The sequence below is a fragment of the Ostrea edulis genome, chromosome 2 (assembly GCF_947568905.1).
Source record: "Ostrea edulis chromosome 2, xbOstEdul1.1, whole genome shotgun sequence".
Lineage (NCBI taxonomy): Eukaryota > Metazoa > Mollusca > Bivalvia > Ostreida > Ostreidae > Ostrea > Ostrea edulis.
Window position 1 is genome coordinate 7289339 of NC_079165.1, and position 144179 is coordinate 7433517.

The 144179-nt window shown below is 36.0% G+C and overlaps 1 protein-coding gene across 1 annotated transcript; it reads right to left on the reverse strand.

The window, feature by feature from the left end:
• Nucleotides 1-44888: 44888 nt before the first annotated feature.
• On the reverse strand, nt 44889-101466 carry LOC125681172 (latent-transforming growth factor beta-binding protein 2-like). The gene is made up of 30 exons (XM_048921133.2): nt 101379-101466; nt 90554-90644; nt 90326-90389; nt 87793-87815; nt 86722-86779; nt 84773-84789; nt 81821-81884; nt 81245-81316; nt 80879-80895; nt 76441-76504; nt 75873-75944; nt 75591-75607; nt 72169-72232; nt 71658-71729; nt 71301-71317; nt 66430-66493; nt 65931-66002; nt 61896-61915; nt 53111-53162; nt 51717-51742; nt 50825-50876; nt 48142-48167; nt 47976-48027; nt 47463-47494; nt 47150-47201; nt 46430-46452; nt 46183-46231; nt 45655-45722; nt 45517-45568; nt 44889-45030 (listed from the first exon to the last, which is right to left on the reverse strand). Exons 2-30 carry the CDS (start codon nt 90635-90637, stop codon nt 45020-45022), a joined length of 1356 nt encoding a protein of 451 aa, XP_048777090.2. The 5' UTR covers nt 90638-90644; nt 101379-101466; the 3' UTR covers nt 44889-45019.
• Between the last annotated feature and the right edge of the window lie 42713 nt (nt 101467-144179).

Genomic DNA, 144179 nt, shown 5'->3' on the forward strand with positions numbered 1-144179 from the left:
TTCACCGAACCCGAAGGGCGAGGTGAATATTGTACTTCGAAGGTGGCTAAATCATCGTATTGACCTAAAAAAAAACCCAGCAATAATTGTTTTATTATATGATTAAAAAAAGCCTTCAAGATTGTTAATGTGACGACCGGAAAACAAACCTGCTGAAATCTTAGCCGAACCCAGTGAGAAACGCGGAATTTCATTGACGGCAAAAATAAGTATAATCGATCGCGTCAAATTGGAAGTTCCCGACCTATTTTTGGTCCTATGTGGAAAAAATAATTCCTTATGTTCACCTGGAAGGTCAGGTGCAGGTAAACATAACGTAGTATGATTTCTACATTGTGGGATCTCAGCCAATTAGAGAGCTAGTAACTATTCAATCATATAATAAAACCAATTATTATTATTATAATACAATTATGGACTGTTTAGCAGGGAGACATCACAAATTATCAGGTCTTAGTAGGGTTATCACCCGAGGGCACCTATGCGCCCGGGGTGATAACCCTACTCAGACCTGATAATTTGTAATGTCTCCCTGCTAAACAGTCCATAATAATTTATTATCCTGACGAATCTGAACGTTGAAAAAAAACAACTATCACACATTTATTGACTTGTACCATGTATCTTTTTTTTTAATTTAAAACGTCCACAGCTTGTAATATCTTTCTCTGCAGAAAATTCTGATAACTTTTCAATAGTTTTCGAGGGGTGAAATCAATGTTACCCTCAACTACATAGATTATTTTGTTTTACACTCAATGCCCTACATTTATTAGATATATATGTTAACGAAAGCAAAACATTGAGGTTTGAGAAAGCTTTCAATTGTGACGTCACAGTAGAATGACGCAAAAACCTAACGTCAAACGTAAACATTTCGTAACGTATTTCAAGACTAAAACGTTAACATCAAGTGAAATGCAAAATTGCATTAAAATGGAAATAGTGGGGAGAATGATGTCCTACAGCGGAACACCGAAAAGGGGGGTCAGTAAAAGTCTTATAAACATACACATATTTACAGTATTAGCTGACATTATCTTAATATTTATGCTATAAACATTATAAATTTACTAGGAATGGAATAAACATGTTGTTTCTCGGCTGCATTTCCTAAAAATAACTTTGATATAAACTAATGTAAACATTTTCTTCGTTACGGAAACCATTTAATGGCATGACACTGTAATTTACAATCTCAATCGGTTACTTGGTGATATTTTGAGTTTTATTCCAAATGTTTTTAGAGGGGATATTTACCTGCATAATATACTTCATTTGTAATATTTTGTTTTTAATTGGGGCTCGCCTTATCGTAACAACTTCTTCTACAATTAAGTCACTTCTTATAAGGTCTTGACTCACCTGGATAACGACACCGGGGCTCTGTTTTTCCTTTGTGTGCTCTGTTTGCTTTTTAGGCTTTTTTCCCCTTTCTTTCCTTTTTTGCCAACAAACATGGTTATTGCAAGTATTATGAATGTATGAATGAATGTTATTTTTGCCAAATCATACCATTCATGTGAACAATTTTTTTTTTTAATTTTACTTTCTGTACGTGACAGCTCATTGTAACATTCATTTTGTTTTGATTGATTACACAGATTAAAACTTACAACACATGTAGCAGTCTTTCATCATCGACTAAATATCATTTGCCTCATTATCTTGATAATAATTTCATAGACTACTAAATTCATATTCATACACAAAGGCTTAGTCAGTTAGATCTCAAAATGGTGTAAGAATTTTGTTATGTCAGGGAGTAAGACACGGAGAGACTTAAACATAACATTGAACGGCAATAATTTTTTTTTTAAAAGTTATGTCTTTTGGCTAGATTTCAAAGCAATCCAGTTTAAAACTTGACGATGTTTGTCCGTCCGTGTAAAAAAAATGGTTGAATTTCTCTGCAATGGTAAGGGTCATTTACTACATATTTTGCCTGTACTTCATCAGTTGGCAGTTTTAACCATAAATACCGGGTTTCTCTGATTTAGTTCACACTTGAATGATTTTGGTCAGAAATTAATTGTCTGATTTATAATCAGGCCGTGCCGATTTTGGCGGTTTCTGGTAATTTCCATAAAATAATGCCCGACATGAATAAATTTTAACTCTATTAAATTTTTTGGTGATGGTAAACATGTTCGACTATCGGACCGTCGGAATATTGGACCGTCGGACTATCGGAATACAAGGCTTGAGACAACCCCTGATCCCACCTCTGGTATGTCAAGGGGTCCGTGTGTGTCCAACGCTTTATTTTGTATTTATTATGAGAGTTATGAGATTGATCACTGTTCGTTATCTTCGAATTTCATCAATGTGTGACATAATAGTCAGAACGACACGTGTAACCAGTACTTACATATACATACAATGTACTCAGAATATGTACAAGGGTTATGGAGCGCCAAATTAACATAAACTCAAATAATTGAAGATATCTTCAATTATTTGAAGATATCATCAATTCAATTATGATTGCTCTCTTTAATTGAATTAATGCGCGCATTAAATCAATTATTGCTCTCATCAAATGAATTAATGTGCGCTTCAATTCCATTATTGCTTTCATCAATTGAATTAATGCGCGCATCAATTGAATCAATGAGACCAGTAATTGATTTAATGCGCGCATTAATTCAATTATTGCTCTTTTTAATTTCATGCGCGCGCACGTGCACTGCAATTTTGGTACAAAAAATGGAAAATCAGAATATTAAAGGGATCGATATGAAACCTAAATAGGATGGTAGTATATCATTTGTAGATATGAAAAATAATAGTTATTTTGTCTGCACGCGCACGCATGTGCGTGCACGTGCATTACAAAATTTGTAAACTAACTTTGGAATCAGTCTAACTTTTTTGTTGTTCATTGAAATGGTTTGATATTCATATCATAGGTAGATATTGAGACCCTTAACTGATTTTCATGGTCAAAATTACCAATTAGCACGCGCATGCACGTGAGCTTCATTTTGATTGGATAATACTAAAACGTTTGTAACTATCTTATTTATGAAGCGAATGAGATGATATTCACAGTATACGTAGACATTATGTGTATGTGTATACTGGTGTAAGAAAAAAAATGCCAACACACACGCGCATGCACGTGCATCGTTTTTCAACTGTTCAATTTTTAAAGGACGATAACGTTTTTGTTTTTCATCAAATTCTATTGATATTAGGGGTTTAGATGTGTCTTGGTACTCCTTACAAATTGCGTTTGCTGAATTCTGATTGGACGATTTTAAAATCGCTATAACTTCCTTATAGTTGGTGGTAACGTTATGAAATTCATACTATGGGTATATGATACAAATGCCTATTGAACGACATCAACAAAGATTCGGAATCATACACGCGTGCGCGTGTATGCACGTGTAACGCTTTTTTTCATTTCTTGGTACTGAAATGACCATATTGAACGTACTAAATGTAATTAAAGGCTAAAATAAAATGATTTTTTGCTATAGATTCACAAGGACATCACTTTTTAATTGGGGGAGGTTTGTGGAACATATGTAACGGTCCTCGTTACAATTAGAACTATTTGTTTTTCTTGTTTTATCTATTGTTAAAAAAATTATAAAGTATCACATCTTTATTTATGATATGTCAGGGCAATGCTGAACATGCAGGTATACGAAGTATGTCAGAGCTTGTGGAGAATACACAGAGCTTGTTTAAACGTTGTTCACCCAAGGTGCCGCAAAGTAAGTCTTTGGATTTTGAAGCCAAGCTTCAACACAACCTTGTGGGCATAGGGGGTTAATCAAGTGTACATTTTATATTCACCTCTACTTCAGATATGAAAGAATTCATGAGAAAAGGATTGGATTTAAAATATCAGGGCTATATAAAATCACATAAGTATGGATATCTGGGTCTTTGGGGGTTAGGATGGGGCTAGAATTGGGAATCAGATTTTACAAAATGCATGTAATTCAATTTCCCCTATAATAGCTCTAAAACGTCATTGTTATTTCAGATTTCAAACATTTCGGTTGAACATCACTGAAGAGACATTATTTGTCGAAATGCGCATCTGGTGCATCAAAATTGGTACCGTATAAGTTTTACATTATGACCCCTGGGTCGAGGCCTCTGCTGGTGGACTGTTAGTCCCCGAGGGTCTCTACAGCCCAGTAGCTAAGTACTTCGTTACTAGCTTGAAAATACGGATGTATATTTAATTGCTGTTATAAAATTTAGAAATTCATTTCAAAATTAAGGATTATCTCCCTCATGCATAGCTCTTATCCTTAGACGAATTTGACGCCACTTTTTTGGCACACTGTTTTCCCCTATAATAGCTCTAAAACTTCATTGTTATTTCGGATTTCAAAGATTTCGGTTGAGCATCACTGAAGAGACATTATTTGTCGAAATGCGCATCTGGTGCATCAAAATTGGTACCGTATAAGTTTTACATAGAAACAATATTTTACAACAAGAACATGTTGGGTAATAATCCTCTACCCACTTCGCCGAAGGGGCTATTAGTTTACCCTCCGTCTCTGTCTGTCATTCTGAATAAGATTTCCAAACTTTTCTCTGCATTGGATGCAGGAAGATATTGAATTGAAATTTTGTATATGGCTTTGTCATAGGTAGATAGATCAAGTTTGAGTTTCGTTACGCTTGACCTACTTTTGTTTGAATTACGCCCCTTGATGTACGCTTGTAGTTTTCTTGACTTCTTTCCACATTGGATGAAGATATTCAGCTGAAGTTATATATATGGCTTTGTCTTGAATAGTTACGGTCAGACCAATTAAAATTGTGTTATGCTTGACCTACTTTTGACTGAATTATGACCCTTGATGAATTGCAAGAATCAGTTTTCCGGACTTTTCTCCGCATTGGATGAAGATATTCAATTGAAATTTTATTTTTGGCTTTGTCTTGGATAGTTACAGATCAAGTTTGAGTTATACTTTTACTGCTATGGGGGACTTTGTATGATCCCTTTGGGGCTAGGATGTGGTCACAACCTGGGCTAAAATTCTTGTTCATGGGAATTACATAGCGAAAAGGGAGGGTGTAAAAATGTTCTGATGAGAATCAGAGACAGGGTGATTCTTACTCTGGTGAATATTGTGGCCCAGTTGTTAATGTTAGTGTGTCACTGTCAATTTTGTTGGCTTGTTTTGGCAGGAAAGTTGAAGAGAGGTACACGACATTTTGAGGACACAAAAATAAATTGTGTCTTATTGGCTTCACCAAACACAATTAAATTACCACCATGGAAGACCTTGAAATGTTTGACAAAGAATGGACTAGGTAAGAAAATTGATCGAATTTCTGCATTAATAATGATATTGATAATAATGTTTTATTTAGAGAAGGTAGCCAAATTGGTAATACAAAACTACAATACATATACACAAACGGTAATAAGTAGGTTCAAGATTTTTTATTTTATTCACAAGCTGTGAAAGGGATTGGGCAGCAGGCTAAAGCCCATTTAAGCCCTCTCCCAAAGGTCAAAGATAAGCTTATGACGATAATCTCCTTGATTATATACATTTACAGTGTATAAAGAGGTGAATATTCATGGTAAAAACAAGTGCATGTAGTACATAAGAGGGGGGTGGGGTGAAATACACACACACACACACACTATAGGTGTGTTAAGTATCAACATACAAAATTAATGATGGGCTAATTATAAATTTTTCCACATTTCTTTAAAATAACAGGTAGAGATAGTAATATTAAAGATTTAATGGTAGCTCATTCTATACATTGAAAAAATGTAAATGAAGGTTATAATTTATTTCTGAATGGGCAGGAAATAGGAAACATGAGTTTGAAAAACAAAAAGATCATGTAGATATTTAGAAAGTTGTGTACAATATCAGTCTCTTATTAGTATTGCCCGTGTAATGATTGCAGATTTTTTTTAAAGGATTCAAAACACTGAATGTGAAAATAGCATACAACAAAATGAAACTAGAGGATGCACTGCTTACTGCTTATGCTAAGCTCACACCAGGATTCACATACATGAAAGCTAAACATGCTAGAAAGTTAGAGGGACTTGATGATTTTGAGAATGTTGGCGGTTTAAAAAAAAACATTAGAAAGGGCAAATTATACACCCTTCCAAGAAGAAATTTAGAAATGACTTTTCCTAAGGTAAGTACATGTAGTTGATAAGAGCTTAATAGATAGCTGTATGACTTGAATATTATCATCAAGGCAATATATATCAATTGTTACATATACATAATTATTAGATGTAAAATAAAATATTGGGTTAAGTGTTCTTTGTATTTGAAACTCACTGTAAAACTAGCCAGACATGCAGGACTAACTCTTTGTAAAACTTGTGAGGCCTGCTATTGGATGTACTAGCCCTGAAGAGAAAATAACTGCTGTTTTTAATTTTACCTTTGTTACTACCTGTTGAAGCATACCTCTTCTAATTAAAGACTACTATGTAATGCATGTTTTACCTTGTATCAAATTTTTAAAAAATATATAGTCATCAATGATTGTCCAAGTTGGTGCTCTAAACTTAGCAATAGAAAATTAATAATTAAAAAAAAATACAAAAAACAATTAGAAATTCCCAGGAACAATTACAAAAAGCCATAACTGACTTTTAATCAAATTCAATTTGTAACAGTTACAGGATGTTAATTAATCTTAATGCAAGAAAAAAATATAGGTCATCAGCCTAGATTTTTTGGGAGAGCTTATCAAAGACCATTTTTTCCAGAGAAATATACCCAATAAGAAATAGATAAGGTGGCTTTCATACTAAATAATGAAAAAGTTTACCATTTACATGTATGTCTAATTATTGAATTTTCATAAATTATCCCAAGGGTGGTGTCAAAATATATAATAATATATAGATTGTCACATATTCAGTGATACCAATATAAAGGTCAGTACTAGAGCTTGCATGTTTACTCTTTATATGCTCAATAATGAGCCTTAAATTGGAAATGAATTAATCTACCTGTATTTAGTGTGCACGTTTTTATTTTTATTTTTTTCTCTCGCTCATTTCCACAATCATTTACTTTTCATGATAAAGAAGTGCGTTGATATTCTTTTACTTATTCCAGTCAGGCATCTATGCCAACAAATTTATTCACCCATTCACTTATTTCTTCCATTACAGACATGTGTGTTTGAAGAATTTATTTGGACTTTGGGATCCTTAATACGGAAGGGTTTCTTTTAGAGTAATTCTTTAATAGGACACTCACAACTTCATCAATAAAAGCATTTTAATGCAAGTGCATAATTTTTATTTTTATTTAAGATGACATATATCAGATGTCCATTTATCCTCCCTTAAACATGGTCATAATTATGTTCCCCAAAGTTTGGGAAGACACTGTTTTAATCTTATTTTTCTATGGTACTTTTTGGTCTTTGATGTTGTGAAGAGTTATCGTTATTTGTTAAAATATTTCCTCTTTTTTATATTGAATTATCTTTCTTTACGACTTAGACTTCAAACCCGTTTAGAGTTACCATTCTTAATTCGAGCACGTACTTCCTGTTTACCTGTGAGTGTGTTTCACGCATCGGTCGATTGTTCCAATCATTCAATTTCTACTTAGAGATAGCACACACTGTAAGTAGTCTTTTGCAGTTCATTATCATGATTCTCTTAGCCTTTGAATACATATTTACATTATTTTGGTTTGTTAGCTATTCTTGTATATTATATTTAGAAGTGGCATACATCTGAATATTTTCTATGGAACGCCGTTAGTGTCATAGGTATCTTTCACATAAATGTACGCACTTAACAAATTTTTCTACGGAAACAAGTTTGTGATAAAATTAAATCCAAATTTTGACTATTTTCTTTTTGTAACATTTCTTTAGTTTATTTTTGATTATTTATTTATTCATTTGTAATTTAACAGTATATTTATTACTCCTTTTGCTTGTTTCAGTCTTACCACACATGAAGTACATAATAAAGACTACGCACCGTCCTATTGTGTCTTTGGTTAAACTATCTGCAAAAGTAATGGCAGAATAGGAGTGTTCTCAGAAACTTCACATGGGATCAATATGAAACCTGTTTACGATACTACATGTATATCATTTGTAGATATGCAGAACGATACTCATTTTGTCTGAATGTGTATGTATTGCATTCTTGGTACACTAACTTCGTAATCAGTCTAATTTCCATGTCTATTATTTTTCAAGGGTCACAGATTAAAGGTCAAGGTTGTATCCATTAATATAAAAACCTTATAGGCAAGGTAAAAGGTATTAGTGTCAGTTCCTAGGAAAACCTTGAAGGCAGGATACAGACCACATTGTTTGGGCTAGGACTCTCATACTTGGTACACATACACCTTATGCCAGTGGACAATGCCTATTGTTTTTCAAGGTCAACAATTAAGGTTGTATCAGTTAATAGGAAAACCTTGTATACAGGATACACATAGAACTTTTTCGATTGAAGTCAGCATTTCGCAAATTCTATGGTCGCTATAACGATATAGTTCGTCAATACAACCTATCATGGGGTCAAATGCTGTCTGACTTGTTTCATACCGATTGTTAAGCCGTTCTTGGCACACTGATTTTGACTGCGGATAGCTCCGTTTACCTGATCAGGATATAGGGCTCACGGCGGGTGTGACCGGTCAACAGGGGATGCTTACTCCTCTTAAGCACCTGATCCCACCTCTGGTGTGTCCAGGGGTCCGTGTTTGTCGAACTATATATTTGGTATTGCTTATAGGAGTTATGAGATTGATCACTGTTCGTTATCTTCACCTTACACTAAAGTCTATCAATCCTCTGATTATGTACTGACTTGCCTCTGAGATGGTGATTCAATCCGTTCAAGATGTTTAGAAAAAGAGCAACTTGGGTGTTTTCTCCTCCATGGCCACTTTTAACTCTTGCTGGCATCCCATACTTCAATAGTTAGAAAAAGGTCCAATACTGTAACAACCTTATTATTGGATGAAGATTCAAGGTACATTACCATTCGTGAATAACCATCTATGCAGCCATGAGTGCAAATGCCCCACCTGAAAAGAGAAAAACAACATGAAATACATGGACATTTCAAATGGCCAATGAATTTTAGATTTCGGGGTGTTTTTTGTTTTTGTTTTTGGTGAACATGTCTGCTACAAGTTTGTAATATTTACATCCTTTTGAATTAATAAAAAGTGTATTGCAATCATTTTGTTTACCGTATGAGTTTCATGTGACCATCTATATGCCAAAGCGAGTTTGGTGAAGCTACCTTAGATTGACGTCTCCTTATCGCCTGTTACTTCTAGGAACAACTCGTAGCATGGATGCTTTCACACGACTACGCTGAACTATGTTGCTAGTTGCTTGAATGAGACCACACATCATCTGATAACGAGAAACAAAAGACCCATGAGTCGCATTGCTGTCCTGAGTCACCTTAGCCCTGTTGTTCTTAAGGAGATAGATTTTTTGTGGATCTTCATCCCCTTAAAAAATTTCAGAGTCCAAACATAACTGACCATAAATCATATGACTTAGTGATGCCTCAACGCCAATATGATTAACATGACCTTGCTGTTCTTGGGAAAAGTTTAGGTCATAAAGATCATGGTATGAAATGTAAGACCATCTTTATCCATGTTATGAAAGCCCAACTTTTATTATGAAAGTCGTGTCTTAGATAGTTCGGGAGGTACTGGATTGGTTAAATTGTTTTAGAATATATCAGTTTCACAAGATGAAAAACTTTGGTACCACAGAAAACATGAATCCACACAATTTGTGAACATTTGGATTTGATTTAGTGTAGCCCAGCTAACACTGAAAAAAAGTTTTAATTAAAAACCTTGATCCCATTTTCTAACCACACCCTATACCCAAATTATCATGAATTTAACAAATATGAATCTACCCTATCTCTAAAAGGCTTATTGCATATTTCAATTTTTTTGGCCCAGTTTATTTTTGAGAAAATTTTGAGGTCACTCAGGCGACCTATTGCTGATGGTCAAACAAATTAACATTCTTAACTTCTTGAAAAGTACAAGACCAATTGTTACCATTTTTGATGTGAAGGATCTCTAGGATAAAAGGAATCATGATGTTTATGAAGCCTTCTACTTAAATTGTAAAATTCATGGCTCTTAGGCCCGGGGTTCAGGCTCTAGGTTGGGGCCAATATGGCCATATTGAATTGAAAATGCACTAAATCTTAGAAAATCTCTACTCTCAAATAAATTTGCAAAACATTAAATGCATAACTAGAAACTGACACAGTCAGCAAGGGCCCCGCTGAGGGTTGTTAGAGGAAAGTGACATCTGTATTTGATATAGCAATGTTTGGGGCTGGTATATATGTTAGAATTAATAATATTCAAAGATACATTGGAATGCAAATTTGTGAAAAAGGAATCATGAAGCATATTTATGAGAGACTGATGCAAATTTAAATTACTTATGTTTAACACACACTCATCCACTCAAACAAAACAGTGCAACTATCCCATTGTAAGGGGATTCAAAATGGATAACTGGTACAAAATGTGGTACATACTATTCGAAAAGGATTATGAATTTGACATATTGATGTTTTGGAAAAGGAAATTCTGACATTGGGGTTCTAAGCGTTTTCAAACAAATTCAATGTGACATTGTCATTTGATAAAAGTGTTCTAAATTTTGAAAAATAGAAATCTATAGAATATGTCTTTACATACATAGGTGAGAAAGTTTCCATTATTCCTAGCCGAGACATACCATGTATGCGCTAAAAAAAATCATAAGCAAATATCAAAATCCTCATGTAGAAAATGTGGACATTACCGTCAACAAGCGCAGTGAAACACGCCATTTCGAGATTTTCACTGACGAAATTTCGGTAACAGTATTGAACAAGGGCACCCCTAAGCGGAGCATCCCCTCGCGGCAGGAAATATCATGAACATATGCATGCATCAAGGCATAAATGAGGAATGAGGCTAATATATATATATATATATATATATATATATATATATATATATATATACTGACATTTATAGTTTCACATTTTGAATTCTTTTGGGATATAATAAAACGTTAGTAATCACTACATATGTATGCATAATGGACAGCGAATACAAAGGAAACAACTCTCATACTTTTCAACATTCAACACTCTGTGTAAACCGGCCAATTTCTTTGGAACCACACACAGCCGGTTTAGACAGATTATACTGTATAGCTATTTATTACTGATTAAAATTCAGATACCTCTAACATCATTTGGTGGTGGTGGTGGTGGGAAGGGGGGCATAATTAACATGGCATTTTTAATAAACCTATCAAGGTGCATATCATTTGGGGAGGGGGGGGGGGGGGTGATTGTGCAGTTTCCCTTATTCTTCCCATTCTATATATTCATATATAGGTTTTTGTTAAATATATATATCTATTTATTATTGATTAAAATTCAGACACTTCTAACATCATTAGGTGGTGGTGGGTAATTAATATGGCATTTTTAATAAACCTATCAAGGTGCATGTTATCTGGGGGAGGGGGGGGGGGGCATATACATACGTGATTAGGCAGTTTCCCTTATTCCTAACAGAAACATATCACGTATGCACAAAATTTCAGTAATTTACTTACCGGAATATACCTCACAGTTGTTGTATGCAGAATGCATGAACTCAGAAAATTCCCACGGAAGCAATATTTTTTCGTTATGTAAAAAGACAATATACCGGTGTTGACAGGTCGACGAAGCTTGTGAAATATCTTTATAGCTTTCAAGAATTACTTACACCTCAAGAATTAATTCAGAATTAATTCTGTAAAAAGACACGTGTGGCAATCTGAATCAATTCTGTATTGTAAACACTTGGGGTAATCTGGTAATGAAACCGCGACGTTCATCAAATTATTTTAATTACTCAGTGTCAGAGATGGCGCTTTTAATTCCTACAGACTGTCTTTGCGCACGCCAACGTGCACTAATATGACAATGTACAAATACAAACTTACCTCCAGCAGACGTAAGCTGTCTCGTTTTCTTTAAATTGGTTTCCTGTTAATTGGTGCAACCGAAGCGACCAGAATCGTAACTTGACAGGGTACCAGTTTAAATTAACCGGAAGTAAGTATTGTCAACTCGTACATCAAATTTCACGGTTTTTCGGTAGTAAAGACTCGATATTTTAAGAAATATTTCACCGATTAACTTGAAAATGAATAGGGTTGGTCTTTTTACAATGCCACATACGTATGCGGAGGCGGAGAATCGTTAGTGAGAAGGTTCTCTTTAAATCTTGCCCACAAGCTGTAATGGACACACACACACACACACGGACACACGCACAGTAGCGATGCTATATCCCCTCCGCAACTAGTTGCGCGATGGGATAATAAAATACACTCATTTTGTATCTATTTTGTGACTTTCTTTATTAAAAGGAACATTTCTCCAAGTTGTAACGTGCAATTACTACATAATTCAATTTCCTGAAGCAGTTTCACTTTGCAACCGAATATAAGAAATTTTATTTCGTATTCCGATCCCGATCGAAAGTTGACTACATAATGTTATATGTCTATATGATTCAATATACATGTAACATCTCCCTTAGACAGTGGTAAATAGATACGGTCATAATAAGAAAGATGACGACATATAAACCGACAGACAAAGTGACATGATTCCAAAATCTATGGATGTCCTCCTGTTATTGTAAAGTATATCTGTACAAATTTGAAAACTGTACAATGAAAACTGTTTGGGTTATTGTGTCACACAAAAAGTGTTCATAATAACAAAGATCACGCTATACAGACATTTTTCCGTCTGTCATTGAATAGGTCCGGAATTGTATGTATTTTGAAATATAAACATGTACACAAAAATACTCCATATTGAGGCTTATATGCAAATAGGTTCCCCATATGGGCTATGATACTCGAGCGACTGCTTAAAGCTTCTCCTACGTTATAATTTAAAACTTTCATCTAATGATATGTATCCCCCTACCACCACCACCACCCCCCGAGGACCATGATTTGAACAAACTTGAATGTACTCCTCTTTGAAAGCTTTCTCGCAAAGTTCTACTTACTTATTTGACCTAGTGATTCTTGAATTTTTTTTTAAATTACTCCATTTAATACATTCACATATAAAACCTTTGAGCCTCTATTGTGGCTAACCCTACCCTGAAGGCCATGATGTGCACAAACTTGATTCTACACTATGTCAGGAAGCTTTCATATCAATATCAACATTTCTGCTCTGAATGATTTCCCGTTTGAAGGGACATGACTCTTCATTTGAATTTAAACTTGAATCCCCTTCACCAGAATAGGATTTGTGCAAAGTTTGACTGGCCTTGTGGAGAAGATGAAAATGAAAAGATTTATACAGAAAGACTAAGGTGACTAGTAAAACTCACTTGAGTTTTCAGCTAAGAGAAAAGAATATCAGCTATAACTTAAACTGATGGGTATTCTACAAACTGCATCTAACCAAATAAGTACTTCTTATGACAAATAACTTTATTATCTGTTATTCTTTTTTTTTTTTAAGCATATGAGTAAAAACAAGCAAACAAAAACAAAAGAAAACATGCTCAAGCTAATATGAATCACCGATATTAATTAGTTCAATACTCCCATAATTCTGTACCTTTAATCCAGCATTTGGATGACTGGATTGTAATTTAAATGTTTGTAATCCAGTCATCAAGTTATCCAGGTCATCGTCTGTGATTGTTGAATATTTCTTTCTCTGTTGCAATCCAAATTCTTGCAACTTGCTGTACACCAAAGATGTGGAGCACTGCAAAATTTTGGCCATTTGGTTTATGGTAAAATTCTGCCTCTGTAAACATTGTAGTTTACTAACAGTAATATTTTTGTGGGCCGTCCTCCGTATCCAGGCCTAGATGTTGCACCTAATAAATTCAATATTAAATTCAATGCTCTTAAAATTTGAAACACACACACACAGAGAGAGAGAGAGAGAGAGAGAGAGAGAGAGAGAGAGAGAGAGAGAGATCTTGAATTCAAGGAGAGTAATAATTCTAAGTATTGGTTTGAATTCGATCTAGCACTTTATAGGCCTAAATGTGTATTTTACTTTTCTACTTTTAATTTTAGGAAAAATAATGATACCTAACAATATAATAGATCTAATACACGTATCAACACTTCGCGAAAGTTACGTCCCTTGTCCGCCATCTCCCGGATAAAAATCGTTTTCCCTACGTTGGCCTTTGTAATTTTCCTATCTGTAGCTTTGACATCTGTTATTTTTCCATCAATTGCAGTCAACTACAATACTGCCCCAGATTGGGGCAACCCATTGACTTGTATGAAAACTTGATAATTGGCTAAGATTCAAAGTAATAACATCTTACATTGGTAAGGTAGAGAAGGAAAACTTGGTTTTTCAACGATTGACCTTTGGCTGACCCCGCAAAGGAACGTAACTCGCGGCGAAGTGTTGATACGTGTATTGGGGTGTAAATAGACCATAAAGTCTTTTACAAGAAGAAGATTTATCAATAAAAGGGAAGTATATGTATTTACCAGAACTATTCTGCCGTAAGATGTCGGTTCTTTCTGCCATGACAGCGAAATTATTCGAAACGCATCGTGAAAATGAGCAGGAAGGCGGGAGTATTCATTAAACACATTTCTTTTCCGAGGAATTAATGCGCGCAATTGTTGATATCATTAATTCATTTGAAGAGATCTTTAATTCAATTGTTGCGCGCATCAAATGAATTGATGATATCTTCAAATAAATGAAGACATCTTGAATTATTTGAGAGTATGTTAATTTGACGCTCCATAAAGGGAAGCTTTAATGGATACCGTGCGTTTCAATCATTTTATTTGCATAGAATCGCTACACTACGCCTTAACTTACTTGTGGAGTTCAACGAAATTATTCAATTTCCCTGTAATTCTGTTGACGAGTTAAAATAGGTCCTCAGTACTCCTTGCTTGTAGTAAGAGGCGATTAAATGGGATGGTCCTTCGGATGAGACCGCAAAACCGAGGCCTCGAGTCACAGCAGACGTGGCACGATAAAGACCCATCCCTGCTCAAATGCCGAAAGCGCTGAGCATAGGCCTAAATTTTGCAGTCCTTCACCGGCAATGGTGACGTCACCATATAAGTGAAAAATTCTCGAGAAGGACTTTAAACAATATACCCACTCTATATCAGTATGTATATGAAATGTGTTAATTTCTGCTCTATGTATCACTATGGTCCGCTTATGTACATCCTCCTCTCAAATTATTCCGACATCGTTTTTGGACATCGACTTTATCTTCAAAATGCAAATTGTTTGTAGTTATATAATTCCGAGAGAGAAAGATCTCCATGATGAATGACCGACTTTAATATTCTTGGTAATTCCACATGTTCTTTTTCCTTCAAAACAACACTCCATCAACCATTCTATTCTGGTCGAGATCCTGCTATGCATGTCATCAGAACAGTGGTAAACAAGCGGTTAACAAACGCAATAGCATTTATCGTCAATACATTAACCTCCATTTTTGCGTGCTACATTTGTTAAATATAATTTTTGATAAACCCAAGTAGTATACTAAAGTGGAAATTTTAAGTTTGATAACGGGGATATTGGTACGGTTGTAATTTGCATAGATCGGAATGACAGCGAGAAAAGTTCAAATTCAAATTGCAAATACGTGGATCAAACTGACCACTGTTTTGTTTCATAAACTTCTACAAATTATGAAGCTTCTGATAAACAATAAAGTTAGGGTGTCTCCGAGACAGGAATATAAATTGTGTATGGGTCTTGCTCGAGATAGCGGACATAACATTAAAAACGTGGGTCTCATGTCAATGTCATTTTAGGCAATTTTGGCACGATAGAGAACCACCACTGCTACATGTGTACGGCCTTGAGCACCAAGAATAGGCCACTTTACCTGCAGCTGGTGACGTCACGATACGAGGGAAAATTCATGAAATGAAACGTAAACCAACATACAAATATTTCTAAGAAATTGTAATGCAGAGCGAGCTGTGATGTCAATCGATCGACAAGAAATGTATATGCTACACGGAAATCAGAACATGATGAATACATGATGGAATTGCAGAGCAAGTTGTAATATAAGATGGCCGACAAAAAAATCATTTGTTTTTGGTGTTGAAAATATTGAATTACACGTCAGGAAAAGTAATGTTAAGTTTCTGGGTTCGTTCTGGGATTTGGCCATCTACATGAATAGATCAACTAAACATTCAAATATCCCAACCACAGATAAAAAATACAAGTATTTACAATAAAATCGCATCGTTTCTCCAGTCTTCGCGAAAAAGAACAATCATCACAGGACATTCGGACAGATAGTCGAAAACACTTCACAGGACCGAATGAATTTTCACCAGTCCAAAACTTTTATCATTAATACTGATCATAATGATGTAGTTCCATAGTGATTCATTATTTTGAAAACAAATCATTATCATAACACTTAAAATGAAATACAGACTTTATTCTTCTCTTATGAAATTACAAGCTTTCATCCAGTTCAATTATTCAGACAAATAGTCTTCAAAATATTCATCCTCTCCCCCCACCACAACTTGTTTCATATGCTATGCTATCCTTGATGGTTTCTTCCTCAGCTTCCTCCTCTGTCCTGTTTCAGTATCTAGCACTGTCTGACTTGTGCCTTGCTCAGACTCTTGGACTCTTTCATCCCTTTTCACACGCTGGTAGTTTATCTTTCTCCTTCTTACTGACTGATAATGAAATACACACATTTACTTAAAATGAATACATGTTTTGATGTATTCAAACTGAATACATGTACAATTTCTGTAAAATGACAATAATTCTGATAAATGACCTTGACTTCATAAAATATAATGCTTTCCTGTGAAACATACTCTTTTCATGGTCCGTCACTGCTGACAACCGCTAGTTTTTACAGCCGTTTATGAATGTATTTGTATTGTATTTACTGCGCAAAACTTCTTCAAACATTATACAGTACTTGTATGTCATAACGGCCATGATTGGATCCTCCCCTTGATTCAACTGTAACCACGGACGTCCCTCCCTCCACCTCTCGTTGAACAATCTCTCTTTTCTGTGTTTCTCTTATTCTTTAGCTTTCTCTTCATCGTTTCGTTTCTTTTTAACTTTTTTTACTGGTACAGCCCCATCGAAGTATTTTAAGTTCATCATCTCGATGAAAATGGCGGAAATAGAGTACCTAACTACGAAAGCCCAGAAGGCTCATTCGAGATTTGAAATTCAAAATACGAGATTCGAAATTCAGAATACGAGATTCGAATTTCGAAATTCAAAATCCAAATTAACCAATCTAAATGTAGGTCACAATAAATGAAAGGGTAGAGGGTACATGCACATAAACTTGAAAATATGACAGAAAGCTTATTCTTCTAATATGTTTACCAAACTTTTAAAACTATAAATGTTATGGTGTATGATTAGCATGCAGACAGGCCCGTAGCTGTGGGTGTTTGGGTCAAGTACTTATCTATTAGGTGTATATATAAACAATAGAGGAAATTCGAACCATGATTAAATATTTATCTCCGATCTATGTTCTTTTTACATTTTTAGGGCCCAGGAAGCTCAACTACATGTGTCATAACGACAGCAAAATAATCTATCCACGTTTTAAAAATTATCCTATCCCACTGATTCATATGTGCAATGTTTTGACATTATAAATCATGTCATCATTGTTATATGCAAACAGGTCTGTAGAAAGTCAGGTTCATAGAAAGCGGGGGTTGGGGGGGTTGTTGATTGATTGATTGTATCTTGCTTAACGTCTCGCTCGAGAATTTTTCACTCATATGGAGACGTCACCAAGACCGGTGAAGTGCTTCAAATTTAGACCTATTCTCGGCGCTTACGTACATTGAGCAGTGAGGGTTCTTTAGCGTGCCACACCTACTGTGACACGGGACATCCGTTTTTAAGGTCATCTCCGAGGACCCGTGATATTCACACCTGATGCCGAGCGTTTGGCGATGGAACTATCACTACCCGTCTTAACGACTTGGGTCTGTCACGGCCGGGATTCGAACCCCGGCCTACCGCATGCGGGGCGAACGCTCTAACCTCTCGGCCACCGCGGCGGTGGGGAAGGGAGGCGGGGAACTAGGTCGAATACACCTCAATTAGTACACTTTAATTCAAATGTAATGGAAGGTTATATGAATAAAATTAACTGATGACACCTTGTAGCAATGGATTCTGATTTTAGATTAATCTGTATGTTTACTCGCATACCATTTTTTTTCTCCTTGAATGATATTATTCTTATAAATTACATTTATTTTACATGAAGATAACTGTACATGTTTGAGTTAACAATGACAGGCGCATGGGTTCAAATGAATAATTAAATCATCTCATGTAGCTTATTCGGAGGGGGTGGGGTGGGGTTGGGGGTCCTGAACCCAAACACCTGTGATCTATGTTGTCTCTTTTAATATTTTTTTTATGTTTCAGGAAGCTTAAATACTTGCGTCATTAGTCATTACCACAGAATACTGATTTATCCACGTTTTAAAAAAATAGCTTATCCCAATGATTCATATTTGTGCATGTATGTATGTTCTATGTTCAAGTATCAGACCTGTTTACCCCTTATGAAAGCTGTCAGTAAGATTGTCAGTATTTTTGGTAGTCTGTCAGTACAAAGTCACCGGTGAGTGCCGCGAAGCGGCACGAACCTGCTAGGGGGTCTGGGGGCATGCCCCCCCCCCCCCCTCCGAAAATTTTGAAAAATTAGATGCCATTTCCTGCTATCTGAGAGCTCCTGAAATCAGATTCAGAGGTTTATAAAGATGAAAATATACTAAGTATTTTAGTTTAATTTTTTAAAAGTATGCTGAAAACCTTGTTGAGACCTCTCGACTTGTAAATTTCCCTAATATTTTTCATGCATATGCAGTACGGTTCCTCTGACACTTACCTCATATCTTTTAATTTTTAAACATCAGATCAATTAGCACTAGTCTACTTTTCTTGACTCATCAAATTACCCCTTTTTAAATTACTTTGCTCTCCTTGAATACTCAATTTAATCTATTCATCTTGTAATAAACACTATAAAAACATACATGTATCTAAAACGAAAGAATCGCTTTTCATATTGTAAGGAAACAAAGATTTTTTCTGGTAGAACTTTTCCCATAGGTCTTGGTTTTAAACTAGGGTAGGTTGGGCGACTAGAAGTTGAACTACTATGTGCTTGCAATGCACTTGTAGTATGTGTTGTTCTGTTTTATCATTATTATGTCGGTCAAAAGCTCTACAGAGCTTACATGTATGTTGTTTGTACTAAACACCCGACTTTAAATAAAATGTCTATGTCTATGTACACATCTTATTATAATTTAACCTAATCCAGATTCCCGTTAATTCTCCTCAGAACTAGATGATATTGTACACTCTGAGTACAATGACGAGTGTGGTTAATATCATAAACTTCAACAAAAGTTTATGAAAATTTAAAGAAAACTGACATTGGGTGTGTTTGTAGATAATGCAGTTACCAAAAGATAAAACTAAAACAGTAAAGGAAGTGTTACAAAAAAATGTAAACAAAACTAACCAGCAGCAACTTTTGAATCGGGAAACATTTGTTTAAATGTCCTGGTCATTGTGTCTGCACTGGCAAGAGACAAATTCATGTCTGCTATCATCTGACATTGAAATGCTTCTGCTTTGGTTACTGCTCGTACACGGTCAGTCTCTGTCTGTGACTTTTTAGTGCAGAACGACTGCATGCTTCTGTTGCTTGCTTTTAACTTTTGAAAGTCTTGGTGGGATTTCGACTGCACATGCCGTCGGCAGTCATTCTTTCCACCGTGGGCACATGTAAAATCCATCTCACAAATTGAGCATCTAACATACTGGTCTCCTTTCTGAGACTTATTGAAAAATGGCCAAATCTCTTTATATGAGTCTTTGTAATTTTGCAAGTATTTCTTTGCCGTACGTTCATGATCATCAGCTGCTTTCCGTTTTGTCATGGTTTGTCACCATGCTGTATTAATCTCGATCTTTTACATGCTTTAATATGTTTCTATTTCATAAAGCGCTTAGATGACTTTGATCTTTAAAAGTTAATAATTTTGTAGATCGAATTTTGACGAAACGATTTTATTTTTTTTTACCGATTATTGTTTTTGACCGTATTTTCGCGACCAATCACCGTAAAACGTTTTTTTTTTTTAACTTTTACCGTAAAAAATACGGCGAAAACGTACAAGTAAACAGGTCTGAAGTATGTATAATATCAAAAACCGGTAATTTTGTCCGTAATAGTAGTAGTAGGGTTCTATACTATACGACCCCTTAATAAATATTAGGTGATATATTATAGACACCTACTATTATTATATTACAGACAAAATTACCAGTTCCTGTGGTACGTAGGCTGATATAATATGGATCAGTGTATAAGATAATTTTAAAACGTAGAAAGATTAGTATTCTGTCGTTATCATGCACGTAGCTAAGCTTCCCTGGAGCCTAAAAAAATGTAAAAAGATACAGCATAGATCCGAGATAAATATATATTCTTGGTTCGAATTTCCTCCATTGTTTATACAATGTATATCTAGATAACTGGAAAAGAAAATCAAACTAGAATCAATTGTTGGAGGGGTATCATCGGTTGATAGGCTTCATATACGATTTCACTTTAAGGTAGATCATGATGTGTATTCGTCATTATTTGACCTGGTTATCACATACAGTGCAGAATTAATATGTAGGAGCTGGAACAAGTTTTCTGTCCGCCCCCCTTCCTGTTTTCTACGGGCCTATCTGCATGCTAAGCATACATCAAAACATTTATAGTTTTAGAAGAAATGTTTCCTTGTTTGGTAAACATATTTTAAGTTTACATGTATATGCATGTACCCTCTAACCTTTAATCTATTGTGACCTACATTTTGATTGGTTAATTTGAATTTTGAATTTCCCATCTCGATCAGCCTTCTGGGCTTTCGTACCTAACAATCGTAATCAGTAAAACGTTTGTAGGACTGTATCGCGGTACAAGGTAAAGCGTCTAAACGATATAATATGGAAAATAGAATTCGAAACCAAACCAAGCAACAATCGGACATACGGACCGATCTTGCCAACCAGTACATCGGTCCAAATCGATTTTCATCGGTTTTATCCGACGGTCCGGTGCTTTTGGGATAGACTGATGTAGCTGTATAATCTGTGATGTTGTGAGTGAACTTTTCCAGCAAAGTGTTAAGTTATTCATGAAATTGTATTTGGCACAGTTTAGAAGAAATTTTCTTCATGCCCTACAAGTGAAGAAGAGTAAAGCACTCAGACGGAAAGTGATGACTAAAACCAAATGCAGTGATAAAAAATTTAATTTCAGCTTTCTTCTCAATGATTCTTCAGAAGACAAGAAGGTTTCACATCACAGAATTAAGAGTGAAATTTTGAATATTAAAAGATTTGAACAGATTTTCATTAAAATGCAAATTATTCAAATAGGCAAAGCTTATGGACTTTCTCTCAACCAAAGTCAGAACAAATCTGTGTTGCTTCAAATTTTAAATGAAAAATTGCTGAAAACTGAAATGATGCCATACCCTAAAATACTCAGTTTTTCAACATTCACCAGTTCAGTCCAGGAAGGAAGTAGTGATGTGATCTTAGGGATACCATCTACATCAACAGGGAGATTCCTATCTTCATCCACAGGAGGGGGAGCATTTACGTCCGCAGGGGGTGGAGCATATACGTCCACAGGAGGGGGAATATCTACGTCCGCAGGAGGGTTCCATCTACGTCCGCAGGAGAGGGAGCATCTATGTCCATAGGAGAGAGAGCATCTACGTCCACAGGAGGGGGAACATCTATATCTATAGGAAGAGCACCATATTCCTGTAGAAGGAAGATACCATCCTCATCTAAAGTTAGGGCTGAATCTGATGTTAACCAACAGTCTGCTGTTCCTATATCAGGAAAAAGAAAGGGAAAAGTATCTTTAAAAAAGGAAAACCAGAAAAAAGAGACATGATATGGATGAGGAATCATGTGGCGTTTGTGGAAATTCAGATGGAGAAGCAGAGGAATGGATAGAATGTGATACGTGTGTGAAATGGTACCATAGAAATTGTATAAACATCAGTGATGAACTATGGGAACAATATACAAAACAAAACCAGCCATTTACATGTCCTGAATGTGATTAGGTAAGTTAACATTTATTCTTAAAAAATGTGATCATGTACTTGAAATTCAATGTGAAACTGTATAGTAGATTTAAAGATTTTTCCAATATTAAAGTGCTAAAAATTATGTTTTAATTTGTTTCAGATACAATTTAAGCTATATGGCTATACCTTTGACTGAAGATTTCTTTTCCAAGTATCAAATTTCATATGGATCCGCTCCTGCACCTCTGCCTCCTGTATTGGACTTCCTATATATAGATGGCTGTCCAATGATGATCGAGTTCATTGTCCGACAATACCCTAGGTAGGTTGGAATGGTGTTATTACCATTATACAGGCCTCTCTGTTGAGAAAACACATTTTCAATCACATCTAAATTTACTCGGCTTGGTATGATAGATGCTCCTGATGTCTCTAACTGGGCCATGCATAATTCTCTAAAACCAATGATAAGTGAGGAAATATCTGCTCTTGTTTGATGTGATATCATGAACATCTCACTGGGTTGGAGTGATTCTTTCTTTTTATATTTTTTTTTAAAACATACATACAGTATATATATATATATATATATATATATATATATATATATATACATTTTGCAAAGAAACAAAATATTTATAAGAAACTATCAAAGGTATATGTATATATTATTTTCTGAGAGAGAGAGAGAGATGAATTCAGTCATTATTTAATATATTTTAAAAAGGTACATATATATTGAAATTTATAAAAAAAAAAATAAATAAATAAATACACAACAACAACAAACAAACACTCAATGAAATAATTGATTCCAGCGGTTCCAGCAGGTGTCAAAGAAATCTTTTTCACCATATTTATATGCAATATGTCTTTGAGTTTCATAAAATGTATTCATTAGCGATATCGCAACATTTACATTCAGTGTCTTCCCTTTACTCCTCATAGTATAGATATAATATTTCAGCCAAAAAACAAGATTATTTTGTATAGTTTTCTTTTCATCCAAAAATAAAATTATTTTTTGTTATTGATATTTAAAGATTGGACTTATGTTCAAAACAAACTTCAAATTCTCTTAAGAAATGCTGAACACTATCACATTCCCAAAACAAGTGCTCAATTGTTTCTTCTTCTATCTGACAGAATGTACAATTCTTATCATCTCTAATTTTGATTTTGAATAAGTATGAGTTTGAAGCTAAAATTTTGTTCAGAATTCTGTATTGAAACCACTGCAGTTTACAATTACTTGTAACTTTAAAGGGCAATCTGAAGATCATTTTCCATTCTGTGTCATTTAATTCAAATATTTCATTCCACTTTCTTTTACCGGTAGGTTCTGTGCAGTTTTGATTGAGAAGAGTATAAAATTGTCTTGATTTTTTGAATCGTAGAAGAGTGTATATACTCGACATAATCAGAGGGTTTGTTAATTTAATTAGTTTTTTTTTTTTTATCAAACTTGACTTTTTTCATCCATGCTTTAATAGCATTTATGACACTCATGCAAGGTGAAGATAACGAAAAGTGATCAATCTCATAACTCCTACAAGTAATACAAATTAGATAGTTGGGCAAACACGGACCCCTGGACACACCAGAGGTGGGATCAGGTGCCTAGGAGGAGTAAGCATCCCCTGTTGACCGGTCACACCCGCCGTGAGCCCTATATCCTGATCAGGTAAACGGAGTTATCCGCAGTCAAAATCAGTGTGCCAAGAACGGCTTAACAATCGGTATGAAACACGTCAGACAGCATTTGACCCAATGCGAGGTTGTATTGACGAACTAGATCGTTATAACGACCATAGAATTTGCGAAATGCTGACTTCAATCGAGACTGTTGAAATCCCTGTACCATCAACTTGTTTGTCAGTAGCATAACCTCGATTTAAAAACTGACTATATCCAGAACAAGCTCTTGCATATCGAATCAGTTGAGATATATAAACACCACATGCAGATGATAATGGAATATTGCTACACAAATATGGGAAGTTGAGGATGGAGAAGCTGAAATCATCCCGTTTGTCATACAGTTGAGTTGTCAGTTTGCCGTTAATGTCTACTTTCAATAAAATATCTAAGTATGAAGCAGAAATGGACGACTCTGTGGTGTCCTTTATTTCGAGCTCACAGGGATATATCAAATCGACATATGAATGAAAGCTATCATTGTTAATAGACAAAACGTTATCGATATATCTAAAAGTCGAATTGAAGGTCACAGCGAGATATTTTTGCTTCTCACGTAGAAGTTTTTGAATAAATTCTGCTTCATATGAATATAAAAACAGGTCAGCTAACAAAGGAGCACAATTCGTGCCCATGGGAATTCCAACAGACTGTTGGAAGACCTGATCACCAAAGACCACGAAGATATTGTCAGTGAGGAACTCTAGCATATTTTTTATTTCAACTTCAGAGTACTTGTGCGTGGAATCAGAGTGGTGTTTAACAAAGTAAGTTTTTGAATGACTGATCACTAGATATGAATATTTCCGTTTTTGTTGAAGAAACAACTACTGGGGGGGGCCAATGTTTTCCCGTTGAATTCAAATGTTAATTTTTGGACACTGGTTGGGCTGTCTTTAGGGATGATATAAGTTGTAGAAAAAATATGTCTCCAATTTTTTCAAGTTCTTTATAGCGGCCATTTTGGATTTTCAAAATGGCGGATATCGAAAACGTAAAATTCTATTATCTTGCCTTCTAAATGACCTAGAGTTTTAAATTTGGTGTCCAAATGTACATATTTGCGGATACTTAATCCAATAAAAACACATTTATACACCTACATATGATCGAAAGAGTTGTTATGGCTGGCAAATTTTTATTTTCACGCACGTATGCCAATGAATATATATCTTTTTTTTTTCCCATCATTTTCACTTCTAAATCACATAAAGGTTGGACTTTAGTGTTAAAATGTAAACTTCTGGGGATAGAGAAACGAATAAAACAGGATAAACAGGATAACAGGATATTTATTCGTCTGCACCAACAATAACAATATACAAACACCGAACAAGGCGTCTATCGCCTCTGTAAGAACCAAATCAATTAGAAATAATCTTTATCAGTTAAGTTCTCAAAATCAAATTACAACATTTCACACACACACACACACACACACACACACACACACACACACACACACACACACACACACACACCATGTCTAGAAAGAACACACTCATATATGAATTTGTTTTACATTCCGCCATCCCCCCCACCCCCACCTCTCCATTATGGTGATAATGATAGCCTAACAATCGATTATATAATTCTGTAGTGTCTTTGTGCAAGATTTTTAGTTGGCAGTGTTCATTGTTACATTGAAGGATCTCCATCCTCCTCCTCATCATCGTCATCGATTCCCATGGGGCGATCCTGACCCGTGTTACCACACACCTCTTCATCTGCCCCACACGTACACATCTCAGAACAGTTGAGATGCTGAGAACTGCATGAGCAGCGAGACATGCATTGGGTCTTCTTGCAGTCGCATTTGATTAGATGTGTGATGGCAGTTGGGGCTGGAGGGTCCTTGGTTGTGATGGGCACCAGCTGATCTCCTTCTGCTCTCCATCCATGTTCTGTTGGTTGTGGAAGCTGGGGGTCCGGTACATGATCCTGATGCCACACCATGGCCTGGAAATGTGCACGAGCAATGGCTTCATGTAAAGCTCCCCGTGTTGGTGGCAGCTTCTGTGCCTCTAGCTGTTTCTTGGTAAACAGTCTCCAACCCAGCTTGCCCACATCCACCACTGTAGTACCAGGCTCATACAGCTGGCATACAAATGCCTCAATGTCACTTTCTGTGTCAGCTCTCAGCTCCTCAGAGGCCCCAAGGTCATCAAACGCAGATACCACCTCAACAGAGCACCTATTGAGGGTTTGCCAACATGTGAGCTTTCCCTTGCCGGCAAACCGACCAGTCTGGTCTGCTCCCGTGAATGCATGGAATCCTGGCAGGGCTGCAGCCTTCTTGACACCAAGTTCATGTACTATTGGTTCCAGTGAGATTTGCCTCTTCTTGTTCCCCACACCCGTGATGAAGTATGTGTCTTTGCATAGTTCATGGTACCGGTGAAGTGCTAGGATGAATACATCAGTATCAGGTGACTGAATGTACAGCTGTGTTGCACCTCTTCGGACGGCATCTAGACAGTGAAGAATGATCCTCGTATCAGCCTCCTCCTAGGAGCTATGGAGATGCTGTACATCCATGCAGTTGGAGAAGACATCCTGCCTTGAAGTGACGATGAAGACCTTGGTAGTCCCCTCAAAGTGACCCAGAGCTTTCTTTGCCAGGTAGACAGTTATCTCATCTTTGGTGTTGGTGTTCGACAGGAATTGTTTTGCTGTCAGTTTCCCAATCGGGGTGCTGTCTTGAACGTGGTAAGCAGTGGGCGGCTTGCCACCCTGACGCCTCTTCCGTGTGGCCTCTTTCAGTGAAGTTGGCAAATCATATCGGTCAAACACGAGGTGGACTTCATCATACCCGTTGGTCCTGCAGTCCAGTGTTGCATTGAAATGGTCAGCCCACTGGGCACATGTTTTGACCCATTGTGGCTTACCCATTGCTTGTACTACTGCCATGCCGTCTATGACAGTCACCTTCTTGGGAGGGGGTGGAGTACGTTCAGGATTGACATCCTCTGGCTGCTGACCAGTGCCAGTTGACTTCTTGGGTAGATCTTCTAGGATGCCCATGAGCTTGCTTTTGTCTGTGCATGGTAGTAGTGTCCCATCCATTGCAAAGAGGGCTCGTGGAAGCGCGGTGAATTCATATTGACCAATGGCATCCTTCGAATTGATCTCTGGTCGTGAGCGGGCCACGATCAGCATGCGCGCAAACAGTGACCTGTCGTCTTTCAGCTCTACAACCTGGTCTGCCAGTTTGTGCTTCACAGCTTTCCTGGCACTCTTCCACATCTTCAGTTTGACCTTTTTCATTCTGGCCCAAAGGTTGATTTCATTTGTGTTGATGCGCTCTGCAACAAACGTGTCATACGCTTTCTGACCAATCTCATCTTGGTTGCAGACATCCTTCTGGACTTCAGCTGGCATCACCACCTTGGTGATGATATTCGTCAGGTCTTCACCTTCATGCGTCATGGGATTCATGGACTCTCTGATCACATTCTTCAGTCGACGAATGTTGTCTTCCTGCCTAGCCCAGACTGTGGTTGATAGGTCGTGGTGCTCCTTGCGTGTAGTTGATTGTGAGCCAGCCATCTGACGGGCTTCTTCAGCAAGCCTACTCAGCTCTGGTGCTGTCAGAAAGAACCTTTCGCGGGCACTGGCATTCTGGGTAATGCCCACAAGACCCCCTGTCACCTTCATGATCCGGTTGATATGCTCCAGTGCATGGTCCACACCTATAGCACAGAAGGGGAGTTCATTCTTATGGACACTGAAGTTCCCATCCATGAACTCTTGGTAGATCCCTGGATCTGTCATCTGCAGGTCCTTCATCTCTGCAATGTACCGGGGAGCCAGCCTGGCATATTTCCGTTTGTCATGTGCAAAGAAGTATATGCACATCTCATCCAGTGAAGACAGGTGAAGCTCAAATTGTCCATCACGGGTGGCACGGATGAATGTGTATATCACCATTATCATCCGCATGTAGCGCCGCACAAACTTGAACAGTGAACTCTTGGCTTCTTTCCTCTCATCAAACTTTGCCATGGCCTCCAGGACTTTGTTTGACTCGAGGACAGCTAGCATGTTGTTCTGCGTGCTTGTCGTCTCCTCTCGGTTGTGTAGATGACAGCTCTGGGCAACCTGTTGTGCTGACTGGGTACATGGGCCCCTCAGATGGGGATGCTCTTGGAAGAATTCATCCACATAGAGGTCGAAGAGGGCTTGGACAGTGGTGATGTGGGCCTCCAAAGCCCTCTTCATGTGCTTGGCTTCCAGTATTTGTCTGGTCGTTGTTGGGCCATAGATATCAGCTTCAGACCAAGCCTCGTCAAGACCACTGTCCTCTATGGCATTCCCAGTAGCCCTCAGTGCAGCCATCACAGTGTGCATCTCCCCTAGTCGCAGTACCCACTTGCCTTTGCAGTCATCTCTGGTCATCTCCAGCTGTTTGGTTCGCTCATACAGGCCCATGTCTAAGGTGATCACTGTCTTCCTATCGGGACCCATGACCATGCAGTTGATTTGCTGTGTCTGTTTCAAGACTGTTATCAGTGTTTGCCATTCATGGGCTGGGGCTGTTACCAATGGCAGGGCGTTGACCTCTGTCAGAGGCTTCGAAGAGGAGAGCAGTGAGTTGTAGGCTGTCCAAGTTGGGATATCGTGATGTTTGATCCTACTGCCAGGTGGTTGTTTTGGATCGTGGATGACTGACCCAACAGGGTCAGCATGCTGGGGTTCTGCAGCTTGCAGTTGGTCATCTGGTGGGATGATGTCGTCTTGGACGTCCTCAGCTTCAGTTGTGCGCATGATTGTGCGTGAAAGTAGCCACACTGTGTCCTTCGCAGAGTACGACTTGGTGACATCTGGGGTTGACCGTGTCTTGAAGCTATACGTGGTACCTGTGGCAGATTGTTGGTTTGGTGCATGGCAAGGAACAAAGTCTGGAGTAGTCAGATCTTTGAGTGAGCGGTCTCTAGCCTTTCGGTCATGTAGTCTCGGTGTTCTATGTTCATTTGTGGAGGGTGCATGTTCCCGTCGTTGGAAGAGTGCACAGGCTGTAGCATGGAGTGTCCGCTTCCCATCAGGTGTGTCTTCGTTGAAGTCACTGTTGTCTACTGCAAAGAAGACAAACATCCCTATGCGCATGGTTGTTGGAAAGTATACACCCTGTTCTCTCGTAGACTCTATGACTGAGTTGGCCAGCTGTGTCTCCAACCGCAAGATCCGACTGTAATCAACAGACAGACCGAACCCATGCAGGAAGTCCAGAAGCTTCTTGCTTCTGGTGGACTGATGGACTGCAATGGCAACGGCAAGCGGCTGTGGCCATTCTAAGTGATGGCGGAATGGTGCATCTGGCTCTTTGGGCTTGTACGTGACTTGGCGTTTTGACTTGTAGCAGTACATGATGTTCTGACTGATGGTTAGAACATCTCGATGAATAGTGGTTGAGCGCACAGTCTCTGGCTCAATGCTCGTGGCTGGTCCTTCCAGTAGCCAGCGGAGGAAAGCATAGAGTGCTTTGGGTATATGCTTTTCAGCATCATCAGTGTTCAGTTCTCCTTCAAATTGCCATGGGTGCATGTTCTGACAAGCAATGGCACTGCGGAGAACAGAGGCACTCTCAAACAGTCGTAGGATGTTGTTTTCATTTGTCTTCGTCATTGCATCTTCTACAGCTGCATCACGCACGACAGTAGAGAATACACGGTCTGACTCGTTGCGACGTTTTGCTTTCATGAAGTGAACATCATCAACGTGAGAGGCTATTTTCTCCTTCATGCCTTGGGTAGTAGGTGATGGGACATTGTGCACACCATTACTGTCAAGAATCCTGGAGTAAACCGACTTCAGGTCAGTCATGCTGAGAATTTCACCAGCTTGGAGTAGAGAGCGAACAAGGCTGGCAAACTCAATGTCTGCGGCTATTTTGCTAACATTAGTTTCTTGCAGTGTGTGTTCTTTGTCATCACATGATGTCCCACTCTTGGGAGCACGTTGGACATTCCGCACCCAACATGGGAGATGATACTTGACGTCGATCGCACAAGCATCATCTGCACTGATGGCAGCACTCAGCTGAACTTTCCACTTGTGGTTGCTGCCTTCTTCAACAGCTTTCTTCAGCTCTTTACCTGCGTTGAACGTGGATACAACATGTACACTTTCCTTAGTGACCTCTTGACAGAAGAAACAAAGGTCTCTGTTAAATGGAGTTGATGCTGAACGTGTGAAGCGAAGTGTGTCGCCTTGCGTAGAACCAGAGGTACTTGCAGCGGCAGGTGCAGAAGAAGGACGTCCAGACCTTTTTTGAAGATGCTGGGTGTCACCATGTTCGCAGGCTTTCTGGTGGCGAACTCTAGCACGCTCCAGGTGAGCAGTGTTGCATGTAGATCCATAACATGTCCGGTGCCACATTGCTTTCTTGCTCCTCAAGTCAGTGGCAGTGAAACAGCTTAATCGTTCGCTGATCTGTTTGAAGTCGGCATCACCATACCGTGCCCTCTCTTGGATGAACTTGAGAAATTTTGCATATGAGCCCAGTGCTGGCTCAGTCACTAGTGCACCTTGGGGATCCTGACACTTAATGCAAAGTGTGAAATCAGTTTCTTTCTTGGATTTCTTGCTTGCCGGCTCCATCATAGCTGAGGGTTATGAATCTGTTACATACCAATAACAAATAACATACCAATAACAAAGTGAACAACATAACAAAGTGAACGACTCAATTGGGATAAGTGCAGATGTGTAATTCTTATTTCTAGGGGCTTAACTAATATAGTAGGGGGCCAATGTTTTCCCGTTGAATTCAAATGTTAATTTTTGGACACTGGTTGGGCTGTGCCATAAAAACCTATTTTTATCCCATGTAGGTTATTAAAGAAGGTTTCATTCGATTCTCTATCCCCAAAAATGTACAACTGGACACCAGAATCGAAACTCTAGGTCATTTAGAAGCCAAGATAATGGAATTTTACGTTTTCGATATCCGCCATTTTGAAAATCCAAAATGGCCGCTATAAAGAACTTGAAAAAATTGGAGACATATTTTTTCTACAACTTATATCATCCCTAAAGACAGCCCAGCCAGTGTCCAAAAATTAACAAGCAACTTCAACGGGAATTTCAATCTGCTACATTGCCCCCCCCCCCCCCCCCCCCCCCCCCCCCCCCACTAAACGGTCTATGATGTCAAAAAGTCTAGTCTTTAATTTATCGTGAGGAATGGTCGTGTATAGTGTTGAAAAGTCATAGGTTTTAATGCTATTGATTTGGGGAAAATTCTTTAGAATTTCAAGTTTACTAAAAGTTCTTTAGAATTTTTTTTAAATCCACATTTGATTAACACCACTTCTGGCATATGTAGTTGCACAGTAAGTTTGAAGTTTCTCCTTCACAGCTGTTAACATTTTCGTGAGGAGCAAAGATAGGGGCTTGTTAGAGCACTTACTGGACCCAGCAATGTATCTTTGTTTGTAAGGGTTTATATGTAGTTTAGGAATCCAGTATAGGTACGGTAACCCATATTCATTCGACCCATTGACTGGAATATTAAATGTGTTTAAAACTGAAGCATGGTTTTGAAGAATTTCATCTTTTGAAAGGGCAGTTGGAGTATAAGTATGATTACCAAAAGTGGAATTAACGCCAAGTTCGTTTAAAATACATTTGTAATAATGAGCCTTACAAACAAAGACAATGTTGTTACTAGCTTTGTCAGTTGGAACCAAAATATATTCCTCATGTAACCTATCTAATTCTTTTATCACTTCTGGTTTACTAAACACAGAAGGATAGATGGTACGTACTTTTGTTTTCATGTGTCTAATGCGGGATTTTAATATCCCTCTTATACTTTTAACCCATTCTGACAATGTATCAAGTTCTTCTTTTTCATATTTAGCCCATCGTCTGGCATAATCTTCGACAGAACTCATAATAGAGATGAAGTTCTGTCGCCAATTAAAAGACCGAGGTTCTCTGTATTTAGGACCTTTAAGAATAAGTGATTTGAGGTCCTCATTTTCAACTATATCAACATCACCAGTAATGACATGTCCAGCTGGACTATAGTTGAAAGAAGATGAAGAACATGTTGGTGGATTACGTATAAGATGGTCTGTATCTAAGCACTGTAAAGTTTGTTTATAATTAAAAAGTTTGGATGCAATAGTAGAAGTATAGCCGTAGGAAATACAGGGTGTAGACTTGAACTTGAAATAAGTTGAAATACACGACTGAACCCTTTTATGACGAAGAATGTTGCTTATGTTGACGGTATATATTCCTTTGTTTGTAAATTTGAGCTTAAGGAACTGGCGGCATGATTTGGAAGGAATATCATCCATGGTCCGTGCTGGTTTATAGAGCCTGTGGTAGGCAACATCTATAATCATAGAGTTCAGTCTATATTAAGGTGTTGAAAAATCCAAGTATAGACTAGCCATAGCTTCTTCAAAAACGTGTGTAAAACCCTCAATGGAATAGAGTAAAGTTTTGTACGAATATGATGTGGACCTAATTGTCTGTTGACGTGAGGCAAAAGTGAATCAAACGTGACATCATTTATACTTGGTCTTTTATATGAACGATGTCCGCGACTGCGTTTTCGTCTTTGGGTATTGGGAAAGAGTCCCATCACATTAACGTTATTTCCTTGTGGACTAGTCAAATTTCCCACATCATATACATTATCATTGCATCCATATGGAAATGCAGTGCCTAGGGTCCTGATCCAGTGATCTTCTCGTTGTCTACGAAAAGGGGTGCTTAATGTAGGATTGTTTGTGTGATGGTAATTTTTTTCTAAAATCCTTACCCTCATGGACAAGATGGAGTGGTCCGGTGAATTAAAATGCTTGTAAAGAAGTTGGTTACCACCATTATTAATTTGAAATCTGTGCCCCGATATTCTTTTATCAAGTGAACCCTTGGTTTCTCCCACATAAATTAAGCCACACAGGTTACACTCAATGGCGTAGACAACGTTAGAAGATTTACAAGTCAGATTATCAAACGTTTTGGTACAGAAACTACGTCCAGTTAGATTACTACTAAATGAATTTTTAGTGATCAGTATATCACAAGTTTTGAGGTTGAACACATGGGGTCTGAAAAGGAATTATCAAATATATCTCTTAAGGGAACATAACTGTCTTTAATTTGGGTATAAGAAGTTTGGTTTCTGTACCAAAGCTGACAATCTGACGATTGTACATACGACAAATCTTTGATATCTCGAAGGAAAATCCGAGGGACACCAACCGATCTGTAGGAGCCTGTGTCCCTTATAGACTCTACAGAGTGACATCTTTTTATACTGGGCGACGTGTCAGCCAGTATTGTTTTGTTATTGTGTATATTCATGAAGGAACATATATCGAGCGACAAGTATCCTCGGGGACAGACTGTCCACCAGCAGAGATACAAACTCGATGGTTAAATTCAAGGTGAAGATAACGAACAGTGATCAATCTCATAACTCCTACAAATAATGAAAATTAGATAGTTGGGCAAACACGGACCCCTGGACACACCAGAGGTGGGATCAAGTGCCTAGGAGGAGTAAGCATCCCCTGTTGACCGGTCACACCCGCCGTGAGCCCTATATCCTGATCAGGTAAACGGAGTTATCCGCAGTCATAATCAGTGTGCCAAGAACGGCTTAACAATCGGTATGAAACACGTCAGACAGCATTTGACCCAATGCGAGGTCGTATTGACGAACTAGATCGTTATAACGACCATAGAATTTGCGAAATGCTGACTTCAATCGAGACTGTTGAAATCCCTGTACCATCAACTTGTTTGTCAGTAGCTTACCTCGATTTAAAAACTGACTATATCCAGAACAAGCTCTTGCATATCGAATCAGTTGAGATATATAAACACCATATACAGGTGATAATGGAATATTGCTACACAAATATGGGAAGTTGACGATGGAGAAGCTGAAATCATCGCGTTTGTCATACAGTTGAGTTGTCAGTTTGTATTCTAAAAAATTAATTTTTACTTTTGGATAAATGTTACAGAAAGATTCATAAGTCAGGAACAAACTCTCTTCATCAATAAGGTCATTAAGGTATTTAATATTATTGTGAAACATGGATATATTAAGAAATGCTTTCCCACTCACAAGAAAGTTAGAATTGTAAAATATTGGAGTATCTACTGTTACTGTAAATGGATTTTGTTTATGCTGTAGCTCAATCCAAGAATCAAATACATCAACCCAAAATTTGTTTTTCAGCGATGTCTTTATGTTTTTTATGTATTGTATTCCACATGTAGTAACTTTATTAAGATCTAAATTTGGTATGAAGTTATGCAAACCCCTATCTGAACAAAGGAGTTGTCTCATCCAAAACAATTTTAAAGAGGCTATAAAAGGTTGGAGTGATTCATCTGCTTTGACTTCCTCTTCTCATTTTATAAACCAATCAAGAACTTTTTGTAAGGTATCAAGTCTCTCATCAGATATGTCAATGATCGATCGTTTGTCTCGAAAAATGTCAATAAGTGCACTTGTATTTTTCAGCAGTTGGATAGTGCTCTGAAGATGTGACGAATCTGACAAGCTTTGACCATAACACTCCATGAGATGAAGCATCCTTCCTAAGACATCTTCTGCAAACTTGTTTCGCATCTTTGATTCATTTGTAAGTTCAAAATGTTCAAATGGTAATGAATTGGGAGTGGATTATGTCTTATATCCCACATATGTGCATTTAAGAAATGACACCACCGCACATAATGTCCAGAAACAGACAGTCTCCTTTTCCCATGGGTTGATGATGTGCTCTCTGAAATATTATTTCTTATTTTCTTGATGACATGTGAGTAATCCATAATGAAAATAATATTCGGTGACTTTGGAGAATATATATTTGGTATCCTCATTGTTTTTGTAGTTGCAAACTTGAAATCCCACAAAAGAATCCTGGCAAAGTCTCTGTTTGTTTGGGCACCATCAATACTTATGTATCTTGCTGTAAATCCAAATACTTGCAACATGTTGATGGTTTCCCAGGTAAGAATATACAAGTCTGAAGCAGTAGCTTGTATGGTGGGGAAGTGACAAATCGGAAAGCGAAATCCACTGAATCCCAAAAAACCCAAATTGCAACACATGAGTTGCTATCTTTACTTCAGAATTTCCTGATTTTAAACACTCGGTTAAAATGGTCTATTCACCTAAATTAGTAAAACCAGTCATGTACACTTTATTATCTCTTGTGTAAAATTGCAGGCCAGATTGAATGGCCATTTCGTCAAGAATCAGTCCGCCTTCAAGTCCCTCTGATGGAATATCTTTACGTATGGCTTCATTTTTCATCCAGTGAAAAATATCCGGATGAATGCCAGCTCTCTGGTGAAATTTGTTCTTGTAAATCTGAAGGAGACGTTGAGAAAGGAGAATGAGAAAACCACTTCTACGTAAGTCAGCATAGGCTTGAGGACTGCGACACTACATTGTGATACAAATCCTAATAATGTTCTTACTCCATCGTCTTCCTTGCTTTAAGTGTTGCAGATATTTCTGCTGCGATAGCAAAATTTCTGCAAGTTTTGAGGGGCAATCTGGAATAACGGTCTCCAACACTTTCAGCATGTCATCGTGATCCTCAGAACACAAATGAATAGATTCTCTTTTATTAGAAGTACTTTGTGAATTCTCGTCTGGATTTTGTTCAATTTTTTTGTACGGGTAATTCATGACAATATGTATGTTCGAGTTTGTTATAAGAAAAGTTATCTTTTCTTGGAACCTCAGAGTCATTTGGAAAAAAAAATGTTTTACAGGCCTGACCTCTGGTTGAGTTGAAGAAGTTCTTTTTCTGGATGCTTTGTGAGTCATTCTGCACTCAGAACAAGGACTGTCAGAACCAGTGTTGAACTTAAGAACTCTGACACATTTCACAGATCTGTATAAAGTTTCTTCATAACAGTCTTCAGTAAGTAGTACTTCTTTTATGACACTGTATTGATCTGTTATACCTAATTCTTTCATTCCTTTGCATATTCTACGTGATTTTACAACCGTGCATACAAATTCTATTGACTTTTTAGTAAGACAAAAATTGTTGTTATCTAGCCCAATATCACCAGGATTAATTGTCCTCCCAAACATAAAAATGTTCCATGTCATTGTAGAAGCCATGAAATGTATTTCAGTAATAACTGGATTTTGATTTATGGACATTTATATCATGTAACCCATTTTTGTAACTTCTTTAGGAACAGCTATCCTTAAAAGAAAGAATTCTGATGGAAAGTGGCAGGGTATGTCTGAAAATTGTACATTTTCTGTTACAACAGCCTTCCAGAATATACCATGATATATATTCTCCTTTTTTGTCCTATCATCTTTGGCTCTTACTCTCTTTACTTCAACATGCTTGAAAAGTTTTTAAATTTGTTTTCCTAAGGTCACACTATGAATGTTCTCATCCATTCTTTTTATAATTTCTGAAGAAGTCAGGGCATTCTCTTGTGATACTTCCACATTTTTTATTAGCCTCAAAAAAAGAAAGAAAAAGAAACTAAGAAATGATAAGCAGGTAGGGAGTTTAATACACATGTAAAGGTATACATTTTTAATCATAATTTTTTCTTCTTTATGTGAACTTTTAGAATGCTCTTAAAGTTATTAATCTGAGAAGTGCTAATACCTTTTGTAAAATTCTTTAAAGTTTGATTGAATGTTTTCAGTGCATTTATTCATTCAGAGAGAGACAGATCTGTGTTTAAAGGGGGATAATCTATTTTTCAAATCAAGTTTTTCATGATTTAAATTTGTATAATGTTTGTTTGATGTACTACAGGATTTAAGGATTTTTTACTGCAATATAAAATGTCTCCATAAAAAAAAACCATGAATATTCTTTGCTTCTTTTGTTTTTATTTATGGATATAACAGATATTTTTAGACTTCTGATAAAAAAGAAGTTTCAACTGTTAGTTTTATTTTGTAGGGCATCTTGATTTGGCAAACTCAAATATTTATTCAAAATAACATAATATTTATTTCCTGTAAATCGTAATTCTTGTCAACAATATTTATTCTCAAAATTTATCAGTGCAAGGTGAAGATAACGAACAGTGATCAATCTCATAACTCCTACAAGCAATACAAAATAGATAGTTGGGCAAACACGGACCCCTGGACACACCAGAGGTGGGATCAGGTGCCTAGGAGGAGTAAGCATCCCCTGTTGACCGGTCACACCCGCCGTGAGCCCCATATCCTGATCAGGTAAACGGAGTTATCCGCAGTCAAAATCAGTGTGCCAAGTATGTTTCCTCTTTTTTTCAGTTTGTTGGAGTGGTGTACATAAATCTCATCAATAGAGGTAATCCCAGACTGTTCCTTTGTGAGTCTCACTATGCCTACCAATATATACACTGTACAATGTACTTTGAACAGATACTTCAATTATGATTTCATAATTAGTGCTCCATTTGAGTAAGCATTGCTAACTTCTACCTAATTAATACAAACAGATGTACTGTGAGATGTGCTTGCAACATTCTGACTATAGGATATTTTTACACATTTTGTTCTCCTCAATAAGGAGAGTCCAACAGGTGCTTGAAATTATGTTATAATTATTAAATATGTTTCAAGGTTTATGTTTTATTTTTTCTGCTCTGTGTAAAATTATTATCCTTTATATACATGTAAGCAGTTTTGCATATGTGTATAATTGGCTGAAATCTTACAACACAGAGAAAAATACTAGTACTAGTACTTGAGAACAGTAGAGGACATAACTTCCTTTAGGTTTATACTTGTATGCTGGAAAAATTGACCCATTTCGCAAGTTGAATACTTTAATGGGTTCTAGATGTATGTTTCCATTCCAATGTATTTAGTATCCAATATATTTAACATTTAATATGTTTTGATTCGTGTACCATATTTATATATAGTCTTAGGAAAAAGTCCAAGTCATTTTCAACTTAGTTTACTGTGTAAATTCAACAAGACACAAAATATAAATGGGAATGGGATATACCTAACTCAACACTATGTCTTCTCTGCTACATCAATTTTTCAGGATTATGATATTTTTAACAGAAAAAAGCTTTATTTTATTTCCATATCTGTTTTTCCTAATAGGTTGAAGGGAGGAAGGGGGGGGGGGCAATGTAATCATCAGTTTTTTAAATGAAATTGAAATTGAATTTTATAGCACTGAAAATCCTGAAATCTCTCCCACTCAATTGGCTGTGAGTTTTCTTTTAATTCTGTATTTTATACATTTATTAAGTGTTTATTCATGAAATATCAACAATATATATATATATGATGAGTGGAGGCAAACATGAAATGTGGTTCAAAATTTATGTAATTTTATTTCAGCATGTCTCCTTATGCCACAGTTAATTCCCCAAACAGTTAATACTTACCATTCTGTGTAGTTCTTTTTTCCATAGGACATCTCAAATTTTTTCTTTCAAAAGTTCGCGCATTACTTACTATATTACTATGTATACAATATTCAATTCAAAATTTCCGCTCAAAATTCTCGGACTTTTTCGAAAACGTCTATGAAGTCAACGATCATCGAGTTGTCTAAAATCGGTTAAACTTTGAACTTCCGGCCGAAGAAGGGTGTGTTGCTGAAAAATGTTAGAAAACGCGTGAATGCGCCGAATATTCTGCAAGATTCAGCCTGATTTTATTTTATTTCAATACATAACAGTCTCCGATGTCTGATAAAAGTCGGACTTGGGCGAGAAACTCTCGTTACTACTCAGAAAGTGCCCCTAAGCGGAATCCAACATGGAGGCCAGTTTCATGCCTTGTTATGTTGATAGTATTGTAATAAGATGATGATTTAATCCTATTATTATTGCCATTCACGGTGAAGGTACAGTGCCATATTTTACGCTCATCAGTCTTGTCCCGTTGACTTTGTTTACATTTGTTTCAGCGAGCCATTTTCAACGTGATCATCGTTTAAATCATGACTTTGTTTATTTGATCACTTATAAGGGTTTTTATAATTACCGAGTGAATCTCATCAATCTTTCTGTGGACTCTGTATGCCGTATTTCTGCTGTAAATCATTATTTACCGCTCTCAAACTTTCTCGTGTGCTGCCTGTATTGACGTCCGACAGGCCGATTCACTCCGGACTCTGACTGCCTGCATTGTGTTCCGGTGCTTGATTTTAATATATTACTACTTCTTGTGTATTATTTATATATGAATCGTTGTAAGCAGATGCTGACCAACCTTTTTGTTTGAATTTTATCCCGATAAAACCGCTTATCTGTCTTATTTTTTTCATGTAATCCGAGTCCTAAATTTTTGTATCTCACTTTCGTTTTCTTCGATATTCCTACGCGCATTATTCACAGGGCGCTTAAATTCGAAATGTTAGAAGTATATTAAATACTACGATAGTGAACAATTTCCAAATATGAATTTTAGTTATCAATTATGGCTTTATTTAATTAATTACATCCGGACAAGGCTTTGTATATATCTTATATGGTTTTATTGTCATTAAAATTCACATGTCCGGAATTTATGATAGTCTTGTCTGGAATGTCCGTATCCGAACAATTATTTGATTGGATAACTTTTATCCGGACAATAAGGACAAACAGTGATTGGTTGGACAAGTCTATATAAGGAAGCTCAGTCTCAGTATCCATCATCTTCTCCTAGAGAACACATCTCATTAAGCAGAACAATCAAGGTAGATAAAAAATGAACTTGGTAGTTGATGACGCTAATTTCTATAAGGACTTTATTCGTCCGGACAGTCCGTATCATTATTCAGTCATGAATTTAGATTTCACTAAGTAGGAAATTATTATAGTTCTTATTAATATTTTAGTCTATTGAAGACTGTGTTACGAAGTTTAACTTGGATGATTAGTTGTCTGGAATGTTGTCCGGAACGTTTTACAACGTTTAAGAATCACCTGTTTGGATTCTAGTTCATAAGTGTCGAGTTGTATAGATTAGATGTCAGAGTTTATGACCGCAGGAGTAGTAAGTAAGTTACTGTTATATTCACATCAGGTTTTAGCTGGTGATGTAGGAGTTAAAGACAGGTAGTAAAACAAAGGGGGGGGGGGGGGGTCAAGTCTGTTATATCACAGTTAAACTTTCGACTGTCCGGATCGACACTTTTAATATTTCCATTTGATAAAGTATTTAAAGTATCTATAGTAAATAACCAAAGCATAATTTCAGTCTGCATGTTTATTAAGCTGAGAGCGTTAGGCCGCGGAGATACACGTTTTAGGATTTTTCAGCCTAGATGTCACGAGTCATTCCCCTTTGGTCATGCATTGTTGAAGGGTCAGCATCTCAGTCTATGTGTTGTTGTTTTATCCTGACATATTGTTATTTGGAGTTGTGAGCCATCCTGAATAAATTGTTGGTTGTTTTTAACTTGTATATGGTGTTTATTTCTTTCTTTCTTTGTGACAAGGAACCGCTCGACTTGTTACATTATAGTAGATATATATTTTTTTAACAATTAAGCTGGGGAGCGCCTATGATTTAGGCCTATGCTCGGCGCAGGGAGGGGTCTTTATCGTGCCACACCTATTCGGTTTTTGCGGTCTTATCCGAAAGACCGCCCCATTTAGTCGCCTCTTACGACAAGCAAGGGGATACTGAGGATCTATTCTAACCCGGATCCTCACGGGATCACAAACATGCAAAGGTAAGTCGTACATACAAACATTCATATTCAATCCAAGTCTAATTGACGTAAATGTAAAACATATAATATTCTTGACATGGAAATTAGCTAACAGACAAAATATCAAGTACATAAGACCTTATTCAGGTTAAACCTTCTGGAAAATTCTCTTTGTGCTGTAACACCTCGGCGGTCAGACACATATTGCTGATTATCCCAGTCTCGCAAAGTCTCAAGCTGATCATCCCAGTCTCGCAAAGTCTCACTTCCGGAAACAAGCAACCATAACTTAATGGTTGTTATCAAGTTACCATTTAAAAGTATCATGAGTTATAGACAGTACGCGGAGAAAAGCTCAATGACGATTTGTTTCTTGCGTGAGTGCAACCATCAAGGGTTGCGACGAACATGTAAAATGTTCAGATTTCCAACGAGTCCTGGTATAACGAAGAAATGGGAATAAGAGACCACATCGCTAACCTAAGTCATCTTGGCTCATATTTAAAGATTTTTCCTATATATTCGCATGTCAAACTTTGATCCCTATTGTGACCCCAACCTACAAAATTGAATCTGGACTATGTCAGGAAACTTTCATGTAATTGTAAACTTTTCTGGCCCAATGAGTCTTCAGAAGATTTTTAATTATTTTCCCTATATGTTTGTATGTAAAAAAAATTATGCCCTACTGTCGCCTCATCTTACCCCCAGGGTCATGATTTTAACAAACTTGAATCTGCACTATGTCAGGAAACTTTCATGTAAATTTCAACTTTCTTGGCCCAGCAGTTTTTGAGATGATTTCCCTATATATTTGTATGTAAAAGTTAGATCCCCCATTGTAGCCCCATCCTATCGTCGGGGCCACGATTTTAACAAACTTCAATTTGCACTCCGTTAGGAAGCTTTCATGTACATTTCCACTTTCTTAGCCCAGTAGTTTTTGAGAAGACGATTTTTAAAGATTTTCCCTATATATTTGTATGTAAAACTTTGATCCCCTTATTGTGGTCCCATCCAACCCCTGGGGACTATAATTTTTCACAAACCTAAATAAGCACTATGTCAGGAAACTTACACGCAAATTTCAGCTTTTTTAGCCCAGTGGTTCTTGAGAAAAAGATTTTTAAATGACTGCACCCTATTTTGCATTTTGTGATTATCTCCCCTTTGAAAGTGACATATCCCTTCATTTGAACAAACTTGAAAGCCGTTTACTCAAGGATGCTTTTGGCCAAGTTGAAATTGGCCCAGTGGTTCTGGAGAAGGAATCGAAAATGTAAATGAATTTACAGACGGACAGACGACCAGAAAAGCTCACTTGAGCTTTCAGCTCAGGTGAACTAAAACAATGCAGGTACTATTATAAACTCTTATTTATTGTATTCATCATTTCAGACGCAGAGATAGAGTCCTGGCGATTCAGTGAAAGGTGAAGATTACGAACAGTGTCAATGTCATAACTCCTAGAATTAATACAAAATAGATAGTAGGACAAGCACGAACCCCTGGACACACCAGAAGTGGGATCAAGTGCCTTGTAGGAGTAAGCATCCCCTGTCGACCGGTCACATCCGCCGTGAGCCTTACATCCCGATCAGGTAAACGGAGTTATCCGTAGTCAAAATCGTTATGAAACAAGTTAGACGATATTTGACCCAATGAGAGGTTATATTGACAAACTAGATCGTTATAACGACTATAGAATTTGCGAAATGCTGACTTCAATCGAGACTGTTGAAACCTCTGTACCATCAACTTGTTAGTCAGTAGCTTGCCTCGAGTGAAAAACTGACTATATGCGGAACAAGCTCTTGCGTATTGAATCGGTTGAGAGATATAAACACCATATGCAGGTATGATAGGATCTGTAGTTGTCATTTTAAGGATGGTAATAAGACCAACAAACCCACTGTTTTCCCTTGTAGTAATGAAAAGATTTTCGATTTTCCTGATCCCAGTAAAATAAAAAGATACTCCACATAAATCTGTAATTGTATTTTCTCTCCTTGAAAAAATCTAACTCATTTTCTTTATTTACAGATGTAGCTTTATTTCTAATTTAGAGTCCACAATAGACAACGATGATATATAAAGTACCACAATCAGGATCAAGGCATATTCAAGCACATATTAATTCCACTACAAAAGGTCATACATACATAATTGTATATTACTATATCATATTAATCCATGATGCAGAAAGGATGAGAAACAGTAAAAGTTGAAAAATTTATTGCCAAACTGCAACATTTGGTGGCGAGTTTTTGGCACAATCCATTTAAAATTAAAATCTACCCCTGCGGCCAACCCGGGGAATCACTAAGCACCCAGGGATTACCTCCCTTTGACACTGGCGCAAAGCGCCCCCACAAGTAACTGTGATGGGAACAGACGTCTTGGTACCCCCTTTCAAGAGTGAACGCCACATACAATGAGGAATTTCAGTTCTGACTCGAGACCTAACTTTATCCTGTCTCCCCTGGTGAACACCTTGGTTAAGACCCCCAGGAGTAATAAACCCAAAAACTTATCCTTGGTACAGCAAGGACCAAACCGGTCCCTCAGGTACCACTGAGGCGGTCCCAAATCCTCCCCAGTGCTGAGGATAGATTATCCAGAGTTTTGAGCCAGACATAAGAGAAATCCTCATTTATGGTAATCCCCGAATTCCACCAAATGGTCTTGTGTATACAAGCCCACCCGCCACCACACGTTATCAGCTATGACCATTATAATTAGTTTGACAATAAGCTCATTGAAATCCCAACTTTTAAGAGAAGAAATATAGTTTAAGTTATGAGGGAGAGGTAACATATATATTTCATCGGGATAGACCTTGATGTCCTGCTTAGACAACAGAAAGGTTTCCAGTCCCCCTTGTAGATTGTTGAGGAATACAGTTACCCAACTCATTAAGATGGGTTCCATCTTAATGAAAAGTTGTTTGTCGACAAATGTGATTGAGGGGATGTCGAATTACCAGCCCCCCTCTTGTTTTAAAAACTTTTTGACCTTGCGGTTGATATTCTTGCGGACGGCCTCAACCTTAGATGCATCTTTGGCACTGTGCCAATACAAACGTGGTAGCATGTCAGACCATATGATTGTCAAGTTGGGGGCTAACGATTTGCATCTTAAGAACGAACATTTGATGCAATGGAAAAGTTCCAATGCAGTAACAATTCCTATATCATGAAGGTCTACCATTATGGGGTCAGATTTTGCCCCGCAGCCTTTCTTTGTGTTGACCTCACCGTTTCACCTCCGTATCGGGTTTTAACCCCTGTACCAAACGTTTTACGGCTCTTCGTTTTGCTGTTAACAGTAGCTCCGCGTCGTTTCTTGAGCTTACATCTCCGTTAACGTCTCAAAATATGTAATGTTATTCCACAAGTAAATCCCCTTTTTACGGCTAATAAAACTAAGAACTATTTAATAAAATATCGGGAAAATGTAGGACAAGCAACTACATGTATTTGTAGATTTTTTCCCATTACTATATATTCTTCATGTACCTATGTGTACGCCTGGTGCAATAGAACTACCCAATATCCACGTTTCAACCCAAATTAATGCTTCTTGTGTCACAAAAAGACTTGACATCTGTTCAATATTTATTTATTTACGTATATTTTTGTAACTGAAGTCAAAACCATACTTTATTTGAGCATGCGTGCCACTTTACAAAAATCTTGTAAAACCCTTGAGACATTGACAGAGGTGTAAGTGAGAGCAAGGAACGACAACTCTGGGTAGAGATTGCTACGAAAATTGTAAATATGGCCGAACATTGCTGCAGATGATCAGTGTCAGTACAGGCAGACAAAGCGCAAGCGGGGCTAGACCCCGACCTCCCAGTGACGGAGCCAACGCTTTACCACTGAGCCACCGCGATCGGTTCACGTAATAGATTTTTTTTCAATTTAAATTCATTGATAAGCACTTAGTTTATATAAATCATTTTTAACACTGTATTTCAATTATAGTATTTAGGATTGTATAGACAGTCGGTATCGACCTGGATAGTTCAGTGGTTAAACCACTTAACTAGTAATACAGGGGTCCCGAGCTCGATTGCGGCCTCAAGACCATGAATTTAGAATAGACAGAAGTCAAACTTTGATTTCTTATATTTTAAGCAACATCGAGCACAGATGTTCAACAAATTTCTGGTTTATAAAAAAATTTGAATACAAGCATATTGAAAATTTATTGATGATAATTATTTCAAATGTTAGTCAAATTCGAAATTTATACGCAAGTTTATTCTCAGTTTACGGTCTTCAGGCCCAGTCCAGCCATAAATGATCTTTCCTGGATATACAATATTCGCAAGACAAAATATCAAACGTGCCTACTACTTTATTGGTATCATATATAATAAAAACGTATTCTACAATTGAATTTCTATTCCATTCTGCTTTGTTCTGCTCAAACTCCTTTCCTCCTGTAGCACCGAACTCCTATTTCCGTTTTCACACAATCACTGGAATAATAAAGCATGTGTATCATTGAAGTCGTTGTTTAATCATACTAATATAAGTGGTCAGAGTCCGGCACATGTTAATCATTAGGGAATTTGTCCGCGGAATCTACACAGCAATGAAATCAACACTGTTGTTAAATAAAGTACTATGGATGCATATCATTAAATCCATGGTCATTCTGGATACACTAATATCCTGGAATAGATTACCCTTGTCAGGTTTTATAAAATTGCTATCTGCCATTTATGTTGGTTGGTTGGTTGGTTGTATATTGTTTAACGTCCCGCGCGAGAATTTCCCCTCATATGGAGACATTATATTTGCATAAGCCATTGACATATGAAAGCAGTAGATACTATATTAGAATCAAAACCAAGGAAATATTGATGTCGAAATTATTATGTTGAATATTTAGTGATAGACTGAACATTTCAGATGGAAGAAATCATGGCATATGTGCTCTAAAACTATATGAGACGGCCTACCTTGTATACATTGCCGGCTAATGCACTCGTGTCCCCTCGGGCATTGACGACCCTAAATATAAATCAGTATAAAAAACAATTACAAAAATATTCTCGGTAAATTCAATAAGCACTTGATGACGTGTAAAACTTGCTTACGTTTCGACATCCGCTATGATGATCATGACCATGCGGGAGATAAGGAGGAGGAGGGGGAGGAGGAAGTCCTAAGAGAAAATATCAATTGAGCAATTAAGACAGTGAACAAAATATGTTTATCCATAAAACTATTCGATTATATTTCATATGACAACGAATGTCTAACCTCTTCTGCAGCAGTGGTAACAAAGTACAATTAATCTCGAAACTCCTTTTACGTGTAAAAGGAAAACAATCCCTTTTTAAAAACTGTCGAAATAAAGAACTGTTTTTCTTATAAAAGGTATATGTTCTGAGTGGCCTTGAGTTTTCCAAAATGACCTTGAAAGACCTTGGTCCAAATGTCTAAAGGAACATTTGTGATCAATTTCAGATGAAAGGGTTAGGATATATGAGTTCGGACAGACTATTCACTAACAAAATTTTCCGGGGAGCATGAACAAAATAGCAGAAACGTTGCCAATGACCTTAACGGTAACCTTAACTGTAATCATCTAATTAAAACAATTTCACCTGAAATATACTTACTCTCTGAGCATTTTCCTAAACGACAGTCTTGTCCAATCGGACATCGTCTCTGTGAATGAAATTTATGGTGTATACAAACATGTTTTGTAAACTGTAATTTGCCAGGAGACTATAACTGCTAAAGGGTCAGAAAATGTAGGAACACTTGTGCAAGTTTAAGGATTTTTTAAAAATAGCATAATATTTTCATTGGTACGCAGATTCAAACAAATTACAAAATAACTTCTAATGTATAAACTGCACTCACGTTTGGTCCGCATTCCGGTTCATCTTTACATTAAAAAGAAAAGAGAAACACGGTTTGAACGTTACATCTGTCAATCACATTGATTATCTGTGTTTATTAAAGGTTGCCCCGCCCTCATGTGACTTATCAATGTTAATGGTTAAAAAACATGTATCAGTTTCCACTTAATCTACTTTATTTTAATCACTATCAAAAATGTGTTTGTTGCCATCTTTTAGAGATATCAGACATGCTTACACAAAAGTATACGGCATCACCAGAAACTCGCAAAACAAGAATATTAATCAGCATTATATAAATAGGATGAATTAACAAAATATTAATGCCAACAGTATATTTAAATGTCATGCATACATAAGAATTGAAAGTGGATATCAGAGACATTATTGTATAATAGAGAGCTAAAATAACAGCATGGGAGTTATTGCCCCTGATATATGTAACACTTTTATGATAGAGAACGAAAATGTAAGTAAACTTGTCAAATAGTTTACCAACATTTTATTGTACCAAGTGAATAAAATTCCTCAAAGATGTAGTTCTATCATGCACACACTTAATTTAAATAAGGATTTTGCATACATGAGGATGGAGCTACCTTAAAAACGTGCATCTTTTATTTCGTCTTTCCAGTGGTGCTAATTTAAATATACATGTATACACACAGTTATTCTGTTTCTTAACATAGAGTATCACCATACATCTTCCAGTCACGCTTACCACTAGGTACACATCGGTAGTTCACACAGCTGTAACCTCTCCCGCAGTAGGTCTGTATCAAGGATATGACAAGATGTAATATATTAATGAAAAACAAAATGGTCTTTAAAGCAGTGACATCAAAACAGACTCTCCATCATTTATACACACATACACAATGTTCACAGATATTTCGTTGCTGTATCATTCAGAAACTTCAAAACTAGAGACTAATTTAACTTCCATGTCCCAACGAAACAAACAAATCATTTTATTAATTAGTTTCTTAACAAAAATTAACGTTTATTGCTCACATATGTTTATATATACTTACACCACGATTGGGATCACAGACATCACTACCGACTGAAAAATATAAAAGTTTCAAACCTTACTGAAGTTTTAGATATCATAACTCCACATTTAATTCATAAGCGAACAACAAATAAAAAGAGATTAAATGTTCAAAACGAAAACCCAGCGATGGTACTATTTTTTAAACATGGTAAAAGTTGATGCCACTGAAAGGCAATTCTACAATGTACATGCGCTCTCTCAATAAGATCCATTGGATTGCAGGTACTCTTATATGTGCATCACACCGAATGTAATGATATAATCTGATATTTAGATTTTGTTATCACGGGTGATTATTTACACGTGATTCCACATGACATATTTCTCTGTATTAAACCCCAAATCAGTTTTGCCATTTGCATTGTCATCTCCACGACACTGTTGATCATGAAATCGCCAATAATCTCACTTCATTTTAGTAGCCTTCCATTGTGATTGCAAATGGAAAGCTTCCAATAATCTGGAGAAAATACTGATTACATCTACCTACCATTTTCACAATATCCACGTCTGCAGGTTTGGCCGAAAGGGCAAAGTTTCCACTGTAATTGATATAGCGTTAATATGATGAGTGACAGTACTATTAAAAGCGTTCTGAAGTCTTCACAGATTTATCTTATCAATTATTGCATTAAATTATAAAAGTGTCTACTAACCTCATTACACGTGGTTTGAGAGGAACCTTGAAATTGAATAAAAAAAATAAAAATTAATGCTAAATTACAAACTAATCCCAAAATTTATTTTACACGTGTATATTGATTCGGGTAGCAGTAATATGGAAAGAATAGTTTATGAATATGAAAACACCACTCGTCCTGTTAAAGTTCAGTATATTTCACGATTACATCAAACATTTAAAGGGACTGGTAACGTTTTTCAAAAGAAACAATTTTCATTCTTGATGTTAAAAATTAAAAATATAACTCATTTAATGTTGACAATCAAAATTTAGACCGTTTGAATGCAAGGATAAGAGGAATATTTTAGCTTTGATTCTGTGTTATGTAAATAAAGACTCGAGTCTTTTTACGTAAACAAACAAACCTATGAAACGTTAATTTTGTAATTCAAAGCATCTTCATTTAGTACAATCACAACTTTTAACTTATTATTGTTAATAGACAAAACGTCGTCGATATATGTAAATGTCGAATTGAAGGCCACAGCAAGAGATTTTTTCTTCTCAGGGAATTTTAACAGACTGATCACCAAAGACCACAAAGATATTGTCAATGAGGAACTCTAGCATATTTTTTATTTCAACTTCATAGTACTTGTAAGTGGAATCAGAGTGGTGTTTAGCAAAGTAAGTTTTTGGATGACTGATCACTAGATATGAATATTTCCTTTTTTGTTGAAGAAGCAACTGTATATTATGTCCAAAAAGTCTAGTCTTTGATTTATCGTGAGGAATGGTCGTGTATAGTGTTGAAAAGACATAGGTTTTGATGTCATTGATTTGGGAAAAGTTTTGCAATTTCAAGTTTACTAAACGTTCTTTAGAATTTTTTTAGAATCCACATTTGATTAACACCACTTCTGGCATATGTAGTCGCACAGTAAGTTTGAAGTTTCTCTTTCACAGCAGTTAATATTTTCGTGAGGAGCAACGATAGGAGCTTGGTAGAGTACTTACTGGGTCCAGCAATGTATCTTTGTTTGTAAGGGTTTTTATGTAGTTTAGGAATCCAGTATAGGTACGGTAACTCATATTCATTCGACACATTGACTGAGATATTAAATGTGTCTAAAACTGAAGCATGGTTTTGAAATATTTCATGTTTTGAGGGGGCAGTTGGAGTATAAGTACGATTACCAAAAGTGGAATTAATGCCAAGTTCGTTTAAAATACAGTTGTAATATGCAGTTGTAATAATGAGCCTTACAAACAAAGACGATGTTGTTACTAGCTTTGTCAGTTGGAACTAAAACATATTCCTCATATAACCTATCTTATTTTTTATCACTTCTGGTTCACTAAACACAGAAGTATAGATGGTACGTACTTTTGTTTTCATATGTCTAATGCGGGATTTTAATATTCCTCTTATGCTTTTAACCCATTCTGACAATGCATCAAGTTCTTCTTTTTCATATTTAGCCCATCAACTGGCATAATCTTCAACAGAATTCACAATAGAGATGAAGTTCTGTCGCCAATTAAAAGATCGAGGTTCTCTGTATTTAGGACCTTTTAGAATAAGTGATTTGAGATCCTCGTTTTCAACTATATCAACATCACCAGTAATGGCATGTCCACCTGGACTATAGTTGAAAGGAGACGAAGAACAAGAACACGTTGGTGGATTACGTATAAGATGGTGTATATCTAGGCACTGCAAAGTTTGTTTATAATTAAAAAGTTTGGATACAGTAGTAGAAGTATAGCTGTAGGAAATACAAGGTGTAGAAGTGAACTAGATATATGTTGGAATACAAGACTGAACTCTTTTATGACGACGAATGTTGCTTATATTCCTTTGTTTGTAAATTTGAGCTTAAGGAACTGGCGGCATGATTTGGAAGGAATAATAATTAACTTGGGTCAATATCCATTTATTTTGAAAACTTCGTCAACAATAAGACACCTCAATCTTTGTTTTCAAAACAAATAATAAACTCTCTATAATGAGCCTCTGTCATGATGAATAACCTCATTCTTTGTGAAACCCTCTAAACATATTAGACTAGATTTTGATAATTTAAAGTGAGAAACAAAATTTGGAGGGAAATCTTTAATTGGAATGTTAAAATATTTACGACATGTTTTATTGTCAAAATTACTTACAATACAACATTAATTAAAATGTTGATTAAAAGACTTATATAAATTGAAATATAATTTTTTAACTCCTAGAAATGTTATTTATTTTCAAAATGAAATATGGTATGTTTGTGTTTTTTGTTCTTGTTTTTTTTTTCTAAGCATTTTTCTTATGAATCATCCTTTCGGTCTCTGATCTGGTTTGCATGCTTGTAAGCTGTGCATCCGATACAGATGTTGTCTTTCTAACAAATATGACACTGCTTTATTTGAAGCATTTGCAAATAACTCTTAAGATTTTTGAAAGGCATTTACAATTGTAATGTAATAAGTCAAAATTGGATTTCATTGCTACATATGTACATTCTAAAATATTCCTTGCACTTCTTATGCCAAAAATTTCGAAATCAAAAGAAAACCTGAAAATTACATTTAGTGTATTCCTAAATCTTAATCTGTAATCAGGTGAAACACATTTCAAGTACGAATGCATGATTGTAAATGAATTTGCACGGTTTTGCGCAGTCACAATGTCATAAATTGACTAATTATCAAACAAAATTAATAAATACCTGGTTGGCAATACCCATGTTGACATCTATAACCAATATTACATGGAGTATGCTAATAAAAGAAAAATACCAGCTATATCAATGGTATATGAATACAACAAATTAGAGAAAAATATCTTAACTAAATGAACTAGATATGAAGATACATATGATCACTAAAAATGTCATTCAATCAGAACGAATAGTAAAACAATTACTATAAAAGGTGTCACAACTCAATGATATTAACTACAATAGCAATGAATTCGGGTTTGTTGAAAGTCTTGATATCTACCATGTGATGAGAAGTACCTGTCGTCTAACACTAAACATGTGACAATACAATGCATTTGTACGGATATGAAAGGTGAAGATAACGAACAGTGATCAACCCCAATCTAAGATTCTTCTATGTGTAAAACTTTGGGTGGAATACCTTAATGAAATGCAAATGGATAGGGAGAACATGTCTCTACAATGTGTCCAGAACGAAGACTTTGGACGAGCTTTATGTTAGCAAACCAACAGATTTAGGGGAAACTGATATACATTGTACTATATTTCACAAGAAGACAAAACCGTAGAATGTAAAACTTATACGGTACCAATTTTGATGCACCAGATGCGCATTTCGACAAATAATGTCTCTTCAGTGATGCTCAACCGAAATGTTTGAAATCCGAAATAACTATGAAGTTTTAGATCTAAATATAGCCAAAAACAGCGTGCCAAACAAGTGGAGCCAAATTCGTCCAAGGATAAGAGCTATGCATGAGGGAGATAATCCTTAATTTTGAAATGAATTTCTAAATTTTATAACAGCAATTAAATATACATCCGTATTTTCAAGAATGTATATGCTACGTTTTAAATCTGGTGTAAACATGCATTAGCGCATATAACGTTTACTTACTCTGTCACATCGTTGTTGCTGCTGACCTATAATTTATAAAGAAACATTATTGATATTTCCAGTAATAAAAGCTAGAAAGGTTATATTTTATGAAATGTATAAATGTTAATTTCCATCCCATTCATCAAACTTTTTGTATCTCATGTCTCACAATTTGAATACCTTTCATTTGATTTTTCAAAAATCAATCTTGTCATGTTATGTTAATATTAAAAGGCCTTCATTCGAAAGAAGCCACGTGGCTTTAATGATGGCATATACATTATATATCTACTATACTTCTGATATAAAATAACTGAAACAGTTTTCCTTTTTACCCTTAAGTATGTATAACACAATGTAAGATTAGGTCTGTGATATTATTCCCGAATAACCAGATCTTTATACTGTGTGGCATACCATACATTTACAGAAGTGCAAATTATGAAATTTATCATTTTTGGGATCTGAGCGTGGTTCAATGTCCCTTGGTTATCACGCACTGTGCGCATGAATATATTGTAAAGGGCACTGGAATGGGCCCCTTTACATCCTCGGTTTATTTGAAATAACGCATATCCCATAAAACGTTCTCTAACCAATATAAACATATATTTAAAAACTAAACTTTAAAATAAAGAGAGCTTATCTCAAATTATGAGGACTATAAAACCAGATATGTACGATTTACAAAATGATCGGAAAAGAAATATTCACATGAGTTGGGTTTTTTATACAGCGCACTAGGCACTAGAACGAGTTCATTGTTGACAAGAGGAGCTACAGGTTAAGACATATTCCATAGCACACCTGAATATCTAGATGATTATAGTAAATAAATAATAATGAAAATTCAATGAACCATCACGTGCGCAAAAGGAGTACATTCTATACTGTGATTAATTATTACAGCCGTAAACACATACGATGGTTGGTGATATCAATAATTAGGCATGGTTTCTTTCCTTTCAGATACAAATTAGGCAAAAATAAATTTCTACTTGTTATCATAATGAATTACTTAGTCGGAATCAACTTCATGTGATATAATCATAGATATTTAAGATACTCAGGTAAGACAACTGTTACGTGTCATTGGTTCCAATCAGTGTTTTGTTATTTATTCCATTTCATTTAGAAAGTAATAAATGACTTTTAAAGGAGAATACACTTTATCGTGTACAAACGATTTCGTTACAAGGAAATTAGTATGGAATCTAAAACCTCTCGATACAAAACTCTTACTAGTAGTGATACAAAGTTTATGTACATTGGCAGGAGATAATTATTTCAATGACAGGAGGGAAGTATTGATATACGTACTTACTTCAAAGGAGAAACAAGTTCTAACATATATATGTACATCTCTTACATATGATCTATAAATAAAACTCTCTCATCCAAATTCCTCTTACGTGGCTCGCAATATCCATTGTGGCACCGTTCGTCAGGTCGACAGTCGGAACTCTACAGTTAAAAATTCAAGAGATCAATTAGATTTGAAGAACTAGATTCACGAATGCAGGATTCAAAATTTAAAATATCTATAGATTATCAACAAGAAGCCCATGGGCCGCATCGTTCACCTGAGTCACCTTGGCCCATATCTGAAGACTTCCCATATATATTTGCATGCAAGACCTTAGTCCCTATTGTGACCCCAACCTACCCATGCCACGGAGGCCATGATTTGAACAAACTTGAATCTGCACTATATCAGAAAGTTTTCATGTAAATGTCAAATTCTTTGGCCCAATGGTTCTTGATAAGAATATTTAAAAAAAACTTTAATCTACACTTTGTCAGGAAGCTTTCATGTAAATGTCAACTCTTCTGGTCCATTAGTTCTTGAAAAGAATATTTTAAAGATTTTCACTATTTATTCCCATGTAAAACTTTAGTCCCTATTGTGACCCCAAACTACCCTGGAGGTCATGATTTTTACAAACTTGAATCTGCACTGTATCAGAAAGCTTTCAAGTAAATCATAACTCTTCTGGCTCATTGGTTCGTGAGAAGAAGATTTTTAAAGATTTTCCTTTTATATTTCAATGTAAGACTTTGATTCCCTATTATGGTCCCAACCTACTTCTAGGGACCATGATTTGAACAAACCTGAATCTGCACTATGTCAGAAAGTTTTCATGTAAATATCAGCTCTTCTGACTCATTGGTTCTTGGGGAGAATACTTTCCCTATATATTTCTATGTAAAACTTTGATCCCCTATTGTGGTCCCATCCTACCCCCGGGGGCCATGATTTGAACAAACTTGATTCTGCACTATGTCAGGAGGCTTTTATGTAAATGTCAGCTCCTCTGGCCCAGTGGTTCTTACGAAGAAGATCTTTAAATGACTCTACCCTAATTTTGCATTTTTGTGATTATCTCCCCTTTGAAGGGGATATGCCCCTTCATTTGAAAACACACTTGAAAGCCCTTAACCCAAGGATGCTTTGTGCCAACTTTGGTTGAAATTGACCCAGTGATTCTGAAGATGAAAATTTGAAACGTTTACAACGACGACACCGATGACGACAGACAACGGACAAAGTTTGATCAGAAAAGCTCACTTGAGTCTTCAGCTCAGGTGAGCTAAAAAGGATTCAACTATTTGCTAATTATGATGTCATTCTACGGTTGACTTTTGCGTTTATTTAGAGTTGGTCCTCAGTACCCCTTGCTTGTCGTAAGAGACGGCTAATTGGGGCGGTCCTTTGGATGAGACCGCAAAACAAAAAAGAGGCCTATTGTCACAAAAGGTGTGGCACGACAAAGATTCCTCCCTGCTCAAAGCCTACAAGCGGCGAGCATATGTCTGAAATTTACAACCATTGACCGGCAATGGTGACGTCTCCGTATGTGAAAATTCTCGAGACGGACGTTAAACAGTATACAACCAACCAACCACCACCTCCATATATTTCTTTTGATACCTTCAGCATTTTAAACGTCCTTAAACACAAACTGTTTATTACATTCGTGGATCTACGAGATGTTTGATTTGAATATTATGATAACGTTTACAAAATATTCCCTTTATTCCCATAAATTAACTATTGGATGGTTTTGATTGTAAAATTTGTTTTACCACTGTGTTTGAATTTTTCACTCATTTTGAGACGTCTCAAACTACAACTTTGGACCTAACCAGGGTGTCTAGGACCGTAGCGGTGAGAGTTCTTAATCGCGTCACACTTGTGACGCGTGGCCTGAGACATTAAGGTCTCATTCAAAAGACCCTTGACTAAATACCAAGTGTTTGTTGAAGTGTAAAATATTTATTAACCATAGATAGATTGAAAACTTGTCTCTACATTTATGTGGGAAAATCAACATGATCTGGTATTTCATATCGCTGTGCATAAAGTTAACAGGACCGAATTTACCATGACATTAATAAACGTAGTCCTTTAAAAAATACCCCAAAAACCATTCATTCAAATTATAATTCCAGTTCCTCCGCAACACACCACTTTGTATGGTGTTGTACATCCCATTCGAGATTTTTTTCATTTGTAGATCCGCCACCAGCTGTTGTTGACGTAACACAGATGTTGACCTATACAAGGATTTTAAGTCTGTGGTAGCGTCTGTTCTTTGTCGTGCGAGCGCCTACTGTTACATGTGATCGAAGGACATACGCCCTAATGTTAGGTGCTTGGCAAAGGGACAGTCTCTACAGGTATATGTAAAATGTCTAGTTTGATGCGGCATGGGGAATCGAACCCAGGACTTCACGTTTGCGATACAAACGCTTTAATCGCTAGGCATATTTAAAACGTTACTGGGTCATAACTTGTTGCAATTGCACTTTTAATTCACCTGAGACAAAGGCTGGAGTGAACTTTTCTGATCAAGATTTGTCCGTCGGTGGTGTAAACTTTTCATAATTTTATCTTCTCCAGAATCATAAGTTCAATTTCAACCAAACTTGGTATAAATATCCTTAATATGTAAAGGGAATTCAAATGTTTAAATGAAAGACTCCTTTCAGTGGGATATAATCAAGAAAAGGCAAAAAATAGGATGGGATCATTATGATGATATATTGGATGTATATATCACAGAACGAAATCAGGCAATGTATTAGCACACTGAAGAATGACAAATCAGGTGGTGTACGTGACATTGTTAACGAGTATATAAAACCATCCATTGATTATACGATGCCAATTTATGTGAAACTATTTAACATTGTATTGGATACAGGTATACTCCCTGAGGTGTGGTTGATAGTTACAATTGTACCAATTTATATAAACAAGGGCCTTCATACCTGTCCGTCTAATTAAAGGCCTATTACTTTATTAAGTTAAATTGTCTCGGTAAATTATTTACATCAATTATCTAAAAAAGAATGCATGTCTTCTCTGATATGTATAAAGTTTTATATGAAAATCAAGCTGGATTTAGAGCAAAATACTCTACTCTTGATCACGTTTTTACTTTACATTGTTTAATTAATAGACTTATATCAAATGGACAAAAAGAAACTGTATTGTGCTTTTATAGATTTTAAGGCAATATTTGGCAATGTATGCAGGGTTGGACTGTGGAAGAAAATGTTAAAGTATGAATTCTCAGGGAAATGTTTCAAAGTTATTTTTAGCATGTACAATGAAGGTAAATCTCGGATCAAATCCAAAAATGCATGTTCAAACCTTTTCGCATGTAATGTTGGCGTGAGACAACGTGAAAACCTCTCACCATTAATTTGTTTTTGCTCTATTCTTAAATGATTTTGAAGAATTTCTTCAAATGATGTCAATGGGCTGCCTACCTTACAAATGAAATGGGAAACGAATTGATTGATTGATTGTATCTTGCTTAACGTCTCTCTCGAGAATTTTTCACTTATATGGAGACGTCACCAAGACCGGTGAAAGGCTTCAAATTTAGGCTATTGCTCGGCGCTTACGGCCATTGAGCAGTGAGGGTTCTCTAGCGTGCCACACCTACTGCGACACGGGACATCTGTTTTAAGGTCATCTCCGGGGACCCGTGATATTCACACATTTGGCGATGGAACTGTCAATACCTGTTTTAACGACTTAGGGCTGTCGCGGCCGGGATTCGAACCCCGGCCTTCCGCACGCGGGGCGAACGCTATAATCTCCAGGGCACCGCGGCGGACTTGTATATCAAAATATTGTATGTAGACGACACGGTACTTGTTGCTGAATCTAAAAATGAATTACAAACATATCTTGATACTTTTTTACTATATTGTAACACCTGTAAATTTCAGGTAAACATTGATAAAACTAAATTCATGATTTTTTTTTTTTCAAGAGATCGCTGTTATTGAAAACTTTTATTTTGAAGGAAGGGACGTTGAAATTGTGAGCCACTTTAAATATTTGGGTGTTTTTTCAAGAACTGGCCCCTTTATAGAAATGATAAAATATATACAGAATAGACCCATTAGGGCAACGTATTCAATATTAAGCAAAGGTCGTGATATTAATTTTACAAGAGAAGATCATTCACACTTATTTGACAAAATTGTTGTTCCTATCCTTCTATATGGATGTGAAATGTGGGGTTTGGAAACAATGAAATTATTGAAAAGATACACTTAGAGTTTTATAGATTGTTATTACATGTCAAGCCATCCACTCCAAATTATATGCTTTATGGTGAGTTAAGTCTACCACCATTACATTTACATATACAATCACGAATTGTTAGTTTTTGGTGTCGGATGATGCATGGCAAAAATGAAAAATATTGTTATTTGTTATATAAATTTCTTGTACATAAATTTCACAAGGGATGTCAACCAATATGCTTTTTTTTTTATTTAAAGAAAATATTAGATGACTGTGATATGTCTAATGTATTGTATATTGTTGACAAAATGAATACTAACTGGATTATCTGTCATGTTAAACAAAGATTGAAAGATCAGTTTATTCAAGACTGGGTATCTCAAAGTAACGCATCTTCTAAAGGTATAACTCGCAGACTTTTTACAAATCTTATTTTTAAATGTCAAGAATATATATTGTCAAATATTTCAATACATAAACAACGTATATTAACCAGGTTTAGAACCACAAATCATAAATTACCCATAGAAACGGGAAGGTGGCTAGATATAGATCGAAATCTAAAGAAAATGTCATACAATATAATTTTTGCAGTTCTGATATTGGAGATGAGATGCATTATATTCTTATGTGTCCTGCGTTAAATGATATTAGGCGACATTATATACCAGAAATATTTCACACTAGACCTAATGTTATAAAATTTCATAATCTCTTTACAACCAAAAAGGAAAAATTACTTTTAAAATTGTGTAAATACATACGATTAATTACCGAGAGAATAAACCCCCGGGTTAAATGTATATACAGTCTGCTCCAGAATTATTGAAATTCAGGGGACCGACCTGAATTGTTCATTATATCCAAAGTTCAATATAACAAATGTTGAACTATATAAATATTGCTACTGGGGGGTTATTTTAACTTCAATATAACAAATAGTTCAATATCACCAACTTTAATATAAGTGGAGTGGACTGCATAGTCTATTATTGTACTTATTCATTATCAAGATTGTTGATTTCATTGCCTTTGGGGATAGTTAAGTGAAGCTTTTAACTCAGGTGAGCAATAAGGCCTGTGGGCCTCTTATTACATTTTATTTTTCAGTATTTATAGACATAGGCACTGGTAATTAATATCAGATATAAATTAACTTATTATATCAGAGTATTGTATGAAAGAGTAAACCCTCTGGGTTAAATGTATATGTAATCTATTATTATAATTGTATTTATTTATTATCAAGATTGTGATATATATTTATATGAATTACTTGTGCATGTTTCAATATTGTTTTTGAATGCTTGTTTAATACGTTCTCTATGCTGTGTTGACAGCGAAAGAGAAAAATAAAACTTGATAACACAGTTTATGTGGGGCTAGTTGTATTCGGCGCGCCCGTGCGTCATAATTTTTTCTGAGGAAAATTTTAATCGTACTTAACGGGCTCGATATTACACCAGAAGTCGCACGTGATGGGGTCCCAATAGAGGTAGTTAATATATACATATGCACTTGAAGCATTGAATATGCGACACCCCCCCCCACCCACCCCCCCCCCCCCCCCACCTTATTATTTTTTTTCTGATCCGGGATGTACACACGCTTTTGTTTTTTCATGATATGTAAATATGAATAAATTTTTCGTCTCTGAACTCTGTATGAGTAGAAATCAGCAATTACAGAAAGAATATAATAATTGATAACGAGATTTTTACTAATACCTAACAGAGACGAAAATAGAAATTTTCGATAATCTTTCATGTATATTTAAAAAAAAAACTTTAGTAAAAAGAAAATAGATGTGTTGATCCTTAATCAGAAAAAATAAAGTTTGGTGGTGTATGATCCATGCCCCAAAACCTGTGATTTATCATGAATTCATTCTAACAAAATGTACATCAATCCATTTTCATACAGTGCACATACTGGCCAGTTTATCTGAAATTTTATAACCCCTCCTGAATATTATATCAAGTACCATATAGGGTCTTATATACATGGTTTCGATTTGGTGTGACATTTGAAGATATTGTGTTGAAGGAACGAAAGGGTGATGGGGTTTTGGCTTCAACTCAAGTGAGCTCAGGCGAGCGTTAAGGTAGATGAATTGAAATAATATCCATAATTTGAGTATGAATTATGTACATGACAAAAGTCTTATGACTGATTAATACATGTATAAGACTACAATTGTGATTTTTCATATCAATATACACAGTATAACGCAATATATATACATCTCAATTTTAAAACTTAAACGGCTACAGGATACGTTTTTAACATCATTATTTTACTTTGAAAAAGCCTTGTCTAGAGCTTGAAATATTCTTCGAACTTTTTGATTGGGCTCGATATTCGTTTTAGTTATATGTCCGTACAAAATCAAGCGATAAAGCCAAAAAGTTGAGAAAATCAAGATCATTGGAGTGTTTATTACCACAGCAAAATTCTACAGGAAAACATTGACCACGATTTACACGCGGGCGTGCCGAATACAACTAGTCCTATGTGGCGTATGCTTTTAAGGCAATTGCTATCTATGCGTTATTAATTTTGATATATATGTGAACTGTGCTATTTACATGAAAAAGTCTATAACTTTGCTGCAGTGGGTGATAAATCAATTATCGGTAGATACCAATTATTGCCACCTGGCGTATTCAGCTGACGTACGTGATGAGGAAAATGTTTAAAGGTGGGATTTGTAAGTGAAAATAGTCTTGAAATTAATACATTTTCCGTCTATATATCATTCACACTAAATACGATCAAACGTGACGAAAAATGAGTCCATTGTATGATGGAAGGCGTCATGCAAAACAATCTTGCCAACAGATAACACATTCGCAGATAATTTTTCATAACGCGTTTTATTCAATTAACAATCGCATAGATGGAAGGTGAAGATAACGAACAGTGATTAAAGTCATAACTCCTATAAGCAATACAAAATAGAAAGTTGGGCAACCACGGATCCCTGGACATACCAGAGGAATAGAAATCATTTAATGCTTAAACATTGTATCCTCGTGGTTCTTAAATAATATCTTAAATACCTTTCACATAAATTCTATGTTAATCCGATTTTGGCCCAGGCCTAAGTTCAAGATTTGACTTTGAATATTCATTATCATTACCGGTCACGGTAACCACAGGGGCTCGTCACGAAATTGTTATCTTATTGAAATTTGACATTCTATATCTACACAAGGGAGGAATCCGGAATCCCAAAAAATAGTTAACTCAAATTTCATTCGTCTCTTTTTATATTTCAAGGACGTTAAATCTAGCCAGCCCGGTCTCGATCGATCGAGTAAAGATAATAGTTTGTATAAATACCTAATATCTGTTTGCACCGGCAATTAAGAAGAAGAAATGCATTTTCTGTCGTTTTGTAACCACAGGAACTTTTCCTCGATCACCCAAAATAGAAATTTGAGTTAGGGATTCCGGATTCCTCCCTTGTGTGAATATAGAATAGACGATGTAAAATTTCAATAAGACAACAATTTTGTGACGAGCCCCTGTGTGTTTACCCAGTTGTAGAGTATTCGTTTCGTAACCGGCAGACCGTGAGTTCGAGTCCCGTCCGTACCATGACCGCGCCAAATCGTGGATTTAACATAGTTAGTCATTGCGCCTTCGCCAAACGCTAGGCATTTAGAAGTCTTTCGGATTAGACCTTAGAATAGAGGCATTATGTCTCAGCAGGTGTTAGTACATGTGACGTCTCAATATGAGTGACAAGATTTAACAAAATTTAATGTTTTCTACGTATTATCGTGTATGATTTTAATCCATAATCAAGACGGTAGCCTTTTCCTTAAGACTGTCGTTTTGCAAGTGAGGAACAGTTTTCGATTTAAGACAGAGGCAGTGACTGTTCTTCCGGTATGCGTATGGAATTAGGAGTCAACGTCACGGGTCTTTCGGATATGACATTAGAAACAGAGGTTCTGTGTTATGGTAGGAGGTTTTGTGTTATGGTAGGAGGTTTTGTGTTATGGTAGGCGTTAGCATGATAGAGAACCCTCACTTTTACGACCTTGATCGCCGCACTTCAACTACACATGTCGACGTATGTAAATGAGTGAAAAATTACTGGACGTAAAACATGCACAACATGTCACGGTGCAGTCCGTTTTTGTTTTTCTTTTTGACATTGACATGATTTTATGGGACGGTTCAGTGGTTGTGTGGAGATTTGTATGATATTGTACTGATTCTGTGTGACGGTACAGTGGTGTGTAGTGATTTATATGATAATGTACTGATTTTGTCTGACGGTACAGTGGTGTGTAGTGGTTGTGTGGTGATTTGTATGATAATGTACTAATTCTGTGTGACGGTACAGTGGTGTGTAATGGTTGTGTGGTGATTTATATGATAATGTACTGATTCTGTATGAGGATACAGTGGTGTGTTGTGGTTGTGTGGTGATTTATATGATAATGTACTGATTTTGTCTGACAGTACATTGGTGTGTAGTGGTTGTGTGGTGATTTGTATGATAATGTACTGATTCTGTGTGACGGTACAGTGGTGTGTTGTGGTTGTGTGGTGATTTGTATGATAATGTATGATTCTGTGTGACGGTGTAGTGGTATGTACTTTTTTATTGTTTGATTTGTTTTACTTACCCTTCTGCATGTTCTTAAACCTGTAAGAAAATGTGAAATTTTCAAAAAATGCTTTAAGGGGTGATTTTTATCACTCAAAATATTTTACACTTACGAGCATTTTAGAAAGGTGAAGATAACGAACAGTGATCAATCTCATAACTCCTATAAGCAATACAAAATAGATAGTTGGGCAAACACGGACCCCTGTACTCATTTAAAAAAAAACTGTATCTGGAACTCTACACTGTACAAATGACTTTACATACAGCTATATAATCAACACAGAACTGTGCACATGAATGTACAAATAATAAAACTATGGACAGTATACTTTACGAACAACTTTGCAAACAACTGCTCATTATACTTACAATTCTACAAGTTACATATTGTACAAGATACAAACATATACCGTGTAAAAAGAATTGTACATTCTAGATACTGTACAAATAACTGTACACCACACCACTAATTATACTGTACAAACAACTGTATACCATACAACTAATTATACTGTACAAACAACTGTATACCATACGACCAATTATACTGTACAAACAACTGTATACCATACGACCAATTATACTGTACAAACAGCAGTACATGATACAACTAATTATACTGTACAAACAATTGTACACCATACAACTAATTATACTGTACAAACAACTGTACACCATACAACTAATTATACTGTACAAACAATTGTACACCATACAACTAATTATACTGTACAAACAACTGTACACCATATAACTAATTATACTGTACAAACACATGTACACTATACAAACAATTATACTGTACAAACAACAGTACATGATACAAACACTGTACAAACAGATAACCACTGCAGAAACAAATCACCACTGTACAACAAATGTACGTAATATGTACAAATGTATCCTGTACAATCAACTGTATTATATACACAAGTGTACCAACAATTGTAAGTGTACAAACATGACTTTGTACTAACAAATGTAACTGGTATACACAACTGTGTAATATACAAACAACTGCATACTGTTACAAATGTAACTGGTATACACAACTGTGCAATATACAAACAACTGCATACTGTTACAAATGTAACTGGTATACACAACTGTGTAATATACAAACAACTGCATACTGTTACAAATGTAACTGGTATACACAACTGTGTAATATACAAACAACTGCATACTGTTACAAATGAACAACAAAGAAGTGTTGTATAAACTCTTGTATAATATTCATACAACTTTACATTGTATAAATAACTTTACATATAACTGTGCATTGTATAAACCTCTTAACAGTGTACAACAACTACACTGTATAAACTGTTCATACTATACACATATATAATACTGCACACGAACTCTACATTACACAATAAACTGTGTACTGTATTTGGATTGTATCAATGGCGCATGCTTCATCCATCTAATGCGTCACAGCTTTTAAGTTACGACGTCCTTACTTTGTATAGTATTTGAAGATGTGTATATGGAACGGGTTGATTTTTTTTTTACTTTTTAGAGAAAATTACAGTTTGTTGGTCTACTTTATGAGATCGATTGATTGGATATTAATTCTTCTCACAGCTGTAAAGCTAGGAACTTAGTATATTACATTGTGTGTTGTAAATGCATATAGTAATTGCAAGAAATTTAATTTTCTACTTTTAAAAAGAAAATAGACTGTTGAACTTGGTCAGTCATGAGGAATGAAAGGGAAAGATGATAAACAGTGATCAATCTCATAACTCCTCTAAGGAATGCAAATTAAAGAGTTGGGCAAACACGGACACCTGGGCTCAGGTGCCGAGGAAGAGCAAGTATCCCCTGTCGACCAGTCACACCACAATATATTGATCAGGCATCTGATCCCACCTCTGGTATATCCAGAGGTCCGTTTTTCCCAAATCCTTATTTTGTATTCCTTATAGAAGTTATGCGATTGTTAGGCATTACTTGACACACTGATTTCGACTACAGATAACTCCGTTTACCTGATCAAAATAGAGGGCTCACGGCGGGTGTGACCGGTCGACAGGGGATGCTTACTCCTCCTAGGTACCTGGTCCCACCTCTGGTATATCTAGGATTCCGTGTTTGCTCAACTCTCTATCTTGTATTGCTTATAGGAGTTATGAGATTGATCACTGTTCATTATCTTCACCTTTATAGGAGTTATAAGATTGATCACTGTTCGTTATATTCACCTTGATAGGAGTTATGAGATTGATCACTATTTGTTATCTTCACCTTGATAGGAGTTATGAGATTGATCACTATTTGTTATCTTCACCTTGATAGGAGTTATGAGATTGATCACAATTTGTTATCTTCACCTTGATAGGAGTTATGAGATTGATCACTATTTGTTATCTTCACCTTGATAGGAGTTATGAGATTGATCACTATTTGTTATCTTCACCTTGATAGGAGTTATGAGATTGATCACTATTTGTTATCTTCACCTTGATAGGAGTTATGAGATTGATCACTGTTCGTTATCTTCACCTTGATAGGAGTTATGAGATTGATCACAATTTGTTATCTTCACATTGATAGGAGTTATGAGATTGATCACTATTTGTTATCTTCACCCCTCTATTACACACAAGTGGCAGAAGATCTTAATGAAAGGTGGAGGTACTGAGTTGTGATCAATATCATTAACCGCTTTAAGGATTACATATAGAAAGTTGGGCAAACACGAGACCTTAGATATACCAGAGGTGGGATCAGGTGCCTAGGTGGAGTAAGCATCCTCTGCTGACCGGTCACACACGCTGTGAGCCCCATAAGATAAGTCGTACAATATACATTGAGTTAATTTTACCATTAAAAGAATCTGTCTGAAGTTGTGTACTATCTTATTACTAACCTATCATAGATCTTGTAGATTATCTTAACCTGCCATACAAGCTGCAGACGTCCTGAACCAATCACAAAGATGGCACATTACCAGATAATTTTCATACAGCTTTTCATCTTTTTATAATTGATTTGAATGACAATATTTGCTTTTCACCAAAATTGTTGGATTATTTTTTTTAGTTAATTTTTTAAGGAAGTAAGCTCCTGAGTTTTTCAGTACAACTGCGTAGGATCCTACAAACTAAGTATTTACTGGTTCAATATTGATCCCATTGGTGCAAGCATATTACACGTTGCTGAACCCTATCCAGTTGAAAATTTTTGTGTCAATTCATATTTTGAAAGGGTTTGGTAGGGACTAAATTTTGTGGCGGAAGGATTCATTAATCAAAAAGTTCTAATTCTGCATGATATTACAGTTTATGTTTCATCCAATGTATCGTTTATTTTTATACTCCTATACATGTATTTCAGTTTTATGATTTATGATACAGGTAGTTGAGACTTGGAACTAGTTCAAATGTTGTAATTTATTAACTTGGTTGATATATTGTTCCTAACATAACACCGATTCTTTAAAAAAGTTTTAATTAATTTACTCGAAATTTTGTATGAATAATTGATAAGTTTTATCTCCAACCCCCACTTTTTTGAGTTGCATTTTGAATTGTTAGACCATATCTTGAAAATTGTGTAAAATGTTAGAAATTGACATTACTCCTAATATGTCCTTTTAAACTATCAATTTTGATATCATGAAGTTTTTGGTATATCAAGTGCAAAAAGGTCATTATCTATTTCAATTGCTAGTATTAATTTATTTTTGTTATCTGTAGTGTTAGAAGACATGATTATGTATATATTTTATGTCATGATTGATTTGTTTTGCTTATGTTGTGTTGACACCGACAAAAATATCAAGTTTAATTGAATAAAGTTTAAGTGCAAAAAGGTAATGTTTAGAACACTATAGTTCAATAACAAGCGTTGCGACCCCAATTTTTCTGTTTAATTTCCTAATCCTCCCTCAATTTAGAAATCAAAAATACACTTCCCAAAAAATTGACATAACTCCAAATCTCAAGTGCGAACATCTTTAAATGTCTTAATTTAGTAGCACATGTTCACGTTAGAGTGAAGGTTGTGTTGTATGGAATGGATGTTTTCTTTGGATACTTACGCGGCGAACAGACCCCTCCTCTGCAGACATGTCCAGATGAGCAAGGCTGGGAGTATAGCCGACCGCATGTTGCTGCAATTGTAAAACTATCTCATCACTATGATACATACCTTTTACAACCAAGTATGCTCTCTACTGTGTAACAATTAGCCCATATATAACGTATTAAGAATGTCCATAGATTAGCATTCCTTTACAAAATTCTTAATTTGGTCAAATTATTTTTCATCGTAAGAAATATATATGCATATTTATCCTTTACATTCAAAGTGATGCATGTTGTGTACTTCATCTGCAGACTATGCAATTGCGATCCGCTCAATAGTGGTTTAGCCTGTTTTGTATTGATTAAAATTACGTCAGCTTTGAATCTTTATATTGAATAAAAGTAAAACCAGACACTGACATCAAAGTTGAACTAATATCAGCCAAATGGCCCCGGATATCCGCGTGAGCGCGTAAACTTTTAGAGCTCCACTAAAGTAATTTGCTTTCTTACCGCCAGGTCCCCTTACACATTGGTCATATTCACAAATACTGCCTGGAGTGAATCCACAATCAAGCTACAGAAAAGGATTAAAGTTATTAGTTGTTTTTAATCATAATGGCTTCGCCAAACTTGGTATATCATTGCTAACCACTTAAATCTAACGTTATGACCGTACTATTCTAGCGAAGGAAATTAGTTCCTCGCTGTTTTGACCACAATTGCGCAGGGTCCTATAACTATAGATGCATTGGTTTCATATTGACCCCATTAGTCCAAACATGTTATATATATATATATATATATATATATATATATATATATATATATAACGAACAGTGATCAATCTCCTATAAGCAATACAAAATAGATAGTTGGGCAAACATGGATCCCTGGGCACACCAGAGCTGGGATCAGGTCACTTAGCAAGGACTATATTTTGTTGTGGAAGGTCTGTTTAAAGAAAAATTCTAAATCTGCATTATTATTGTTTCCGTTTTATTCAATATTTCGTCAATATTATATTCCTATCCTTGTATTTCATTTTTATAATTCGTGACACAAGAAGTTAATACCTAGAACTATTTCAAACGTAGCAATTCATCAATTTATGTTGATATATTTTATAACAATACAGATTCTTTTAAACTGGCTAAATTAATTTACTCGTTATTTTATTTAAAAATTTACCCCGAGGGGATCCGGGTTAGAATGTTTCTTCAGTACCCTTGCTTGTCGTAAGATGCAAGGTGAAGATAACGAACAGTGATCAATCTCATAACTCCTACAAGCAATACAAAATAGATAGTTGGGCAAACACGGACCCCTGGACACACCAGAGGTGGGATCAGGTGCCTAGGAGGAGTAAGCATCCCCTGTTGACCGGTCACATCCGCCGTGAGCCCCATATCCTAATCAGTTAAACGGAGTTATCCGCAGTCAAAATCAGTGTGCCAAGAACGGCTTAACAATCGGTATGAAACACGTCAGACAGCATTTGACCCAATGCGAGGTTGTATTGACGAACTAGATCGTTATAACGACCATATAATTTGCGAAATGCTGACTTCAACCGAGACTGTTGAAATCCCTGTAACATCAACTTGTTTGTCAGTAGCTTACCTCGATTTAAAAACTGACTATACCCAGAACAAGCTCTTGCATATCCAATCAGTTGAGATATATAAACACCATATGCTGGTGATAATGGAATATTGCTACATAAATGTGGGAAGTTGACGATGGAGAAGCTGACATCATCCCGTTTGTCATACAGTTGAGTTGTCAGTTTGACGTTATTGTCTACATCCAATAAAATATCTAAGTATGAAGCAGAAGTGGACGACTCTGTGGTGTCCTTTATTTCGAGCTCACAGGGATATATCAAATCGACATATGAATGAAAGCTATCATTGTTAATAGACAAAACGTCATCGATATATCTAAAAGTCGAATTGAAGGTCACAGCGAGAGATTTTTTCTTCTCACGTAAAAGTTTTTGAATAAATTCTGCTTCATATGAATATAAAAACAGGTCAGCTAACAAAGGAGCACAATTCGTGGCCATGGGAATTCCAACAGACTGTTGGAAGACCTGATCACCAAAGACCACGAAGATATTGTCAATGAGGAACTCTAGCATATTTTTTATTTCAACTTCAGAGTACTTGTGCGTGGAATCAGAGTGGTGTTTAACAAAGTAAGTTTTTGAATGACTGATCACTAGATATGAATATTTCCGTTTTCCGTTTTTGTTGAAGAAGCAACTGTCTATGATGTCAAAAAGTCTAGTCTTTAATTTATCGTGAGGAATGGTCGTGTATAGTGTTGAAAAGTCGTAGGTTTTAATGCTATTGTTACATCTTTTACGATGAGACTACAAAAACTGAGGACCCATGTCACAGCAGATATTGCACAATGATAATCTCTCCCTTCTTAAAGGCCGTAAGAACCGAGCATAGGTTTAAATTTTTCAGCCCTTCACCGACAATGATAACGTCTCCATATCAGTGGAAAATTCTCGTGAGGGACATCATACTGTAAGCATCTATCCATCTGGTATAAAAATTCAGTGTTTTGATCAATAACTCAAAATATTGATCTATAACCCCACTTTTTAAAGTTCGTTTTAAATTTTTAAGTAAAACTTCGTAATTTATGTACAATTCTAGAAATTGACAATACTCCTTATGAATGGTGAAGATAACGATGTTCTTGAAACTCTCAAATTTTATGTCATGAATTGTTCAGTATACCAAGTGCAAAAAAGTAATTATTTATGTCCAATTTACTTGCATTAAACTTTGTTATATTTCTATTATTGAAAGACATGATAATGAATCTATTTATGTAATGATTGATTTGTGTTGAGACAAAGGAAGTTTAAATAAGTGAATCTTAAGTAAACTGTGCAAATTTTGAGTGCATAAAGGTTAAACTTATACGGTACCAATTTTGATCCACCATATGCGCATTTCGACAAATAATGTCTCTTCAGTGATGCTCAACCGAAATATTTGAATTTCGAAATAACAATAAACTTGTAAAAGCTATTTTAGGGGAAAACAGAGTGCCCAAAAAAATCCCGGAGTTAAATTCGTCTAAGGATAAGAGCTATGCATGAGGGATATAATCCTTAATTTTAAAATGAATTTCTAAATTTTATCATAGCAATAAAATATACATCCGTATTCTCAGGCTAGTAACGAAGTACTTATCTACTGGGCTATAGAGACCCTCGGGGACTAACAGTTCACCAGCAGAGGCCTCGACCCAGGGGTCATAATGTTAAACTTATACGGTACCAATTTTGATGCATCAGATGCGCATTTTGACAAATAATGTCTCTTCAGTGATGCTCAAGCGAAAATTTTGAAATCCTAAATCACAATAATTAAAACTTGTCAGAACTATTTTAGGGAAAACAGAGTGCCAAAAACGGGAGTCAAATTCGTCTAAGATCAAGTTTCAAACACTGCAGCTCAATTCCAAGCACTTTGACCCACGGTTTTTCTTTTTAATTTTCTAACTCACCTCAATCTAGAAATCATAAGTACACTTCCCAAAATATCGACAAACTAAGGTGCGCGAATCTCGGTAACGTCATAGCCATACTAATCTAGTAAACGTCATAATCTTACTTAGAAAACGTCATCTAATCTACATAGTGTCATATTATTACAAATCTTGTTATCGTCATCATCGTATTAATCTTGGTGAACGTCATAAAGTTACTAATCTTATCAACATCGTAAGTCTCTTAACCTCATAATTGTATCAACCTGATTAATGTCACAATTGTACTAATCTGATTAACACCATCGTCAAATAAAATATATATAACTTAAAAATTGTCCTAATCTGGTAGACATCTTCAATGTACTTCTGTGGTTTGGAAAGGAGATAAATCTGAATAAGTATATCACCGCCGTAAAATGGCTGAAATATTGACAAAACGGCCAAAAAACAAAAAAAAAGCAATCACTCAACAAGTACATCATCTTAAAACTTTAATTCATGAACTTCACCATGCATACATCTATCAACCACTTATTTTAATTATCCTCCTTTGCGGGATCAGACAAAGGGCAATCGGTGAGCCACTAAGTTTCCCTTCCTTACCCTAAAAAATGAAAGGTGAAGATAAAGAGCATTGATCAATCTCATAAAACCTATACGGAATACAAATAACGAGTTTGGCGAAGACGGACCCGGAATACAAATAACGAGTTTGGCGAAGACGGACCCCTCGTTACACCAGAGTTTGGGATCATGTACCCTGTCGACCGTTCACACCAGCCGTGAGTCATATATCTCGATCAGGTAAATGGAATAATCCTTAGTGAAAATCAATGGGCTTAATAATCGGTATGATAAACGTCAGACAGTATTTGACCCAATGATAGGTTGTATTAACAAACTTAATCGTTATAACGACCATATAATTTGGAAAATGCTGATTTTAAATGAGACTGTTGAAACCACTATTGCATCACCTTGTTTGCCTACCTCCATTCTGTTGGTTATAACTGTGAATTATTTCACACGCGTTAATGGATAGTCACACTCTGTGGCATTATTGTAGTTGACTGCAACTGATGAGAAAATAATAAAGATACAGGTCAGAAACTTACAAGAGGGAAATAGGAATTTTTCACTGCAAAATAGCGGAGATTAAAGGGACGCAATTTGCGGTGAAATGATGATACATGTGATCTATAGGGGATGCTTACTCCTCCTTAGCACCTGATCACGTCTTTGGTATATCCAGGGGTCCGTCTTTGCCCAACTCTTCAGATCCATTCCTTAAAGGAGTTATGAGATTGACTATTTCGTTATATTTACCTTTTCATCTAGATGTTATTTCGGATTTCAAAAATTTCGGTTGAGCATCACTGAAGAGACACTTTTTGTCGAAATGCGCATCTGCTGCATCAAAATTGATACCATGTAAGTTTTATATTCTTTATATTTAATCCAATCTACATGTTGTATTCTCTATCTTTAGGTCTATCTAGATTCGATTTAACTGCTGCATCCTTTATAGACGGAGGTTTCCACGTCTCCAGTCTATTACTGTTGACTTGTATGCGTTAAACTCCACCTAGCGGCAGTTGATAAAGTGTAAACACATCAACGATGAGCAAAGGAACACGTGGAAATGAAAACCGTCGTTGAATACTGAGAACGTTTTATTCACTGTGTTGACATGCAGGCATGCGCGAGCTATTTTCGGTCTCATAAATTAAACTTTAACAAAGTCTATTCATTTTGATAGCTTATGACCAATCTACATGTAAATGTTATTGATTATCTATGAATACGAAATACAACCAGATTGTATCATACACAAGTAGATTTTCTTCCGTGCTTTGAATACTTACACATCCAGACTGTTGCACTGAAAAATACATAAAGTATGATTATATAAAATATGTTGTGTTCAGTTGCAATTTAAAATGCTACAAACGGGTATGTTATGATACGCATGCTGTGGATAGCTCATAATTAAGCTAATGTCACAAAAATTTCAGAAGACTTGAACCTTTGACAAATGTTGCAGATTACCTGATAATTACATACAGCTTTATATCATCTTATTATCGGTTGCAATGACAATATTTACTTTTCACCAATATATTTTCAAATAATTGTTTTAAATCATTATTTGTACATTTTCATGTTTACATCATAATGAAGTTGGTTTGTATGAAATGGGTGGGTTTTCTTTGGATACTTACGCCGGGAACAGGTCCCTCTTCTGCAGACATAACCAGATGAACAGGGCTGGGAGTTTAATCCACCGCATGATGCTGCAATTGTTGGAAACCAGATATTTTAAAACTAGGTCATATCACTATGATACAAAAACCTTTACACCGGTCAATTTAGCTCGTTCCTACGTAAGTTCTTGTCCAATATGTAACATATTAAGAAATGTCAATAGCTAATTATTCGTTTACCCACTGGAACTTTTAGTTTGTAAGCTAATATGTGTTTTGTCTGCAGTCTATGCAATTGCGATGCACTCAAGTTTGGTGTAGCCCATTTTAATATCATTAAAACTGATGTCAGCTTTAACATAATTTTATTCTTAATAATAAGAATTGGAGTTAATTTTTAAAGCTTTAAATTAAATAAAAATAAAATCAGACACCGAGATAAAGATTGAGGTAATCTCAGATTCATTGCACCGGATACGCGTGGTCGCTTTATGTTTTAGAGCTCCACAAAAGTGATTTGCTGTCTTACCTCCAGGTCTCCTCACACACTGGTTGATTTCGCAAATGCTGCCTGGATTGAATTCACAATCAACCTAAAGTATAAAATTAGAAAAGGATTAATATGAAATTAGTTGTATTTTATCCTAATTATTTAGTCAAAGTTGGTATATTATTCCTAACAACATTCATCAATAGTAACGTCATGATTGCATAAACCTGATTAATGTATTAATCGTACTAATCTTAAAAACATCATAATTGTTTCAGTTTGAATTTGGTCATCGTCATATATCATCGTACTAATCTGGTTGGTGTCATAAACGTACTTATCTCGTTCGGAAAGCAGACATATGGTTTGAATAAGTACATTGTGAAAGGTGAAATAATGAACAGTGATCAATCTCATATCCCACAAAAAATCCAAAATAAAGCGTTGGGCAAACACTGAACCCTGGACACACACCATAGATGGGTTCAGGTGCCTTGAAGGAGTAAGCATTCCCTGTTAACCAGTTACACCCGCCGTGAGCCCTGTGTCTTGGTTTGGTAAACGGAGTACTCCGTAGTCACAATCAGTGTACCAAGAACAGTCTTACAATCGGTATGAAGCACGACAGACAGTATTCAAATCATTTATAGGTTGTACTGAAAAACTAAATCGTTATAAGGACCATAGAATTTGTGAAATGCTGACTTAACTGACTATAAACGAAACTGTTGAAACCCCTGCACAATCAACTTGTTTCTCAGTAGCCTGCTCCGATTTAGAAACTGATCCTACGCAGATCAAGCTCTTGTGTATCGAATCAGTTGAGATATATACACACCATAAAAGCTAAAATCATCCCATTTGTCATAAACGTGAGTTGTTAGATTGCCATTAATATCTACTTTCAATGAAGTATCTAAGTATATAGCAGAGGTGGAGGACTCTGTTGTGTCTTTTATTTCGAATTCACATGAATATATCGAATAGACAGGGGATGCTTACTCCTCCTAGGCACCCGATCCCACCTCTGGTGTGTCCAGGGGTCCATCTTTGCCCAACTATCTATTTTGTATTCCTTGTAGTAGTTATGAGATTGATCACTGTTCGTTATATTCACCTTTCATGAAAGAATATTATTATTGTTAATAGATAAAACGTCGTCGGTATATCTAAATGTCAAATTGAAGGCCACAGCAAGATTCTCACGTAGAAGTTTTTGAATAAATTCTACTTCAAAAGAATATGAAAACAGGTCAGCTAAGAAAGGAGCACAATTCGTTTCCATGGGAATTCCAACAGACTGTTGGAAGACCTGATCACAAAAGACTACGAAGATGTTGTCAATGAGGAATTCCAACATTTATTTTTAATTTCAACTTCAGAGTTCTTGTGTGTGGAATCAGAGTGGTGTTTAAAAAAGTAAATTTTGGATGACTGATCACTGTATATGAATATATCCATTTTCCTTGAAGAAGCAACTGTCTATGGTGTCAAAAACTCTAGTCTTTAATTTATTGTGAGGAATGGTCGTGTTAAAGTGTAAAAAAAAAAAAAAAAAAAAAAAAAAAAAAAAAAGTCTTAAGTTTTGATGTTGATTTGAGAACAGTTTTACTATTGTAAATTTACTAAAAGTTCTTTAGACTTTTTTAGAATCCACATTTGATTTACACCACTTCTGGTATATGTATTCGCATAGTACATTTAAAAGTTTCTCCTTCATATCTGTTGATGTTTTCGTGAGGAACAAAGATGGGCTTGGTCGAACATTTACTTGGTTCAGCAATGAATCTTTGTTGTTTTTATGAAGTTAGGACTCCACTATACAGACAATAACTCATATTAATCCGACCCATTGACTGAAATATGAAATGTGTCTAAAACTGAAGCATGGTTTTGAAGAATTTCATCTTTCGAAAGAGCAGTTGGAGAATAAATACGATTACCAAAGGTGGAATTAATGCCAAGTTCTTTCACAACACAGTTGTTATAATGAACCTTGCAAAGAAAGACAATGTTGTTACAAGCTTTGTCAGGTAAAACCAAAGCATATTGCTCATGTAACCTATCTAATTCGTTTATCACTTCTGGTTTTCCAAACACAGATGATTAGATGGTACGTACTTTTGTTTTGATGTGTCTAATGCGGGTCTATAGTATTACTCATACTTCCAATCCACTCTTACAATGTATCAAGTTCTTTTTATATATATATATATATATATATCTAACCCATTGCCTGGCATAATAATTCATAATAGAGATAAAGTTCTGTAGTCAATTGAAAGACCGGGGTTCTCTGTATTAAGAACCTTTTGAAATAAGTGATTTGAGGTCCTCATTTTCAACTACATGTATATCAAAATCATTAGTAATGGCATGTCAATCTGGACGATAGCTGACAGAAGACGAAGAAGAAGAACACGTTGGTGGATTGCGTATAAGATAGTCTATATCTAGGCACTGCAAAGATTGTTAATAACTATAAAGTTTGGATGCAATAGCAGAATTATATTTGTAGGAAATACAGGGTGTAGATTTGAACTTTAAATATGTTGGAATACAATACTGAACTCTTTTATGATGAAGAATGTTCCGTGTGTTGACGGCATATATTCCTTTGTTTGTAAATTTAAGCTTAAAGGAACTGGTGACATGGTTCGGAAAGAAAACCATTAATGATCCATGATGGTTTAAAGAGCCTGTGATAGGCAACATCTATAATCAAATAGTTCAGTCTATATTCTGGTGTTGAAAAATCCAAGTATAGACTGGCGAATCACGGTGTGCTTTTGCACGATAAAATAATCCCCATTGGTTCACATATAGCTGTTGACATCTCTAAATGAGAGAAAAATTATCGAATGGTACGTAAAACAACAAATAAATCTCCAATGAGGACCTCATCAACTGCTGTACATCCATTTTGAATGTACATGTACTATGAAATACTGAAAGCGAAAGTAACAAATGCTACTGCACAGCGTCAGATCGTAAGTTGCGAATATTTCGCAAGTTAAGTTTACGATGGAAACTTAAGAACACGTTAGTAAAACAGAAGCACCGTATCTTAAATTAAAACGTACGAAATTCTTCAGTCAGAATTTCTTGCGTAAGATAAGAAGTTTAGTAAAACTCAGCCCAGGTGCCTAGGAAGAGAAAGCATCCCCTGTCTAACGGGTCACACCCGCCGTGAGCCCTATATCTTGATCGGGTAAACAGAGTTATCCGTATTGACAATCAGTGTGCCAAGAACGGCCTAACAATCGGTATCAAACACGTCAGACAGGTTGTATTGGCAACCATATCGTTATATAACGACCATAGAATTTGCAAAATGCTGACTTTATAATTTTTCACTAAGCGTATTCATTTTGGTAGCTTATAGCAAAACTCTTACTCTAATAATTATGTAACAAAACGAAATACAGCCAGATTAAGATTAGTTTCGTCCTTATACTTACACAGCCAGTCTGTTGTCCTGAAAAATCCGTAAAGTATGATTATGTAAAATATATTGTGTTCAATGGTATCTTAAAATGCTACAAACGGGTGTGTTATGATGCTTATGTTGTGAATAGCTCATATTTAAGCTAATGTCACAGAGGATGCAGAAGACCTGTTTTCACTAATATTTTTAGATAATTCATTTAGTTTATTATTTTAAATCTTCATATATAAACGCATGTTTACGTCACAATGAAGTTCGTTTGTATGAACTGGGTGGGTTTTCTTTGGATACTTACGCGGTGAACAGATCCCTCTTCTGCAGACATGACCAGATGAACAGGGCTGGGAGTTTAATCCACCGCATGATGCTGCAATTGTTGGAAAAGAAATATTTTAAAACCACGGTAACTTATATCACTGCGTTATAGAATTTTTACAACGACCAAGTTTTCATTCTACTGTGAAACAATTATCCCACATGTAACATATTAAGAAAACTCCAAAAATAATAATCATTTTTAACAGACTGTAGATTGGTATAATTCTCTTTCCTCGTAATAAATACGTATGCATAGTGATCCTATACATTTAGGGTGATGCATGTTGTGTGTTTCGTCAGCAGGCTATGCAATTACGATGCGCTCAACTTAGGTCTAGCCTGATTCGTTCTCATGAAAATTAATGTCAGCTTTGATTAAATCTCGTTCTTTATCATGAAGTTGGGATCAACTTTCAGTCTTCATATTTAATGAAAATAAAACCAGACACTGAGATTACAATTGACGTAATCTCAGCTTCATGGCTCCGGATATCGGCGTGGGCGCTTCATGTTTCAGAGCCCACAAAATTGATTTGATTTCTTACCTCCGGGTCTCGTGACGCACCGGTCAAATTCACAAATGCTGCCTGGGTTGAATTCACAATCTAACTATAGTATCAAATTGGAAAGGGATCAATATCAAATTAGTTGTATTTTATCCTAATGTTTAAGCCAAAGTTGGTATATAATTGCTAACTATTTCTAGTAACGTCATCATCGTATCTATCTACCTAACGTCATGCTGTTTTGAATCTGGTGAGCGTCATCAATTTACTAATCTAGCGAACGTCATCAATTTACTAATCTGGTGAGCGTCATCAATTTACTAATCTAGCGAACGTCATCAATTTACTAATCTGGTTAACGTCAAATTCTTACAAATCTGACTAAATAAATATATGACATTAACATCATAAGCTTATTAATATGATTAACGTTATCAGTGTATAAACCTGATTAATGTCACGATCATACTTATCTGATTAACACCATAACCTTATAAACTATGGTCACCGTCATAATCGTGATCATCACCGTCATAATTGTACTAATCTGATTCGGTAAACAGATATTGGGTTTGAATAAGTGCGTCATCGTAAATCTTGAATCCATGAACTTCACCATTCATACATGTATTAACCAGTAAATTTAATTACACCCTCGTTGTACGGGGTCAGCCAAAGGTCAATGAGAAGTTTTCCTTCTTTACCTTACAACAAGTAAGAGGTTCTAGCTGTGAATTATTTCTAAGGGTTACCCCACCCTGTGGCATTATTTTAGTTGACTGCAATTGATGAAATAAGAAATGTGAAAACTACTGATCAGAAAATTACAAACAGCGGACAAGGGACATACAGTCCCTGAAACGTTCTACTTTCTCACTTGAACAATGAACGCACGGTGAGCGACCGGTAAACGCACGGTGAGCGAACGGTGAACACAATTTGGTGAACGGTGAGCGCACGTTGAACGCAAAATGGTATATTCATTCTGTATATTTAGGATTTTCCCCATGAATTGTACTTCCTTTATAATCAGGTAGAGAATATATATATGAATACATCTGTTCATTTTTGTGCAGGGTTGACATTTACTTTTTTGAGCACTAGACCAGTCGGGCTACTTCAAATGATTTTTGCTAGACCTGACCTTACATCCACTAGCCCTGACCAACTTTCCAGAAATTGATAGTTTTTCCATATTTAAATGTACTTAATTCAAATGACAAACATTAAGTTTGCATGAACTAAAACGTACTTAATTGTCTCAAAAAAGAGCTTTAGTCTCATCATTCAATTTAATGCTTTCATTTTCAAACACATTTTCTGTTTCTTTAAATTCTACCCGGCATGGAACATCTCTAGTCTATATAAAATAAAATGACCTCAACCGCTTTTTATAATCTCTATTTCATAAGCCCTGCTTTGTTTCTTCCCAACCTTTTATTTTTCTCTTGGGACATCTTTCCTTGAGGACGAGCAGTTGTATTTGAATATAGGCATTCCCGCACATATGTCAACACCGAAAAATGGCTTTTTATGACGTAATTTATTAATTTGATAAATACTTTCTTATATTTGATTCAAATAAACTGGGTTTTTTAAACAAAATGAAAATAAATTCATCTACATGTAAAACATAACTTTACACACATTAACATCGAGTAGATTTCATAAAACATTACATCCAACCGCGACTTATTTATTAGAACTAAAACTAGAGATTGTGTCATCATGTGGTTCAAAATTGCTCGCAAAGTCTACAGTTATTCTTTTTTAGTTAAGAATAAAATATCTTATGGTTTAAAGTAAAGTTTCTTGTTTATTTTTTCAACACGGCCAGTCGGACTAGTAAATCGACATTTTACCCGACCAGGCCTATCATTTAGTAGACTCAGTCGGTCGGACGTGCCTTATTGTCCAACCCTGTTGTGCAAGGACTGGATGTGTATTCTTCGTGAAAGTGATCGCAAATTTCACACCAATGCACGTAGCAATCATGCACAAAGAAAAGAAAATATCGTATGTACATTGGTTACAGTATTACATACACAGATAGATGTATACATAAATAATAGAAACATATATTTTATAATACATGTATTTAGAATTCTTGACGTTTTCATAAATTATGAATATTGGTGCGTTATCTGGGTATATTACATGTGATTATGTATTTTGACTTAAGAGGCATAATATTTAATTTCTTAATACAAGAGTTCAAACGATGCCTGTAAAATAAATATAGTCTGGTAATTAGCGCCAAGAATTTACAGGTGTACATGCATGAATTCAAAATTTACGAGCTCAGTTGTTTGGATTACACGCAATTTATAAGCATTCCCGAAAGGAGTCAAGATAAATGCATTCAACAACCAACACGGGTAAAACGGGTACCTCGTGTTGACACCTGAAAGCTTCTAAATAGTATAAAAGGTTTATTCCCATGTAGATTTTGCGTAACTCACTTCACTGCAAATACATGTTTATCATATCGACCCGGGGAAATAATCCCAGAATTAATGTACGTACGTACAAAATAGATAGTGTGACCATGAATTTACATTTAGATTGTGCAATATTTGTATATTTTTGATGCGGATAAAACTGTTTATTGTATTGAACTATTGATATGGCATATGTGGGGCAGAAATGTACGAAAAATATTTCATTAAAAGTTTCAAATTTGAGGAAAGGAGTAAATACATCTATTGACAATGTCTCTCATAAATATAGGCGTAAAATGATCAAAAATACCTGTCAAATCAATTTGACATTTGGGCACAAATGTTCATTGAAGTGTAGCATCGGTGTTTTAAGTAAGAGAGAGGGGGCAGGGGGCCTTAAAAAATAATAAACTTATACAGAATTCTTGTCAAGTGATACAAAATAAAATATAATAAATTGTGCTTTTGCCCAAACTTGAAAATGTTAAAATGATAATGCGGGTGGGGTCGAGGTATTTATTAACGGAAGCTGCCTCATTTTTCGTACACGTACCAGCGCTCGTTGCTCGATCTTCGCTACATGTACATATATAAGGATTAAATTCATAACAGAAGGCTCTTGCATTTTTCTCTCATTCAGAACTTCTCCCACTTTTTAACCAAACAATATTTGATAATGATAATAACAATGACTTATTCTGTTATGTGATACTGATGAGTGATCTGCATTTTCCCTTTAATTTTCGCAGTTGATAATTCTGATATCTGTACTTAATAAATTAAATTTCCGATATAATAAGAAAGTTTACTTTCACTCTTATGCACACGTTCCTTTTTCATTTTTGCCTTGCTATGAAAATCGATCCTTTGACTTTGATGTTCCGAATGACAGTCAACGGTGAACGCTTTGTGAACGGTGAACACCAAACTGTAAACGGAGAGCGAACGGTGAGCGCACACTGAGCACACGGTGAACGCATGGAGAGCGAACGGTGAACGCAAGGAGAGCGCACGGTGAACGCAAGGAGAGCAAACGGTGAACGCAAGGTGAGCGAACGGAGAAAAGGTAAAGTAGAACGTTACATGGACTGTAACTTACGGCGAGGTGTGGAATCGTGTGTTCTTTATGTTTATATTGATCTAGATGTTGCATTTTTTAAATATTAAATTTGATCTAAATGTTGCAATCTTTACATCTATTTTGATCTAGATGTTGCTTTTTTTTTTAATATTGAATTCTATCTAGATGTTTCAATCTTTACACTTAGTTCTAACTAGATGTTGCGCAATTTATATTTAAACTACCTAGATGTTGCATCCCTTATATGTAAAACTTATACGGTACCAATTTTGATGCAACAGATGCGTATTTCGACAAATAATGTCTCTTCAGTGATGCTCAACTGAAATGTTTGAAATCCGAAATAACGATAAATTTGCTAGAGCTATTATAGGGGAAAACAGAGTGCCAAAAAGTGGAGTCACATTCGTCTAAGGATAAGAGCTATGCATGAGGGAGATAATCCTTAATTTTGAAATGAATTTCTAAATTCTATCACGGCAATTAAATATACATCCGTATTTTCAAGCTAGTAACGAAGTACTTAGCTACTGGGCTGTAGAGACCCTTGGGGACTAACAGTCCACCAGCGGAGGCCTCGACCCTGGAGTCATAATATAAAACATATACAGTACCAATTTTGATGCACCATATGCGCATTTCAACAAATAATGTCTCTTCAGTGATACTCAACCGAAATGTATGAAATCCGAAATAACGATAAATTTGCTAGAGCTATTTCATTTAATCTGCATATTGCATCTTTATCTTTAAGTTTATTTCGATGTTCCATTCGTGATGTTTACAAACAGAAATATGCCTGTTATTTTTAATTTTATAATCAAATCTTTCACTATGCGTATTTATTTTCATAGTTTATGACTAAGCCCTTATTCTAATGATTATGTAACAATACGAAATACAGCCAGATTGTATCACACACTAGTAAAATTAGTTTCCTCCATTGAATACTTACACAGCCAATCTGTTGCTCTGAAAAAATACGTAAATATGATTATGTAACATATATTGTATTCACTTGAATCTTAAGATTCTACAAACGGGTGTGTTATGATGCTTATGTTGTGAATAGTTCATAATTAAGCTAATGTCACAGAAGATGCAGAAGACCTGAACCTGCCACAGAGGTTGCAGATTACCTATAAAAAATTCATACGGCTGTTAGTCTTCTTATGATAGGTTTCAATGACAAAATTCCGTGTTCACTAATATATTTAGATAATTCATTTAGTTCATTATTTTAAATCTTCATATATAAACGCATGTTCACGTCATAATGAAGTATTTTTGTATGAAATGGATGTTTTCTTAAGATACTTACGCGGTGAACAGATCCCTCTTCTGCAGACATGACCAGATGAACAGGGTTGGAAGGTTAATCCACCGCATGGTGCTGCAATTGTTGGAAAAGAAATATTTTAAAACCACGGTAACTTATATCACTGCGTTATAGAATTTTTACAACAACCAAGTTTTCTCTCTAGTGTACAAGAATTATCCCATATGTAACATATCAAGAGAACTCCAAAGATAATCATTTTTAACAGACTGCAATTCTTAGGTTTTTTTTTATAATTATCCTTGCTCGTGATAAATACGTATGCATAATGATCTTTTACATTTAAGGTGATGCATGTTGTGTGTTTTGTCAGCAGGTTATGCAATTGCGATGCGCTCAACTTAGGTCTAGCCTGATTCGTTCTCATGAAAATTAAGGTCAGCTTTGATTAAATCTCGTTCTTTATCATGAAGTTGGGATCAACTTTCAGTCTTCATATTTAATGAAAATAAAACCAGACACTGAGATAACAATTGACGTAATCTCAGCTTCATGGCTCCGGATATCGGCGTGGGTGCTTCATGTTTCAGAGCCCACAAAATTAATTTGGTTTCTTACCTCCAGGTCTCGTGACGCACCGGTCAAATTCACAAATGCTGTTAGGGTTGAATTCACAATCCAACTACAGTATCAAATTGGAAAAAGGATTAATATCAAATTAGTTGTATTTTATCCTAATGTTTAAGCCAAAGTTGGTATATAATTGCTAACAATTTCCATCGATAGTAGCGTCATAATCGTACCTATCTACCTAACGTCATATTCTTTTGAATCTGGTGAACGTCATCAATTTACTAATGTGGTGAACGTCATCAATTTACTAATCTGGTTAACGTCATCAAATTAGTAATCTGGTGAACGTCAATTTACTTATCTGGTGAACGTCAAATTCTTACAATTCTGATTAGCTTAATTCACTAATGTAATTAATATCGTAAACTTATTAATCTGATTAACGCTATCATTGTACCAACCTGGTTGATATCATGATCGTACTTATCTGATTAACACCATAACCACATGAAATATGGTCACCATCATACCAATATGGTTGGCGTCGTAAACGTAGTTATCTGGTTTGGTAAGCAGATATTTAATTTGAATAAGTACACCATCTTAAAACCCAAAATCAGGAATTTCATCATCTACCGATATACATCAATCAATCAATCAATCAATCAGTCATTGTAATTATCTTCCTATGTGGGGTCAGCCAAAAGTTAATGAAAACGAAGTTTTCATTCTTTAGCCTACAAAATATAAGACGTCCAAACTTTGTATTATTTCTAATTATTAATAAGGGTTACCCCACTTTAGGGAATTATTGTAGCTGACTGCAATTGATGAAAAATAAGAAATGTGAAAACTACTGAACAGAAATCGCCAACGTCGGGAAGCAAGATTTTTTCACCTCAAAACAGGGGACAAGGGACGTAACTTACGGTGAAGTGTTGAAACGTGTGTTCTTTAAATTTATTTCGATCTAAAAGTTGCATTCTTTACATCTATTTCGATCGAAATGTTTCATTCTTTACACTTATGTTGATCTAAATGTCGCATTTTTATTTAATTGGATCTAGATGTTGCATTCTTCATATTTATTTTGATCTAGACTTATGATACTTGACTTCAATTGATGAATAAATAGCAAATGTGAAACCAACAGATCAGATAATTACAATATCCAACGTAAGGAAATAATATTTTTCACGGCAAAATAGTGGACAAAATACGTAACGTACCATGAAGTGTTGATACAGGTAATCTAGATGTTGCATTATTTATATTTAATTCGATGTAAATGTTGAATTTTTTCAATTTAGATTTTGCATTATTTACATTTAATCCAATGTAGATGAGATATTGCATTCTTTGTGCATCTTGATGTTGCATCTTTGAGGGTATGCAATATATAACCATCATATTTCGTGTCGAATAAACGGTGGAAGGATTTTTGTAATCATGATACCATTATAAATAGTTCGTTAAAACAAAAATTGTCCACCGTATCAATTTACTAAATTTTGATTTCTGTTTGATTTTTATCACCTAGAATTTTACACTGATGTCTATAGGAGGAGCATATTTTATCTAAATGTTGTTAAAAGAAATATTTTCATACAAATATCTTGGTGAAAAGTTTCATAAACTTTCTCTTTATGAAAATCTTAAATATAATTATTCTTTTACCACAAGTTATTCTTTTACCACACGTATTCATCCCGTGGGGATGCGGATTAGAATAGGTCCTCAGTACCCCCTTGCTTGTCGTAAGAGGCGACTAAATGGGGCGGTCCTTCGGATGAGACCGCAAAAACGAGGTCCCGTGTCGCAGCAGGTGTGGCACAATAAAGATCCCTCCCTGCTCAATGGACATAAGCGCCGATCATAGGCCTAACTTTTGCAGCCCTTCACCGGCAGTGGTGACGTCTTCATGAGTGAAATATTATCGAAAGGGACGTAAAACAATATTCAATTAACCACACACATTTTAAGGAAATTGAATTGTTTTCCCTTATTTTCCATAAAGTTTTAAGTGCAAAAAAGGTCGGCTTCTGATTATTTACAGTCACGTAAAATTGATGTATTTTACATTTATCCTTATGAACATTTATTTTAAATTAAATCATTCTTTGGTTTTACATTGAATACTTTAAGTTAAATTCCAACTAGATGTTGCATCCATTTTTGACGGAGGCTTTCAGATTTCGAATCTATTACTGTTGCTTGTATACGTTAGACTCCACCTAGCGGCAGTTTATAAAGTGTAAACAAGTCCACGACGTATAGGAGAACACGTGGAGATAAAATCATCCGTCTTGGAATACTGAGGATTTTTTATTCACTATGTTGACATGCAGAAATCTCCGCATTATTTTTAAGCTCAATCTTTCATAAATTGCAAGCCTATTCATTTTCCTCCATGTAGCTTATGGCGAAACATTTGTGTTAGTAATTATGTAACAATACGAAATACAGCCAGGCAGTACCACACACTGGTTAATTATGTAACAATACGAAATACAGCCAGGCAGTATCACACACTAGTTAATTATGTAACAATACGAAATACAGCCAGGCAGTATCACACACTAGTTAATTATGTAACAATACGAAATACAGCCAGGCAGTATCACACACTAGTTAATTATGTAACAATACGAAATACAGCCAGGCAGTACCACACACTAGTTAATTATGTAACAATACGAAATACAGCCAGGCAGTATCACACACTAGTTAATTATGTAACAATACGAAATACAGCCAGGCAGTATCACACACTAGTTAATTATGTAACAATACGAAATACAGCCAGGCAGTATCACACACTAGTTAATTATGTAACAATACGAAATACAGCCAGGCAGTATCACACACTAGTTAATTATGTAACAATACGAAATACAGCCAGGCAGTATCACACACTAGTTAATTATGTAACAATACGAAATACAAGCAGGCAGTATCACACACTAGTTAATTTTCTTTCGTCCTTTGAATACTTACACAGCCAGACTGTTGCACTGAAAAATACATAAAATATGATTATGTAAAATACATAATGCTACAAACGACTGTGTTTTGATGCTTATTGATGAATCATGTCGATGTTAATATCTATTAAGAATGGTGGTGACGTCAATAATTTAAACTATTCGGCGTAGTGACTTCGTCTTTTGTTATTGATAGATTATAACAATATCCTCACATTTTTAACGATAGAATTCTTCTTGAATCGCGAATGGCCCTTAACGGTACAATGATTATCGGAAATATGACGTATCTGCTGTTGTTGCGCATTTTGTTGCCTGTCAAATTCATGAAAATTTGAAGATAACAAACAGTGATTAATCTTATAACTCCTAGAAGGAGTGGAAAAAATCCTCAAAGACGATGAAAAAGCTGAAGTCATCCCGTTTTTAATAAAGTTGAGTTGTTAGTTTGCCGTTAACATAGACGTTCAATAAAATATCTTAGCAGATGCGGAAGAAAGTGGTGTCTCGTGTATCGAGTTCACTGGGATTTGAATATTGTTATTAGATAAAACATCCTACATATATCTAAATATCAAAATGAAGGCTACAGCAAGAAATTGTTTTCTTCTATAAAAGTTTTTGAAATATTCTGTCTCGACCTGATCAGAATATAAAAACAGCTAATGAAGGAGTACAGTTGGAAGACCTTATCACCACGACTTCCTAGATATTGTCAGTGAGGAACTCCAGCATCTTTTTGATATAAAATTTAGAGTACTTGTGCGTAAAATCAAAGTTGTGTTTAACAATGTAAAAACTTATACGGTACCAATTTTGATCCACCAGATGCGCATTTCGACAAATAATGTCTCTTCAGTGATGCTCAACCGAAATGTTTTAAGTCCGAAATAACTATGAAGTTTTAGAGCTAAATATAGCCAAAAACAGCGTGCCAAAAGAGTGGAAACAATGTAATTCTTTGGATGATTGATCAAGATGTATAAATAAATCCGTTTTCAATTTTTAAAGACATCGTTTTTGGTAAACTAACTCTAACTACGGTTTACTCCGTTTACTTGATCAAGATATAAGCCTCACGGCGGGTGTGACCGGTCGACAGGGAATGTTTATTCCTCCTAGGCACCTGATCCCACCTTTAATATAACCATGGGTCCGTGTTAGCCCAACTCTCAATGTCATATTCCTTATAGGAATTTTGAGATTGATCACTGTATGTTATCTTCACCTATTCATTGACGAAGCAGCTGTCTATTATGTCAAAATGTCTAGCCTTTAATTTATCGTGAGGAATATTTGTGTTAAGTGTTGAATCATACATTTTGGTATTGTTGATTGAGGAAATGATTTGTGATTTCTTTACAACACGTTTTGTATATTTTTAGAATCCATATTTGATTTTCATCACTTCTCGTATATCATGTGGTACAATACAAGATATGTTCATTTGTTAACGAACTACTGACGATGCAGGATACATATAGCGACACCGGTGACTTAAATTGATATCCAACCAATCCAAAATTTCTGATATTTAAAATATAGTACGATTTTATAAACATCAAAGAAATGATGTTTAACGTCGTCATATAAAAAACAATATTCAATAATTTCAGAGCGAACTCAATTATTTTCGAATGGAAATGCTCTTGAAAGTTAATAAGTTCTAATGGCGAATAAATATATATTTTTATTTGTTACGCTATTTTCTTTCGTTTATTTCATCATTTCCATTGCGTTTCTGCTGTGTTTTTAAAATCAGAAATCAGATATTTTCTATTGAATTATCTTTCGATCTTTGGGGAAAATCCGTCTTCGCCGACATAATTGAGTTTATGTCTATCATCTCGTAAAAACAAAAACACATTCTTAAACATTTGCAATACTGGTAACGATAATTTCATGCCCCTTAATCAATTTATTTCAATCATTCCGTTACGAAGCTTTCAACAATCTTCATACCTGGTACACACTGTCCACGTCGGCACGTGTGAGTAAAAGGATTAGGGCATGGCAATACCTGTAGGAAAAACGACATAAAGTAATTTTATTTTTCACTGTAAACTAAATTTTGTTTTTCCTGGTTATGCTAGATGATGAAATGAATGGGTGCACTTGATTTGTCTACACTGCTGTGCATCCAGTGAAGTAAGTTTACACCTTATAATTACATGTAAGTACAATTTGGTGTAGTGTAACATATTCATTATAGACGTTCAACAGCTGATGAAATCCTCATTAGAGAATCAACGATTTCAATACAAATAAAGTACAAAATAAATAATTTCTATAATTTTTTAACGACATTGCATTTTAATGTGCATTTATCAAAACTAAATGCATCTAAACATTCCAGGGCATACTCCAAAATACTTGTAAATGTCGAACTTGTTTTTGATCATTGTACGAAATATCAATCGTTTTCAATTATTATTTAAAATACATTTTAATCTCTTGTTTATAACTGCATAAAGTAGATTGGAATTATCCTCTTATATACTTTACAGTAAACAAAATACGGAGAGAAAAATCTGCTAATTTTCCGTCTCACCATTTTTCAGCCATGTTGAATTTTTCGATGCATTTACCAACATATCCCCTGTACAGGGTTTAGATGGTGTAAGCCAAAAGGTGTACACTTTTACACTTGATTACGGAAAGGAGTACACTTTGTTATCGGTGTAGACAAATCCACCCAATGATTAACGACGTACAAGTTAGTTTATAACAGAAGGATATGGTATACAAGTAGCTCTATGAAGTGACACACCAATGAAGCTACTTTTAAAAAAAAAATCCAAGAAACTTAATGTCCATTAAAATTGTTGAAATCACTGCATCATACATTATAACATGCATTTTAGAAATCCCTTTCTTCAACAACAATTCCACATGATATATTTTTCTTCAAAACTGTCTTTGAAAACAACGTTTTAGCGAGGGTATAGATTCAATATACGCATAACCACAATATCAAATTCAGTTAGGTCTATAATTCAAGTAAAACGAAAAATATGCACTGGATTTTCTTACCTGAGAACATCTAGCTGACGTGCCTAAAATACAAACAAAATAACATCTTGTGTAGATAGTTGTTGAAATAGTTCAGAGCTATTATAAATTTTTATAGTTTTAAAAGTTTAAACGCTTACAGTTATATCAACTCTGTGAACTAAGCACTTGTTTAAGATGACGAACATTGGTCAATCTAATAACTCCATAAAGAATGAAGAATTAAGAGTTGCGCAAACAAGGACCCCTGGATATACCAGAGGTGGGACCAGGTGTCTAAGAGGAGTCAGCATCCCCTGTGGACCGTTCACACCCACCGTGGACCCTATATCGGAATCAGGTAAACAGAGGTATTCATAGTCAAGATCAATGTACAAGGTACGGTCTAACAATCGGTATGAAACACGTCAGAAAACTTTTGACCCAATGATAGCTTGTATTGGAAAACTAGATCTTTATAGCGACCATAGAATTTGCGAAATGTCGACTTTAAACGAGACTGTTGAAAAGTCCTGCAACATCAATTTGTTTGTCAGTAGCCGTCTTCGATTTAAGGTAGCTCTATCCTCATGTGACTTTATATCAATACTAATAGTTGAAAGAGGAAAAGCTATATTGATTTCCACTCAATATAGTTTAATTTAATTAATAAACCAAAGAAAATGTGTATGTTGCCACCTTTTTTAAGTTGTCAGACATACAAAAATTGAAGTATAGGTCAACATCAGAAAATCACACATTTTCGTAAATCAGAATAATAAAAATAGCTGAAAACTTGTTAAAATGACAAAATCTTAATGTCAACAGTTTAGAAAAACTGCTAATTTATAAATGTGTATACATTAATGGTGGTTATTAGGGAAATCATTGTATAATAGACATACCGTAGAGGAAATATCAGCATAGGAGTTATTGCCCTTGACAAAAGTTTGTCAATTATAAACAATTAATTACCTATGGAAGATATAAACATTTTCACTATCAACAGTTTACCAATTGTTTTTATTTTGTCCAGTGAATAAAATTTCTCTGATAGATATATTTCTATCATGAACAAAGTTTTATTAAATAAGATTTTTGCAAAACTCTATGACATCTATGATAGAGAAGCTGAAATCATCCCGTTTGTCGTAAAGTTGAGTTATTAGTTCGCCATTAGCATCTTTAAATTATGAAATATGAATGAATTCTTTTTAAAAGTTCTTCTCGTTATCAATATTCAAATGTTTGTTCTATGATATATAGATGCCCCATTCAGTTATTTTACTATGGTATATATTTCTACATGTAAGTATACCCAATAACTCGAAGGTGAAAGTACTTGCAGATGTAAAATCTAACTTCCATATTTCATGTCTTGTGCTGTCATTTTACATGTAGAGTAATATTCCTGAAATTTACTATATATTTAATGAACTCCATCATCCAGGTTGCGTGGAGATCTAGGTTAGAATAGGTCCTGAGCATCCCTTGCTTGTCGTAAGAGGCGATTGAATGAGACGGTCCTACGGTTGAGCCCCCTGCTTAAAGGCCGTTATCGTCGAGTTTAGGCCTAAATTTGACTGTCCTGCACACAGTACCTTGTTTTCAAGTTATATCTGTTATCTTCTGCGAATCCCACAGAATGTTTTCAAAAACTTCTACGTGAGAAGAAATATTCTCTGGCTGTGACCTTCTATTCAACATTTAGATATATCGACGACATTTTATCTATTAACAATAATAACTTTCATTCATATGTCGATTCGATATATCCCTGTTAGCTCGAAATAAGACACCACAGAGTCGTCCACTTCTGCTTCATACTTAGATATTTTATTGAAAGTAGATATCAGCGGCAAACTTACAAGTCAACTTTATGACAAACGGGATGATTTCAGTTTCTCCATCAACTTCCCATATTTTTGTAGCAATATTCCATTATCACCTGCATATGATGTTTGATTCGATATGCAAGAGCTTGTTCTTCGTGTGATCAATTTTTTTTTAAATCGAGGCGGTCTACTGACAAACAAGTTGATGGTGCAGGGGTTTCAACAGTCTGGTTTAAAGTCAGCATTTCGCAAATTCTATGGTCGTTATAACAATCTAGTTTTCCAATACAACCTATCATTGGGTCAAATGCTGTCTGACTTGTTTCATACCGACTGCTAGGTCGTTCTTGGTACACTAATTTCAACTACGGGTAACTCAGTTTACCATATCAAGATATAGGGCTAACGGCGGGTGTGACCAGTCGACAGGGGGTACATACTCTTCCCAGGCACCTGATCCCACCTCTGGTATATCCAGGGATCCGTGTTTGCCTATCTCTCTCTCTCTCTCTCTCTCTCTCTCTCTCTCTCTCTCTCTCTCGTATTGCTTATAGCTATTGTTACCTGCTCGTTATCTTTACCTTTCATACAACCATCAAATATCCACACTTTAGAATTATAGGTTAATTTTAATATCCAAACAAAATAGAAATGATGACATTAAACTTTTGGATTTTGAGTCGATGATGATCCTTTTTCATTCATGAAATATAAATACTTTTGACGCAAAATTTAATTACCCCTTGGCCGACAGACTCCTCCCTCACAACGATATCCTTGCCTACAGGTATCTACTCCAAGTAACTGTATAATTTAAGTGAAAAACTGTCAATATATGTTATGAGATATACATTATATTCATTTTTTAATGTTATTCATTCAATTGTATTTAAAAATATGTTTGGGATTGATTTAGTCGCATCAGCATACATTAGTTAAAAGGTATTGTAAAAATAAAACACACTTACTACAGCACATGGCATAGAAACTGAAACCTGAGCACGCACAGTCACTCCCAGAACTAGCAGAATATTTAGGTGTAATGCTAGCATCTTGACACTAGTAAACAGAGAGAACAAATTAGCATATGGTGAACTTAAATATGTCAAAGTTTAGTTACGAAACGATTTCGTGTCATATTTAGGAAACCCTATTGCCAAATTCAGAGAAGATGATGTTATGAGTACAATACACATCGGTGAAATCGACATGTTCACATGGACCATTAGGATATCCACAGTCTTAAAATGAACATAGAACAACATCCAAATATACTTTATTAAACACTAGTGATTCTATAGACAAGTACTCAGAGTTGATCAGTTTTTCCAACAGTGTTTTGGGATACCCATGGAAGCGAATTGTGCTCCTTTATTAGCTGACATATTTTTATATTCTTATGAGAAAGAATTTATTCCAAAACTTCTACATTAGAAGAAAAAAACTCTTGCAGTGGCCTTCAGATCGACATTTTACTATATCGATGTTTTATTTATTAGCAATATTCATTTTCATTTATTTGTCGATTCCATATTAAGAGTTTGCATGGAGATGGCTTATATAGGCAACACCTGTTGTCCAATCCTTTTATGTATTATACACAATAAAATATCGTTTAAATTAAATGATTCGTCGCGATGGTCTAGGGGTTTGAGCGTTTGCCCTACATGCGGAAGGCCGGGGTTCGAATCCTGGCCGCGACAGACCTAAGACGGTAAAACAGGTAGTGACAGTTCCATCGCCAAACACTCGGCATCAGGTGAGAATGTTACGGGTTCTCGGAGATTACCTTAAAAATGGATGTCCCGTGTCACAGTAGGTGTGGCACGCTAAAGCACCCTCACTGTTCAATGGTCGAAAGCGCCGAACAAAGGCCTAAATTTGAAGCCATTTGTCGGTCTTGGTGACGTCTCCATGAGTGAAAAATTTTCGCAATCAATCAACAAATGATTCAGAAGCGGGTATGCCCATCAACATTGAAAAGGGGTATACACTTGCATCATTTAATTGAGTGGACAATATCTTCCTGTGTCCATAGTGGATTGATTCTTGACGATGTGACTTCAAAAGCTATAGTTTTTATTTTATACTGTTTAACGTCCCTCTCGAAAATTTTCCACACATTTGGAGACGTCAGCCAGTGAAGGGTTACAAAATTTAGGTCTATGCCCGTCGCTTCCGGCCTATGACCACGGAGGGATCTTTATCGTGCCACACCTGCTGTGACATGGGGCCTCAGTTTTTTGCTGTCTCATCCGAAGGGCCGCCGCCATTCAGTCGCCACTGACGACAATATCTATTATAACCCGGATCCCCACTGCACTGAATGCAATGGGCCGTCTACTCCGGGTACCTGTAAAGTGCGAAACGAAACGAAATCTACCGAAACGAAACGAAATCTAACACACCAAAACGAAATCTACCGATACGAAACGAAACAGATTGTATAACTGATCTCTTTTAATTATAATAATTAAAAATGGTATCTTAGGCCCCTGTGAAAGTGACCATATATCAATAAAATTCGCCTCCCCTTTGATGTAGGCTTTCGGCTTGACTGATACAAAGTTTTAAAAGTTGGAAGGGTGGGGGTGAGTAAGCACAAGGTACCGAAGTTGATTAAATACCATGTGCAACTAGTTTCGGATCCATAAATATCAGAACAGAGGGTTACAATCTCACAGGTCAGAGGTTTGGAGAAACACTACTTTTTTATTTCGTATCTGTAGATTTCGTTTCGTTTCCGTGGATTTCGTTTCGGTAGGTTTCGTTGCGCACTTTACAGGTACCCGACTACTCCTTATGATGTACCAAGTTTGGTATTTATGACGCAAATGATTCTCAAAATATAACATACAATATATTGAATATGTCCAATTTGACACTTGACCGTGTGAACCCAAATTTGATAGCGGTCACCAACACTATGATGTACCAGTGTACAAAGTTTGATGTCTGTCAAACAAAAGGTTCTCAAGATATATTCCTATGTCCCCTTTGAACTTTGACCAAGTGACCTCAAAATCAATAGGCGTCCTGTACTCTTTACAATGTACCAAGTTCGATGTCTGTTAATCCGGATTAAAATAGGTCCTCAGTACCCCTTGCTTGTCGTGAGAGGCGACTAAATGGGGCAGTCCTTCGGATGAGACCGCAAAAACAAAGTCCCCGTGCCACAGCAGAAGTGGCACGTTAAAGACACAGGCACCTGAAGTATGAATATATTACTAACCCCCCCCCCCCCTTTTTATGATAATTTTTGGTGGCAATAATTTCTCTGAAATGTGTGAATTCAATGTCTATTTCATCCCTCTTTCAGAGAAATTATTGCAACCAATAAACAAGGGGCCCACAGGCCTTATCGGTCACCTGAAAACTAGTGAAAAATTATCACTACTTCCATGGGCTATGAAATCTAGAAAAACATTTCCTATTCTGAATATCTAAGCTAAATTCTAATGTTCAGCAACAGTATAAAACAAGATGTGTTCTTAAACCTTCACTGCCTTCAAAAGTGCATACACTGATGAAAGGCTTTAAATTATAGATGCATTAACATTAAAACATCAACTGGGTTTTGATTGAAATTCACCATTTTTGTACATCATTTTCTGTTATTCCTAAGTATGCATTTAGATTTGATATAGTATCAGCAAACTTACACATAAAAACTATATAATAAGTTTGGCCCCACCCTGCGGTCAGAACCCTTGCTCTGGAGATCATCAAATTTACAATTTTGGTAAAAGAATACCCGTTTTATCCATTTAGTTTCAATTTAGTATCAATAGCACTAAAGAAAATATTATTTAAGTGTTTTACACATAAACACTATATAACAAGTGTGGGCCCACCCTGGGGGTCAGAACCCCTATCCCGGGGATCATGAAATTTACAATTTGCGTAGAGGCCTTCCTGCTCTCAATCGCTATGCATTTAGTTTTTCTTACACGTGTGCGGTTCTTGAAAGGAAGATCTTTGAAAATTGGTCAATTTTGGGCAGTTTTTGCCCCGCCCCTAAGGCCCCAGGGGTGCAGGAGACCTGAAATTTACAATGTATGTCCCCCTTGTCCCTAAGATGCTTCATACCAAATTTTAAAAGAATTGGACTGGTAGTTATCAAGAAGAAGTTTAAAATGTTCAATTGTTAACGCACGACGGACGACGCCGGATGACAACCGATTGCAGTAGGTCACCTGAGTTTACTCAAGTGACCTAAAAATTATCATAGGGGGGGGGGGGTAGTAATATCCATACTTCAGGTGTCTGTGGTTAAAGAGCCCTCCTTGCTCAAAGACCGTAAGCGCCAAGGATAGGCTTAAATTTTGCAGCCGTTCTCCAGCAATGGTGACGTCTCCATACATGAGTGAAAAATTCTCGAGAGGGACGTTAAACAATATACAATATATACTTTGTGGTGTCTTTTCTTTCGTGTTCACTTGGATATACTGTAAATGGGGAGGTGATTGCAGGATTGCCCTGCGACATTAAAACAACCGCAATCATTTTGCAAGTGTGATACAATACGTTTTGTGTTTGTCATAAAATTTGGATTCCGCGAAAATAAAACCACTGCAATTAGACCAATATGAAAAACCACGAACATTTAGCACCTCGAAATTAAAACCACTTACAGTATCGAATCGATAGATTGATTAATATTGTTTAACGTCCCACTTGAGAATTTTTGGCTAGTTATATTCCATGCGTTCGCACGTCCCAATTTTTCTAAAGAAAAGTTATCCCTTATTTTTAATCGTACGTTTCGGGCTCGATATTTCACCCGAGGTCGCAGGTGGTGAGGTCACAACAGGGGTAGTTTTAATATATACACAGGCACTTGAGGCAACACGACCTCCCCCTCCTCTAAACTTATACACACCTTTGTAACTTATGCATTGTAAATATACAATTCTTTAACTATCACTTAAAAATGTCATAAACCACGTTTTCAGCGATTGTATGAAGAAATATCACTGATAACGAGATTTTGTTTACTAACACGTTACAGAGATTTTCATAATCATTAATGTATGTTTACAAAACATAAGGTTATAAAGAAAATAAGTGTGTTGATCCCAGATCAGAAAAAAATAAAGGGGAGGGCATAATTCATGCCTGAAGGCCTGTGGTTTCACAATGAATATTATGATCTATTCTAAAGAACTGTACGTCAATGTATAAATTAAATCTATTCTCACATATAATGCAAATACTGGCCAGTTAATCTAAAATTTCATCACTCCCTTCCAAATATAACAAGTACAGTATACCAGTTAGGGTTTTCTATGCGCGGTTTTGGTTTAATTTGAAGAAATTGTGTTGAGTGGGGGGGGGGGGGGGGGGGGCTCTGGCTTCAAATGGGCACAGGCGAGGTAAATATATTGAAAAATATATTATATTAACAATTTCAGTAGGACTTATGTAGATGACAATTGATAAAAGTCGGACGGCTGATTAATATTTAGACACTGGGGAGGGACTCTTAATTAATTATTCATTTAGTAAATAATTATTTGTCATAAAAGTAGAAACCACTGTGTGTTGTATCCTTGCACCTAAAATTGTGAATTATCATATAAAGACTTGAACAGCTTAGGGCAAAACATATATCGATAGCTAAAAGACACTATGTATCATTAGTTGTCTTTGAAAAAAAGCTTTGATTGGGCTCGATATTTCCGTAACTGTTTCCGTAAAAAAAAAAAAGCAAGCGATAAGCTGAAAAGCAAAGAAATTCGAGCTCATTTGAGTGTTTATTACCACAGCAAATTCTACTGGAAAACATTGACCACGATTTACCTTCGGGTGCGCTAAATACAACTAACCAGAATTTTTTCACACATATAGAGACGTTATATCAAATCGACATATATCGTTCATGGTAGCTCAGTAGTAGAACGTTCGCTTCGTAAGCGTGAAGTCGTGAGTTCGAGTCCAGCTCGTTACATGATTGCCCCTTCGCCAAACACCCGGCATTTAGAAGTGAGAATCACGGATCTTTTGGATATCACCTTAAGGCGTTGGCACAATAAAAGAACCCTCACTGCCACGGCTATACACATGTAGGTCTAAATCTGTGGTACTTCACCTACAACTGATGACGTCCGAATATGAGCGAAAAATTCTCGACGGAACGAAAAAACATTCATCAATCAATCGAATCTACATATAAATGAAAAGGAAGGTTGTCAATAGACAAAGCGTTGTCGATAGTTTGGTATAGTTTCACTCAACATAAAGGGTTTCAAAACTGGGTGTTAAAGTCCACGAAAATGGGTCTCAGGAATTTTAAAGGTACATGTAGTAAGCGATAGTTTCGAACTATCAGATTTCTTTAAATTCTTCAAATCACCAAATTCGCATGTGTAAAAATGTGTACAATAATTTTAGGATACGTGTCTAGTGCAGCTGAGTGCTTCATAAAAAAAAAACATTATATGCAACATTTAGGTGTTAGCATCACTCCAAACATATAAGTGGGCGCAAATACGAAACTTAAAATTCGTGGTCAGAAGAAATTCAGATTAAAACTAGGAAGAATTGATTTAGCACACTAGAAATGATGTCTCCCCTTCTATTTTTCATAGTTTTTTAAAACATTTTTAGGAAACATCTTTTAAGTGGAAAATTAAGATTTACGGTACATAACAGTCACCTACATATGTAGATGTATATGTATTGTACATGTGTTTAACCAAGGAACAGTGTTGTTAATATATAATAGTAACTTAAACTTGCCAACATACCAAATATCAAAGGCCTATGTCAAAAGACTAAATAGTTGTGATCAAGGCATAAAAACGCCCCAAAATTCTATTATTGACCTTTACATAAAAGGTGAAGGTCAAAGGTCTTCAAAAATGGTACATAACACACTGCCTTATCATGGTGTACCCACATGCGAAATATTAAAGGCCTGTGTCAAAAGACAAAAAAAGTTATGGTCCAGACAAAAACTTCCATTCTTTGACCTTTACATAAAAAGTCAAGGTCAACGGTCATCATAAATGGCATCTGGCACACTTTTATCATGGTATACCGAAATACCAAATGTCTTGCCCAAAAAATTCTATTATTTGACCTTTACATTAAAGTTAAGCTCAACGGTCATCAAAAAGGACATTCGACACACTGTCTTATCTTGGTGTATCAAATATCAAAGGCCTGTTTCAAAAGACAAAAACTTATGGTACGGAAAAAAAATGCCCCAAAAAGTATATTATTTGACCTTTGCATAAAAGGTCAAGATCAAAGGTCATCAAAATTGGCACGTGACGCACTTTGTTACCATGGTATACCTGCATACCAAATATTAAAGGCCTATGTAAAAAGACAGAGTTATGGTTCAGACACAAACAATGCCTAAAACGTTCTAATATTTGACATTTACATAAAAGGTCAAGGTCATCAAAAATGGTACGCGTCACACTGTCTTATCATGGTACACCCACATACCAAATATGAAAGGTTAATGTCAAAAGATAAAACGTTATGGCCCAGACACTATATATATACATCTATATATATCTATATATATATATATATATATATATATATATATATATATTGTGTGTGAGAAGCGGACGAAGAATTCACATTAAAACAATGTCCCTTTCTGGAAAGGGGGGGGGGGCTAATGATAAAAAGACTGTAACTGAGAAGGAAGATGGGTGGTCCCAGATAAAAGGTAGATTTTTGATAAGGACAGAGTTCTTGATTGTGCACAGTGTCTAAATCCTCTCGCACAAAATCCTGATGGGATTTGAATGGTGTGGAGTTATCCAAAAGAGAAAATCATAGCGAGAAAGGAGCACCTGCCCAGTTCATGTTTTAATTTAAGGCACCAGTATGTATGGATCACATGTGATTTAGGGTAATAATTCATTAACTACACCTATATGAAATGCAATTATTGACATACAAGGGAAATGTTATTTTTCATTGTATACCCCCTAGCCACAAGTTTCAGAAGAAGAAAAAATTATCCCCTGTCACCTTATTTAACACGTGTAACATTGAAAGAAGACACGGAGATGAAATCAGAGCAACAAGAGGCACTGTGAGCAATGTTCACTAAGAATACCCCCCGCTTACCCCAATCTCCCAAAGGGTGTTGTTAATAGGTATAAATTACAGTCACCTCTTTTCTGAGTGTAAAAATATGGTATGACTTTGTAGAAGAAAATGGAAGATATAGTCCGAACACAAATCCATGGCATAAACCTACAATTTTGACCTTGAGATCAAAGGTCAAGGGCATAAAGAGGTCATGAATGTACATGACACATAATCTCATGGTGATACACCCATGTATTATGGTATGGCTATGTCAAAACCCTATAATCAATTTTGACCTTCAGGTCAAAGTTCAAGGGCATATAGAGGTCATGAAGGTACCCTACACATCGTCTCATGGTGATACACGCATGTGTCAAATATGGTATGCCTATGTCAAAGAACAAAGAAGTCATGGCCCTGACACGAATCCATTGTAAAAACCTTTAATTTTGACCTTGAGGTCAAGGTCATGAAGGTACTCGACACATCGTCTCATGGTGATCCACCTGTGTGCCAAATATGGTATTCCTAGGTCAAAGAACAAAGAAGTTATGGCCCGGACACGAATCTGCACAGACAGACAGAGTGATTCCTATATACCCCTCTGAACTTCGTTCGGGGAGTATAATAAATGAATTACTGCGCGCAATTCATGATTCATCTGTATTACTTAGTCAAATAGAGCAATGATTCAATTTTTGCTAAATATTTTTCAACTGAATTAAAGATGTATTTAATTCAATTGATGCGCACATTAATTCAGCGAATGATTTACTGGTATCTTTTATATAACTGATGCTCGCATTTATTTTGATCTTTAAGTGAATTAAAGCGTACAATAATTAAATTAAAGCGTATTGACGATACCTTCAAATATTTGAATTTTATGTTATGTTAATTTACTACAAAAACCTATTAGTATCGTGTACAAAATAAGTTCACTTTTCGTTATCTCGTAATTACGAGAAAAGATCTCGTTATTACGAGATGATTATCTTAAAACTACGAGAAAAGATATCGTAATTACGAAATAATTATCTCGTAATTTCGAGATAATTATGCAGTCGAAAGAAATTTAAACTGAAAAGAAAGAAAAATACATGTGAGTGGTTTGAGAGGTTTCTCTTTCAAAATTAGAGAACAATTTTGTAATTTCATTAATATTTCCTGTCATTTTTGGCACATAATATCTAATTCTATTGCTGATTTTCTCTGCGAGATATATCGACTCTCCCACTCAAATTGAAAATATAACAAAAATTATAGGTCACTACTAGATAGATAACGATACAGCCCTCTCAAGAGAATGTATGATATTTTGCTCTCTCTCTCTCTCTCGATCGATCGATCGATCGAATTTGACGACAAAGCCATCACGAAATTACTGCATATTGAAATCTTTCAAATGATGTAGCATAAATGCATTCAAATTGAAAACAAAACAAGTATAAGACAATATTGCGACTCTTTGCAATTCATTTTAACGTCATACCGTCAAGTAAATCGCGTTTCAATGCCTCAATACATCAATTAATTCAAGTTAATCGAGTTATATTATTTACGAAACATGTTGACTTTCAAAATGTCGTGTTTTAACAATGCAATTCAGCAACAAATCAATCTACTTATGTTTAGTGATTTATTGCGATATAAAACAACAAGCTTATGGTTTATATGTCTGAGACTTCATTTACACAAATCCCAACCTAATCTCTTTTAAAATACGAGATGATTTTCAAGTTATAAAGAGACGATAATTTTGTTATAACGACATGAGAACAGAGATTAATTAGATAATCGAGACTTATAACTAGACGAATAACCCATTTTAACTGCATAACTAAGTCAGCACAATGACATAACTAAGTCAGCACAATGACATAACTAAGTCAGCACAATGGCATAACTAAGTCTGCACAATGACATAACTAAGTCAGCACAACGACATAACTAAGTCTGCACAATGGCATAACTAAGTCAGCACAATGACATAACTAAGTCAGCACAACGACATAACTAAGTCAGCACAACGACATAACTAAGTCTGCACAATGGCATAACTAAGTCAGCACAACGACATAACTAAGTCTGCACAATGGCATAACTAAGTCAGCACAACGACATAACTAAGTCTGCACAATGGCATAACTAAGTCAGCACAATGACATAACTAAGTCAGCACAACGACATAACTAAGTCAGCACAACGACATAACTAAGTCTGCACAATGGCATAACTAAGTCAGCACAACGACATAACTAAGTCAGCACAACGACATAACTAAGTCTGCACAATGGCATAACTAAGTCAGCACAACGACATAACTAAGTCTGCACAATGACATAACTAAGTCAGCACAATGACATAACTAAGTCTGCACAATGACATAACTAAGTCAGCACAACGATATAACTAAGTCAGCACAATGGCATAACTAAGTCAGCACAACGACATAACTAAGTCAGCACAACGACATAACTAAGTCTGCACAATGGCACTACTAAGTCAGCACAACGGCATAACTAAGTCAGCATAACGAGATAACTAAATCATTGATGGGGCATGATTGAGCTGAAAATGTTATTTTTCCATTTTTATTGTTTACAATGCTTAACTAAAGTATTTCTAATGGTCAACAAAAATTTGAATATTGGTTTTTGAGTTACAAGTGAGATACAGCACTCACAATTCTTTGTTATGTAAACAAGGTCAGTGCCATGTTTTTGTTTACATATAGATTGCTTAATAGAAAATAACACATTTAAAACAAAATGAGATTTGCTAAACACTAGACACTATCAAATTATGTTCAGAATTAATTTACAAATTTAAAGAATCTGCTTAAACGAATATTTACTAGTATATTTAGCCTATATGTAAACAAAAACATGGCACGAGTCTTGTTTACATAACAAAGAATTGTGAGCTCTGTATATCCCATTTACCTCGACAACTAACATTCAAATTTTTGCTGACCATTAGTAATACCTTAGTTAAGTATTCTAAACATTAAAAATGGAAAAATAAAACTTGAAAGTCTTCACCTCAAATCGTGTCGATGTCCCTTTAAAACGATATATTCATTCGATAAAACAAAATAACTCAATCCTTATAACAAAATGTCATTTCGTAGTAACCAGATTATTAACGCGTTATTAGGAGACGATATATGTGTTTTTATATCTGATCTGAGACTATTAAACTTACGTATGTAGTAGAATTGTTGCGAGATAAAAAAAAAAAAAAAAAAAAAAAAAAAAGTGTTCTATATCAGAAACAAACGATTTGAAATTGAAATCCTTTTACAGTTAATGACAGGGAATGCTATTTACGTAAATGGATATTTACTATTGAATTACTTTGACTGAAAAACAGCTTTCCATAGTATACCAATTTTCAATAGTGTAACAATAAAGTTTTGATTTCTTTGTTAGGATTTGATGTCCGATTTTAACTAAAATGATTGTGAATTAAATTTAGGAATGATATCAAACTTTCTTTTATAGAGCCGTATATCCTTTTCCTGTCTGACATCTAAAGAGCTTTATATTTTTATACATTTGGTTAACGTTTCGTTCTTTCGTGAAATATATATATATATATATATATATATATATATATATATATATATATATTGAAATTTAAAGAAATGTGTCTTGAAATTTAAACAAAGGTGTCTAGAGTTAATACTGTACATTGTTTCTAACTTAAAACTTAAACAAACATCCCTACCTGTTTATTCTCCGAAATTCAACTAAATTTTTTTGGAGAACTGTATTATTTTTATTTGCGCGAAGTTCAGTCTTCCGGAGACATATACATCATTTAGTCACCGACACGTTTAACGTATTGCATAGATATCACATTATTTTTTTTATTATTGGGTTTCCTGATTTTTTAATTGTACAGTTCAAATCTAATTATGAATACTTAATTGGAAACACGTTTGCATATATACATGTATAACAATCATTTCCTGTAATTATCGAAAACTATAATCTCGATCCACCCAGTTTCAACGCCATTGATTAAAGACGATGTCGTTTTAAAGCCGATTTCTTTCTTCTTCTTTTTTGTTCTTTAGAGCCGTTTGACTATTGCGCGGAACAGATACTACTGAAGGTATTATTTCCGCATGGGATGTTTATTCGACGAAATTATAATCTGTAATTCTTTATCTAAACCCTAGCGTGTTTTATCTCATAGTGAAAAGTGCCATTTTTATCTGTGGAATAAGAAACATTTTATTGTATATAAATACGATGTAAATAAATTTAATTTGTAAATTGTTTTCTGTGCAATGTCTTGATACCGGAATATTGATATAACACCGTTTAGATAACGATAGGATTTTCAGATAATTTTCATATTTAAAATGTCAGGTCAATGAGTAATGACCTGTTCGTCATTGTATTTTTTTTTTATTTGGTACAATTTTCTTCTATATCAATTTCCTCTTCATTGTATTTCAAAATGAAATCATTCTTTTATTTTTAAACTTTAGTTGTCGAAACATTTCATCGATAAGAAACCTTGTTTAACTACGGCGGTGTCACCTGAAATGGATATCAGAATTACCCATTGTTTATTGTCTGATAATACCACACACATCTTGTTTTGCATAGTGCTTCATTATCACCAACCAGTAAACAAAATACAAGCATATAATTTGAATAATTCATAAGAAAAACGTGTCTGTGTCCTCTTCAACCGACTTTTCAAATATTTACATGTAAACAAAATTTACATCACAATAATGAACAAAATACAGAGAATATTTAACGTAGCATTACACCATTGTGTGTACGTGCGTGTGTCTGTGCTAATATAAGTAAAAAGAAACGCGTAGCAGTAATATTTCACCGAATCTTTTCAAATAATTTTTCATACATTTTTTTAGAATGAATCGCCTGATTACTACTTGTAACATCTAACACTTAAAGAAAAAAGTAGTCGCGTTTAGAGAAATACCGCGTGTGAATGATGCGCAACGCAACAACGCAATTGGACGACTGATTGATTGATTAAATATTGTTTAACGTCCCTCTCTAGAATATTTCACTCACTCAACTTGGATGATTGAAAGCTAATGTGTCACTATATGCAATTGCAAGAGATTTCAATGTTGCACAAACACCAAAATCATCCGATTGCGTCATCTTTGTCAACGATTCACAGCAGGCGTTATCTACAGCATCTATGGAGCAGAATATCAGATCACAGTGTTCATATCTACTGATTATAGCCCGCAGACCTGTTCGTGGAATTGTTTCGACTCCATAACATCGCCAGAACCAACTTCAATGGTCTCAACTGCATATATTATGGCCGCGACAACGCTGGCGGATGGTTTGGTTCATCGACGTGTCTCAAGTTTTACAGCAGAGGCCTGATGGAAGACTTGGAGCGTGTAGGCGCCTAAATGCATGAAAAGGGGAAGATAGCAATGATCAATCTCAAAACTCCTAATATAAAGAATACAAAAATTAAGAGTAGGACAGACACGGACCCCTGGATATACCCTATGTGGGACCAGGTGTCTAGGAGAAGTATCCCCTGTCGACCGGTCACACCCGCCGTGAGCTTATATTTCGATCGGGTAAATGGATTAATCAGTAGTCAAAGTCAGTGCGCAAAGAACGTCCTCAGTTGGTATGAAACCTGCCAAACAGCATTTGACCCATCGACAGGTTGTATTGGTAAATTGAACTATTACAAAGACCATATAATTAGCAAAATGTTGACTGTAAACGAGACTTTTGAAACTCCTGTTACATCAATTTATTTGTAAGTCGCCTGTCTATGTGTAGTCATAAGTGTCATATGCACCGCGAGGCCCGAATGTAGAAATAAAGTAATTCTAATTCTATACACAGTGATTTTCTTTATCATGGCCGTAAGAAAGTCCACGTTTGATTTTTAACGTCCCTTTGAATAGTTCTCGTGTATATCGAGATCGCCAACTCTCGGTGATATTCCACACATTTAGACTTTTGCATGACGATCAAGGCTGTAGTATAGAGGAACCATTACCGTGTCATCACCTGTTTGGAAGTCTGTCCTGAAAATATTATCCGAAAGACCCGCGACTCTCCATTTCAATTACCGAGTATTTGGCAGAAGATTTTTCACTGTCTGACGTCACTACGATATTCCAAACGAATGGTCTAACCACTGAGCTGTCGGGATCGGAAGAAAGATAATGTAAAATAGAATGACAGATTATATAAAATTACAATAAAGGGAATAGGGATGTCATGATTGTATTACGGTCAATATTGTCTTTACTCGTGACAAATTAAATAAATACTCGGAACAAACCTGAAAACTGTGTTTTAAGGTATCCGATCCTAGGCTCTTGATCCCACCTCTGATATATCCAGGGGTCCGTGTTTGCCCAACTCTCTATTTTGTATTCCTTATAGGAGTTATGCGATTGATCACTGTTCGTTTTCTTGTTCGTTGAGCATACACGGACCCCTGAATATACCAGAGGTAGGATCACGTGCCTATGAGGAGTAAACATTCCCTATCGACCGGTCACTCTCACCGTGAGCCCTTTATCTTGATCAGGCAAACGGAGCAATCCGAAGTAAATATATAAATAGATCTGGGCATCGTCTTCTGCATCTACCATCTTTATCTCACAAACATTCGGCATTTTATCTTCGCAAAAGATTAAGCACAACAGATATTAACGTTTTGTGAAAATAAATGTTTTATATATCGAATGCCTAAAGTCAGATGGTGTTTCAAACATGACAAATGAAATTCACACCGTATATTTTACCTACAGCAACAACAAATAAGTATTCCAAAATCAAAATTTTCTTGTTCATTGACGTCTCATTAAAATTTGTTTACATTCATTTCTAAATGGTGGGCTTGAAAATCCGTAAATAAAGGGATTGATTACACTACTGAGAAAATACGACTTCAGGCAAAATTGAAAGAAAACTTTCATTTCTTTACTGAGGTTCTTCTCCAAGCCTTTGTCTGCAGCTCTGACTACTTCCGCCACCAGAAAAGGTAGAAAACTCAGAATGAATCCGAGAGTAATGTAAGTAAATATAATCGTTGTCTTGTTGCTGCGCGCATGGATCGTGCGGTTTTGTCGAGGAACTACACTGACTGTTGTGGTATTGATTTCTGTCGATGTTGTATTACTTCTGTGGTGCTTATCACTACCGAAGTCTGGCGGCGGCACCTGACCCTCTGGTGTGTTGGTATTACAGTCTCCCTCCTCGGTGATATTACCTTCAGTATCTTTTGATGGCGGGCTATATATCGTAATGTCGGCTTTTGAATTTCGGGAAAAATCACTTTCAGTTGCAGATGAAGAACTTTTGGGGACTGTGTACTTCACATTGAACATCCGATGTAACGGGTACTGGTTCCGTCTTCGATAAAGAGATGCGCGAGTAGAGTTGATGCGATATCTTATCATAGAATAGGCTAAAACAATAATGATGACACAGCAAGCAAAATAGATGAACAACACACCGTAGTATACAAGAATTGCTGTAGAACCACGGTATTCATCCGCGACGGCGCAGGCGGTTCCACTTGAATTCAAAGCGTCCAGCGGCACAGCTTCTTTCCCATACACGATAAACACAGGTATGGCGGCCACCATTCCAATTACGAAAGACGAAACGCAAAATAATTTTGTGGTTCTTTTTCTCATTGTTCTGCCAAATTTGCATATTCTCTTGTATCTGTCAAAAGTTACAGACAATAATATTAAAGATGAGGTCATGAGTGACGCACCTTCCAAACCCTTCAGAACTTTGCAGGCAGCAACTGATGAGAATGTAATTGGATTCCGAAGATCAAATATTTCTGTTGGTATTCCAATTAAACAAGTCATCAAATCATGCACAGAGAGGCAAATGATGAAAAGGTCGCTGGAAAACTTCTTGATCTTGCGTCCAAAAATATATAAGACTATCATATTTCCAAATACTCCAAAGAACATACAGAGTGCAAGGACAGCTATTAAAGATGTATACCAAGAAGCAATCCTGTTATTCAATGCTTCTAAACTTTCTTCCATAGCAATGGTATTTTCCGTCCCTAGCTTCTTATAACAATGCAGCAATATAGTTTATAGTACGGATGGTGTGCAATGGACAAGATGTGAGGAAGTAATTGATACATATTTAATCATTGTTTCAGTTCCTCCTGCTGTTAAATAATCCGTTTACATTTTTATCATCAATGATAAGCACCATTCATATCAGTAATGTTACAATAACACTAGAGGTTCACCTAACCGGTATCACAATTTACACCATACATTATATCTACCAGGAAAACATGGAGGTCGGATTTTTGTTCTCGTTATGATCTATGATACATTTGTTTCAGTTACGTACCAATTTATACTTATATGGAAAAAATATCTATAGATATTATATTATGATAGGGAAATGCGTTGTCGCAAAAATGATGACGTCGATTACTAATTACCATGCAAATGAGAAAAAAAGAACCAATGTATTGCCTTCTTTTAAAATTACCAAGCATTCTGAGAGTACCCAGTACAATTAAAGTTCCAGTAAGGAGGCGTGGTCTAATCTATCCAGGAATGTGTATTATGACATCACACACAAAAAAAACAACAAAAGACCACAACCCTTCAAAATACCATGAAGCGTCGCAGTTCATACTCTCATGTGTTTTCAAAAATGAAAGTTATTTGTTCACGAAATATTGATAAAATACAATTCATTGAAGACATTTTCGTGTTTTATTGGTATACACATGTATATCTTTGAAAGAGTACGAAATGGGTATGGTAGTTCTATCCTTATTTGACGTCATGTGATTTTGCAAATATTTAATTAATTAAACTTTGGATCAAGATAGAAACATTGCTTTTGTAGGAATTTTATTTAAGAGGTACAATAAAACAATTGGTAAACTATTTGACACTGGGAAAATATATGAAAGGTGAAGATAACGAACAGTGATCAATCTCTTAACTCCTATAAGCAATACAAAATAGATAGTTGGGCAAACACGGACCCCTGGACACACCAGAGGCGGGATCAGGTGCCTAAGAGGAGTAAGCACCCCCTGTCGACCGGGCACACCCGTCGTGAGCCCTATATCCTGATCAGGTAAACAGAGTTATCCGTAGTCAAAATCAGTGTGCCATATTTCTATAAAAAATCAACTATCTACATATAAAAAAGAAACCCACAGGCCTTATCGGTCGCCTTGAATGAAGTTGTAAATGGTTATAATGATTAAATTTCTTAAATATTCATTTCAATCTAGTATCAATTGCATTCATTAAAGATGTGATACTTAAATGGTTTACACATAAACACTCAAAGTGCCAAGTTAGACCCCGCTCTGGAGTCAGAACCTCACCCCGGGAATCATAAAATTTAAAACTCCGACTTCTTACTCTACATGACTATGTAATTAGGATTTCTTACAAATATGCGCTTGAGAGAAATGAAAATTGGTCAATTTTTGCACCACCGCTTGTCCCAAACATGCATTGAATTGGATGGGTAATTAAAAATGTTTAATCGTTAACCCACGACGGACACTGCAGACCAATAGCAATAGGTGTCCAAAAACTGTGTCAATGGTAATAACTCCTGTGCTGGTATTTTTTTTCTAGTATAAGTCTATCATATAATGATTTCCCTGATAGTGATATCCACTATTAATTCATATACATTCATAATGTAACAGATTTCTAAACTGTTCGAATTAAAATTTTGCGATTTTAACCAGAATTTATGTAATTTATTTACTGATTCGACGATACGATGAGTTTGGGGTCTGATTTTAATCAGACTTTTAAAATATGCGATTTTGCTGTCTAGCGAGCTTGTGCTAGGATATTTGGTTCCGCAGGTCGTGAGTTCAATCCCCGGTAGGGGCGGAAGTGAGTATCGGAATAAAGTGAAATTTTCTGTGTTTTATGTATAATTCATGTCTCCGTGACACCAATTTCAATGTTTGTTAGTAGCTTCATAATAATTTGTGGAAATTTTTGTGACACAAAATAGTAATCGGTTTAATACTTCAATTCACATATTTCCAATTTCAATTTTTAGTCGCAGTGATATCATGAATGTCTCTCGCTGTCATTCTAATCTATGTCAATTATATTTCTTCATGTAAATCGTACAGATATCTCAATTATTAAACGTAATATGCACGTAAATCGTACCAATATCCCAGTTATTAAACGTAAAATACATCTAAATCGTACTATTTTCCCATTTATCAAACGCAAAATTTCCACTTTAGAATAATGCATTGAATAAAACTACTTGGATTTACAAATAAATGTATAACAAACGTAACAAGTAAAAATGGAGGTTAATGTATTGACGATAAATGCTCTTGCGTTTGTTAACCGATTGTTTTCCACAGTTCTGATGACATGCATAACAGGATCTCGACCAGAGTGAAGCAGTTGATGGAGTGTTGCTTTGAAGGAGGAAGAAAATGTCGATTCGCCAAGAAACTTTTAGGTCGTGCCATTAATCACGGAGAAGGTCTTTGTACTAACGATTTACATTTCGAAAATGAAGTTAATGTCCAGAGACGATGTCAGAATAATTTAAGAGGAGGATGTACACACGTGGACAATATTGATAAACAGAGCAGAAATTTACACAATTCATATACAAACTGATATAGTTAAACCATATTATAAAACTTTATGTAAGGCAAATCCACCCCATGTGACTTCGCGCATTATTAAGGGTTAAAGGTAGACATCATCAGGCACCCACGCATTGATCTTGTCTTGGACAGAAGGATATAGAAACAAAATACTGAATTGATCAAATAGTTTAGGTTTTTGTCTGATAATGGCAAAAGTGAACTGATGGATCATTCTGTCATAGAGAGTGCGTGCAACGAGTAGGAGAATTGGACTGGCACGCAGTCCTGTAGACCCGTAGTACATCCAGAATTCTTCATTAACACGACAGGCCTCCTTGGTTTTGTGCGACTCATTTCAAATACACTTGTTAAAGCTATGACAATTTAATGGACAGGACATTCTACATTCAGAATTATAGATTCAAATGTTGCTACTTACGTTTTTCGTTCTCATGTGTTTTAATGGTCGAATATAAAAGGATAGAGACGAAGGGTCCGTAACCTGATCCTACCCCTGGTATGTCCAGGGGTCCGTAACCTGATCCTAAATCTGGTATGTCCAGGGGTCCGTAACCTGATCCTAAATCTGGTATGTCCAGGGGTCCGTAATCTGATCCTACCTCTGGTATGTCCAGGGGTCCGTAATCTGGTCCTAAATCTGGTATATCCAGGAGTCCGTAACGTATGTCCAGGGGTCCGTAACTTGTTCTTATCCCTGGTATGTCCAGGGATTCGTAACCTGATCCTACCTCTGGTATGTCCAGGGGTCCATAACCTGACTCTGGTATGTCCTGGGGTCCATGTTTGCCCTCTAGGTGTATGAGATTAATCACTGTTCGTTATCTTCAATAACACAAAATGTATATTTTCATGGAAACCTTGAGCTAGTTAAAAAAATTAAAAAGACCTCGCCTCTTTTATTTCAGTTTGGACCCGAAATGTATAATACATTTCTTTTTTAAATTCTGTGTGGGCTTCGCAGGAGATAACGAATATAACTTTAAAGCAAGGTCCTGTGTGCATACCTGTCAAATTTAAGAACCACCATTCTACGGCCTTGAGAACAAGCATGGGTCGAAGGTGACGTCACGATACGAGTGAAAAGTCATGGAATGGAACGTAAACAACATACGAATATGTCTAGGAAACTGTAATGCAGAGTGAGCTGTAATGTCAATCGATCGACAAGAAATGTAATTGCCTCCTGGAAATCAAAATATGACGAATGAATGCATGTGATGATTTAATTCTAGGAAATTGCACTGCAGAGAGAGTTTTAATGTAAGTTGGCCGAGAAGATATTTCATTTTTTCAAACGATTACACATCAGAAAAAGCAGATTTCACAGAAAAAACTACATTAGAGATGCTGATTCGATCTGATTAACACATCAACTTTATTCATTAAGCAGGTTCAACAACCCCAACTTAATTGCGTGAGGGATTAGATGGCAAATTGACAATTCCAAAAGTTAAATAGCAGCATTAGTTGACAGATAGTATGAGATATATGAAATTTGTCGCATATTCAGAAGATTCCATCAAGTACTTTGTTAGTCAGGCTAAAAGAAAAATGCTCTCTGACATTCCAATTGAGGCCTATTCTATACACACTGATTTTGACTACAGTCTTTTTAATATATTCCCTACAGTCTTAAAAGGTGTTGCTGTGATAATTCACCATGATAGTGGTACCAATATGGGTGTTACTGCTGTATTTTCCCCTCTTATATACACACATCCTCCTACTTTCTTTACCATTTAGTGTGTTCAATGCCATCAATCTTTAGGCACATTTGAGTAGAAAAAATTAGACGAACATGGAAAACATTTAGAGCAGTACCACATTTTCTGTACTGTAGGAATATCAAATTTCAATTGATCAAAATTCAGTACATGTATCAAGTCTCGGTTTAGTACATTAAATGTACATTTGATATTACTTACTTTATCAGAAAGCTAAACTCTTATCTTGTACTACAATGTAAGTTCCAGTAAGCCATTGAACATACAGTACAATGTTTGAGATATTCAAATTTTGAAATGCTAACCTGTTCCTAAATTAAAAATCATATTAACATTTTGTAGCTAAGGATCAACTACACAATGACCTAGTTGAGGAGATGTTTGCAAAGAAGGTGTGCTTCCCTAACTCTATGTTTGATACGACTGTTGAGAAACATGTTTCAACTATTGTTAATGCCTTGTGGTACATTGACGGGAATAAAGACAAGCTTGCTTCCAGATGCAAAAGTCAAGATGTTTGTTTTCCAGAACAGTAAGTATCTTTTACTGTTTTTTTAATTTTGAAAATTTTACAGTATTAAAGTGTGGAGTATCAAATATACATTAAATAGATACAACAACAAAATTACAACCAACACGTATTTTTAAAAAAATCATTTTTTCACGAAACAGGTCTTTTTTTTCTGTTCTTCTAACATTGTTGCAATCACTGCAGTGTCTACAATGAATAATGTCACCCAAACTAGCTTTGCAGGTCTTGGCATGTCAACTGTAAATTTTTTCTTAATGTTTATGTACTTTTGTGATACAAATCTTTTAAATTCTGAAAAACAAATTTATGTTTCGTTTTTCTTTTTATAGGTTTTTAGAAACATTCAGTGGCTACAATGACTGGAAAAGGCACAAGAAAGGAGCACCTGTTTTATCAATGGAAAGTCTCAAAGTACACAGCTCCCTGTTGTTTGACCTTTTAAGCCTCCCTTTCACAAATACCTGGGAGTTTAAAGAAATCTTATTAAATCTTACACTTGCATTTAATCAATATGCAGCTTTCCTTGAGAAAACAACCGTGAACAAAAGGAAAGGCAACGTTTGAATCAACCTAGACTACAGACCTGGGATATATTTCTATAATGATGTCATAATAAATCTATAATCAAAATAAAGGTACATTCTCTTTTCGAAGTAATGTTTCTACTAAATCGTCCGTGTAACAGAGGATCGATCGCGGTAGCTCAGTGGTAGAGCGTTCGATTCGTAACCGGGAGGTCGGGAGTTTGAACCCCGTTCGTGCCATGGCGTGAAGTGTTCGGATATGACCTAGAAAATAGAGGTCCCGTGTCGTTGCAGGTGCTGCCTCGTTAAAGAACTCTCACTCCTACGGCCGTCAGCTTTAAACATAGGTCTACATTTCTAGTACTTCACCTGGTGACGTCTAAATGTGAGTGAACATTTCTCGACGGGATGTAAAACAAGCAAGCAACTTTATAAGAGAAACAGAAGATGATGGAAGTCAACGAACTGGCCAGTGTATCAAAACACAGTCTTGTAATCTGGACATTCGCGGCTATATCTTGTTACATATATACTTAATTATTAAGACAAAAATCGATACTAAATGATATGAGAATGTAAGGCGGATAAGAACAATGAATAGGACAGAGGGGTCATTGACATTGCCACCAGGAAAGGTTCTTCATCATCAATACAGTTCTGATACATATCTTGAAAGTAAGAAGTCGAAATCTGTTCTGGGAAGTTTTATAACTTTAAAGTTAAAACATTTTACCGAAATTAGTTTGTACACCACCTGACAATGTCCAAGAAATCAAGCCACTGCTATTATAGCAGTTGTTCTGTTTGTCATTCATATAGTGCATCATGTTTTCGGTTATTGCGTTTGACGAGAGGAAACGACGTATTCATAACGACGTGTATTCACAAGTTTGCCCTTCAACTGTCGAACTGGACAAAAACTACCATTAGAAACACACTTGCAATACCGAGTTTCCAATTTTGAAATTATGAACGACATTCATTTTGTTTTGGACAACTATTCGGCTTGATGGATTACAATTGTATTCGTACAATCATTATCTAATTTTCAATATGGAGAGAGATCATTTATGTTGATGGTACAGGGGTTTCAACAGTCTCGATTGAAGTCAGCATTTCGCAAATTCTAAGGTCGTTATAACGATCTAGTTCGTCAATACAACCTCACATTGGGTCAAATGCTGTCTGACGTGTTTCATACCGATTGTTAAACCGTTCTTGGCACACTGATTTTGACTGCGGATAACTCCGTTTACCTGATCAGGATAATGGGCTCACGGCGGGTGTGACCGGTCAACAGGGAATGCTTACTCCTCCTAGGCACCTGATCCCACCTCTGGTGTGTCCAGGGGTCCGTGTTTGCCCAACTATCTATTTTGTATTCCTTTTAGGAGTTATGAGATTGATCACTGTTCGTTATCTTCACCTTGCATAAGGAACATTCAATTTGGAGCTCCAAGTGTCTTCCTAACATTTAGTAGAGAGCGGGGCAGTAAAACGTGTAAAGTGAGGATAAATATCAACCAATGGATAGAAGTTGTGAGGACAGAATTGCACTATGAGGACAACAAGCATTCTGAGAGTATTACATGGCAATACATAGACCCTACCGGTTGCAAAAATTACTGTACCGCACAACAATATTCAAAGTTCATTATGTAGGTTATGGTAAAAGGGAAAGTTGGGGATTGATTGATTCATTCATTCATTGATGTTTTCCGCCACACTCAACAATTTTCCAGTTATGTGGTGGCGCCCAGTTTTTATTGGTGGAAGAGAGAACCCAGATACAATGTACCTGGGAAGAGACCACCGACCTTCCGAAAATAAACTGGGAAACTTTCTCACTTATCGGCGCGAGCGGAATTCGAATCCGCGCTGACAGAGGTGAGAGGCCGTGTGATTTTAAGCGCGATCCTTTAACCACTCGGCCACGGAGGCATAGACTCGGCAGAATGGAATAAACAAAAGTGTGATTAACAACATACAAAAAAAATTCGGACAATGAAAAATATTTCAAATTCAAACTTGAATGTTTTAGTAAAACATCCAATATTTTGGAGTGTTCTTGGCACGCCATACACGTAAAGAGGAGTAACTCAGCTATGGAGGTCATTGGAGTAAACGCTCAGACTACGATCAAAGGAAATAAGAATGTGATTAAACAGCTTAACAATTGAAGTAAAAATTTGGAAGATGATTTTTGAAACCCTGTACACAGACACTTAATAAAAAGTATCATGTTCATTACCGATTTCCGCTGCCAGCAAACTGTCTTAAAGTTTCAAAATACTTTGTTTGACCCTTTACCTTTCTTTGTTCAGAATTTATTTTACTCTAACATGTAAATGAACACAATATTTTTGTAAAAATAATGAATAATCAGTTAGAAGTTAAATAACAATGTTATTTTACGAAAGCGAACTATGTTAAAAAAGAAGTACGAGCAATCTTAAAATCTAGTGTTGTAATAACTAAGCAACCTACTATCCAGACATGTCACGTGATTATGAGGACCCCACACTTGCAATAAAACGCTAGGTCAATTAATTAGTTGTAGATTAAGAGTGTTTGTAGGTATTTGGATATACTACATACCAGTGTATATAACAATATTCATCACAATGTATACAGACCAGAGCCAGTTTTCAGGGATCTACCTTTGAAGTTAAACAGGTAAATTGTCCTATCATACATGTTTCAGCTTTGGGCTCAAAATACGATTACCGATGTTCCTGTGTTTGCAGTATGCAAATAATAAAAGTTGTCGTAAATAGTTTGTTACATTTCCATCGTCTTGAATGCAATGTCAATACTTAAGTCTCTTTTTTCAAACATGGATTGAACTTGGTGATAAGTGCATTGGGTATTGCTATAGTTTTTCCGTATTTCGAAGAAGTTTGGATCTATCCGCTGATACAGGTACATGTACACGTGTAGGTGCAGTTTCAGCTTCTTCATAATCTCTCTTTCTAAAATGATTTTGAATGCAGATTTGTCACTTTCAACCAAATTTTCGGGACGACTACGACTACACTAATCTACAAACGTATTTACACCGCAGACTACATGATTTTTAGGCTTGCTAATTAATATTAATAGCGGAGCAAATTAGGACATGCCCTATTCGTCCAAAGAGCTGATCCGAAGTAGTAAAAATAGACTTAATTAATCTCAGGTTGAACGATTGTATATTGTTTCACGTCCCTCTCGAGAATATTTCACTCATATGGAGATGTCACCACTGCCTATATATATATAGAAAAAACTCTAAACACTTTGTTGAAATATTTCGACCGTGTTACCGGTTACACGGTCGAAATATTTCAACAAAGTGTTTAGAGTTTTTTCTGTATTATACTTCCAAAAAAGAGACTTTATATATATATATATATAAAAGCACTGAAAAGGCCACGACACTGTTGGTTATTTAAAACTCAAATTTTCGACGCAACCCGCGTCTTTATTAAGAGACATATATTACATAAACAAATAACACACAAAAACGACAAGTATCGATAAACTACATTGGTGACAAGAGTGATACACTATTGTACTGAGTGATAAAAATGGTGGTGGTTTCGTTTCGTGGCCTTTTCAGTGCTTTTATAAATTTCTTTACTGGCCTTGTATCTTCTCAGATCCGACACTTTAAGAAAGTAGGGTGTTGTTGGGTTTTTGTGCTTTTATTTATATATATATATATATATATATATATATATATATATACTTTAGAGTACTTAACTCCTTAATATCTAGGAAGTCATTGAGGTATCAGAGATGAATGTCAGCAACTTGTTGCAAGAATTACCAATGTGAAAAAATATCTTACTTCAGCTGAGGATCTAGCTGTTAAATACAGTGAAGTTGTCCTCTGAAACTACTGAGTCCTGACAAAATAAAACGTACATACTTTTTTGGACGTTTCGGTAACAAAGATCATATTTGTGAGGGAGTGCCCGGCTCGATTTGCCATTTCTAGCTACGCTGTCCACTAGGCTTACACGGAACTGGTCGCAGTGTCTCTTTGGTTCGTAACCGTGAGTTGTAAGTCCGAGCTCCTCTCTTCCCATGGCTGCATCAAACATAGGTAGTAATGGCTCCTTCGTCAAACGTTCATCATTTAGAAGTGAGAATTGTAGGCCTTTCGGAGATGATTGTAAGAGGAGAGATCCCGTGTTGCGGCACGTTGAAGAACCCCCACTACTATGGCGCTGTGGGGTACTTCATATACAGCTGGTAACGTCTCATTATCTCGAATTGACGTTGACTAATGATTGATTTATTGAATATTGTTTAGGCCTATGCTCGGAGCTTATGACCTTTGAGCAGGGAGGAATCTTTATCGTGCCACACCTGCTGTGACACAGGACCTTGGTTTTTGCGGTCTCATCCGAAGGACCGCCCCATTTAGTATGCAACAAGCAAGGGGTACTGAGGACCTATTCTAACCCGGATCCCCACAATCCATCGGATAAAACACAAATGAAAAATTGTACAATACAGTTGGAAATTATACAATGGAAATAACAAATCATATAATACAAATGAAAAAATAGAATACAAGTGAAAACTCATACAATACAAATGGAAATTATACAATGCAAATGACAAATTATATAATACAAATGAAAAAAAAAAGAATGCAAATGAAAAATCATACAATACAAATGGAAATTATACAATGCAAATGACAAATTATATAATACAAATAGAAAATTACAATACAAATGAAAAATAATACAACAGAAATGGGAATTGTACAATGCAAATGAAAATCTATACAAATGCAATAACAATTTATGCAATACAAATGGAAAAGATCAACTATTGCAACGTTTGACATGCCATAAATATACTGTACTTTGAGAAGTTGGAAATTGGGCATACCAGATATCTGATGGTGCAAGTTGTGAGCAGAGATAGATCGCACTGGCAAAAGAGCTTTTCTAGATTTCCGCTATCTTTGAAAACGTCTGGCCTTTTTTGTTGATAAATGATTGTCCTTTGACAATTTCTAATCACAAGCAATTGAAGCATATTTGAAATCTGAAGCTGTATGTTACGAGAAATGATAGATTAAACTATTATAATAGCAAAAGAGCTATTTCAGATTGAAAACACTACTCCAAGGATATTAGTCCACGCAGGGATTGGACAATGCCTACTCGAGATTTAGATAAACATTATTGGTGATACATTTAGCGACATTTAATGATGACAGCAAACACATTGGTGGATTTAACATATCAAATAATAACAAACGTGAGAAAGCAAACAGGTCCTGGGGTACAATATGAAACAGTCACTTCAAATTTCCACACAATTCCGAAATTAAGTGTCCGGAAGATGACATTTGTATGAAGGTAATACTGACACGGTGTCAATTCCACTTTCAGTATGGTCTATAGTGCATGAAGTTTGATCCACGATGAGTCCTGTGATTTCCACGTGACCTCTGGTTTTAATATTCTGCGGGCGAAGGAGTCCTGATAAGATTGTTTAGAAACAAATTAAAGACTTCGGTATTTTCCTCTTATATTTTCTTGATATGTCTGACCAAATCCCTCTTTGCGTCAGCGTTGGTTTTTAAACCAAACTTTTCAAAGGAATAGTATGTATCTTATTTGTCGAACAGTTCTCAAAGTAAATCCTAACCTTGTTTTTTTTTAATGGGAACCTGATAAATTTGTGGCTTTTAGCTACGGGGTAAAATGTTGGGTTTTTTTCTTAAAATTTGGCCGAGAGGTTAGAGTATCACGCTCAAAATCACACGGCCTCTCACCTCTGTCGGCGCGGGTTCGAATCCCGCTCGCGCCGGTAAGTGAGAAAGTTTCCCAGTTTACTTCCGGAAGGTCGGTGGTCTCTTCTCAGGTACATTAATTGTATCTGGGTTCTCTCTTCCACCAATAAAAACTGGACGCCACCAGATAACTGAAAAATTGTTGAGTGTAGCGGAAAACATCAATCAATCAAACTGTAACAACTTCCTTTAGAAAAGTAAGATTTTACCCAAAAGTTACAGTCAAGGGAAAATATACCCCGTCGTCAAAAGTTTTAATCGCATATTTAAAGGTTGAAATATGATAGGTGAAGGTAACGAACAGTTATCAATCTCACAACTCCTATGTATAAGCAATACAAAATATAGAATTGGGCAAACACGGATCCCTGAACACACCAGGAGCTGGATCGGGTGCCTAGGAGAAGTAAGCATTCCCTGTCGATCGGTCACTACCGCTGTCAGCCCAATTTCTTGATCAGGTAACCGGAGTTATCCGAGGTCAAACTCGGTGTGCCAAGAACGGCCTAACAATCGGTTTGAAACACGTCAGACAGTATTGACCCAATGATAGGTTGTATTGTGAATATGAAACTGGTTTGTACAAAATGTTAATGAAATTGACTTTGTATTACATTTCCAGTTTTTAGGGATTTTTTATGGGGAAAAACATCAATTTACCCCAAAGTCTCATGTAGATACAAGAATCAATTTTTGATTTCTTGGTTGTATGTGGTTTCTTACATGAATAGGCAATATTTGATTTCTGTTGCAATTAGTTTTGGGGTTTTGCCCATATATGGCAATATTGACCAGACTATTTGTAGTTAACAGGGATATACTGTGTAAATGTGCATATTCTCAGAAAATTCTGATTTGATTTTCTTTCTGGGAGGTATGCTGATTGATTGATTGCTGTTCTTCGCCACATTTAACAATTTTTCAGTTATCTAGTGGCTCCTAATTTTTATTGGTGGAAGAGAGAACCTAGATACAATGTACCTGGGAAGAGACCACGAACCTTCCGAAAGTTAACTGGGAAACTTTCTCACTTACCGGCGCGAACAGGATTCGAACCCGCGCCGAGCAGAGGTTGGGAGGTATACATGCCACGTTTTGATCATAGGGCCAAAATATACAGTTTGGTGCACCTTGCGTAAAATCGGTTTTCAAGCCATCTGTAATTAAGATGTTTTTGTTTTAATACCGGTATTCTAGACTATGAAAGGTGAAGATAATGAACAGTTATAAATCTCATAACCCCCACAAGGAATACAAAATAAAGAGTTGGGCAAACACGGATGATATACCAGAGGTGGGATCAGGTGCCTAGGAAGAGTAAGCATCCTCTGTCGATCGATTACACCCACCGTAAGCCCTATATCTTGATCAGGTAAACGGAGTAATCCGTAGTCAGAATCAGTGTACCAAGAACGGTCTAACAATTGGTATGAAACACGTCAGACAGCATTTGACCAAATGATAGATTATATGGGTAAACTAGATCATTATAACGACCATTATGATAGAATTTGCGAAATGCTGACTTATATTGGCCTCTTGTTTTAGTGAAAATTGCGTCCCACCATCTTCTTGATTTAGTGAAACGTGTCAATATGTGAGCATGATAAGCTATCGGACATTTATTTTAATGAAACGTGTGGTCATCGGGGCCCATTGACCTCCTTTTAGTACATGATGTTATGGGTTCATTTTAAGCAACATTCTTAATGCATTTAGAATAATTCATTCATAATCTTTCATTGAAAGTACATAGTACTCATTTAATCTTCCATAAAATACCTGTCTGCACGTGAAATGACTTGATCCATGAAGTTTGCAAAACGCGGATCTGAAATAAAGCTTCTCACAATTCTTATCAATTTTTATTTTCAAATAGCAACGTACAATACATAAATCACAAGAACCCCGAAATAAAGAATACATATGATAATACTAATAATAGAGCCTTTATTTATCCAGGATTACATATTTAGCAATAACGCTAGTTTTCAATATGGTACTGCATATAACATATATACAGACAGATATTAGTAACATAAACACAGATTAAAAGAAGTAGAATACATATAAACTTAAGAAACATTATGAATGTAAGATAAATAGGAACAAAATGAATCTTAAAAAGTATGGTGATAATCTCCAAGATAATTTCTCTTAAAACACACAACGATTGTTGAGTTTCTTATATTTTCACTCAAGGCATTCCACATTGTGCTCCCTGAAATGCTGAAAGATCTTCTAAAATATTTTGTGTTTGCCCTGGGTATATACAATATATTTGAATTAGAATTTCTAGTTTGCCTCTGACTGACATCTGATACATATTTAAAAACATTTACATAATCTGGCAATAAACCATATAAAACTTTATACACTAAAATGACTTTTGTACTGACAAAGTAATCTGATAGAGGCAACCAGTTAAGTTCTGTAAACATGACATTAGATGGTGTTTCAAATATAAAAAGCTTATTCACATTTTCAGCATTTCTTGGATTGCTCCATATAGTACAACAATATGTAAAATGTGGAAAAATCATAGTATTAAAAATCTTCAGCCGCGCATCGTTTGACATGAAATATCTTATTCTTCTTAAAATGCCAATTCTCTTGGAAATCTTGTTCATAAGTGATTCTATATGACTTTTCCAGGACAAAGTTTCATCAATAATAATACCAAGTAATTTTGACTCCTGAACACATTCTATGACATGGTTATTTATCACTAAATTTAATTTTCGATACTTTGATAATTTTTGTGCAGATCCAAAAAGCATACATTGAGTTTTAAACAAGTTTAAGCTTCCTTTATTTTCCTTAATCTACACTATACTGCGCTGAAGATCTTCACACATCTTTGACTCAATGTTTTCTACTGACTTATCTGTTACATCTTGTGAAGTATCATTTGCATACATATTTACATGAGAATGTTTCAATTTTTTCAAATGAACAAAGCATTTCAAATATAAATAAGACTTCGTTAAATAAAGAAAGCACATCAATATAACTAAGACATGAAGTTTATCAACACGACACTAAACACATGTATTACTACAAATGTGTATAGTACATCAAATAATCATTTTTTTTAAAATTCTGAATATTTGTTAAAATGTTCCTTTCCTGTGTACATCACTAAACACGATGTCGTTGATGAATTAATCTCGATAAAATGAGATCAATACACGTGGACTCACCGTGGCAACTTAACGATATTAGGAAATATCTTAGGAAAAATCTCAAACTCATCCAGAATATTCCTAAGTATGATTTAGCAAAAATGCATGGGAATACTCAAAATACTGTGTAGTGAAACTCCTTACATTTTCTTGACATAAAACACTTCAAGTTCACAGTGCCAGAATATGAGAGTTCTTGCATGCATCATACAAGAATTGCATCAAAATGAGAAACATGTAAGCGTAGAACATAAAAAGAAGAAATCATAAAGCATTATATAAATACTTTTAAGATGACATTTTGTATGTATGTATAACATTCTTTTAAAACGTACAAACCTTTCTTCGCAACGTGGGTGTGATTAAGATTACGAGAGTATATTTGTACTTACTTAACTAGGTCAAAGTGGCTGGAAATGATTTTCGATCAGAGAGAAAGGTGTGCCAATTAATCTACAGAGTTCAGATGACCATAAAATGGAATTATAGATGAATTTTCTACTAGAAATAAAAGATATCTTCGAATGTGCAATTACTTTTTGTTTATATTGAGGGGTTAAATTTTACGAAACCGATAGAGTTGCATGACTATAAAAAAAAATTAGCATATGTGTTAAACATGTAAATCAAGACCCAGAACAAAATCATCAATACAAAGTCAAACATATACGATAAACACTGGTGAAATATTTCCATATATTCAATGTATGCACATTAAATGCATGAAAATTGTACAATTGTGTTGTAATTGTTATTTTGAGAAAGTATGGGTAATTTTTTATCTAGATTATGAGCACGCGAAAATAACAAACAGTGATATAATTCTAACTAAACTAACGGGTACAAACATTCAAAAAGGCACAAATCATAATGTATAAAAAGGTGAGGATAACGAACAGTGATCAATCTCATAACTCCTATAAGCAATACAAAATAGATAGTTGGGCAAACACGGACCTCTGCATACACCAGAGGTGTGTCTAGGAGGAGTAAGCATCCCCTATCGACCGGTCACACCCACCCCATTTAGTCGCCTTTTACGACAAGCAAGGGGTACTGAGGAACTATTCTAACCCGAATCCCCACGTGATCAGAAGGTGGGGAGTAAAGAACCTTGTTAAAGGCTATAACAACGGCCACTGGATTCACTCATCAGTTGAACAGGATACACTTATATAAATTATACGGTCAGATGCGATGTGAACAAGTTATTCTCCATTCAACATAATCTATCGGATCTATGATACATACATGACGAGATTTGCGGTATATTCGTTTAAACAAATCAAAATTAGTTATGCGACGAATTTGATACTTGCACGTTATGCTGTTCATGACGAGTAATCTTCAACACTGATGTCAATGCTCACTCTTTATTCGCTCTTCGTTATGGATCCATTTGGATTTTTTCTACTATGCTTCGATTTCGGAATATGAAATGTGGGAATGTATAAATACAGATCAAGTTTAAGTTTTGTCTCAGTGGACTTATTCTGTACACGATGCATGCCACATTAAACACAGTCAATGTAATTCGTATATATTTGAATGATTAAATATCATTTTCATGCCGATTGTGTTGAGTTAAGGGAATTGACACCGATATGATATGTAGCGTAATGTTTATTCCTCAAATTCTTAATCTCTACTTGTTTTTCATTGTTGAAGACACACAGTAGTAATCGCAGCTGAAATCGACAGTCGGAAAAACGCATTACATACCATATTGGATCCATGATGAAAGAGGCAGTGAAGCACAAACCGCACACAATGTCGGTTACCGTAGACACTTTGGGATTAGTGACGTTCGGTTTTAAAATGGTCCAAAGCATTCCCGGGGTAAATAGAATCAGGAACGTACCAGTGATGGCTGATATCTTCAAGAAAGTCCTGGTTTGACTCATGCATTTATACCTGTCCGACATGGATATTAACTTGTGTTTGATATGATGGAGACTGCAACCGAAGAAGACACCATTCATCAGAAATATAAAGAATCGAATATAGCCGACAATGATCGTGTTCCGCTTGATTGATGACGACTCTGCAAAACATACGTAACCATCAACAATGCTGCAATACTGAGAATACGTGAGTGTTAAAGACAAGATCCATACTACCAAGCAAAATAATTTCAATTTCAATTTAGTGATGAATCCGTGGTAGTAAATCGTTGCCTTAAAAGCAAGAAATCTGTCCAGGTTAAAAAGAGTGATTGTCATGAAGGCCGCCGTGGCGGGAAGCAACACAAAGAAATTTTTTAAATCACTTCCAAAAATATACTTGTACAGAGCAGTAGGAAAGCACAGAGACACGCATGTTAAGCTATCCGCTATGCAAAGATTAATGGATAGAATTCTTATTTTATAATCCAGTTTTGAACTCTTCACAAGAAGATAGAGAGCTAGAAGATTGACAAAAAATATAGGAAAGGCGGTGAACAATTTAAGATTGTCGGACGCTTCAGCCATCAGAAATAAGTGCTGGGATAAAATTCAAACCAAACGTGGGAAGTATTTCCATACAGCGTCCTGGCGGATTCCGATTGCAATAAACGATTACAAGGTGTTCATAAACATTAAATATACTACATCGGAGTCACGTGGTCAGTCTCAAGACTGGTGGGTGATATTACCAGATGTCAGACATAGGTTGCTACTCGAGTTACAAATCATCATCAAAATAATCAATTAAACCTATATTATCATATCCTGGTCATATATATAAAGCACATAATAGGATTGGGCAGCAGGCAGAGAATAAACATGCCTTTTCCTGGGGTACATGGTCACTACAGGTAAATCTTACAATTACACGTAGCAATAGGCATATTAAGATATAAACAGATCTAGTAAGTAACATAATTCTCCTTTATTTACATATAATGGTTTTTTTAAAAAAGAAGAAGATATAAATGATAGTATTGATTTGAAGAAGATAGGACAGCGAAAATATGATGAAAAATAAATGAATAAGAAAGCGGTACCGGTTTTAAATGTTTCTTTTATATTGCACAGTCTTCTTGAATTTAATGAAGTCTTTTTGAATAATCTGAGGATAATGGAGATTCAAGATAAAATGTATCAAAAAATGGTAACGTTCCTGAATTAATGACTTCTAATTAATTACCTTTAATTAGAAGTAATGCGGATCGGAACTCGACTACACAAGAATAAATACTACAGTAAGCGCCGATACTTTCTCATAACAGATAGAAGAAAAGTTAAATGTAGAAATAAACATTCATAACATAGATACACACACACAAAAACCCATGAATAAAAGCCCGACAATAAAAAACAAAACAAAACAACTATAAAAACAATGAATATAACGTACGATAGGAGTGTATAATCGGCCTCCTTAGGGAAAAGGCAAGTTTGGTTGAAATTGGCCCAGTCGTTCTGGATAAGAAGTAAACATTGTGTAAAATTTAGAGACGGCGGACAAAATGGACAGACAGACGTCGAACAACAGGTGATGAAAAAACAATTGAGCTTAAAGCTCAGTTGAGCTAAAGAGTAATCGTGGGCAATTAGATTTTGGAACGCAGTTCGCAATTCACTATTCGCAATCCAATATTGAATTGCTTTCTAGAACACAGTATGCAATTCAAATTTCTATATGCATAAAAAGAACACCAGACTAAAACTATAAGGATGGGGTGCCAGTTACCAACACCAAACACTGTGAAGAAATGGTGATGGTACTCTCTCTAGTTACGGAGATCCATCCTTCCACTTTTAAGCCTAACGCATTACACTTAGTGAATAACAAATCGAAGACCCTTACCCCGGGGACTGATACTTTGGTGGTAGGATATCAGTGCTCCTCTCCCACCACTGTGAAGAAATGGTGATGGTACTCTCTCTAGTTACGGAGATCCGCCCCTCCAGTTTTTATGAATAACGCATTACACTTAGTGAATAAACATCGGGATCGGAAACATCGAAGACCCCTACCCCGGGGACTGAAATTTTGGGGGTAAGGTGTTAGTGGTCCACGCCCAACCCTGTGAAGAAATAGTGATGATACTCTCTCTACTTACGGAGATACGTCCCTCTAAGTCTTATGCATAACGCATTACACTTAGTGAATAAACATCGGGCTTGGAATCATCGAAGACCCCTACCCCGGGGACTGATATATTGGGGGTTAGGTATTAGTTGTCCTCTCCCACCACTGTGAAGATATGGTGATGGTGCCCTCTCTAGTTACGGAGATCAGCCCCTCTAATTTTTAAACATAACGCATTACACTTAGTCAATAAACATCCAGTTGGGAATCATCGAATACCCCTACCCCGGGGACTGAAATTTCGGGGGTAAAGTATTAGTGGTGCACTCCCACCATTGTGAAGAAATGGTGATGGTACTCTCTCTCTCTAGTTATGGAGATCCGTTCCTCCAATTGGTATGTCTAACGCATTACACATATTGAATAAACATCGGCATCATCGAAGACCCTACCCGGGGGACTGACATTTTAGGGGTAAGGTAATAGTGGTTAACTCCCACCACTGTAAAGAAATGGTGATGATATTATCTCTAGTTACGGTGATCCACCCCTCTAATTTTTATGAATAACGCATTACACTTAGTGAATAAACATCGGGATCGAATCATCGAAGACCCCAACCCCGGGGACTGATATTTTAGGGGTAAGGTATTAGTGGTCCTCTCCCATCACTATGAAGAAATAGTGATGGTGCTCTGTCTAATTACGGAGATCAGCCCCTCTAATTTTTAAACATAACGCATTACACTTAATGAGTAATCATCGGTAAATGATACTGTAGTACTAGGCACCGGGGTAGGCGTCATCAATGATTCCGAACCCAATGTTTATTCACGAAGTGCATTGCATTATCAATAAAAAATAACAGGGCGAATCTACGTAACTATCAAGAGCACCATCGCCATTTTTTCACAGTGGTCGAAGTGAACCACTAATACCTTACTCCAAAAATTTCAGTTCCCGGGGTAGAGGTTTTCGATGATTCCAAGACATATGTTTATTTGTTAGGTGTAATACTTTATTTTAAAAAAAGTTGGAGGAACGGATCTCCATAACTAGAGAGAGTACCATCACCATTTCTTCACAGTGGTGGGAGTGCACCACTAATACTTTACCCCCGAAATTTCAGTCCCCCGGGGTAGGGGTCTTCGATGATTCCCAACTGGATGTTTATTCACTAAGTGTAATGCGTTATGTTTAAAAATTAGAGGGGGGATCATGTGCCTAGCAGGAGTAAACATCCTCTGTCGATCGATTACACTCACCGTGAGCCCTACATCTTGATCAGAGAAACGGAGTACTCCGTAGTCAGAATCAGTGTACCAAGAATGAACGATCAATCGGTATGAACACGTCACTTGAACCAATGACAGGTCGTATTGGCAAATAGATCGTTATAAGACCATAGAATTTGCAAAATGCTGACTTTAAACGATACTGTTGAAACACTTGTAGGTTTCTTTTGTTTTTGTACAAAATACTTGTTTTTATTAGACAAAAATATGTATCGACAAGGGATACTTACTCCTCCTAGGCACCTCCTCCCACCTCTGGTGTGTCCAGGGGTTCGTGTTTGCCCAACTATCTATTTTGTATTGCTTATAGGAGTTATGAGATTGATCACTGTTCGTTATTTTCACCTTTCATATTCCTATGCCATTGAGAGATTTTGAGAAAAACGGTTGTCATCACTTTCACAGATAATGCCCCTTTAAGTCTCTTTCCAAGATTTTACGAACCACTGTACTTGCTACGGACGTTAATATTCATGGCAGTATTGTAGGATACTAGGACCTGCCTTTCTTTCAATATCAATTCCAAATATATATAAACAATGAATCAATACAATGTTTCATTTAAAGATTACCACAACTGCACTGTCTCTAAATCTAAAGAGATGTAAATAACATGCGGTACAATCATTCATAGCCGGATAACAGGAAGTACCGTAAAAATGATAAAATGGAAAATAACCAATAACGCTGGACACGGAATCGTATCAGACGGGTTCTTAACAGGTGTTACACATTAAATTGTAAATTAATTTATCATTATTATATTATAATTTTGTCCGATGTTGGAAAAATGAAATGTTCTATATTCACCTCGAAGGCACGTGCAGATGAATATAACGATTTATTTGTTTCTAGCCTTTTCGACCTCAACCAATCGGAGAGTGCTGAAGCTTTCTATAAAATATGATAAATGACATTGTACAATTGCACAAGTAATCACATAAGAATCATTTTATCTATTTAATGTACTTCGATATAATTGTTTTGTAAAGAAAGAAATCAACTGTATTGATTTGATAGAACACTGTTCACTGAAAAACAACACGTGATCAGAAATATAGTGCCAGTCGACGATTGATTTATATAAATTCTGGAGCCGATAAGAATATAGTGCCAGTCACTGAGTGATTTTCTGGAGCCGATTCGGCTAGCAGTCTGTAATATTTTCAAAATAGATTTACGATGACACGACATCAACAAACAATACATATAATACTATAGACTGTGAGTACGACTGGCGTTTAAATCGCTAGTCAGTGATATAACATGTATTATACTGAGAAATATTATAACATGTTTTTGTGCAATGACGAGAATAGACTTCTATGGCTACCAAGTATAGACCATTTGACGCTGTTCAAACGTTGGTTATCAACAGAATTGAAACGTTTGGATTTTTCTTTCTTCTAATGTCAGTGGGAGTTGTGTCTGTGAGATTGTATCTAAAACACAAGGAGTTTCTTCATCTAAAATAAAAACTTCTACACCTAACACAGTAGTCATGCGAGACTTCATGACAACTGAATAAGGCAGCATTTAGAGAGTTATACTTTTATGCGACAAGAATATCATTTGTTTATATTCTTTGCACCAGGGGAGAAATTATATGAAAATACATATCATATTTTAAATCAAAATTATAATTCTGTTTAATTGTTAATCAACGTTTTTGGAGAGAAGATAAATAAATTGTGTCGTGTTCCTACACCACTGCAATAACAATCCTAAGAGAGGCCACATTGACAAAGTGGTGCACAATCAGGGCAGATTTACTCGCCCGTCGCGGAAGCTCAATGGTAGAATGTTCGCTTCGTGATCGGAAGATCGTGAGCTCGAGCCCTCCTCGTGGCATAGCCGAGTCAAACCTAAGAGTAAGGTAGTGATTGCTCCTTCGCAAAATGCCCGCTTAGAAACGGAAATCCCGTGTCCGAGCAGGCGTTGGTACCTTGACTCCTACGATCCTCGGGCTCGTTTCATCAAAAGGTGTACGGCTGTCGTAAAACTACGTTCGGCGTAAATATGAGCTTATGCTGAAATTAAGGTCGTTGCACGTTTCATAAAATGGTAATTGTAATTAAAAGATTTATATTGCGCCCTATCAACATTTGTTCTCTAACGCACTTTACAAATGTGAGAGAAAAAATTATATAAAATCAATGTGCACATACAAATGAATGAAATATTCATAGTGTCAGAATTAAAATGCATATTTATTATTATTAATAGAACAACCCTTAGGAATAATAATTACCTAAAAAGGACATAAGTATAATAACAAACTACAGTTCAAATAGCAACTGAAGGGTGGGTGTGTTGTTTTGGGTGTTTTTTTTAAATGTTTTTGTTTTTTGTAACAGCACTGTAAGGTACAACTGTGCGCCCAGCCTAAGTAAAGCCAAATATTTTCGCAAAAAATTATTTTGTAGATTAATTTATATATTTAGCAAACATATTGATTAAATAATTATTTAACGCTTTCATTTTTACTTGTTTACTTCTGTTACAGTCAACATATTTCAACATTAAACCAAATTATTTACGATGTCCAGTTTATTGAAGTTCATTTGGCAACTTTTGGAGAAACTCAATATGTCGATCGCCGCGGTGGTCTAGGAGTAGAGCGTTTGCCCCGCATGCGGAAGGTCGGGGTTCGAATCCCCGCCACGACAGACCTAAGTAGTGACAGTTCCATCGCCAAACGCTCGGTATCATGTGTAAATGTCACGGGTCCTCAAAGATGACCTTAAAAACGGATGTCCCGTGTCACAGTAGGTGTGGCACGCTAAAGAACCCTCACTCCTCAATGGCCGTAAGCGCCGAGCATAGGCCTAAATTTGAAGTCCTTCACCTGTCTTGATGACGTCTCCATATGAGTGATAAATTCTCTAGAAGGACGTGAAACAAGATACAATCAACCATATGTCAAAATGGTTTTAATTATGATATACTGTTTTTATACTTTGAACGCATTTCCACCAATTCGTCATACTGGCAATGATTTTAACAATCGCAGGTATATGAACATTTGAAGAAAGCGATAAGAAGATAAAGGTATGAAAAGTTAAAGTATTTTCTAATAGATAATGACATATACTCTGCTGTCTTTGATCTTCATTGACTGAAATTCTGTAATCGGTTTCTTAACTGGTTCATCGGTGTTTAAATGAAAGGTGAAGATAACGAACAGTGATCAATCTCATAATATCTTAAGACTACGGCTAGGTGTAATTGCTATAATATAAAATTAAACTTGTAAAATCTATGAAAGTAATTGACTAGCTTTTTTGGGCACCCGAAGGGGGAGCATATAATCACCGTCGTGTCTTTCTTAAGAGACGACTTAATGGGGCGGTCCTTCGGATGACACCGCAAAAACCGAGGTCCCGTGTCGCAGCAGGTGTGGAACGATAAAGATCCCTCCCTGTTCAATGGCCATAAGCGCCGAGCATAGGTCTAAATTTTGCAGCCCTTCACCGGCAGTGTTGAGTGTCCATTTGAGTGAAATATTCTCGAGCGGGACGTTAAACAATATTCAATCAATCAATCAACCTTTCATCAGAAATTGATAATAATTCATCTCAAATATTCCTTGGGACTTGGACGTTTGTACCAAGGTCATTTTGGAAAGGTCAAAATAACTCAGAACACCATTTTTAAAGGAAAAAGTCCCGTATTTCGTGATCAGCAGTTCTTGAACAGGTGTCATTTTGTGAAGGTTAAGTTCACTCAGAACATATACCTTATATACGTGTATGAAAAATAAAACTTCATTTCAACAATGTTTCAACAGTGATTGATCTTTCGGACCAAGGTTTCTCAGGGTAATTTGGGAAAGGTCAAGGTCACTCAGAACATATACAGTATTTGAGGGAAAAGTTCCTTATTTGAGCAGAGATTTTAAACAGGTATTTATCATATATTACACAAATAAGTAACAGGCAAATGGATTTCATACAAAGTTCTACATTTGTGGTACTTCACCTACAACTGATGATATCTCAATATGAGTGAAACATTCTAGAAGGGACGTAAAAGAAACAAATTACAAGAATATTCCCGAACTGCATCTAACCAATGATCTACTTCATATGACGAATGACTCGCACAATGATCAATAACTGTTGAAATAGTGTCGCCGTTAAGCAGTCAATCACATTTTGTTTGTTATCCTTTATCCTGTATTTCTGTCATTTTGGACTATGTGCATCCTAATGCTCCTATGTGAGCCCAAATGGGTTAGATAAATATATTACCAAGACCGGTGGCATTGACTAGGTAGAAAATAAACATGAAGTCATATCAAACACTCAGACTGCCTAGTATTTAGGACGGTTCGTACCGCTATTGTCGCTAAAATTACTTTAGACCACTAATTGTGTACATTCCACCGCCTCTTCTCTCCACACCATGGCAAGCATTTCCTTCTGTTGACATTTTTAATTATTTCTTGTTCGCACAGAAGCCATGTTCTTTAGATTGACAGACGCGTAGATGCTTATACGCAAAAACAGAACTGCGTACATATCATTTGCGAGAGAGAATAGAAAGAGAGATAACTTTGCCATTAAAATATTTGAGCCTAAAATATAACTGCATTATATAGTCCCGGTTTATAATTCAATCAGCATCATAATGTCCAATGAAAGGTGAAGATAACGAACAGTGATCAATCTCATAACTCCTCTAAGCAATACAAAATAGATAGTTGGGCAAACACGGGACCCCTGGAAACACCAGAGGTGGGATCAGGTGCCTAGGAGAAGTAAGCATCCCCTGTTGACCGGTCACACCCGCCGTGAGCACTATATCCTCATCAGGTAAACGGAGTTGTCCGTAGTCAAATTTAGTGTGCCATGAACGGCCTTACAATCTATATGAAACGCGTCAGACAGCATTTGACCCTATGATAAGTTGTATTGACGAACTAGATCGTTATAACGACCATAGAATTAAATTCAGTTTTCGAAATTAACCATAGATCGAGTCTATGTCAAATGGCACCGGTCTATGCCAATTGTAATTTAGATAGACCAAATTGTCTATGCCAATTTTCTAGGTTTAAAGTTATCCCAAAAGTCGACTCCTGATAAATGTTTGTTTTTTTTTCAATGTTGCTGTCTGTCAATTCAATGAGGTCTATGTCATCTTGTTTTGGCAAAGACCCGTGGTCCATACCAAGTTTTAAACCAATTTCGAACACTGGAATTTGCGAAATGCTGACTTCAATCGCGACTGTTGAAACCCCTGTACCATTTCATTGTTTGTCAGTAGCTTGCCTCGATATAACAAGAGCAACGCCAACGTGGCATAATACGCCCGTAGATTTTGCTCAAGGAAAACATATTTTAGTGGGATTCATATTTTAGTGAAGTTAGCACTCCTCTGTGAGCTAATTCATTATTATGCTTGTAGAAATGGATATCAAGATATAAAGAGGGATAGCCTTAGAATGCGCTACTTCATAAATATGCTAACGGTTCGGTTTGTATCCTGCCCACAAGGTTTTCCTAATAAGTGATACTACGACCTTGACCTTTGACCTTGAAAAACAATAGGCACCTTCCTCTCACCATGATGATCAAATATACCAAGTTATAATATCCTGGAGCTTACGGTTCGGTTTGTATCCTGCCCACAAGGTTTTCCTAATAAGTGATACTACGACCTTGACCTTTGACCTTGAAAAACAATAGGCACCTTCTTCTCATCATCATGATCAAATATACCAAGTTATAATATCCTGGAGCTTACGGTTCGGTTTGTATCCTGCCCACAAGGTTTTCCTAATAAGTGATACTACGACCTTGACCTTGAAAAACAATAGGCATCTTCCTCTCATCATGGTAATCAAATGTATCAAGTTGTAAAGTCCTAGGGCTTATGGTTCAGTCTGTATCCTGCCCACAAGGTCCGGACAGACGGACGACGCCATACCATAATACGTTCCGTCTTCGACGGGCGTATAAAAACTGACCATCAGCAGAACAAGCTCTAGCGTATCGAATCAGTTCAGAGATATGAAAATAAATTAAATTTAAAGTCCTTTTTCAATTTAAAATCTTTTACAAATGTACATCATACATGTAGTAGACGGATTAGGATATTCTTTGTTATCAGTAACATTTACTCTATCTATTAGTGGAAAACAACGTGAGTAAGCGGACAGTACAATTCGCAAAACAAATGTAAAGTCAGTTCAAGTAAAGACGTTGAGTTGGCATAATAAAACTCTAGCTCAGAAAATAATTTTGTGAATTCCTGGGGTTTGGAAATTGACAAGAAACCCTGTTTCGATGCACAAAAATAGGTTATTTCATTGGTAAAATCCGGGGGCTTTGCCTCCTGGGCCCCCACCACGGCTTTACCCTGAACTCACTGGGGGTCTCAAGTCGGCCCTCAGACCCCTTGCCATACCATACTTTGCGTACACTTCATTTTCTTTCTGGCTACGCGCCTGATTGGCGTTTGATAGTTTTCTAAGACACTGATGTTGTTTTCATTTCATTTTTTGCGCAGTAATTTTATTGTAATGGTACCCGCCGATCTTTGTTTTCGATTCTCTGGAGCCTCCGATATTCCCGATCGCTATACCGAAGCCAGAAATTTGTTGACACTGTCTGCAATCGCTCACAATTTTTTCACGATTGAATAAAGTTTAATATCTTGTTTCAAGGGTTGTGAAATTTCTTGACGCTTCGTCTCCATTTTGTTACCGAGATATCTAAGCAGACGATAAAATGTTCGCCATGCTACACGTGACCGTTTCAATCATTACATAAAATAGATATATAATCATGTCTTCAAACAATAGAGATAAGAAAGTTTAATACAAGTAATGGGAATGAATAATGACCTTTTTGCACTTGAGATACAAGAAACTTCATGATATCAAATTTGAGAGTTTAAAAGGACATATTCAGCATCACTGAAGAGACATTATTTGTCGAAATGCGCATCTGGTGCATCAAAATTGGTACCGTATAAGTTTTACATTCTGACCCCTGGGTCGAGACCTCTGCTGGTGGACTGTTAGTCCCCGAGGGTCTCTACAGCCCAGTAGGTAAGTACTTCGTTACTAGCTTGAAAATACAGATGTATATTTAATTGCCGTGATAGAATTTAGAAATTCATTTCAAAATGACGGATTATCTCCCTCATGCATAGCTCTTATCCTTAGACGAATTTGACTCCACTTTTAGGCACTCTGTTTTTCCTTAAAATAGCTCTAGCAAGTTAATCGTTATTTCGGATTTCAAACATTTCGGTTGAGCATTACTGAAGAGACATTATTTGTCGAAATGCGCATCTGGTGCATCAAAATTGGTACCGTGTAAGTTTTACATTAGGAGTAATATCAATTTCTAAAATTTCACATAATTTTCACATAGAAACTATATGTAATTTTGCACTTTACAAATTAATAAAGTAATAATAATAATAATTCTCAAGGTCTTGTCTTAAAATATAAACTCCAACTTTAAAAAGATGTGGTTAGAGATCAAATTATTGGCAAAAATACAACTGAATTTTTATACAAAATTTAGAGTAAATCAATTACTTTTTTAAGAATCGGTGTTCTGTTTGGAAAAATATATCCGCAAAATTAATGAATTACAAAATTTCAACTAGTTTCAAGTCTGAACTACATGTACTTGTATAACAAATTATAAAAAGGACTTTTTGATTAATCAATCCTTCCGCCACAAAATATACTTTTGAGAAAATATCCCATGGCGATCTGGGTTAGAATAGGTCCTCAGTACCCCTCCCCCGGGGATCCGGGTTAGAATAGGTCCTCAGTACCCCTCCCCCGGGGATCCGGGCTAGAATAGGTCCTCAGTACCCCATCCCCGGGGATCCGGGTTAGAATAGGTCCTCAGTACCCCCACCCCCGGGGATCCGGGTTAGAATAGGTCCTCAGTACCCCTTGTCGTAAGAAGCGACTAAATGGGGCGGGCTTCGGATGAGACCGCAAAACCTGAGATCCCGTGTCACAGCTGGTGTGGCACGATAAGGATCCCTCCCTGCTCAGTGGCCATAAGCGCCGAGCATAGGCCTAAATTTTGCAGCCCTTCACTGGCGATGGTGACGTCTCCTTGTGAGTGAAATATTCTCAAAGGGACGTTAAACAAATTCAATCAATCAATCTTGCCTTTTGTTGTTGAAATAGGTCGTAGTTGTCGTGTCCCATTTCTGTTAGGTCTTTACGACACTTCTATGCAATTAAACAGGGGAAAATATAATAGAACCACATATCTGACAACATTGAAATTGTATTTTTAATATCCCACGCAACGAAGTAGCGGAAGGTATAATGTTTTGACCCGTCCGTCAGTTCCTTTCTTGTCAGCGCAACTCCTCTTAGACCGCTCAACAGAATTTCGTGAAACGTTGAAGTTAATAAGGATACACTGTAGATGTAAATATTCCCAGGAAATTCTGATTCATTAATTTCTGATTGCCCATCAGTAATGCATAGCATTACCATTCATTATGTGGTGCATTTTCAAGCAATGTTGGAGCGTGGGGTATGTGAGTTTGTTCACTTTTTAGGGCCCCGCATGAAATGCGGGAAGCCATGTAGTAATCACATTGTCCGTCCGTCTGTCTGTCCGTCAACACTCTTTGTGACACGATAACTCATGCAATTTTCATTGTACAGATTTTGTACAGAAATACTTTACAATGAGGGGAAGACACCTATAGATTTTGAGGTAATGTCACTTTGTCACCACCTTTCTTATTTTGACAGTATTTATTTACCATTGTCTAATGGAGATAATTCAATTTGAATTATGATATGTATTGTATTGATATAGACAATTTACAAAAAAATAACTCTACAACATTGTGTATGTGTATATTTTGGGGTGTTTTTTTTTAATGTGATATTTAAAAAAATGCTTGATGCTACATGTATATTGAATTAACACGTCATTCCAGGTCAACAACTTTCGATTGGCATCGGAATACGAAATAAAATTTCTTATATCCGATTGAATATTGTTTAACTCGAGAATATTTCACTCACATGGAGACGTCACCACTGTTGGTGAAGGGCTGCAAAATTTAGGCTTATGCTCAGCACTTATGGCCATTAGGCAGGGAGGGATCTTTATCGTGCCACACCTATTGTGACACGGGGCCTCGGTTTTTGCGGTCTCATCCCAAGGCCCGCCCCATTTGGTCGCCTCTTACGACAAGCAAGGGGGTACTGAGGACCTATTCTAACCCGGATCCCCACGGTGCAAAGTGAAACTGCTTTATTGCATTATGTACTAATTGCACGTTACACCTTAAAGAGCTGTTCCTTTTAATAAAGAAAGTCACAAAATAGATACAAAATGAGTGTACTTTATTCATTACTGTTATCGAGCTTTCGTCGATGAAAATCTCAAAATGGCGTGTTCCATTGCGTTTGTTGACGGTAAGTAAGGTTCACATTTTCTACGTGAGTATTTTGATGTTTGCTTATGAATTTTATTACGGCATGCATGGTATGCCTCTGCTAGGAATAATGGAAACTGTCTCTCCTATGTATATAAAGACATATTCTATTTATTTCTATTCTTAAAAATGTAGAACATTTCTATCGAATGTGTATGAAAACGCTTAGAACCCCGATGTCAGAATTTCCTATTCCTAGACATCAATATGTCAAATTCATAATCCTTTTCGAATAATATGTACCACATTGTGTGCCTGTTAGCCATTTTGAATCCCCTATTACAATGGGATTTAATTGCACTCTGTTGTGGATGAGTGCGTGTCAAACAGAAATAATTTAAATTTGCATCAGTCTCTCTATGATTCATGAGTCCTTTTTCTCAAATTTTCATTCCAATGTATCTTTGAATATTATTAATTCTAACATATATACCAGCCCCAAGCACTATATCAAATACAGATGTCACTTTCCTCTAATAACCCTCAGCGGACCCTTGCTGACCGTGTCAGTTTTCTAGTCTTTCATTGAATTATTCATAAGACTGGGTTGATAACGTAACATCAAATGCAATACTGTCAGATCATTCTCCAGTGCAACGATTTGAAAAGATTTGATATGAATTAGATTGTGTCAACAGATCTCTGGCATCAGTATATCAAGTTGTCCGTAAATTTCAAAGCACTGGATTGATCGGACCGGCCTCGTTAAGCGTTCCATTGACGATCGGGAATATCGCGGGCTCCAGTAAGAGACATTACTGCACAATTTAATGAAAACAGAACATCGGTGTCTCAGAAGACTATCAGACGTCGACTTAGAGAAAATGGCTTTTCCAGAGGTGTGTATAAGAAAATGGTTATTAAAAATGTCAACAGGAAGAAATGCTCGCCATTGTGTAGAGAGAAGAGGTGGTGGGACGTACAAAATCAGTGATCTAATGTGATTTTTGGTGACGAATCCACGATATGTGTAGGTGAAAACAACCGTGTTTATGTGTAGAAGAAACCCGGAGAGGGTTGGAGACCCGATTTAGTACCGTGACAAAATGGCCGAAAGTTTATTATGGTTTGGGGTGCTTGTGTTTTAACGGAGTTGGAACATTATGTCGATTTAAAGGAAATTCAGCAAAATACATTGATTTTGACTGCGGATAACTCCGTTTACCTGATCAGGATATGGGGCTCACGGCGGGTGTGACCGGTCAACAGGGGATGCTTACTCCTCCTAGGCACCTGATCCCACCTCTGGTGTGTCCAGGGGTCCGTGTTTGTCCAACTATCTATTTTGTATTGCTTGTAGGAGTTATGAGACTGATCACTGTTCGTTATCTTCACCTTGCATTGATATCTTGGATATATATACCTTTGGCCAGTTATTGTGCGTCATTTTCCAACGGAAGTTACCTTTTCCAATATGATTGATTGTATATTGTTTAACGTCCCTGAGTCTTTCACTCATATGGAAACGTCACCATTGCCGGTGAAGGGCAAAATTTAGGTCTATGCCCGACGCTTACGGCCTTTGAGCAGGGTGGGATCTTTATCGTGCTCCATTTAGTCGCCTCTTACGACAAGCAAGGAATACTGAGGACTTGTTCTAACCCAGATCTCCACGGGAAAACTTTTCCAAGACGACACAAGAATTCTGACATTTTTCTGTTCGGTTCAGAAACAAAGCCTCGAATTTCGGTTTTATTTTGTGTGATAAAATAACTTAACCCTTTCTCTACCGGTACTTTTTAGAGGTATTTAAAGACAAAATGACAGTCTTTTTAATTGATTTAAATCAATATGTGCCCTGATTAGAGACAGGCATATGACATATAATTTTGTTCAAAATTTGACGGAGAACAATTTTCTAAAAATGTTACCTTAAAGCTGTATGGTCCGAATTACATTTTTTTTCCATCTCGTAAAAACGCTATTAAATCATCGCACGTATGTAGTTATGAGGCTGTATGACATGTCATACATCATTTCACCTGTTTTAACCAAAATTATTTAATTCTAAATCGGTGTTTACAAACAACCGCGTCACTCTGCCATTTCAAGTTACAGTCACGTGACCAGTTCGAACTTTCATATCATCGGTGGTCTTATCTGTGTAAAGCTGTGTATTTTGTTACAACAGTACCGTGCCATAAGTTTAATAGAAATAAAAATATCAAATACCTATTAATAATTCGTTGTTTTACTCTCTTTCAGCCTTAAAACTAGACAGTTGCGTCTGAGTTAATACATCATGTTGGGATTCCCTTGACGCTCGTGGGGCTATTTATAGACGTCCAACACTGTATAATTTATGCGTTATCCGGAACACCTCCAGCCTTTCACTGAATACACCGTGCTTTTGGTGAAAGGCCCGAGGTTTTCCGGATGATTTATATATGTACCACACTATTTACTTTCTAAATAATATTCTCACTGTTTTCTTTTACATGCAGATGTTTTCAAGCATGTAATTAAGGGAAAGTTGATAACTTTGTAAAGTAATTAATCTGCTTTAAAGTAATTATTTACAAATATAATACATGAACACATCGGGTCATACAGCTTTAAAGAGGTGTATGGGGTCAAAGGTCAAATAAGTGCAGATTTTTAAAACCTTGCTTTCTGAGAAATATTTATGTATTACGACCCCTCTCAATAGATTAGAATCAAAAACAGAAAATTCTAAATGTATGAGCTGATGTACCGTTTAAAATACATTGCAATCAAATTAATCAATTTTATTGACAAATAAATATTTTTGGTTGGTAAGTAACAACACTCACAGTGCAGTTTTGACCAAAACTTGCGTTTCTGCAGCTATTCGACACAATTCAAACATAAGTACATCGCATGATTATTAGCAAATACCACATTATTTTGAAAATATAATCTGTAGGCAGATCTTAATCATTTTAAAAAGATTTTAACAAAAATTATGAACACATGGAAGATAATTAAGGTCAAAAGTCATAAATTCAAAAGTTGTACATAATGTGCATTGACATCGTTGTTTAACAATAGGTGTTCTGTGAATGTTTCACTAAATAGAATATTGCTTTTAAATTAACTGTTCATCCAAAATTAGATTTTTGTAAATCAAATATATTTGGTTGCTAAGCAACAACACCATAGCAAATGTTATTATAAAGTACTACCCGTTTTTCCTCTCCAAGTACAATGTATAGGAATGTTCAAGTACATGTACTTTGAATCACTTGATTTAACTGCACTTGCATCATATTTAGCAAGAATGTGTTTATTATATGCCACCTCTTAAAACCTCTGGTGGTTAATTACACAAGTCATTTAACATATTGAAACAAAAATGTACATGCAATTAAATATTCTAGATATACCTCTGCCATCAGAAAAACGTGTGCATGGAGAACACGGTATATTCATATTTTTCTCTTTTTACATGAACATCTTCCCCTTGTTTACTGTGCCATTTTTTAAAACAATTTCTGTCATTTGATAGACAAAGAGGAACTTGACATGATGAACAAAATACAGATGTCTTATAACTTGAAACCTTCTCATTCATAAGAATTGCCCCAGCATTACAAAATGCACCGTCTTTCCTTTTATCTAATAATTCAGGTATACATGCAATAAGACTTTCTTTTGATGCACACTTTTCATTTAATCCCATCAGTAACATAGCAAGTGATTCACGGATTCAAGTTGTCCAAATACTGAAGAAGAATTTGTAAATTGATTGGCATGACTTGTAATTTTCTAAATTCTTCAAAAATAATAAAAGAATAACAACCATGATATCAAGCAAATGAAAAAACAGAACTTTTCACCAATGATACTGTGTTCTAATATAGGATGGATATTTACTTGTAAACTGGTTTGAAAGATCTACAGCTCCCATACATTTATTGTAATCATTAGCAACTACAGGTTGTACAAGTCCTTTTTTGTTCCAAGTTAATCTAGATTTCATAGTGCGTTCACAAACAGTTGTAGCTGAGCCATGGTGTAATGGCGACATAAAAGTTACTACTTTACAATCTTTCCATTGCACAAATTCATAAACTCTGTGTCATCTAAAACCTTTAGTTGCTACTCTTTCCCACATTTTCACATTTCTAAGTTCATCAGGTATAAACAAGCTATTAGATTTCAGTACACCAATAAGGTAAATTTTCCTAGCAAGTAATTCTTTGCCTAGAGTTATAGATGTATAAAAACAATCAGTAAACAACCTGTATCCTTCATCAAAAAGAGGTTTACACAATGTAATAGTGACATTAAATCCAATACCCTTTGTTTTATCTGTAAAAATAGTATTGTTACCAAGATAGACAAAAAAGTTGTATGTATAGCCAGATATATTACATGATCAGGATATGGGGCTCACGGCGGGTGTGACCGGTCAACAGGGGATGCTTACTTCTCCTAGGTACCTGATCCCACCTCTGGTGTGTCCAGGGGTCCGTGTTTGCCCAACTATCTATTTTGTATTGCTTGTAGGAGTTATGAGATTGATCACTGTTCGTTATCTTCACCTTGCATGCTACAACCCAAAATGTTATTTCAAAGCGAACAGGTTTGTCTTTAATGAACTGATGAATACCCGAGAACTTATGCTGAGAGGCGATCATTCTCTCATCTACCGCTATTTCCCTGTAAGGCTGGTATAATTTCGTCGACTTCTCACGAACATGATCAACCAATGACTGTATGCATGCTAACTTCTCAGCTGATGAAAATTAAACAGCATTGTAATATGTGCTTTACTATACAATAAATCATTAGAAATGATATACAATATATATTAAATATATAATGCAATAAATGTAAATGTGTTTGACAAACACCAATGCCTTTGAATATCGTCAAAGTCACAAAGTATAAACATTTGATAACACCGGAAAGTTCTTTCCAAATGCATACAAATGTAAAATTGTTACTCATTCAAAAGATGTGGTCACTGTTAAAGCTTTAAGCTATAGACAAACAGACAGACCAAAAACTGTATGCCATAAAAAGGGGTTTTTTTTCCCGATACATTTTTTAAAAGAAATGTTGCCAATTTATATATTTGTCTTTTAGTTTATGCATGAATCTCACTATAGACTATCTAATGAATTATTCACATAAATCCCAAGCATGTAAATATTATAACTGAACATTTCATAAAATGTGCAATAACAGCAGTAGTAGAAACCTTTGTTGATATCAGCTGGTGGAGTTATTTGTAAGAAGGACAAAATACCCTGGAATCTATTTCTAGACATAAATCCTGGTACTGGGTTGTTCCGATAGAGGGCATGCGTTGACCAATACCTATCTATCGACTGGAACTTTACGACAGACATATATAAGATAATGCGCAAAAATCTAAAACAACAAGTAGTTATCAAAAATAAGTTTACTTAGCACGAAAATAAATGTATAGTTAGAGCTAATGAATACGCAGTTGGCTGTGTAAATGTTTCCTATAATCAACACTTTCTGAAGATTATACATTTATAAACTAAAAAAATTTATCAGAGGTAATTGCAGTACACATATGAACATGCGAGATGTATAGCCAGATTAATTGTGGTAGCGGTAATATTATTGCTATGCAAATTATAATTCATTTGAACATGAAAATCACTGTTACAATACTGGTACTTTAGAACTATTAATACCTGTACAGTTCCTCTTCAATGAGAGGCTGCCAACTTCCTTGGGAAGCATACGACAATCTTTCCCCCTCTAAATGTTCCATCTCAGCATAAAGGTTGGTGGCAACACAGATGGAAAAAACCAAAGCTTCCGTCTAAAACAGCTTCAGAAAATCGACTGGTTCTCTGAACAATCTGGCCCCATTTCTGAAAGAAAATTGAAATAAAATTAGTATTAGCCACCATACCCTATTTGTCAGCATTTAGAACACTTGGCACACCTTATAATCAGAAACAGAATAGTTTGTGTTTTGTCTCTTCTATGTTTTGCATGTACATATATGATACATGTATCTAGTAATGCAACAATAAACGGTAAAATTGGTTTCACCTTATACTCAACCTCAAGAGTCGTCCCATCTGAATGCCAGGTTGTCGTTCCGGGTGAAATGCCACAGTACTTGGATCCGGTGCCCCTGTGTCCTCCACATCAGCATCCTTCCAATGCATGTCTGGATTTGCCAGTGGATCCTCGCTAGCGGAAGATAACTGGGAACTTCCCACTGAGGACTGGGATTCCAATACCCTTTTTAAAGATGAAAAAATAATTACAATTAAACATTCCTGATTTAAGCTTTAAAACAATGTAAGCTTCAAGTAAGCATTGAATAGTTTCGCATGGAAGTACTGGTCAAATTCATTTTGATAAGGAAAAAATTTATATGCACCATGTAGGTGTCACCATGATGCCTATCATATACATGGGGGTAAATTCTGAAGAAATTGATTGAGCACAGTGGCTTAAATCCCCTTGCATGGTAATCTGATAAGCTGTGAAGTGTAGATTTAGTCGAAATTTGAGAAATCTAGGCAAGAAGGGGCACCTGCTCATCAGCTCATAGCACACTGGTTTGGATTATCTTACGGTGTCTCAGTAAAGGCCTCGGGTCCATAGGACATAATCATTTCAACGATAAGCCTAGAACATTCTAATACTAACAGCACACCATCAGCAAGTATGGATCACATGTGATTTATTGTCATATGTTATTAATTACATGGGTATAAAATACATGTACTTAGATACAATGTAAAAGGGAACCATGATTTTTCATTAGAATTTCGTAAATCGACACCCACCCCCCCCCCCTGCATTTCCTTTTTGCTACAATATGAAAAAAATTACTCAAATTATAATAAATTCTCTTATCACAATATGGTTTTTATTAATAATTCAAGTTTTAGTTTTTTGGTGTTTTTTTTTAGGGAATAGAAAGATAGGATTTTGAGCAACATGGAAAATCAATAAATTTCCATAACACGACAAAACCACAAACAGCTTTTCGCGCCCCTTTTTCTAGTAATCTGTGACTACATCAACTTACATGTCATTTATAGTGAATGCAGGGTCGCTTGAATCGTCATCAAATGTATCCTGCAAAAGGAGGTCCAGGGCATCTTCTTCATGTAAAACTTATACGGTACCAATTTTGATGCACCAGATGCGCATTTCGAAAAATAATGTCTCTTCAGTGATGCTCAACCGAAATGTTTGAAATCCGAAATAACTATGAAGTTCTAGAGCTAAATGTAGCCAAAAACAGCGTGCCAAAAAAGTGGAGCCAAATTCGTCCAAGGATAAGAGCTATGCACGAGGGAGATAATCCTTAATTTTGAAATGAATTTCTAAATTTTATAACAGCAATTAAATATACATCCGTATTTTCAGGTCTTTTTCCATAGTGAAGGTTGTATATAACGGTGGGACTTTTCGGTTAGCCTTGACAGCACTAAGGAATTCATTGCCAGAAATTAAATAAAAAGCATGAGCTGACATGTACAATCTCCGGACTTAAATATTATTGAAAATGTTTGGTTATATATATTAACAGAAAACTTCAATCACAGATGCATAATATAAATTCCGCCGATCAACTTTTTCTTTACACGCTCAGAATATGTTAAGGCATTAACGTAAATATTGTCAGAAACCTTTAAAATTCTGTCCCCCGTCATTTTTTTTCTTTTGTCCAGTAAATCAGCTTTAAAGACGGTTTTTCGTACGAGTTGCCTCTCATGTGATGGAAACGGTACACCATTTTCTTCTCAACACTGTGTATGATAAATGGCCTTCGGCGGCACTTATTTTAGCGCCATATTTTGGGGACCGGTATACTACAAGTGTTCCGTCCTCTTCACACGAATGCGCATTAAATTAATTCTAATTAAATAGCGTTCACGCGGCGGTTATGCGAAGTAAACTAATGCGTGTCAAATGCGAATGAGATTACAACAACTGAGATTACAACAACAGGTGTGGCACGATAAAGATCCCTCCCTGCTCAAAGGCCTTAAGTGTCGAGCATAGGCCTAAATTTTGCAGCCCTTGATCGGCAATAGTGACGTCTCCATATGAATGAAAGATTCTCAAGAGGGACGTTAAACAATATATAATCAATACACAGGCTAGTGCCTCGCGTGAAATTCACATAAATTTCGTGTTATTTTAATATGGTTTTCTATTTAAAAGAGCATCAATTATGAATTCACACGAAAAGATTTCACGTGAATTTCTCGTGATTTTCACATAGTACGTAAATTTCATGTAAATATTATTAATCTGCAAATTATTTTGATCATAAATACATGTATAGGTAAAGATTAACATGAACAAAACTCGGTGCATCTGATCAGGCTCACGGCGGGTGTGACCGGTCGACAGGGGATGCTTACTCCTCCTAGCCACCTGATCCCACCTCTGGTGAGTCCAGGGGTCCGTGTTTGCCCAACTATCTATTTTGTATTGCTTGTAGGAGTTATGAGATTGATCACTGTTCGTTATCTTCACCTTTCATTAAAGTATATTTGTGTTCACTACATAACTTTGTACTTCTTTCTTTTACCCTCTGAAAAGAACTATTTTTTTTATTTTTTTTTTTTATTATAAATAATGAATGATTTTAAGAGACGTAAATATAATAGATATGTACACTGTCAAATTGTAATCAACTTTGCAAAGTTTGATTTGACACTTCTTTATATAGAATGTAACTTCAAAACTATACTAGTCATAATTGTCCAGTACTTTATTGCATGATGAGTTTTATTGTTCAATCTTCTTCTCTAACCGTTAGTCTTTCCCACTTCTGTGGATCCTGGTCCTCCTTTACCATCTATCTGAATACCTTAAACTCGGACCAGATCTCGATGATACCCTCCATGAAGGTTAGGACGTTAGCGCCCCGTAATCAACATATTAATAAATAAAATTATAAAACTTGTGTTTCACGTTACCATGTACTCGGATGAATAAGGAAACGTGTAGGTAGCACAGGGGCTCGGTTGTCAGATATTGAAGTTTTGCATGATTTGTGTCCGAATAATAGATTATATAAATAAAATCCACCACCAAAATCCGCTTTTTTCGAGGTTTTAAAAAAGGTGTATCATGTGTACATTAAAAAAAAGTATAGGGACGACACTCGCCATCTTGGATTTCTGGGGGCCCTCGATTCACGGCTTGTTTTTAACAATTTCTAATCTCTGCCTACCGGTTTCTGGCGAGATCTATGTTGGAAAAAGAAAAAGATCCAACGACTTCTCCCTATCGTCTGCTTATGTCTACTTGCCGTATTAAAGATTCAGTGACCCGAAACATCCTCGATACCTGCCCCTACTTATCGAAAGCAACGGAAATTTGCATCGAGTGACACGGCGCCTACCGGAGCT

Coding starts and splice junctions, on each gene's coding strand:
- LOC125681172 (XM_048921133.2), bottom strand. CDS start 90,637: ATGCTAGCATTACACCTAAATATTCTGCTAGTTCTGGGAGTGACTGTG. Junction 81,317..81,820: donor GTGCGTCACGAGACCTGGAG/GTAAGAAACCAA, acceptor CAACAATTGCAG/CACCATGCGGTGGATTAACC. Junction 66,003..66,429: donor ATGTGTAAGGGGACCTGGCG/GTAAGAAAGCAA, acceptor TTACAATTGCAG/CAACATGCGGTCGGCTATAC.